The following is a 134,038-nucleotide window of genomic DNA, read 5'->3' on the forward strand; positions in this document are numbered from 1 at the left end:
ATTTGTCTTTCTGTATCGGGCTTCTTTCACTTAGCATAATATTCTCAAGGTACATCCCTGTTGTAGCATGTATCAGAGTTCATTCCTTTTAAAGGCTGAATAATATTTCATTGTACGGATATACCACATTTTCTTTATCCATTTATCTGCCCATGGACATTTGGGATGTTACTACCTTTGGCTACTGTGAATAATTCTGCTATGAACAGTGGTGTACAAGTATCTGAGCCCCTGCTTGCAATTGTTCAGATTATATACGTAGAAGTTGAATTGCTGGATCATATGGTAAATCTATGTTTTAAATTTTGAGGAACCACCAAGCTGTTTTCCATAGTGACTGCACCATTTCACAACCCACTAACAATGCACAGGGTTCCAATATCTCCACATCCTCACCTACTCACCAACACTTATTATTTTCCATTTTTAAAAAACAACAGCTATCTTAATGGGTATGTAATGGTATCTCACGGTGGGCTTTTTTTTTAGCACTCGTATTCATCTTTATTAGATGTATTGTTGAACAAATCCCTAGAACGTTAAAAAAGAGCAATCACATCCATTCCCGGAAGCAACACTCTTGTCAAACTAGCTTGCACAGAACATATATAGCCATCATTTTTATTGTGGTGTTTTTTTTAATTTTTGAATTTTATTTTATTTATTTTTTTATACAGCAGTTTCTTATTGGTTGTCAATTTTATACACATCAGTGTATACATGTCAATCCAAATCGCCCAATTCATCACACGACACCCCCACCCCCCCACGTCTTTCCCCCCTTGGTGTCCATACGTTTGTTCTCTACATCTGTGTCTCAATTTCTGCCCTGCAAACCAGTTCATCTGTACCATTTTTCTAGGTTCCACATATATGCGTTAATATACGATATTTGTTTTTCTCTTTCTGACTTACTTCACTCTGTATGACAGTCTCTAGATCCATCCACGTCTCAACAAATGACCCAATTTCGTTCCTTTTTATGGCTGAGTAATATTCCATTGTATATATGTACCATTTCTTCTTTATCCATCCGTCTGTCGATGGGATTTAGGTTGCTTCCATGACCTGGCTATTCTAAACAGTGCTGCAATGAACATTGGTGTGCATGTATCTTTTTTAATTATGGTTTTCTCTGAGTATATGCCCAGTAGCGAGATTGCTGGATCATATGGTAATTCTATTTTTTGTTTTTTAAGAAACCTCCATACTGTTCTCCATAGTGGCTGTATCAATTTACATTCCCACCAACAGTGCAAGAGGGTTCCGTTTTCTCCACACCCTCTCCAGCATTTGTTCTTTGTAGATTTTCTAATGATGCCCATTTTAACTGGTGTGAGGTGATACCTCATGGTAGTTTTGATTTACATTTCTATAATAATTAGTGATGTTGAGCAGCGTTTCATGTGCTTCTTGGCCATCTGTATGTCTTCTTTGGAGAAATGTCTATTTAGGTCTTCTGCCCATTTTTGGATTGGGTTGTTTTTTTTTTATATTGAGCTACATGAGCTGTTTATATATTTTGGAGATTAATCCTTTGTCCGTTGATTCGTTTGCAAATATTTTCTCCTATTCTGAGGGTTGTCTTTTTGTCTTGTTTATGGTTTCCTTTGTTGTGCAAAAGCTTTTAACTTTCATTAGGTCCCATTTCTTTATTTTTGTTTTTATTTCCATTATACTAGGAGGTGGATCAAAAAAGATCTTGCTGTGATTTATGTCAAAGAGTGTTCTTCCTATGTTTTCATCTAAGAGTTTTATAGTGTCTGGTCTTACATTTAGTTCTCTAATCCATTTTGTGTTTATTTTTGTGTATGGTGTTAGGGAGTGTTCTAATTTCATTCTTTTACATGTAGCTGTCCAGTTTTCCCAGTACCACTTACTGAAGGGACTGCCTTTTCTCCATTGTATACCCTTGCCTCCTTTGTCATAGATTAGTTGACCATAGGTGCGTGGGTTTAACTCTGGGATTTCTATCTTGTTCCATTGATCTGTGTTTCTGTTTCTGTGCCAGTACCATATTGTCTTGATTACTGGAGCTTTGTAGTATAGTCTGAAGTCAGGGAGTCTGATTCCTCCAGCTCCGTTTTTTCGCTAAAGACTGCTTTGGCTATTCGGGGTCTTTTTTGTCTCCATACAAATTTTAAGACTTTTTGTTCTAGTTCCATAAAAAGTGCCATTGGTAATTTGATAGGGATTGCATTGAATCTGTAAATTACTTTGGGTAGTATAGTCATTTTCACAATATTGATTCTTCCAGTCCAAGAACATGGTATATCTCTCCATCTGTTGGTATCATCTTTAATTTCCTTCATCAGTGTCTTATAGTATTCTGCATACAGGTCTTTTGTTTCCCTAGGTAGGTTTATTCTTAGGTATTTTATTCTTTTTGTTGCAGTGGTAAATGGGAGTGTTTCCTTAATTTCTCTTTCAGATTTTTCATCATTAGTGTATAGGAATGCAAGAGATTTCTGTGCATTAATTTTGTATCTTGCAATTTTACCAATTCATTGATTAGCTCTAGTAGTTTTCTGGTGGCATCTTTAGGATTCTCTATGTAGAGTATCATGTCATCTGCAAACTGTGACAGCTGTACTTCTTCTTTTCCAATTTGGATTCCTTTTATTTCTTTCTCTTCTCTGATTGCTGTGGCTAAAACTTCCAAAACTATGTTGAATAATAGTGGTGAGAGTGGGCAACCTTGTCTTGTTCCTGATCTTAGAGGAAATGCTTTCAGTGTTTCACCATTGAGAATGATGTTTGCTTTGGGTTTTTCGTATATGGCCTTTATTATGTTGAGGTAGGTTCCCTCTATGCCCACTTTCTGGAGAATTTTTATCATAAATGGGTGTTGAATTTTGTCAAAAGCTTTTTCTGCATCTATTGAGATGATCATATGGTTTTTCTCCTTCAATTTGTTAATATGGTATATCACATTGATTGATTTTCATATATTGAAGAATCCTTGCATCCCTGGAATAATCCCACTTGATCGTGGCGTATGATCCTTTCAATGTGTTGTTGGATTCTGTTTGCTAGTACTTTGTTGAGGATTTTTGCATCTATATTCATCAGTGATATTGGTCTGTAATTTTCTTCTTTTATGGTATCTTTGTTGGGTTTTGGTATCAGGGTGATGGTGGCCTCATAGAATGAGATTGGCAGTGTTCCTTCCTCTGCAATTTTTTGGAAGAGTTTGAGAAGGATGGGTGTTAGCTCTTCTCTAAATGTTTGATAGAATTCACCTGTGAAACCATCTGGTCCTGGACTTTTGTTTGTTGGAAGATTTTTAATCACAGTTTCAATTTCATTACTTGTGATTGGTCTGTTCATATTTTCTGTTTCTTCCTGGTTCAGTCTTGGAAGGTTATACCTTTCTAAGGATTTGTCCATTTCTTCCAGGTTTTCCATTTTATTGGTATAGAGTTGCTTGTATTAGTCTCTTAGGATGCTTTGTATTTTTGCAGTGTCTGTTGTAACTTCTTTTTCATTTCTAATTTTATTGATTTGAGCCCTCTCCCTGTTTTCCTTGATGAGTCTGGCTAATGGTTTATCAATTTTGTTTATCTTCTCAAAGAACCAGCTTTTAGTTTTACTGATCTTTGCTATTGTTTTCTTTGTTTCTATTTCATTTATTTCTGCTCTGATCTTTATGATTTCTTTCTTTCTGCTAACTTTGGGTTTTGTTTGTTCTTCTTTCTCTAGTTCCTTTAGGTGCGAGGTTAGATTGTTTATTTGAGATTTTTCTTGTTTCTTGAGGTAGGCTTGTATAGCTATAAATTTCCTTCTTAGAACTGCTTTTGCTGTATCCCATAGGTTTTGGATAGTCGTGTTTTCATTGTCCTTTGTCTCTAGGTATTTTTTGAGTTCCTCTTTGATTTCTTCAATGATCTCTTGGTTATTTAGTAACGTATTGTTTAGCCTCCATGTGTTTGTGTTTTTTACATTTTTTTCCCTGTAATTCATTTCTAGTCTCATAGCATTGTGGTCAGAAAAGATGCTTGATATGATTTCAATTTTCTTAAATTTACTGAGGCTTGATTTGTGACCCAAGATGTGATCTATCCTGGAGAACGTTCTGTGCGCACTTGAGAGGAAAGTGTATTCTGCTGGTTTTGGATGGAATGTCCTATAAATATCAATTAAATCTCTCTGGTCTATTGTGTCATTTAAATCTTCTGTTTCCTTATTTATTTTCATTTTGGTTGATCTGTCCATTGGTGTAAGTGAGGTGTTAAAGTCCCCCACTATTATTGTGTTACTGTCGATTTCCTCTTTTATAGCTCTTAGCAGTTGCCTTATGTATTGAGGTGCTCCTATGTTGGGTGCATATATATTTATAATTGTTATATCTTCTTCTTGGATTGATCCCTTGATCATTATGTAGTGTCCTTCCTTGTCTCTTGTAACATTCTTTATTTTAAAGCCTATTTTATCTGATATGAGAATTGCTACTCCAGCTTTCTTTTGATTTCCATTTGCATGGAATATCTTTTTCCATCCGCTCACTTTCAGTCTGTATGTGTCCCTAGGTCTGAAGTGGGTCTCTTGTAGACAGCATATATATGGGTCTTGTTTTTGTATCCATTCAGTGAGCCTGTGTCTTTTGGCTGGAGCATTTAATCCATTCACGTTTAAGGTAATTATCGATATGTATGTTCCTTTGACCATTTTCTTAATTGTTTTGGGTTTGTTTTTGTAGGTCACTTTCTTCTCTTGTGTTTCCCACTTAGAGAAGTTCCTTTAGCATTTGTTGTACATCTGGTTTCGTGGTGCTGAATTCCCTTAGCTTTTGCTTGTCTGTAAAGCTTTTGATTTCTCCATCGAATCTGAATGAGATCCTTGCCATGTAGAGTAATCTTGGTTGTAGTTTCTTTCCTTTCATCACTTTAAGTATATCATGCCACTCCCTTCTGGCTTGTAGAGTTTCTGCTGAGAAATCAGCTCTTAACCTTATTGGAGTTCCCTTGTATGTTTTTTGTCATTTTTCCCTTGCTGCTTTCAGTAATTTTTCTTTGTCTTAATTTTTGTCAATTTGATTACTATGTGTTTCGGCATGTTTCTCCTTGTGTTTATCCTGTATGGGACTTGCTGCGCTTCCTGGACTGGGTGGCTATTTCCTTTCCATGTTAGGGAAGTTTTTGACTATAATCTCTTCAAATATTTTCTTGGATCCTTTCTCTCTCTCTTCTCCTTCTGGGACCCATATAATGCGAATGTTCTTGCATTTAATGTTGTCCCAGAGGTCTCTTAGGCAGTCTTCATTTCTTTCCATTCTTTTTTCTTTATTCTGTTCCGCAGCATTGAATTCCACCATTCTGTCTTCCAGGTCACTTATCCATTCTTCTGTCTCAGTTATTCTGCTATTGATTCCTTCTAGTGTAGTTTTCATTTCAATTATTGTATTGTTCATCTGTTTTTTTGTTCTTTAATTCTTCTAGGTCTTTGTTAAACATTTCTTGCATCTTCTCGATCTTTGCCTCCATTCTTTTTCTGAGGTCCTGGATCATCCTCACTATCATTATTCTGAATTCTCTTTCTGGAAGGTTACCTATCTCCACTTCATTTAGTTGTTTTTCTGGGGTTTTATCTTGTTCCTTCATCTGGTACATAGCTCTCTGCCTTTTCATATTGTCTGTCTTTCTGTGAATGTGGATTTTGTTCCACAGGCTGCAGGATTGTATTTCTTGCTTCTGTTGTCTGCCCTCTGGTGGATGAGGCTATCTAATAGGCTTGTGCAAGTTTCCTGATCGGAGGGACTGGCGGTGGTTAGAGCTGACTGTTGCTCTTCTGGGCAGAGCTCAGTAGAACTTTAATCCCCTTGACTGCTGATGGGTGGGGCTGGGTTCCCTGCCTCTTGGTTTTTTGGCCTGAGGCAACCCAACACTGGAGCCTACCTGGGCTCTTTGGTGGGGCTAGTGGCAGACTCTGGGAGGGCTCATGACAAGGAGTACTTCCCAGAACTTCTGCTGCCAGTGTCCTTGTCCCCGCCATGAGCCACAGCCACCCCCTGCCTCTGTGGGACACCCTCCAACACTAGCTGGTAGGTCTGGTTCAGTTTCCCCTGGGGTCACTGCTCCTTCCCCTGGGTCGTGATTCACACATTACTTTGTGTGTGCCCTCCAAGAGTGGAGTCTCTGTTTCCCCATGTCCTGTCAAAGTCCTGCAATCAAATTCCACTAGGCTTCAAAGTCTGATTCTCTAGGAATTCCTCCTCTTGTTGCCGGACCCCCGGACCCCAGGTTGGGAAACCTGATGTGAGGCTCAGAATCTTCACTCCAGTGGGTGGACTTCTGTGGTATAAGTGTTCTCCAGTCTGTGAGTCACCCACCCAGCAGTTATGGGATTTGATTTTACTGTGATTGTGCCCCTCCTACTGTCTCATTGTAGCTTCTTTGTCTTTGGATGTGGGTATCTTTTTTGGTGAGTTCCAGTGTCTTCCTGTCGATGATTGTCCAGCAGCTAGTTATGATTCTGGTGTTCTCACAAGAGAGAGTGAGAGCACGTCCTTCTACTCTGCCATCTTGGTTCAGGGCTGATATCACCTTCATTGTGGTTTTGATTTGCACTTCGCTAGTGATGTTTGATTTCCCTAGTAATATTGAGCATCTTTGCATGTGATAATTGGTCATTTGTATATCTTCTTTGGAGAAATGTCCATTCAAGTCCTTTGCCCATTTTTAAAATTGAGTTGGTTGGTTTTTATCTTTTACTGTTGTTTAGTTGTAGGCATTCTTTATATATTCTAGAAACTAACAACTTATCAGATATATGCTTTGAAAATATTTTCTCCTATTCTGTGGATTACTAATTCATAATCACGATAGTATACTTTGATGCACAAAATTTTTGATTGTTGTGGCATCTAATGCATTTTTCCTTTTGTTCCCTGTACCTTTGGTGTTATATCCAAGAAACTGTTGCCAAAACCGCTATCATGAAGATTTCCCCTATGTTTTTTTCTAAGAGTTATATAGTTTGGGGTCTTATATTTAGGTCTTTGATCCATTTTGAGCTAATTTTTGTATATGGTGTAAAGTAAGGGTCCTACTTTATTCTTTTGTATGTGGACGTCTTATCCAGTTTTCCCAAAACCATTTGTTGAAGAGATTATCCTTTCCCCTATTGAATGGTCTTGGCACCCATGTGGAAAATCAACTGACCATATCAATTAATCTATGACAAAGGAGGCAAGAAAATACAGTGGAGAAAAGATAGTCTTTTCAATAAGTGGTGCTGGGAAAACTGGACAGCTGCATGTAAAAAAATGAAATTAGAACATTCTCTAACACCATATACAAAAATAAACTCAAAATGGATTAAAACTGGGGCTTCCCTGGTGGCACAGTGGTTGAGAGTCCGCCTGCTGGTGCAGGGGACACGGGTTCATGCCTCGGTCCGGAAAGATCCCACATGCCGCAGAGCGGCTGGGGCTGTGAGCCATGGCTGCTGAGCCTGCGCGTCTGGAGCCTGTGCTCCGCAACGGGAGAGGCCACAACAGTGAGAGGCCCGCGTACTGCAAAAAAAAAAAAAAAAAGGATTAAAACTTAAATGTAACACTGGATACTATAAAACTCCTAGAGGAAATCATAGAACACCCTTTGACATAAATCATAGCAATATTTTTTTGGATCGTTTCCTAAAGTAATGGAAGCAAAACCAAAAATAAACAAATGGGACCTAATTTAAACTTATAAGCTTTTGCACAGCAAAGGAAATCATAAACAAAATGAAAAGACAACCTATGGAATGGAGAAAATATTCGCAAATGATGCGACTAACAAGGAATTAATTTCCAAAATATACAAGTAGCTTATACAGTTCAATATCAAAAAAACAAACAACCCAATCAAAAAATGAGCAGAATACCTAAATAGACATTTCTCCAAAGAAGACATCCAGATGTCCAAGAAGCAGATGAATAGATGCTCAACATCGCTAATTATTAGGGAAATACAAATCAAAACTACGATGAGGTACTACCTCATGCTGGCCAGAATGGCCATCAAAAAGTACAAATAGTAAATGCTGAAGAGGGTGTGGAGAAATGGGAACCCTCTTGTACTGTTGGTGGGAATGTAAGTTGGTGCAGTCACTATGGAGAACAGTATGGAGGTTCCTTTAAAAACTAAAAGTAGAGTTACCATATGATCCAGCAATCCCATTCCTGGATTTATATCCGGAAAAGACAAAAACTCTAATTTGAAAAGACACATGCACCCCTATGTTCATAGCAGCACTATTATAATAGCCAAGACATGGAAGCAACCTAAATGTCCACTGACTGATGAATAGATAAAGAAGATGTGAGAATATATATATATATATGTATAAAATGGAATATTATATATATAATGGAATGTTACTCAGCCATAAAAAAGAATGAAATAGTGCCATTTGCAGCAACATGGATGGACCTAGAGATTATCATACTAAGTGAAGTCAGAGAAAGATAAATATCTTGATATCACTTATATATGGACTCTAAAAAAAAATACAAAGGAATGTATTTACAAAACAGAAATAGACTGACACACATAGAAAGCAAATTTATAGTTACCAAAGGGCAAAGGGAGGGGGACCGATAAATTAGGAATCTGGGATTAACAGATACACCCTACTGTATGGAAAATAAATAAACAACAAGAAGCTACTGTATAACACAGGGAACTATATTCAATATCTTGTAATAACCTATAATGGAAAAGAATCTGAAAAAGAATATATATATATAGCATAATACCCTCAAGGTCCATCCATGTTGTCACAAATGGCAGGATTTCAATTTTTTTATGAATGAATAGTATTCCATTGTACATATATATAACATCTTCCTTATCGACTCATACATTGGTGGACACTTAAGTTGTTTCCATATCTTGGATACTGTAAATAATGCTACAATGAACATGGGGGTGCATATATCTTTTTGAATTCGTGTTTTTGTCCTATTTAGAAAATACCCAGAAGTGGAATAGCTGGGTCATATGGTAGTTGTGTTGGTATTTTCTTATATTTTCTATTTCTTTGTTGAGGGTCTTACTGTGTTTCTCCATTCTTTTCCCGAATTTGGTGAGCATCTTTATGTCCATTACTTTGAACTCTTTATCAGGTATATTGTTTATCTCCATTTTGTTTAGTGCTTTTTCTGAGGTTTTGTCATGTTCTTTTGATTGGAACAATCTGTTTCCTCTTTTGCTTAACTCTCTGCATTTGTTTCTATGTATTAGGTAAATCAGTTACCTCTCCCAGTCTTGAAGGAATGGCCTTATGTAGGAGATGTCTGTGGGGTTTGGAAGTGCAATCCCACCTAGCCACCAGAGCCAGGCACTCAAGGAATGTCCCCTGTGTGGGTTGCTTGCACCCTCCTGTTGTGCCAGGGCTATGGCTGCACATGACCCCTTCAAGAGTGGGTTTTTCTGTTCCCTGTAGTTCTACAGTTTTCCTGGACTATTACTCATTGGTTTTCAAAGCCAGGTGTTTGAGGGTCTTTTATTTTCTGTGAAGGATCTAAGAATTGGGTGCCTGATGTGGAGCTTAAATCCCTTACTCCTCAGGAAAAATAAAGTGTTTCTGCCATTTTGCTATTTGTTTTCTATGTGTCTTATAGTTTTTTCGTCCCTCATTTCCCTTTGTGTTTAGTTGATTTTATGTAGTGACACATTTAGGTTCCCTTCTCATTTCCTTTTGTGTACATTCTATAGATATTTTCTTAGTGGTTACCATGGGGAAGACATTTAATATCCTATAGTTATAACAGTCTATTGGGTTGGCCAAAAAGTGCCTTCAGTTTTTAAGTAAAACTAAAAGACACATTTTTCATTTTCGCCAAGAACTTTATTGAACAATGTATTCACCCTTTTGTTCCACTACATTCTGCCATTTTTCAGGCAACTTCATAATTCCATCTTCCCAAAACTTTTAATTTTTTTTTAGCAAAGAACTCTTCCAGGTGCCTTTTACAGTCTTCCAAGGAATTGAAATCTTTTCCATTAAGAGAGTTTTGTAAAGACTTAAACAAATGGAAATCTGAAGGTGCAATGTCTGGTGAATACGGCAGATGAATCAGAACTTCCCAGCCAGGCTGTAACAGTTTTTTCCTGGTCATCAAAGAAACAAGCGGTCTTGCATTATCCTGATGGACAATTATGCATTTTCTGTTGACTAATTCTGGACGCTTTTTGTCGAGTGCTGCTTTCAGTTGGTCTAATTGGGAGCCGTACTTGTTGGAATTAATTGTTTGGTTTTCTGGAAGGAGCTCATAATAGAGGACTCCCTTCCAATCTGCCATATACACAACATCACCTTCTTTGGATGAAGACTGGCCTTTGGGGTGGTTGGTGGTGGTTCATTTCACTTGCCCCACGATTTCTTCCATTTCACATTATTGTACAGTATCCACTTTTCATTGCCCATCACAATTTGTTTTAAAAACGGAACTTTTCAGTAAAAAAAGAACTTTTCAGTAAAAAAAAGTAAAACGGAACTTATGTTTCAGTAGAGAATCGCATGTGGAAATATAGTCAAGATTCTTTTCACTTAACTTATGTGGAACCCAAACATCAAAGCTATTGACAAAACCAAGCTGGTGCAAATGATTTTCAGTGCTTGATTTGGATATTTTGAGTATGTTGGCTATCTCCCACGTGGTATAACATTGATTATTCTCAATTAATGTCTTGATTTGATCTCTATCAACTTCAACTGGTCTACCCGACCATGGAGCATCATCCAGCAAGAAATCTCCAGCACAAAACTTCACAAACCACTTTTGACACGTTTGATCAGTTACGGCACCTTCTCCATATACTGCACAAATCGTTTTTTGAGTTTCAATTGCATTTTTACCTTTCTTGAAATAATAAAGCATAACATGCTGAGAATGTTGCTTTTTTCCTTCCATCTTCAATATTAAAATGGCTACACAAAAATTCACCAATTTTGATGTCTTTTTTCAAATGCATGCTGATATGACAGCTGTCACATACAATCTAGCAAAATTGTTTCTAACGAAGTTAAGGACAACTAAGTGCCACTAGAGCCATCTAACAGAATAAAACCAAATGAAAACTTTGGCCAACCCAATAATTTGAATTGATATCAATAATTTAAATGGCATACAATAACCCTATGCCTGTGTAGCCCTTTCCCCCACTCTTTATGTTATTAATGTCACAAATTACACCTTTATATATTGTGTGTCCAATAACATAGATTTATAATTATTTTTAGGTATTTGTCTTTTAAATACTGTAGGAAAAGAAAAGAGTTACAAACAAAAAATGCAGTAATACTGGCCTATACATTTACCTATGTAGCTATCTTTGTGTTGTTCATTATTTCTTCATACGGCTTTGAGTTATTGTCTAGTGTCCTTTCATTTCAGCCTGAAGGACCTCCTTTAACATTTCTTGCAGGGCAGGTCTACTAGTAACAAACTCCCTCAGTTTTTGTTTATCTGGGAATATCTTAATTTCTACTTTGTTTTTGAAGCATAGTTTTGCCACATATAGGATTCTTGCTTGACAGTTTTTTTCTTTCAGCACTTTGAATATGTGACCCCATTGTCTTCTGGCCTCCATGGCTTCTGAAGAGAAATAGGCTGTTAATCTTATTGAGGCTCTCGTGTACATGATGAGTCACTTCTTCATTATTTCAAAATTCTCTCTTTGGCTTTGTATTTTGACCATTTGACTATAATGTGTCTCAGTGTGGATCTCTTGAATTTACACTGCTTGGAGGTTGTTAGCTTCTTCGTGTATACATAGGTTCATGTCTTTCATCAAATTTGGGAAGTTATCAGTTATTATTTCTTTAAATATTTTTTATTCCCTTTTCTCTCTCTTCCATCCCTCCAGGAATCCCATTTGCATATGTTAGTATGATTGATAGTGTCTTATCAGTCTCTTAGGCTCTATTAATTTTTCTTTATTCCTTTTTCTTCCTGCTCCTCAGACCAGATAATATGGATTAATCTATCTTCAAGTTCATTGATTCTTTCTTCTCCTTGCTCAAACCTTGCTCAAAACTCTCTCCTCTAGTGAATTTTTTATTTCAGTTATTATACTTTTCAACCCCAGAATTTCTTTTTCATTCCTTTTTATAATTTATATCTCTTTATTGATATTCTCTGCTTGGTGTGATATTGTTCTACTCTCCTTTAGTTCTTTGTTCTTGGTTTCCTTTAGCTCTTTGGGCATATTTAAGACAGTTGATTTAAACTCTTTGTCTAGTAAAAACAATGTCTCAGCTTCTTTAGGGACAGTTTCTATTAATTTCTTTTTTTCCTGTGAATGTGCCATTCTTTCTCCTTTCTTTGGCTTCCTTTAATTTTTGTTGAAAACTGGATATTTTGAATGTTATAATATGGCAACTTTTGAAATACGATTGTTCCTCTTCCTCAGGGTGTGTTTTGCTTCCTATTGTGGACTGTATTTGTTTAATAACTTTTCTAAACTATTTTTATAAAATCTCTACAGTAGTTCCCCCTTATTCTCAGTTTCACTTTCCATGGTTTCAGTTACCCACAGTCAACCATGGTCTGAAAATATTAAATGGAAAATTCCAGAAATAAATAATTCGTAGGTTTTAAATTGTGTACTGTTCTGAGTAGCATGATGAAATCTCATTGTTCCACTCTGTCCCACTTGAGACATGAATCATCCCTTTGTCCAGCATTTCCTGCCTGTTAGTCACTTAGTGGCCATCTTGGTTATTAGATCAACTGTCACAGTATTGCAGTGCTTGTGTTCAAATAACCCTTATTTTACTTAATAATGGCCCCAAAGCATAAGAGTAGTGATGCTAGCAATTTACATATGCCAAAGAGAAGCTTTAAAGTGCTTCCTTTAAATGAAAAGGTGAAAGTTCTTGACTTAATAAGGGAAGAAAAAAATTGTTTGCTGAGGTTGCTAAGATCTACAGTAAGAAAGAATCTTCTATCTGTGAAATCAGGAAGAAGGAAAAAGAAATTCATGATAGTTTTCCTGTTGCACCTCAAACTACAAGAGTTATGGCCACAGTGCATGATAAGTGTTTGGTTAGGATGGAAAAGGCATTAAGTTTGTACAATATGATATTTTGAGAGGGAGAGTGAAAGAGAGAGACCACATTCACATTACTTTTATTACAGTATACTGTTATAATTGTTCAGTGTTATTGTTATTACTATTGTTAGTCTCTCACTGTGCCTAATTTATAAATTAAACTTTATCATAAGTATGTATGTATAGGAAAAAACACAGTATTCATATATATAGAATTTGGTACTATCTTCAGTTTCAGGTATCCACTGGAGGTCTTGGAACGTATCCCTCATAGATAAGGGGAGACTACTGTATTGTGTAATGTGGCCAGTTAGGTTTGTATTCCATTAGATTAGTGGTCAACTAGTATTTTGATGGAATTTTCTTAAATGCTTAGAGCCAAGAAAAGAAATACAGAAAGGAAAAAAGAGAAAGAGAAAAGTACTCTCCCAATGTTTGTAGATTGCCTCTGCGTTGGGGGACTCTGTAAACGCTTAGCCAGTTCCTTTACAACTCTGCCTTAACCTTCAGTTCCTGCTTGGACAAATCCTGAAGATCAGGCAGAGGTGAAAGCTTAAATCTTCTCAGGCCTTTTCTGAACATGTGTCTAGCTCTTGGCATGCATGTAGCTTTCTCAATTCCCTGGTATACATGAGAGCTGTTGGAAGGCTTCCTTTCCCAACTCCCTTTTTCCAGGGCTTTTCAGGCTGTCTATTTCTTGTCTCTACTGTTATCCCTTCCCCCAGGCTGCTCCAGACAATACTTTTGCTTTTAAATGCTTTTGGCAAAAGCCACTGAGGAAGCCCTGAGATTGCTCTAATTCAGATGAAATAAAGGCAGGCCCTTATACCAGTCCTTGAGGGAGCCACTAGTCAGTTTGAAAGAAACAATCACAATCCTTGGGAACAAGGTCTGTATTGCTCACTCTGGCAATATCAACCTGTGCCAGGAGTGCAGGATGTCATCTTCATGGCTGCCACTGACCTGGGGAGTGAGGAGTTGGTAGGTAGGTGATTAAAAACACCACAGCACTCTTTTACTGCAGTGTAGCCAATTTTTTCCTCATTAAACTTTCCACTGCTTGTATTTTTTAAATTAGATTCCAGAATTCTGAAAAACTTGACAGTTTTTGACCACTTATTAGTTGTTTTCATGGAGATGGAACCCTGGAGTTCCCTACTCTGCCATTTTTGGTGATGTCACTCAACAAGTATAGTTGCTATAAACTTTTGATTTGTTTCCAGAGTTCTTATAAAGTTGATTTTGACAGTGTTTTCTTCATGGATCACAGCCAGGTTTAGAACAAGCCAACAAGCATTCAGGGTTTCTCTTTTTCCCAGATATTTTCAGTAAAACCTCATTTCCGCCCATAATTACATGCACACTCACATACACAGTTACATAAGCATAGATACATATTTACTTACTTTTATATAATAAAAAATTATCTCAAGAGTATATTTCTGTCTCTGCCCTACATTCACATCCATTTCTGTGTGGCTAAGCAAAAGCAAATTTAACTTCAGCTCCTGTTGCCTTGGCCTAGAGTTACAGTTGAGTCTCACTTCTCAAGGCCTGCACTATAAGGAAGCAACTTCTTTTAAGGAAGGGAGGGAGGAAGTAAAAGAGAGATCTGTCCCAGTCTTTGCAGATGGGCTCTATGTTGGGGATGAAGCAACTTCGCTAGGAAAATTATCCAAATGATGGTGGCATCCTGGGAACAAATAACGTAAGGAGATGAGGATAAAGTTGATGTCAGATTCCAGAAATTGAGGCTGTCTGTGAGCTTTTTAATAAAATCCTGCCTTTTCGGTCTTCTGTTCTGGCAGAAGCACAGTTTTCTTAATCACAGTAAAATATAAATCAAATGCTTATCTGCTGCTCATTTCTCTGGAAACATGATGCATTTGCTCCTTATTTACCAGTCATTTGTGCACATTTACTGATACTTTAGTGGGTCATAACGTATTAGAAACTATCAACTTAAAAAAAAAAACTATCAGGGGCTTCCCTGGTGGCGCAGTGGTTGAGAGTCCGCCTGCCGATGCAGGGGACACGGATTCGTGCCCTGGTCCGGGAGGATCCCACGTGCCGCAGAGCAGCTGGGCCCGTGAGCCATGGCCGCTGAGCCTGCGCGTCCGGACCCTGTGCTCCACAACGGGAGAGGCCACAACAGTGAGCGGCCCGCGTATCGCAACAAAAAACAAAAAACTATCAAACTTGGCTCACTGGAATAATGATAAAAATTACTAGGGCATCAGTAAGAACTGTCTTGTTTTATAGCTGCTGTGGGATTTATTTAGTCATGAGAAAAGGTAGTGCTGAACTGGAATTTGGTAGAAGTTCAGAGTTTATACAGCACAGTGGATGTATAAGAGCATTTGATTCTTTATGTGGGCTGGACTTAACTTTAAGAAGTGTAGTATATGTAAAAATTAGTACAGATATGCCAAGTTTGGTTTATACATACTCATGTTCCCTCATGTAACCATGAACTTTGTGTCTCCTTTGAAGTGGGAGTCAGAGAAGCTGCCAATTCTGTAGCCTGTGTCTTTGCCCTAGCAACCCTTGGGTGCATTGAAGGTATTAGGTAGGCAGAATGAAGGTGCTTTATCTGGGATGTCCATTAGTATCATCCTAATTTTTACTCTATCTTTCTCATTTTTAATTGTTATACTCCCCAATTAGTTCTGATAGTATTTTACTTCTGCCAAAGATGGTCTTTTATTTCACTTGTCTCTTTATTTGGTAGAAGTTTTAATTTTTAGAGTATTTAGAAGATACTATATATTTCAGTGAATATTTGCCTGTATATAAAGCACACCAACTGTAACTTTGCTTAAATTGTTACTTCTGCAATCATTTTCTTTAGTTTAATTTATCTGTCTTACATGCCCCTTGCTGCCTCTTTACTTTGTTCCTGGGAACTGCCCACTAGATTTAAATTAATCAGCCAGTTTTTATTCCTGTTGATACACTAGAAAAAAATCTATGTGGTAAAAGGAATAGTAATCAACTTGGTCATTTTTACCATTTTTCCAAGAACTGCCTAGTCTAAGTCTAGAGAAGGAATTTTAGGTTTATTTACCTTTTATCTGTTTTCCCCTAGTCCAATTCTATCTTCTTACCTTTTGAATAAGTAATTGAATATGCATGTGAAGATGGGCTGCATCCTAGGTGATCTGAGCTCTACAGAAATGGTGATCTATGCCCAACAGGGGGAGCATAGTTCTACCTTGTCACGGCAGAGAAACAGAAAGATCTAGGTACTCTTGAAGAAAATAGAGCTACTGTAGAGCACAGGGAACTCTGCTCAATATTCTGTAATAACCTAAATGGGAAAACAATCTGAAAAAGAATGGATATATGTACATGTATAACTGAATCACTTTTCTGTACACCTGAAACTAACACAACATTGTTAATCAACTATACTCCAATATAAAATAAAAATTTTAAAAAGAAATAACATAATTTCTAGTTAAAATCACATTAAATCACAATCACATTATTTTAAAATCATTTAATAACAAATTAGACTATGACTAAATATGGGTTATTCCAGGAATGAGAGTGGTTAGACATAAGAAAATCTATCATCATAATCCATTATACCACTAAGTTAAAGGAAAAAGCCCTATGATCACATAAATAAATAGTAAAAGTAATTTGACAAAATTCAGCAGGAATTCCTGATAAAAACTCTAAGTAAAATAAGAATAGAAAAAAGCCCTAAATATAACAGCCTGTTTACCAAAACCCAAGACAAAGAGTATCCTAAGTAGCTAAAGTTAAAACCATTTTGATTAAAAGCAGGGACTATAAAGACATACCTACTATTGTTATTATTTAACATTATTTTAGATAATATAGACCTGTGCTGTTTGATATGGTAGCTACTAGTCACGTGTAGCTATTTACATTTAAGTTAATTAAGATTAAATAAAAACTTAAATGTAGTTAATCTTAAGTGTTCTCACACACACACAAAAATAATAACTATGTGAAGTGAGGGATATGTTAATTAGTTTAATTGTGGTAATAATTTAACAATATATAGGTATATCAAAACATCACGTTGTACACCTTAAATATATACAATTTTTATTTGTCAAGTATATATACCTCAATAAAGCTGGAAAAAAACTTTTCAAGAACCTATAAAATACTTTGGAATATATTTAGCCAGAAAGTCACAGGAGCTATATGAAGAAACCTATAAAATTTCATTATAAATATTTTATAAATATAAGACAATCTCGTGAGCTAATGAAAAGGCACATGCAGTGTTCTTGAATGGGGAGACCTAATGGAAAAATGTCAGTTATCCCAGAATTAATATATAAATGTAAAGCAATTCCAAATAGAATCCCAACAAGATTTTTTAGGGAGAATTGGATAAAATGAGTCGTCAAGAAAAGTCTGAAAAATAAGAACACTGAAGGAGGATTTGTCTTGCTAGGTATTAGGAAATGCTATTAAGCCATTGTGATCAAATCAACATAATATTAATATAAGATTAGACAAAAAGATCAGTGTAACAGAAAAGTAAATCCAAAATGAGACACCAGGATATGTGAAAAGTTAATGTATGACCAAGACAATAGTTCAGTTCAGTGGGAAAAGTATAGATTATTTGATAATTGATACTGGCACAATTGGCTATCCATTTGGAAGAAAATAAAAATGTATTCTTATCTTATACATTTTTGAAAAATAAATTCCAGATAGTTTAATACTTAATATAAAAGTAAAATGGTAAACATGGAAAGTCTGGTAGACTGTGAGTACAGTGCAGGGGCAGAAGAAATCTTTCTAATAAAGGCTATATATCTGGAAGTTATATAAAAGAAGAGATAGATGTATTCAACTATAAAAACATTAAAAGTATATTTTTAGAAAGAGAAAAATAAATCAGTTCATCCTGATATTTTCAGCTCAAAATTGAAATTATAGAATTTGTTCTCAACTACTTTGATTTTATATTTGTGTCCCTTTTCTCATGCTGAAATCTCAGTTGCTAATGACATTAACATAATTATTTATTTACTCTATTCTACAATACATATCTTATAGTTTTAAAATAACAATTCCAGTACTATTGCTAACAAATACGGTTATTGAAAGTAATTTGATTTCTTTGTGATTTTTTTTCTCTTTTGGGTCTATCCCACCAGTTGAGTCAAATTACTGTGCCTTAAAGAAACGTGGAATAATTCTGTGTTGCTCTGCCAACAACTGATATATATGTAATTTGTTGTATTTATTTTGTTTTCAAATGTTAGGGAGTTTTTTGTTTAATTTTTATTATAATTGTGAAAAACATTTACATGATTCCAAAGTCAAAACTAGTGACACATTCAGAGAAGTCTATCTTTCATTCCTGACCCCCAATAGACTGTTCCTTCTTCTTCTTAGAGGTAACAATCTTTATTAGCTCTTAGTTTATACTTCCATTGTTTATTTTTGAAAACATAAACAAGCATGTATATGTTCTTATTTTCCCACTTTCTTTCATAATACTGTTGTGCGCCTTGCTTTTTCACTTAATGGAGATCACTCCATAGCAGTATATAGAAACTTTCTAATTTCTTTTAACAGCTGCATGGTATTCCATTGTTCCAGTGTGCCATATTTTACCCAGCAAATCTCCTATGATGGACATTTGGGTGGTTTAGGAGCGGCAAAAATTTATTGCTGGTGGATATGGGGGAAAAAGAATATTGTGAAATAATAGAAAAATATATATATTGGTCTCTGTTCCCAGTTCCTGGCACAGAGCTCCTGAAACCCTTGTAAATTTCCTAAGTGATAAGAGTACCAGTAGCATCTTTTGTTCTAATATTTGGCCTTTGCCCCTGGTTGCTGACACAGAGCTCCTAAATCCCCTGTAATTTCCTGGGCAATAAGAATGTCTTTTGTTCTAATGAGGCAACTCTTAGTGGGCTCCTGAATAACTTCAGGATGGGAACTCATCACCAGAAAGACCAAACCATGATTAGAAGTTTGGGAGGGTGCCGCATCCCAAATCCATGAGGAGAGAAGCCCCTGGGCTCAGTGCCCTTCTGGACCTCGCCCTATGTATCTCTTCATCTGGCTGTACATTCATATCCTTTATTATATCCTTTATCATAAACTGGTAAACATAAAGTTATCGATATTAAACCCAAGGAGGGGTCATCAGAACCCCGATTTTTAGCTGGTCAGTGAGAAGTACAGGTGACAAGCTGGGACTTTCAACTTGTGTCTGAAGTAGGGGGAGTCTTGTGGGACTGAACCCTTAATTTGTGAGATCTGACGCTAAGTAGATAGCGTTAGGACTGAATTGAATTGTAGGACACCCATCTGGTGTCAGAGAATTGCTTGATGTGTGGAAAAACCACACATCTGGTGTCAGAGATATTGTGTGGTAGTAGTGTGAGAGTAAAGGAGAAACACAGGAGAAAGAGTGCTTTTTCCCATACAGGTGTTCTTACACATTGATGGTAGAAATATTTAGTATTATAGTCATGGTAAACAATCTGGAAATATCTACTGATGTATATAATATGACTCCATTTTAAAAAAATCAGTGACTGCTGCATAGCACAGGGAGATCAGCTCCATGCCTTGTGACCACCTAGAAGGGTAGGATAGGGAGGGTGGGAGAGAGGCTCAAGAGGAAGGGGATATGGGGATATACGTATACATATAGCTGATTCACTTTGTTATACAGCAGCAACTAACACAACATAGTAAAGCAATTATACTCCAATCAAGATGTTAAAAATAAATAAAAGTACACAAAAAATCAATGAGCAAAAAACATATTTACCTATCTATCGTCTATCATCTATCTACCTATCTATCTATCTATCTATCTATCTATCTATCTATCTATCTATCTACCATCTATCATCTATCTATATCTATCTGTATAGATTTCTCTAAGTATGGGGAAAACGGAAAGGTACATATTAGGTTATTAACATGTGTGGCAGGGGTAGAAGTGGAGAAGAGTTGGGGTAGCCAAGCAAAAAACAAAAGAAAAAAAAGGCTGTGATTAATAAATAAAGCATGTGTATAATTCACATTTATGCATTTAGGTAAAATTGTGTGGATATACATAAAAATATCTTTTTAATTATTTAGAAAATATAATGGAGGAAAAAAGATCCCATTTAATATAGCAGTATAAAATTTTAGATTGCCTAGGAATGAAATGTATGTAAGGGCCTATATGAAAACAACTTTGAATCTTTGATAAGAAACATGCAAGAAGACTTGAAAGAGGCATTCCATATTGCATGAGAAGACTCAATATTGCAAAAATGTCTGTCCTCAAATTATTTGTAACTGTAATGCAATCCCACTAGAATTTTTATTTTGGGATTTGGTAAAATACTCTGAATTTCATCTAGAAGGAGAAACAATCAATTTTTGGGGAGAACAGTGAGGGGTACTTGCTCTATTAGATATGAAGATGTATTATAAAGCAACAGTAAATAAGACAGCATAGCAATGGCACAAGAAAAGACAGTGGATATGTTGACCAACCACTCTATCCAATGGGGGGTTTGCCCAGGACTGAGGGGCTGCCCAGGACATGGGACTTTTGGTGCTAAAACTGAGACGGTCCTGAACAAACTGGGATGATTGGTCATCCTAACAGTGGAAAAGAATAGACAGCCCAGAAACAAACCTTAATAGGTAATAGAGAATCACAAATCAGTGGGAAAAGAAAGGAATTTATAAGAGATGGTGCACAGAGAAATGGTAACTATTTGGGAAAAAGTAAATTAGACTGCCTCCTTCATACCATATACCAAAATAAATTCCATGTGGACTAGTGAGTTAGATATAAATATAAAAGTGAAAGTATGAAACAATAAGAAATTATATAGGTAAACATTTTCCTCAATCTGATATGGGGAAGAACTTCCTAAGTATAAATACAGGAGAAGATATCACAGAAGAAAATACTGATATATTTGAATATACAATTTACTTTTTATATGCATCAGAAAAAAACCTCATACATGAGAAAGACAAATTATAAATTGGAAGTAAAAGATTTGCAAAAAAAAGTTTAACAGGCAAAAAAAGCCACAGCAAAAGGAGCCTAAGAAGACATGATGACTAAATGTACTGTGGTATCCTGGATGATAAAGGACATTAGGTTAAAAAAAAATAAGGAAACCTGAATAAAGTATGAACTTTAGTTAATAATGTATTGGTTCATTAGTTGTGACAACTGTACCATACTAATGTAAGGTGTAACAATAGAGGAAACTGGGTATGGAGTATATGAAAACTCTGTACTGTCTTCACAACTTTTCTGAAAGTCTAAAGCTATTCTACAATAAAAAGTTTATTAAAAATTTATATGATAAAACTGGCTAATATCCATACTATATAACTATAAAACATATAACTTAATATATATTATATATAACATGTAAATATATACATATAACATAAATGTATATACCATAACATAATATATAACTATTTAGTATACAAACAAATTAGAAGAATGAATGTCTTTGAAGAAACATGGTCAAAGCATATAAATAGGTGGTCAATATATGAAAACATATTTAACCTTATTCTCATAAACTACCAAAGTTCTGGAAAGCAGTTTGCCAGGTTATGTTAAGAGCCTTAAAATGTTCATACTTAGTCTAAGTCCACTTCAAAATAACTACCCTAAGGGGTTTTTCTGAAGTTCACACAATATTTTATGGACAAAGATGTTCTTCACTGGGTTATTTGTAATAGGAAATGAGTGGAAAATATCTAAATGTGCAACATTTGGGGAATATTGTGATGAGCTTTATGATCTCTACATACCATGAAGCCATTCAAACATATTGAAGAAGAAAGAGTGTAGCATGACAATCAAGAGTATAGGTTTTGGAGACATCTGAATTCAAGTTGAAGCACCATCACTGGCTATGTGATTTTGGGCAAATCACTTAGTCTTTCTAAGCCCCACTTTTCTCATCTGTAAAATAGGGGCAATAACAGTTTTAACCCACAGGGGTTTTGTGAGGATTAAATGAGATTATTCATGCATCTAGCACAGTGCATGGCAGATAGCTTAGTTAATAGTAACTCGCAATAACTCTAGGATGTAGGTTCTTACAGATGAGAAAATGGGACCAGAGAGAGGATGAGTCACTTACCCAAGGTCACACAGCTAATAAGTGGTGAGCTGGGATTCAAACACAGAAAGTTTGACTTCAAAACCCATGTTCATAACCACGACACTAAAATGTTAGCTGTTATTTGTGCCTTTGTTGCTGCTGCTGCTGCTTAATGACATAGGAAAATGCTTATGGAAAGATGTTGAGTAAAAAAATAGAATACAAAATTATATGTGTAGTATTATTCTTATTTGTCTTCGAAATTTTTGCATATGTACATAAACATGCATGGATAAAAGACTGGAAGAAAAATATACCAATATATTAAAATGATTGTCTTTTGGGTAAAGTGTTGAGAACAATCCTGGCACACAGGAAATGTTAAGTATTATCATTATGATCATTTGTTTTGATGTTCTGAAGATACACCAAAATGGTCTAAATGTGAATTTAATTTGTATTTTTCCTGCTCAGGACTCATACTTCCTGAATCTGAGAATTCACATCTTTAATTCTTCAGTCCTGGAACATTCTCAGCCATTAGTTCTTTGAATATTACTTTTTCATTTGTCCTCTATGTCTCTTTACCTCTCTTTCATATTTTAAATTCTTTATCTATCTCTCTGTGTTATATTTTGTATATGTGTTCCAGTTTACCACTTTTTAGCTGTGCCCAATCTATGGTTTAATCTACCCATTGAGTTTTTAACATTAAAACTGTGTTTTTTAATTTCTAGAATTATCTTTCAAAACTACTTGGTCTCTTTAAAACAAATAGTGTCTTCTTTTTTTATCATGTTTCACTTATGTCTTTAATCTTAAGCATAGTTATTTTACAGTGTGCATTAGATGATTCTATTATCTGAAGATTTGGGGTCTAATCCTGCTGTTGTATCTTGAGACATTGGCTTATGGTGGGGTGTTTCTTCATGTGTTTTATAATTTTTTATTGTAAGTCATGTTCAGTGTAGCTTTACCTGTGGGGATCTTGTGGAGGATTTGTCCCTTTAGAGCTGTTTTATGTTGCTTCTGCCAAGTAGTCTGAGGGATATCAACAGCTAGGACCCACTTTGTGCTAATTTTTAGATCTGGAGGATTCTTGGACTTTGCAAGGAGTATACATTTTGAATCTCAAACCCATGTGAAAGAAGCCTTGAGGATACAAATCCTCGTGGGAAGACCTTTTTTCCACCTTCCCAGATCCCAGGTTGTTTCTTGTTACTAGTGAATGGATTTTTTTGTCTAGTTCACCCTTACTGAAGATGTAGTCCTTTGAAAGTTCCAACTTTCTACAGGTGTCCCAGCTCCAATTCTCTGCCTTACTTAGGCCCAAGGCTCTGTCTCCTGCCTCTACATGGGCATCAGAATCTAAGCACCCTACTTTGTGAGATAACCAAACCACTTGCACCACACCATCAGAGCGGCTAAAACTTCAACATTCACTAAATGTTCTTGTGTTCGGTTTTCCACTTTGTGTTTCGACCCCTAGTGATTTCCTTTACTTACCTGTAAACTCAGCTATACATTTAAAAGGATGTTATACTTTATTCTGTATTTCCAAGTGTTTTGTAATGTGGTTGGACTTTCAGGTTATTTTGGCCACCGCATTACTGAAAATGGATATCAAAGATTATTTTTAAAGGTAAGTAATCCTAGGATGGCAGGCAGCATTGTCTTAGATGTTAGATACAAACTACTATGCATAAAATAGATAAGTAACAAGGATATATTGTACCACACAGGGAATTACAGCTTTTATCTTGTACTAACTTTTAATGGAGTATAATCTGTAAAAATACTGAATCACTGTGCTGTACACCTGAAACTAGTATAATATTGTAAATCAACTATACTTCAATTTTAAAAATTCTTATTTAAAAGGTCATCCTCCTTTCTTTCATGGAAGAATATAAATGGATTTTTCTGCCCTATTTCATCATCTTTAAATATTTCTTCTTGCCTAAAAAAGAAAACAAAACTGTCAACCTACCAGTTATCTGAGGCCTGCTGCTTTTTTTCTTTTATCCTAATCTTGGCATATTTGGTAGAATACCAGATTTTGTGCCAGTTTCTTGAAAAGAACTTTGTTGAAAAGGACTATAGTGAGGGTGAGAAGGATACATTTCACATATGTCATATATATATATTATGGATAGGTCATCTGTAATATGAGAAAATTGACCAGGTTAATGATCCTCAACTTTTTTGGTGAGTTCAGCTACAAAAATAAAAGGTGCTTGGCATGCTTCTTAGAAAGGAGAGAGTAATATATTTCCTTTCACACATTTCAAGAACAAATGTGTAATACGGATACACAACAGGTGGTAAATGGGCGAATCTTGAATGGTGGGTCATCCTCATTTTTTCTCTTTTGCTCCTCTTTTTTTTTTTGGCCACACCGCGCGGCATGTGGGATCTTAGTTCCCCGACCAGGGATCAAACCCGCGCCCCCTACGTGGAGTCTTAACCACTGGACCACCAGGGAAGTCCCTTGCTCCTCTTATTTAGTCATCAAAACTTACCCTATCGGGCTTCCCTGGTGGCGCAGTGGTTGAGAGTCCGCCTGCCGATGCAGGGGACACAGGTTCGTGCCCCAGTCCGGGAAGAAAAAAAAAAAAAAACTTACCCTATCTACCTTGGAATTACATTTCTGACTTAAAAATCTATCAGGTACCTACTGCCAGTCTTGTCCTTTTTCAGTCCTTGGCACTGGTGTGATTGTAATCTTCCTAAAACATGTGCTTGAAATACTTTAGAGGTTCACCATCACCTTCAAAATAAAATCTAAACTCCTTAACATGGCGTAACTAAATAGTACATGTCTACCTTGTGATCCTTATTTCCAGAGATTCTCCAATATCCACCTTGTATTATTTATTTATTTATTTTTATAAATTTATTTATTTTTTAAAAATTTTTGGCTGCGTTGGGTCTTCGGTGCTGCGCGCGGGTTTCCTCTAGTTGCGGCAAGCGGGGGCTACTCTTCGTTGCTGTGCGCAGGCTTCTCATTGCGGTGGCTTCTCTTATTGCAGAGCATGGGCTCTAGGCACGCGGGCTTCAGTAGCTGTGGCACATGGGCTCAGCAGTTGTGGCTCGCGGGCTCCAGAGCGCAGGCTCAGCAGTCGTGGTGCACGGACCCAGTTGCTCCGCGGCATGTGGGATCTTCCCCAACCAGGGCTCGAACCTGTGTCCCCTGCACTGGCGGGCGGATTCCCAACCACTGCACCAGGTAAGCCCCTACATTGCATATAAATCCCACTAGATTACTAGCACTTCCCCCAAATTCTATATATTCTTATTAGGCCTAAGAAAATATTTAATGAGACTATTATTGGTTTTAATGAAAATATTATTGATGAATTTGCTTCCATTAAAGGCAGGAAAGTAAATTTTAATTCTGCTTTTAGTGTTGATAAAATATTTAAACTTAATGCTGTGAGTTGTAATGTATCTACTTTTCAATTTTTCCAACATTTTTTCAACTGCTTTAATGTTCGGGAAAAAATTAACCATTCAAGAATACACAAAAACACATATATGGGGCCCACATTTTTCCTTTTTCCTCACACTCCAGTATGGCTCAGTATGGCATTGTCTTTATTTAAAATTTTGATGTTTTGTTCATCATGAATTTTTGCACTAATTTTGATTTTTAAAATATTGCATTAAAGTATTTATCTTGATCACTGAGTTTTTTGGCATCCCCTTAAATTTTGCACACAAGGTGAATGCCTTACTCACTAGCCCCCACTTATCCCATCCCTACTTGAGGTCCTTAGATATATAAATAATCTATTTGCAACTAGTGGGCATCTGAAATTACTGAAGCTGAGATATAGGATTTTTATTCCTGGAAGTGGTTTCCATCACCTCTCTGCTTCTTAGTACAGAGCTCAGAGTTCTGAAGTGGGGAGAAATTTTATTTTTAACATAATATTAATTTTTTAGAAGAGTGAATAGAAGAGTCAGGAAGATGACAAGGATGCTGACCAGCAATGCTTCTACTCACTATTGTACTGGAAGCCCGTGAATAAAGCAAAACAAACCAAAAAGTGTAAGGCTTAGAAAGAAACAAAAGCAATGTTGTTATAGATGATATGTTTTTTTTATTTTCTACTAGAAAAATCCAAGAGGATCTACAAACTACTGGGTACAAGAATATATAAAAATGAGAGTTTGATTTTTCTTCCAAAAAATAATATTAATTTTTGAATAAGTAATATAGTCACATGATTCAAAATTCAAAAGGCATAGAGAAAAGATATATAGTAAAAAGTCTCCCTCTCACTCCTACTCTCTAAACACCCAGTTCCTCTCCCTGCAATCAATGTTAACAATATCCTTCAAGAGATAATTTATGCTTATTCAAGCAAATGTGTACATGTATTTTAATCCCCCCTTTTGCACAAATGGTAGCATATTGTGTCTTAAATACTGCTGTTTTAATTTAATTTAATATGTATTGGAGCTCATTCCATATCAGTATATAAAGAGGTTCCTCATTTTGTACATGTGAGTATATCTGCAGGATGAGTTTCTAGAAGTCAGATTTCTGGAATAGGTTTATACATCTATCAATTTGGTAGATATTGCTAAACTGCTGTCCATGGAGGTGGTACCAATTTACATTCTGACCAGTAAAGAGTACCTGCTTCCTTGCATCCACAAAGATGATATCTCAGTGCAGGTTTTAAAAATTTCTCTTAAATATAAACATCTTTTCACATGTTCAAGAGCCATTTGCATTTCTATTTCTTTGTGCTGTCTCCTTATATCCTTTGCCCATCTATCGAGTGACTGTTCTTTTATTATTGACTTGTAGGAGCCCTTTATATAAGAAGTAAATTAGGTCCTTTGTAGAAAAGTTTCAAATATTTGTTCCCCATTTGTTTTTCTCTTAACTTTGCTTATGGAAGTTTTTGCTGTTCATAATTTTTTATGTAGACAAAATTAATAACCCTTTCTTTTTTCACTTCTGAGTTTTGTGTGAAGTGGGGAAGCTGAAAGCCCACTAAAGAATAAAGACCGAAGGAGATCTTGGTAATCACTGTATCAGTAAGGAAGCGAATATGAATCAGAGTTGATTGTTAGAAATTTGTAAAATTCTGTAACCTTTGTAACTTCCCTGTATTTATTCTGCATGTTGTCCCATGTCTATTCTCCCATGGTGATTCAAAGCAAAACCCTTACTATGCTAAGAGCCTATATGTTTGTCTTGTGGAGAATGGAGTGATTAGGAATTATAGTTAATCTGATGGGAAGAACCTCAAAGCGTTGGCAGCTTCAAGAAAAGAAGAAAATAAAGCATCCCTGGGACCTGCCTAAGGGAAAGAAAAAAAAGAAAATGCTTGAAAAATGGGGATCAGCTCTTTCAACCTGGTGGTGTATGCTGCCACATAATGATGGATAGCTGTTGCAACTAACCCGTGTTGATGTTTCCTTTGTAGTGACAAGGTACATCTAGCAATATCATGACCACCTGAGATTTTTAATTTGAACAATACTGGTTTAATACACAGGTCAGTCATGTTATGTAGCAAATGGTTTAAGCTTTAAGGAAATAACTATAGGTCTGAAGGACAGTTTAACAAATACAGTAGGCCCTCTGTATCCACAGGTTCCACATCTGTGGATTTAACCAACCGCATATTGAAAATATTTGGAAGAAAATCCAGAAAGTTCCAAAGAGCAAAACTTTTAATTTCCTGAACTCTGGCAACTATTTACATGGCACTTACATTATATTGTATTGGGCATTATATGTAATCTAGAGGTGATTTAAAATATACATACAGCAGGATGTAAGTTATATGCAAATACTACATTTTATATAAGGGACTCAAGCACCTGCATATTTTGGTATCTGCAGGGGTGGGGGGGTTGTCCTGGAACCAATCCCTCTGTAGGGATGACTGTACTGCTGACTCCCTGCCTCCCCACTTTTTTTCCTTTTTATCTTTCTACTCATTCCTCCTTGCTTCATCAGAATACAGTGTTAAAACTCAAATAATATTTTATCTTTCTTTTCCTCTTGGCTTGTTTCTAACTTTTCCCATGAAAAGTTTATAGAACATTGTGAGTAATCTTTTGACTTTGGTGATATGCTTATGTTCCTCAAATTGGAGGGCAGCAATAAATTCCAGGGGTTACCCATGGGGATGGCCATTTGTGTAACTTCCTCTCTGAAGCCTGTTCAACGTTATCAGTTGTGTTATCTCCCTCTCTTCCCAGTCACTTCTGCTGCCCTTTGAGTCCCAAGGCATGGTCTCACTGGCACATTATTCTATCCCCTACCTCTTTCCCTATAATGTCTTACTCCCTCTCCATTTTACTCCAGATTTCTCTCACAGCTCCCTCATATTCCTAACATGTCCCCTCCTGTCCATCCCCACTTCCACTATCTGAATTCAATCCTCCACAGTCTCTTGCCTGAACTAACGAAATACCCTTACTATTCTCCTAGTCTTAATCAACTACCATATAGCTGTAAAAATGATCTTTCTAAATGCATATATGAGGGTAAGGGGAGGACTTTCATTTATCGTAAGCAATTCTATATTGTTTGAAAGTTTTAAAACATGCAGGTAGTACTTTTGTCATGAAACAAGTACAAATATTATATTATTCCACTTTAAAATTCTCCAACAGCTATCCATTGATTGCAACATAAAACTCAAACTTCTTAACATTACATGCTCCTTTAGCTCTGCCACTTTATCAACTAGTTAGCTTCATGAAGTGACTTCTTGCTTTTTTCTTGTTCTCCCAGACAACAACTCTGCCAGGATGATCAAAGATGCTCAGTTCTGAAAAATAATAATAAATGATAGCTACATTAAAGTACCTACAGTGTGCCAAGCACTTTACATGCACTCTCATTTTTCAACCCTGTGAGGCAGGCATTACCATCTAAGTTTTTTATAAAGAAACTGAGGATCAGAGGTTAAGTGACTTCCCTAATGTCACGCAGGTACTGGCCGAGTCAAGATTTGAACCCAGTTCTGCCTAACTCTAAAACTCCGGTTCTTTCCACTCTACGATGGCATCTCTAGAATGAAATGTTCCCATCATTCTGGCCCCACCTTCTAGAGAAACATTACTTCCTATCTTTAAACACTTTAGGAGGCAGTTTAGTATAGTATTTCAGCCCATGAGCTCTGGAGTCAAACTGCCTGGGCTCAAATCCTATTCCTATAACTTATTAGCTGTGTAACCTTGAATAAATTCTCCGAGCTTCAGCTTCTCCATCTGTAAAATGAATATAATAGCTCCTCTCACACAGAATTGTTAATTTTTAAAGATGATCCAATGTAAAATACTTAGTACATTGTGTGGCAAGCAGTATGCATACCCTCAATAAAGCATAGCTATTATTATTATATTGCAGATACATCTCAAAATTCTGTTGGCCCATTTGCTCATCTGGAATTCCTGGTCAGTACCTCTGAATCCTGGTTTGCCATATCCTAATTATCCCTTCTATGTATTTCTGTGTAGCACAATTATATTGTATAGGCTTTGCCTTTTTGAGGGATTTTTCCAAGACATAGTTTTAGATACACAACTTTTAATTCATAGATTAAACAGCTAATTGCTCAAATGCTGCTCACTTGTTAAGGTGTTAAGAATGTAATGATTTAATTGTCAAATAGCTTTAGCATTTCTTATATAAGCGCTAAAAATAGTAATTCAATTCTTTTATTGCAGGAGTCATCTTTTTTGCCCTGTGTATTGTGATCAGTTCCACTTACTTGTCTTCATAGTGGGACCTTGGGATGACCAGAGTAACCTCGGGTGTATATTCTCATCTGCTCTTCTGTTGGCTCACGTTCTGTGTCAGGTATCAAGTTTGGACACTGCCTTGAGCAGCTGTTTTAGGGAAGCCAATCACAAAACCAGCCCTGGGCTGGATACTCTTGATTTGCCTTGTGATTTGTGTAAGCATTCAGATAAACTATCTGAACAGGGCCTTGGATATTTTCAGTACTTATGCAGTCATTCCCATGTAGTATTTCCTTTTCCCTACTGCTGTCATGACCTGCTCTGCCATTCTTTTCAAGAAATGGCAGCATATGGCCCTCAACAATTTTAGTGGTACCTCCTGTGGTTTCCTTTCCATAGCTCTTGGCCATTTTTCCTCTATAGCTTTTGAGATATCCCTTTTGGTCCATACCTACTGTCATTTAACTTAAGATCAATAAATGTAAACAATACCCTTACTCCTCCATGGACTGAAAATGAAGGTTACCAGACTTTTCTCTATCAACCTCTTTTGAGTCCAGAAGATGCCAAAAACAAAAAAATGAGGCTGAGAGGGAGCATGAGGACTCTGAGCTAAAATCTCCCTAGGCCAAAATTTTGTACTAAGGTATTGATACAAGGAAAAATTGGTTTAAAAAGGACCATCAATTGTTTTCCATGTAAAGGCTATTTTACATGGGGTTTATTGACTTATGTTTTTTAATTCACACTCCCTTGGAGATTTGTTAGCATAAATAAATATCAAGTTCTTGATTTCCTTGTATGCGTTACCCCTAATGTTCATTCATGGGCGGGGGCCTTAGCGATAGTCTGGTTCCAGTTTTCACAGTATGCTTGCATAAACCCTAGAGGTCCTGAGACAGTGCCTTAGGAACCAGGGGACGTGGTGCATAGGGATGGGCAGGAGACAATAGCAAGCAGGCCTCCAGACACCTCCACCACCAGAGCAGCTTTGTATTTATATTTTATATCTTAGGCTTCTTTTCATTTCAGGAAGAGTCTGCTAATCCAATCCTTATATTGAATCTTGAATTTTCTACCCTGAATATTTGAAATGAGGACTTTGAATGTCATTAGGGCTGACAGTACCCTTTCTATCAAGGTTCTGAAAATAAATTTCTTAGGCTGACAAAACAAACGAGCTCAAATTGTTGCTCTGGTACATAACCTCCAAGAGGATGCAGGCAAATGGTCTACCTTTTCGTTCCCCTTGTCCTGTGTCTAGTAGAGTCGAAAATATACTTGGTGCTCAAGCGTATTACATGAATCTGACAGATCCTCTTTCTTATTATGTACGTTAGCTAAGCAAGCAATAATACTTTGTAAAACAGACATATCAGTTTGTGTCTAAAGGTAATGAGAATACTTTAACAGGTAATGAAGAATAAGAAATAATGATACAGTAAAAAAATATAATAAGTAATATATAATAAAAAGGAATAAGTAAGAATATGGAGAAGACTAAAGGATCCTTCCTTTATGACTTGAGGTGTTACATGAACTCTTAAATTTTATAGGGGGGGCGGGAATCAACATGGACATATAGACACAAGGTATACACCAGATACTCATCCTAAAAGCCTGATTTCTCCTGGACTTCGAATGCCATTATTCCTACTACCCTGATGCTTCTACTACTACTTCTTTACCATGTACATGTTATCCAAACAGCAGCCAGGCACTGCTAAAACTTAAGTTATATCACGTCATATCACATCACTGTCTGCTAAAAACCCTCAAATGGCTCCCCATCTTGCTTGGTAAAAGCCAAGTCCTCACAATGGCCTATAACGCCCTACATGATCAGCACATCCCCACCCGCCATCCCCCCATCTGTCTCTGACCATATTTCTTACTATTCTCCTACTCATTTTACTCCAGCCATACTGACCTTCGACTTTTCTTCTACACTGGTGTCACAGCATGCAGTTCCACCTTAGGGCCTTTGGACTTGGTGTCACCCCTACCTGAAACGTTCTTCTTTCAGATACCTACATGACTTGGTCACTTAGTTCTTTCAGGTCTCTGCTGAAATGCCACCTCCCCAAAGAGACCTTCTCCAATCATCTTTAGCTAAAATAACAATGCCCCACAAACATTCCCTGACACCCTTACTCTGCTTCTTCTCCTCGGCACTCATTATATTGACATATGGATGTGTTTGTTGCCTGTCTCCCCGTACTAAAACAGAAGCTCCACACAGGCAGGGACTGTTTCTGTGCACTGCTGAAATCCTGGCACCAAAAACAGTGTCCGGCAGAGTAGGTACTTAAATGTTTGGTGAATTGTGTTTTCATCAGGAGTTTTAAAAATTTCCTTGTAGTGCCTATATGGTGGGAAGTTAAACAGGGACTTGAGGCTTCTAGAAATGTGTATTTCTCAACTTTCATGGGTTTGCACTAGAGGCTCCCAACAAGTAGTTCCACTTTAGGTCTATACTCCAGTCCACTAGGATCTGAAGTAAGAGGAGGGGAATCCAGTCACTATAATCTCTTCTACACTCAGGGAACTAACCATCAGCACTGAATTCCTTCCCTCTCCATCTCATCTCTAGGTTCTCTTTTCTAACAAAAAGGTCAGCAGTCCCTGAAATACTGTACGATAATTTTCACAGAACAGGTACCCAGGCTGACTACATTTCAGCCTTGGAACCAGCCCACACCAAATCTCTCCTGGGTGTAGGTGATAACCAGAATAGAAAGCCTTCTCAATCAGACTTGAATCTTGTAGAAGCTTTTATTTCAGTGATTAAAAGGACGCAGTAAATGGAAACTATGCTGATTTACATTAGGCATGCACCTCTACCTGAAACTGCTGTTAAGTTTTTGACTGGCCTAAATCATTATAACTTATTTTTTCATTTAGGCACATCTTTAAATTTTTTTGGACTCTGACATACAGGGTAAGTTAACTTGTTCCTTGTGGCAGTTTAGTATGAGAATTATGTTCGCTGGCTAGATTCCTTTAACTAAAGGCCTCTAGACTCTCAGGCTACCTGTACTAGCTCAAGACTGTACTTTACATACAGATATTTAAGTGAATCACAGTATAAGGGAGGGAGATAACCTAGAAAGGTGAAATGTACTGTATGAATAATCCATACATTTTTTTTTTCCAGCACTGATAATCAAACATTAGATAAGGAGGCCTACAGTAAAGTACCAAATTACTCTTTCCCCCACTGCTGCCCTTTCTGAGAGACACAAAGATGTATATCGATCTCTCCAGAAATCTGAAAGGAATCCACACAAATAACAGATTATTACCTATGTGGTCCCACTATCAAATTATAGAGCAGTTCCACTATTAAAATTGTAGGAAGCAGTTAACGGGACTATGAGGAAAGCATCGTCCCACATACAGTAATATACATCTAGTAGAGTTTTCCATTCATCTGTCAATTGTTCTCCCAAGATTAGCATTAAAAAACACAACCCCAAACACATTTGACCCTCAAACCACCCCCACACACAAAAATTGGTCTTTGTTCATTCTCAGATGACAGGATGTCCCAAGAGTGACAAAGGTGGGAGCCGATCCCCCCACAGCCTTTTCTTCAACCATCCCATCAACTGCTCTTCATTTCTTGAACTACCTTCCTTTTCCAAAGAGGTAATACTCAGGTCAGTCAGAAAGGCTTTCTGAGAAGACTGGCTTGGATTTCTGGGTCTGTTCCAGTCGATTCAAGATGAATTGGCTTGTATCAATGAAGCGCTCAACGCAGTTCACAAAACAGGCCTCAGCCCGACTGTCCAACTTTGGCCCAGGCTTGTCCATGCACTTTTCCTGCTCAGGACAAGATACAGAATCACAAAGGGAACTTGGCAAAAAAAGGAAGGGGAGCTTCTTGTTGCTTAGAGGAAAAACTTCACCTAAAAACAGTATCTGATATGTTAATAATAGTTCACATTTGGCAGCTTACTTTGTGGCAATTTTCTACAGCCTTACATTAAATTCTCACAACCACCCTATGGAATAGATACTATTATTAATCTTCATTTTACAAAGACGGAAGTTGTGGCACAGAGATACTTTGTCCTAAGTCATGGGGCCAGAAAATGGTGGAGCTGAGATGTTACAAAGCAAGATAGGTAGCAAAATACAAGGGAAGTTAACCCTTCGCTGAATTTGGTTAGAACTCTACAATGCTGCTTGCATTAAATGCCTTTAAGACACACTAAAACCTACCAAAGGAAAAAAGAATATCTATGACTGGAGATTCTTTAACGTCTACGTAAGCCAGAGGCTCTTGAATCCTCTCTCAAGATGAATGGAAAATTGTATGAATTTTCCTAAAGGGCCCACAACTTTCAGATTCTTAAAGGAGTCCTTAACCACACCACCTGCTGGTCCAAATATAATGAATCAGATTTTTAAAAAGAATCAAAGCACTCTGGTTCAAGGCAGACAGGAGTTTAGTAAGCATTTTTTAAGGGTCAGAGTCCAGCAATACCATAAGTTTATGGTTCAAATGAATTTCGTTCATTATTCTCTGTTGTGTACACAAGCCTCAGACTCTCCACTTCCAAGGAAAATTATCCTTGGCCTCTGAATTCTGTGAATTTTGTATGTCAAGGCAGGGCAGTTATGCTGTCTTTGGCTGCCAGAGAACACTTTGATCCCAAGCTGCAAATAAATGCCTTCTACCCTTTTGCCAAAGTCCCCTCACTGGGCATACTCAATTCCTCAACCTTCAGACCTGAAACGGCTTGGTATTACACAACAATCCAACAAGAAGGCAAAAAAGTGTGTATGTTGATAGAGATTACCCCACTTTTATAGTTAGTGGGCTAGAGCCACTCACTTCTCAGGAGGGACGCTTAGAGCAACTGAGTAATCAAGGCAAACTCTGAAGAGTGCAGGGACAGGAGATTCACTGATTCTCTGGGACTCAGGGTGCCAAAAATGAAATCCCAGTACTTGGGGCTCTCATCAGTCTTGGTGACCAGCACTGGCAGCTTCAACCTTAGGTGCCTAAAGTACTGGTTGGGACAACGGCATAAGTCTTCTATGATCTCCAATCCTCTGCACTAACAAAGCCGAGGTCCGGCGTGACAGCCCTCTGAGAAGCGGAGTCACTCTTTTTCCCTTCCGGCTCGACCTGAGGAACCTAAGGAAACCAAGGGGTGCTGCTGGGTCCTCTCCCTTCCCCGAATCCCAGGCGTCGTGGCGAGTTGCGCGAGGCAAGGGCAGGAAAGTAGGTACAGTGGCCAGGTCCCAGCCCCAGGCTCCTCACCCAACAAAGTTCCGTCATCTGGTGCACCAGCTGCTGGAAGCGCTGCTTCTGAGTCTCTACCTCGATGAAATGCTGCAGCTGCGGGTCGACCGAGCCCAAACCCGCTGCGGAGGAAGACGAGGAGGACTCCATCCCAGCGCGGCCACGCGTGCCGAGACAAACTCCGCACCAACTCACCGACCTTCACGTGTCTCCGCGGCGGAACCGGAACCACAATCCACTGCCTCCGGGACTGCGCGGGGAGCGCACTGCGCCGGCGCGCGGCCCTACGCGCGGGCCCGCCCCCCGCTCTGGGCGCTCCTCCCAGCCGCCCGCGCGCCTCGCGCCTTCCCGCGCGCGACCCCGCGGCGGCGCCGCAACTGACCCCTGAGGTCACAGGACTCGTCGCCCAGCGCTGTGGCGCTGTCGAGACCTTATTTCAGAAAGACAAGAAAGAAAGAAGGTAAAAAAAGGAAGTTACTTCAGACCATGTGGCCCGTTCCTGGCCGGCCCAACAGCCCCGCCCCTGCCGGCTTCCAAATTGACCCGCGCTTTCCCCACTGCCAAGCTAGTGGTCGGCCCGGACTGCTGGGCCCGTCACTTAGCTGTCCTGGGCCCCTGGCTGTAGTTCTTTAATGGAATTTACCCCGCCTGAGGTAGGGGAAAGAGGATCTGGCAGAATTTGTCTCCAACTGTGAGATTCATTCCAATAGTATCTAATGCCTACCGAGTGTCAGGCAGTGTGCTTTGGTTTGTGATCACTGTCTCTGATTCAGAAGCAGAATTTTCCAAGAGCCAGAGGGGTTAAATGCGGAGAATCCTGTGGAGTTCTCCAAGTAGGAATATGACAGACGAGTGCCACACAGCAGTTTTATAGGGCGCTTCAGAGAGGCTGCATGATTAATCGAAATAGCAAGAAACTTTCATGCTTTCCAGTAATTTTATTTTATCAAAACACCCTCCCATCCCATTTTTATGACACCATTTTATTCCTGCCAAATTCTACCTCCCTCCCCGCAAGCTCTATTGCCTACCCAAAGAGCAGTTGGACCCATTGTGAGGCTATTTACATTCCCTCCCTCCCCAAAAATGTTTCCATCCCAAATTCAGTCTGTTTTAATACTCTTGGGAAATTTCCTCTCTGGGGGAAAATACCAGGCACAATAATTCCTTGGCCTTTGCTCAGAAGGTACTATCCAAGGGAAGAGATAGAAAGGCATTCCTAGATGTGGAGAGGGGCCTTTGTGTATTCAGCAAGAGCACAAAGGCTCCAGGGCCTGTAAGCCTGGGATTTCCTCAAAGAAAGTGAAATTGGGGCTTGTGGAGTAGAGGAGTAGGACCAAGAAGCTTATTGGTGAGCTCAGGATTCTTCATCCATGACATCTAGAATGTTGCTCAGAAGAATTTTGAAGGTGGGACGTTCATCTGCTTTCTAAAACCAAAGAAAAAATAGAGTGTTACAGTGGACTAGAGTCCAAAATTCAAGGGAAGCACAGTGAGTAAACAGCAAATGTTTATGAAGTTTATGCTATATGCCCAGTAGCATACCCTGTGGATTACCAAAAGAAAAAAAGGGGTGGGGGGAGAAATAGAAGTGCTCCATAAAGTCCTTGTGCACTTTAAATCTTTAGTAATTCGGGTGGTTAATGTGGTGAGGACAATGTGAAAATTCCACTGACAAACACTGATTAAAACTAAGGGCAAAATTCATTACATAATTGTGCACCAATGCATTCTTATTTTGGAACCTCAAGTGGCAACCAAAGAAGTTTAAGTGGTTGACAGAGCTGAAATCCTATAAGCTGTGATAATTTTTAGTTTGGTTTCAAACACTTGTTTCTACCATCCTGTAGCCAAAGTTAACAAAGGAATTAACATTTCAAGACCATGGGCTGCATCACTGGGTAGGGATCCTAAGCACCTGGGACCTCTTATTACCACCATCTGGCCTCCAGACTAAGGCCCTCTGTGATAGCCATTGGTCCATAAGCCCCTGAGGTATTTAGTGACTCAGGGCATATTCATGCAAGAAAGGTCTCAATCCATCAGAACCAAAAAGTCATCAATTTCTTGTTCCTTTGAATTCTCAAACCTAGTTGAGTATCAGAATTTCCTGGGAAGTTTAAAAAGACATACCCAAGTCCCACTCTAGACATACCTAATCAGAATCTCTGGAAATAAGGCCCAGTCATCTGCAGTTTTAAGAATTTCCCAGGGATTCTGATGTGAATCCAGTTTCATGACTACTGCTTTAAACAGGCTGTGGAGAAAGTGCCTGTCTGAAATACTTAACTAGCAGAGTGAGGATGTCCTAGTTGGGAGGGAGCATAGTCAATCACCCTTAATCCTGCTTGGCATGGGAGAGAGAAGGGAAATGGCTCCTAGGGGTTTTCCCTTTCTCCAAACTTTCTTTGTGACCTCAGTGATTTGTTAAGGGAAAGGAGCCATGTTCTGATCCAAATGCCCACTTTTCACCCCGCAGAGAGGGCTCCAGGTTCACATATATGCTTGTTGGACACTGTCTGTCTTTCCCTGTTTCTAGTGGGGCAGAACTAAGAGCTGAGCACTTATTTCCTACTAGACATTTAGGTTGCCAAATTAAGGTTGCCAAGGATCTACTGAAAGTGGAGAAGGCACCCCTGGAAGAACCCAAGGTGAGAGCAGCAAAGCATTTTAATAGTGGGACAGGCTGTTTATTTTCAAAATACCACATCTACCCACATATCCCGTAATGCACTGTATTTAAAAAAAAAACATGAGCACTACCCATTTTAGTTTCCTTTCAGGCCTTAGGGTTTTAAAAAAAATCTCATTTAGGACCACAGCCAGAAAAGGTGTGCAGTTAGTAAAGTAGAAGAAATGACTCCCAAAGGAATGAACACAGATTTTAATGACTTTTCTTTTTTAATGTCCATACACTTGTCTGAGTGCCTTTGGCTGCCTGCTTATGCTAGATGACATGGCTCCACAACACCCCTCTCCCTAAAGCCAAGTTGGTATTGGGGTCTGCTAATGATACTCTAGTGAGAATTGGAATGGGCCTGGAAAACCTTCTGGCCGTGAAATGATTGGGATGTAGGCCAGGATCCAAGAATGTGCACAGCTGTCTGTCTGTGCCCAGCTGCTATGTGGCCCAGGAGAGTGGGGCTGGGGTGCTTGGCCAGCTAAATGGGAAAGTAGGTTCAAGGAAATAATTTGAGGTCCCAATAAAACACTTACCTCATGCCAGCAGCTGTACATTATGGTATATACCCTCTCGGAAGCAAGATGAGGCCGGTAGAGACGTAGGCCTTGGGCAATGTGTTCAGCTGTTTCACTGTTAGTAAATCTTTCATATGGCATCTTCCCCAGAGAGTAAATTTCCCACATCAGCACCCCTAGAAAATGAAAAAAAAATGTGTTGTTTCTGGGTAGTAGGGATCCTAGTCTTCCTAAATCAACCTCAAACATTACAATCTGGTTCCCCCCTCTGTGCTTTTTTTCATTTTGTTCAAACTTCTGCTATAGTACTGAGTACACTGGAGGGTTATCAGGGTTGCCCTTGACTATTAGTCCTTTAGGAGAGAGACAGCATCTTATTTGTCTTTATAGTTATAGGGTCTGGCAGAGTCCCTGGTACATAATCAGTATTCAGAAGCTGTGGCATACTGAATGAATTGTTTGTTTCCCTCAATATATTCTAAGTTCTAAGAAGGCAGGGATCATGTCTAGTTTACTGTTTTTAATCCCCAGAAACCTCTGTGGTGCCTGACTCCCTAAGAATTAGATGAATGAAAACAAGAACAAATAACAGTCTCTCTGTGCAGGTTACAGAGTGTGAATTTCCTCCATTGCATTCCTTTTCCTTTGAGCTGTATAATCCATGTGATCTTATCCACTCACCAAAAGCCCAAATGTCAGATTTGCTGCTGAACTTGCTATACATAAGAACTTCTGGTGGAGACCACCGGACTGGAAATTTGGAGCCTACTGAGCTTGTGTATTCATCATCCAGAACATACCTGCAAAGGATTCAGGACTTGTTACTGTTAGAATTTGGAGAGCTTGATATTTGCTTAAATTTTCTTGGCACAGCCACAAGAGTTGCACAAATATACGCCTACAGGCCAACCAGTGTCTTTTACAAATGTTATTTCTAACAGATTCCTGTTTTCATATCTGATTTAGCTTTCCTGGTTGACAATATGGTTACAGCAAGGATGAAGTGAAATAAGATCTAATAGGTACTCCCTTCCTCTTCTCTAGCCTTCTTTCCTTTCTCTTTTCTCATCCTTCCCTTCCTTCTATTCTGCAGTTGTCAGTGGGAATTAGACTGATTAGGAAAGAATGAGACACGGAGTAAAGTCAACAGGATTAACAGATCAACATAAAGTATTGGAGAAATTAGCTTTTAAAAAAAGAGCAAAGGAGAAAGGAGAAGAGAGGGATATAACAATAAAACAAGAGGTGGAAAGTGACTTAAACCATTCAGAGAAAGAAAAGGTATAGAAAGATGGTGGAAAAGACTAGAATTAGGGGGAAAAGGGAGAGGATTAAAAATTACAGTGTCACCTCATGTTTGTACCATGCCATTTTTACTTTTAGAGGGAAAAATGAAAAAGGCACACTCACCTGGACAGGCCGAAGTCAGATACTTTAACAACTCCTTGATCGTTTACCAAACAGTTTCGGGCTGCCTGCAGTGCAACACATACCAGTGAGACTCTGTCCCTGGCACAGAGGTTAAAGGCACAAAACTTCTGCCCACCAAGGGAGTGAAGCCAGGGAAGCCTCATCTTCACATAGAGACACCTTCCCACCTAACAGGAGTCAGTTGATGCCACTGAGAAATTTTGATGCACTTCCACCACATATAGAGCAACCCCCGTAGTCATAAGTAAAGCACTGAGGACTTGCAGAATGATTTCACTCACATTGGCAATTCCACGACAACCCTTCCTGCACTGAAATGCTGAGAGTTAAGGGAGAACAGAAGGCAAGTGTGTTTTGTTTTCTGCTTTTCTACCAGTGGGACTAAGGCGATTTGAGCCTTGGCCTGGCTGAAATAAACAGGGGCCCAAACTCGGATGCCTCCAGAGGCCAGGCAGGTGAAGTGACAGAGTGAAGTGGGTGGGTGGAGGTGTCAGGAAAGTGTCTGGTCTAAAGGAGGCCAGCCACTTTCCTGTAATCAGTTAGACCATATTGTAACACCAGGCCCACATTTTCATAGGTGTCAGCTCCAGCCAACTGTTAGCATGGCCTATGAGAATGTGGGCCTGGTGTTACAAGACGGTCTAGATTTTCAAGAGAAGCTGGAAATTCAGTTATTTAATGTGAAATGTTTTTAAGTGTTTGCTGACTAATATATAACATTAAAAAAAACCAAATGTACCAACAGACCCCCAGTTTGTGACTCTGATATAACCAAAATGATGCTTCTGTGCTAAGAGCAGTCCCATCAGGAAGCAGGGCTGCCCTTCTGCCCCTGAAGGACCCCACCATTTCCTTGTCATGGTAGGGGGCTGGGAGTGAGTGCTCTAGCTCCCACCATGGCAGAACCTGTGGTGTTGAGGCCAGAGATCTTTGACTGGCTGACCACTGGGGAAGAGGCTCACCAAACTTATAGTGTTTTCTAGATAAAACTGAAATGATGGCTCCAGCCACCCTCTTCAGCCATGTGTGATAGGTCTTCCTTTGCTACTTCCACCCCCTCAGCCCTCGGACCCAGGCCAATCCTTCTGAGGTCCTACCAGGTCTCGGTGGAGGAACTGCTTTGACTCCAGGTATTCCATGGCTTCACAGACATCCTTGCACATCTCCAGCAGCTGCTGAGTCTGGAAGCGGTGGCGCATCTCCCTCAGGTAGTTCAGGAGGCAGCCATTGGCCATGTACTCAGTGATGATGAAGATGGGGCGCTGTTTAGTGCAGACGCCGTACAACTGCACCAGTTTCTCATGGGACAGATTCCTACAGGAAAGGCAATGAACCAGTCCTCCCTTTCTGGCTCTGAATACTATTCAGAAAGGAGCTGAGGAGGAAAGGAGTTGGCCTGGGAGTAGAGTGTCAGGTTAGGGACCAAAATAACAAGTTGATGCTCCTCCTTCCTACCCTAAACTCCAGAAGTGCCTAATATATGAGGGTGAGCCAGGATTTGGAGTCCATCAATAGAACAGGAAACAAGCCCAGGGCTGAATGAACACTAAGGCTACATCAGAATGTCTTCCTTTTGAAAGTCTCATTTTCTACATTTACCCCCAAATGCTACTGAGATGGTACACGCCTATGATCAATACTACTGTCCACCAATATCTAAGAGAAATGACTACCTTAGCAGTTACTCCCACCAATCAAAGTTTGACCTCAGGCCATGGTCCCAAATCTCTCTTACTATAAATCACCTTAAAACCCAGTGGGAACCATCCTGGTAATTCCTAGACTGGATGGAGAGTTGAGTTTGGACTGTAACTCACATCATGACTTTGGCTTCTTCAATGAACTCATCCTCAGACATGGAGCCTTCTTTGATCATCTTGACGGCCACGTCATACTGGCCCCTCCATTTCCCATACTTCACTACTCCAAATTGTCCAGTCCCCAGCTCCTTCAAGAAGGTCAGGTCCTTTGGATCAATTTCCCATGATCCTATAACAACAAAGCCTTGATGTGATTATTTGGGAGTCATGTATGTATAATTTCTACAATAGATAAGAATCCCTACTGGGGGTAGAAATAGACAAGCAGTAAAAGGGAAATTCTCAGGGGTACTAATCCATCTTTCCTCAGGTAAATCTCAGGGACAGGGGATTACTGATTGGAGGGGTCTGGGAATTTAAGTACAAGTCAGGCATAAAACAAGAAGATAAACTAGACATCCTCTTAAAATCCCTTTATGATTTTTTTCCCACAATTAAAAAATAAATCCCTTTATGAATCTGTGTTTTTGCAGTCCCAGTAGGAGCCACCAGAGGGAGGAAAATCATTAGATAACTTTGGTCTGGCTCCTTCTTAACCTTCCTCGCAGCAGCTGGGATAGAACAGTGTGCTGCAAGGATGATTGAGAGGCAAGGTCTGGTTGCGTCTGCCAGACGTAGTCCTTCCAACTGGCCGGTCCACCCTACCCTAGAGAAATAATCAGTTACCATAGCCAAGGCCTGCAGTGGAAGGTGCATTCTTGTTTTGTTGAGACACTGGATATTTGAGCCTAGATATGAGTCCTGAAACATACAAAGAGAGTCATGCTGCTGGTGCGGAGCAGGGGGTGAGATGCCTCACACACCCTCACTTAAAGCCTCACGCTTCCAGTGTTCATCTTTCTAGTACATTTTGAATCCCAGAAGATCTCCATCAACCCGAATTTTTCTGGAAGTTTCTCCTCTTACAGATGTTTTTCAGGGACAAGAAAGAGAGAATGCTAACTGAAATATACAACCCAGCTAAATATATCCCCACCTCCCAGCCTAGCCTTAACTCACATCCTACTTCTGCTTTTGATACTGAAAAGTGTAATTGGGACCACATAAAATGACAGCCTTGATACTGCCTTGCCTGGACATGGTAGACAGCAGCAAGCCTTCTTGATGAAGTTTTTCCCATGTATTCGTGCTCTCACCAATCTCCCAGTTTTTAGAATGTCTACACTGCTTAGAAACTCTTCTGATGTTTTTGAGCCTGTATGTCCTTTGAGGGCAGGGACTTCAACTAATAGTTTTCATGTGTTCTCTAGTAACAAGAAAATTGCTGAGTACACACCAGGAACACAATGAATATTGCTGATTGATTAATTACCAGTCTCCTTTATGTCTTTCCTTAGCACTGAGCATCAATCACCAAATAAGGAGTCAGTCCCTACTGGGCATAAGTTCTGCCTTTGACCACCTCTTCACTTGACCTCGACCCAGCATCACAGGGGTTTATTTTCACAGCTAATTCCCATTACCCTGTGAGGCTTATTCTTCCCCTAACCACCTTGTCCTAAATTGCTTCTCCTGGTACTTGTCACACCCTTCTTCTCTGGTTCCCCTGGTACTTACCTGCAGAGTTATGCTGATGGTAGTTAATGAGCTCAGGGATGGTGCTGAAAAGGTGCTTCTCAGCCAGGTAATACTGGCTCTGAGGTGTGGAACACACAACATAATGGCGTATCACCCCTTGAGGTTCCCTGAAGAAGTGGATGCTGAGTCAGCAACTTGGGAACAAGGGTCCAAAGGGCCCAAGAAGTGAAGTGAGATGAGTTTTGAGTTTAAGTGACAGAGGATGTGAGAGGAGCACTTCATTAAGGAACTGTTGGTTGGGCACCCCTGTCCTTTGTCCCCAGGGCCTTGAAACAGTAACACTTACCCTGTAGATTTGGCAAACACAGACACTGTATATTTTCCAGCTTTGCTGGAGTCTCTAACAATGAAGCCTCCTTCTTTCCCCTGAAACGATGAAAAAGAAGCTGACCGTCAGGAGGAAGTGGTGCTCACACCTGCATCCCACCTGCCCAAACCCGAGAGAAAATATTATAGAAGGCTTGATTTCACTGCCAAGTTCCATGTTTGAGCTGCAGCCTCATTGCTTTTGACAGCGAAAAGTATAATTGGGACCCCATAAAATGACAGCGTTGACACTGCTTTGCCTGGAGATGGCGGACAGCAGCAAGCCTGCAATTCAGGATCCTTGTTTGCTGTGCAAGGAGAATGCTATTTGCTTGTGGTCACATACTTACCTCTTGCTTTAGCAGTTGCTCAGCTTGACTCCGAGTCATGTGTTTGGAATACCACCTGTAAAGAGAGAGTGCTTGTGTGGCTCCTAGGCCATGGTGTAAGTGGCTATCTGTGGCTCATCCATGCCAGTGAGTCAGTCAATTCACTCAACCTCTATTTACTGAGTGTCTTATCATGTGCGTAGCATACTACATCCCTTTCCCAAAACGTGCTTGGCACTGAAGAATCATGGAAATGGAGAGTAGAGGGCAAAGGCAGGTGGCAGAAGGTTGCAGGGGAGGGATCAGGGACAGGGCCTTCAAGGACAACCCACTTCCATGATTAGGGAGAAAGCACATCCACAAAAGTTTGCCATTTTCACCTTTCAAATGTTTCCTGTCAGGTTGTCTTAGTGTGGTTCTTCTGGATTTGGGGGGAGGAGGGGGTGTGGTGACCTCTCCAGCTTTCATCAACAGGGTGTTTGGGATGAGGGTAAGACAGAGGCACTAACTTGAGTGGCATCATTTGACCCAGTTGACACTGATTTTAATAGGTATCTTGAAATCAAAATTTTGTTGAAACTATAAAAAAGTTTATACTATATTTAGTTCCTCTGGGAAGATTATGCGCTAGGAACATAAGCATACTCACTCATACATTTCTATGGAGTCCTCTGCCTCGGTTACATAGTTACTAGGGATGTAGCCTTCCTGCCTGTAGAGGAGACAACGTGATAGATCATCCAGCACTTCCCATCCTGGGTGAGAGAAAGATTTGGATGCCCTGTATCCTTGGGCTCAGAACCAATCTTGAATGAAGGTATATAAAATGCCCCTCCCTCAAAGAGAATCATGTTGCCAATGCATGGCTAGGCCAGTGAAGTGTGTAGCTTCTGCACATGTGGCATTGATTACATGTGCTCGACAACATGTGGGCCAGACTCTACAGGCTCAGAGAGGTAGCCACGTGTAGAGCTGCCCTCTGAGAAGTACTTGGAGGGAGAGCATATTCCTTTTGGTGTGGGAAGAACAATTTCTGATCAGGATACTGAGTAGGGGAATTATGCCGCAGGATTTTACGTGTGTATAGAGTAGGTGGGCACAAGGCTCAGGAAGGGCAGGCGTGGACTCACCCATTTTTATCCTGGGCTCGCCACCAGGGTAAGTTGCTCTCCTCCAGGATAAAATACTCGTCACCCTTCCGCAGCTGTAGATCATTTGCATTCATTGGCATGTAGTCATAAAGGGCTACAACTTTTTTCAGCTCACTTGTGGAGACAGGTGCTGCTGTTGGCTCAGGGGGCAGTGGCTTTTTTAAGATCTGTGTTGTTAAGAGGAAAAAGTAGGGGTGGGGTTGGCTAGATGTTGGCTAGATATGAAGCACTCTCCTGTTCTTCCCCAACTCTCTGGCTTACTGGAGACACTGTTCTAACCCAAATCAGGCAAAATAAAAGGTTTATTCAGCATTCATTCAACAACCAGTTTTAAGCACCCATGCAGGGGCTCTCAGCCTGGAATGTACATCAGAACCATCTAGCAGGTGGTTAACAATCCTGACACCTAAGCAGTTTCAAAGACCAATTATGTCAAAACCTCTGAGGGCTGGACCCAGGCATCAGTATTTTTAAACTTTCTGGACAAAAACCATGTACAGCCATAATCGGGAAAGCTTCTTGGCACTAAACTAGTACATGGACCTACTAAGTGGCTCTGAATCTTCTTTTCTTAGTTTGTAAAATGAGTATAATAATTCCTGCCTTGCTTACTTACAATATATGAGAAAGGGCTTTCTAGACCTCAAAAAATAACCCCCAAAATCAAGTTTTAAAGTAATATAATAGTGATAAAATCAAGATGTTGGGTATATGGATATTCACTGTTAAAAATTTTCAGCTTTATGTTTGAAAATATTTTTCATTTAAAAAAATCAGGCTTTGTTTTGTTTTCAACAGGTGATTTGATTAAATGGTTGCCAAGAGCTTCCTACTAGCCCTCTATCTCTCCACTGAAGAGGAAGTCCTAATTAGAAGCACAAAGCCCCTGTCTCAGCAAGAATACCAATTTACACTGCCAAATCCCAGGGAGAATTCTAAGACTTTGGTCTGTTTTCAGGGTGTGATTGTAAGTTTCAGTTTAAACAGTAGCAGCACCCAATTTCCCTGTATACCTGGTCCTCCTCAGGCGTGGGAGGAAGAGGCTTTTTTGTCTTTCTGTGCGAACTCCCAGGTTTTAAGCCTGCAAAGTGAGAAACCAGTGACGATGGATACAGAGTGCATCTTCAGAAAGGGCCCAAGGACAGGTTTGGTCAGGAAATTTACTCTTGTACTCATTGACGTTACGTAAGTTAGGAAAAGTCCGGAATGATACAGCCCAATGCTAGGTCACCCAGCTGGAAGAGCAGAGCACCAGCTGAATTTTGGCCCCCACTAATCTCCTCTCCCACCCTCCTTTGTGCACTGGCCAAAATGTACAAACCTGGGTTTGATAGAGCCCTGAGAAAGTGATGGATAGTCAAAGGAGGGAGAAATTATATTGATCAGATCTCTTACTTCCATTCCTGTTCTCCAAAATTTGGCAGCCCATAGCATTTTTGGCTGTCTGAGAGCAGCAGAGATACTGCCCATCGATCCAGAAGCAAGGGTGGTATTTCTGTACCAGATCACTGTTGTACCGGATTACTGTAACAGGAGAGAAGAGAGAGAGAGAGAGAGAGAGAGAAAGAGGTCACATCTGACATGTGGGAGAAGCCACCATAGGCATGTTTTCCTCCTTGAGTTTAGTAGTGAGCTTCAAACAACTGCCCCTTCCTCAGCCACCCTGAAGGGAAGCAGACACAGGACCAGTTGGCTCACATGCTTGGCCCCAGAGAGTTCCTGTGCAGTTCTCTTCAGTGGTCTGTTATGATGACTATCTCCCAACCGGTGACCAAAGTGATAAGAATATCTGATTCTCCAGAGCCCCAGAACAAAAATATGTTATCTATGTTTTTCCAGTAGCCATTACAATCTTCCTGTAAGACAGGTGTTGACTATGGTGGTCTTTTCCAGATAAGGAAGCCAGACTTTCACTCTGGCTCTCAATATACCAATGTCCCAGCTCCTGGAGTGATCTTTTAGAGATATTTGTCTTTGTGAGAACTTCTGCCTCACGCTTTCTGTGTTCACAGAACAGTTAACAGAGCAGAGCTCAGGATCAAATGAAGGTGATTCTGCCTCTAGAATAAACAGTTCAGTCTTCCTAGGGCCACTGAGGTAGGTTGAGCTCATTGTGGGAGACAAACACAGCAGTTCCATTTCCCTCACAGGGTTGTGAGGCCCAAAAGATCTCTCAGGATGAGAGATTTGCAGATAAGAGGAATTAGTTTTACAGTTTTTAATACTGTGGCATTGCAAGAATCTTAACCGGAAGTCAATTAGACAAGTCATCCTGGGATCATGTTGCCAGTTAACAGAAAAGCAAAGACAAATGAAATAATTGACAATAGCTAGCACTGGGGCAAAGACCTAGGCTGGTCTAAGAATATGCATATTTGAGGACATACACATTTCAGCATTTGATGCTAAAAAGAAGCTCTGCATAACTTTTTTTAAAAGATAAGAACAAAAACAAAATAAAACCTTCCTCTGTAGAGACCAACTTAAGTCCTTAAGAGCTTGCTAGTCACACTCCACTCACTTAAGACCTTGGGGGTGGCCTAGAAGCTACTGGTGGCCAGATGCATTTTATAGGCAAATGAACAAAAAGTGCCATCTTTTTTTAAAGTGCTATCTTGATGCTTTTCTAAACATGGATTTGAAGGCTTCTAACCAGTCTATCCTGCTCACCCTCACCCCTCACTTTTTCAGCATACCCCTTCACCATTGCACCAAATGCAGGGCGGTGGGAGCTGTTCAGATGGGGTGCAGGCTATAGGTGGCTACGTCGTCTGTAGAGAACTTTAAAATAATAAAAACCAAGCAAAAGTCTGTCTGACTTTTATTATTACCAGGCACTGGCAATTCTGAACAATGTGCCAGGTACTCCTCCAGCCAGAACTCATTGCTCCCACCCTCTGCCCTTCCCCCCCCCATGCCACTACCATCACCCAGGGATTTGAAGATTCTTGGGTGCAGGCTTGGGCACCAGTAGACATTTAAAAAATTCTTAATCAACAACTAGCTGCTCTGATAAATTAAGCTATGCTAATGAGAGGCTATAGGGCTTCCTGCCCCCCTACCTCCAGCACACTCATTATGAACCCACCCTACATTCCCAAATAATTAAGAGGTCCCTCGAAGATGGCACCCCTTCTTTTATTGGTTAACACAGCGCTGGTATTTCCAGCTACTTAGGAGAGAATTGCAAAATCAGAGTGTCTGTTACAAACTGAATGTTTGTGTCCCCCAAAATTCATATAATGAAGCCCCCGCAGTGCGATGATATTAGGAAGTGGGGCCTTAGGGAGGTAATTAGGTCATGAGAGTGGAGCCCTCATGATGGGATTAGTGCCCTTAGAAGAAGAGACTGGAGAGAAATTCTTTCTCTCTGCCATGTGAGAACACAGTGAGAAAGTGACCGGTCTGCAAGCCAGGTAGAGTGTTCTCACCAGGAACTAAATTGGCCAACACCTTGATCTTGGACTCCCCAGCTTCCAGAACTGTGAGAAATAAATGTTTGTTGTTTAAGTCACCTGGTCTATGATGTTTTGTTATGGTAGCCCAAGCTGACTATGACAGCGTCCTAGTGGGAGGACTAGGAGAAAACTGCTTACTTCACCAATGCATGGGGCCAGCCCTATCTGGGAAGCACTAATGTTTGATGCACATTCCAAGTACTTGATGGGTTGATCTCTCATATTCATTTTATTCAGGATAATGGCTAAAATTCTGTTTGGGGAATGAATGAATGATTACTCTTCACATATGTCATTGGAGTTTCACCAATGCCACTCTTTCATTCATTTGGGTGAGGTCAGGTCATTTGCTTATTTTTGAAGCTGCAGTTAGGATAGGCTCTGTTGAGCTTGACCAAATGAAGAGTCTAGAGTGAATGTAGACAAATATCTGTGCTACTGTAACATTAAAGTGCCCACTGCCATGTTCAAGGAAGTGGAAGGAGAGAGCCCAGGGCTAAGTCCTCAGGAATATAAACTTTGCATGGAAAGTACCACTGAAAAAAGATGGCAGCTCAATATGAGGTACCTGAGGCCCTACTTTTTAAATTGAAGTATAACTTACATATAATAAAATGTACAATCTAAGATATCCAGCTAACCACATTTGTGTACAACCATTTAACCACCACTCAGATCCAGCACCTCAGAAGGCTCCCTCATGCCGCTTCACAGCCAATACCACTACAGAGGTAGCCAGTATACCATGAGGTCCCCTTTCCATGTTAGTGATTTCCAATTGGTGCATTTTACCTCAGAGTGGGATAACTTATCACTAGAGTGGGCACTCAATAAATATTTGTTGGGCTAACCTACAACTGGTTTCTCCCTCAGCTAGTATGTCCCACCTTCCCCTATTTCCAAACTAAATCCTAGCTGTCCATCAGTGTGGATCCCAAGTTGGTGGTAGTTGTTTACTCTTGCAGAAAAATCATTTAACACACCTATTTGTTGGTCCCTTTCTGTGTGCAGGGCAATTTATGAGGCACAGTGGAGAGAACCAAAGAAGTACAAATATATATGCCCTCTAGAGCTCTGTGTATATTTCTCGGCCTTGGAGGTAGCATCTTGATTTAGAGCACAGACTCTAGAGCCTGAGTTCAAAGCCTGACCCTGCCACTTACTAAATGAGTGCCTTTGGGCCAGTTATTTAACCTCTCTATACCTCTGTTTTCTCATCTCTAAAATGGGGATGGTGAAAATAACTGCCTCATATGGTTGATATGAAGAAGAAATGAGCTAATATATGTAAAGAATTTAGAGAAGATCCTGGATCATAATAAGCATTACTGAAGTGTTTGCTCATTTTGTACCCCCAGGGCTAAAGCCAACCTCTTACTTCAAAACATGTCAAGAACTGAACTGTGTGGTGCAAGAGATCACCTATTTGTAATCTTCACATGGCCTTACTCTAAAATATCTTGCAGACAACTACAGGTGCAGTTTCTGGGCTTGAGAACCAAGCAGCACAAAAATATGCAATGAGTTTAGGCTTTGGGGTCAAACAGACCTAGGGGTGTAGTAAGAACCCAGGCTCCACCACTCACTAGCTATGTGCCCTTGAGCAACTTACTAAACCTCTTTGAGCTTCAGTTCCTTCATCTGTAAATAGGGGAATAATGCATCCTTAATAAGCTTATTGTGAGGATTAAATGTGCTAGTCCGTTTGAAGCACTTGGCACAGAGCCTGGTACAGAGTTAGTGCTCATTAAGTGTTAGTTGCTGTTTTTAGCCCAAGGTTGCTGTAAGAATTAAATGAGATAATAAATACAAGGTGTCTAGCTTGGTGTCTGGCACATAGAAAGAACTAAGTAAATGACACTTCTCTTTCTTTCTCCTCTCCTCTTTCAGCTTGAAAGATTTGATGATTTTTATGTTAGCCAGACTTACATTCAAGGGAGTGAACAAAGCTGGTGTAGTCAGCCACTGCATACCAGAGTCTAAATGTTTATTAAGACAAAGGGCTGTCACGCAATAACCCAACCATGCCATTATCAGTCTGCCATCCTTCCTGTTTCTCTAGGCAGCCTTTCCTGATGTCAACTCAACCAGTTAATCTCTCAGTCACTTGACATGTGGCTATATATACACACAAATATGTGCGCATGCATCCTGTGCTGTAAGCATTTACAGTCAAGTTTATCTGAGCACACTGTATGGTCTGTGTGAAATACTGAACTATATTCAAGTTGAGGTCCTCACAAAGCAAGGAACATGAAATAGTTCCTTGGAAAATATCCACAATGAAAAGATGTACAGTGCTTTACAGTTTTCCATGTGCTTTCACATACCTTACCTCATTTGATCCTTAGGACAACCCTGGAGGTAGGTACTGTAGGCACCATTATTATTCCTCTTTCAGAAGAAAAACCTGAGCCTCAAAGAAGCTTGTTGGCCTACTTGCCAGAGGTCACCCAGCTTATTAGTGGTAGAAGAGGACTTGGAACCAGGTTCTTTACTCTGACCCCAAGCACTCTCATAATCATGTATTTAATTTTTTTGGAACTACATATTTCATACCTAGGATTCAAAATATTGAAATAACCATTGAATGCCACACCATACCCCCCTTGTAATTGGTGTAAAGAATGGGACCTCTTTTATAAATAGGGAAATGGAAGGGCCTACAATTACAAAATTGCATTAGAGAGACAGTGGTAGAACTGAGTTGAAACTCTTAGTCTAGCATGTGATCTTTTATTCATATGATGGAATATTGAACTCAATTGTATCATTAATATTGAAGAAAATGCAATATTTCTCCCCCCATTCTCTCTCTCTCCTCCCTTCTCTCTCTCCCTCCTTCCCTTCTCCCTCTCTTTCTTCTTTCTTTCACCTCCCTTCTTCCATCCGTTCTGTTTTCCTCTCTCCCTTTCTTCTTCTCTCCTTCCCTCCCTTTCCCTTTTTCTTTACTTCTTTCTTCCCTTTCTTTCCTTTTTCTTTCTCTTTCTTTCTTTCTCTTTTCTTTCTCTCTCCTTTCTCTTTTTCTCCCTCTCTCCCAACTTTTCTCTTTCCTTCCTCCTTCCTTCCTTTCCTTCTTTCTTTGGAAACTAGTTTATTTTCCAAATAATTCTCACCATTTTTGAGCTGGTGAATCCAACGCTTCCTCAGTTCTTCAGTTGGGGAGAAGACATAGAGAGGCCCTTCATCATATACAACCTGGGGCAATGGACACAGACTTCAGCAGTTAGGAGTCAGAAAATAAAAAGACCTTGAAGGAACTAATCTTAAGCTACAAATTTGTATAATGATACTGGAAAACAAAAACAAGGCAGGGTCTTCAGTGAGCAGTGGAGCTGGGGTTATGTGAACCATCTGAAGAATTCCTGAACAATTCATATCCAGGGATGTAGGACTTAGAAACTCTTTGCTTTGTGAATACTCCTGTGTCCTCTTGACTTGTATTTCAATTTGTGTGTAAACTTAGTTCATAATCTTCAGCCCTTGGTGGAGTCAAGATTTTTGTTTATCCAATGAAGGATATTTTATGATCTTATTAAACCTTGAGTTTGTATAGAATATAATTGAAGTAATGATTTATGTAACAAATCTTGATTAGTACATGTGGATTATACACTTCATCAATATGGAGCAAATTTTTAACTCTTGGATGATTTTCCCCCCACTGCCTAGTGGCCTCCCCTTGCCAATATTAGCCCAAATAAACCAAGTTTGGAACTACATACCTACTTCAAAAGAGTGAAATATATATTAAGCATTGTCATCAAATCAGTCAGTATTTTTTGAACACCACACATGTACAAGGCATTGTGCTAGGTGTTATTGAGATGTACAAAACATATAAGATGTGGTTCCAACCCTTACAGACTTGAGAGACATCACAGTGGATTCTAAAGTCAAATATAAATTAATTTTGAATTATCTACTATTTACCAGTATTCACTAGCCCAGTCAAACATCAACTTATTGAAAGACAGTGGTAGTAAAAACTGTGTCTAAAACACCCCTCCTTCACAGGTTTTGTAAACTTTGTTACAGTCAGGGACATGAATAAGATCCTTTTACATTTTTCTTTTTGCTTGTTAGTCTTGCTGTGCTCATAAATCCATGACAGAAAGCCCCCTCCCCTGAGACTTTCCACTTCCTTTTCTGGCTTTCACTGTTGCGGAGGCTGCTATATTCATGACATGTGGCCTCAGAGTTCTCAGAACATAAGCAAACCAAATCAGAGATTGAATCTGAAGCTCTTGCTCTCTTTTATGGCTTACATTGCATCTACCAAACAGATGTCTATGTGGCTCTTCAGTTATTCCAGACTAGAATAGAATTTAAGTTTATATGTAAGTCTAATAAGCCTTCCCTACACCGAACTTCCTAATACTACTCCTTCCCTCCCCTCTTCTGTCTTTTCAACCCACATGACTGACCACCATTAGACAGATAGGCAGAACCAGAAGGAAGTGAAATGCTCACTTAACAAACAGAGCATCTTTCTCAATGCCATTGCCATAGACAAGACACACCATAATAGGATTAGTGCCATTATGGATTCTCTTTGAGGTGTAGAGACTAAAAGAAACTATGTTTGATTGGAAAAACAGAAAAGCAAACACTCACAGCCCATGCCATCCCTAACGATTATATTACAGGTCCCTTTGTGAGCTAGTGAGAGAAAATACCTTACCTGGAAGGGGTAAGGGAACCTTTCAATAATTGAAATCTGCTCCATTTCACTGCACTCTTCTCCCCTTCTCTGCAGTGACAGAAGAAATCATAGTTATTGGTTGATGCATTGCTCTTTTCTGGATTTCCCTAGGTACTGGGAGTCTTTTGCAGTGGTTCCAGAAGGCTCTCCTGCATGGACAATGCTAATCCTTAGTGATTGCTTCCTATATCCCAGTAGGGAAACATATCCATAGGATCCAGCACATACTCATTCCAAAAAAAAATCTCAGGTATCTCAAACTATTGAGAAAAGGGAGGTTAATCAATAAATGATGCTGGGACAAACATTTAACCACTAATATTGTCAGAGGTGGGGAGCGAGTAGTTAAGGTAGCTATTTCACACCATACACCAACGTAAGTTCTGGATGGATTCAAGAGCTTTATATAAAAAAATGAAACTATGACTAACAGAAAAGAACATAACTATTTACATAATTTTGTGAGAGGCAAGGCCTTTCTAATATAATGCTAAAAGTTAGAACCATTAAGAGAAAGATGAGCTAATTTGATGACATAGACTTTAAAACCCACTGTGGTTAAAAAAGACAAGTATAAACAAAATTCAAAGATAAATGAAAAACTGGAAAAATATTTTCAACATATATTATAGTTAAAGTTAACATATCTAGATCTCTTAAAAAGTACTAGGAGTAAGGTAAACATTTCAATAGAAAAACCGGCCAAAAAATTAACAGGAATTCACAAATGGAAAAATATAAATGAGCTGTAGCCATATAATTGTCCAACCTTATGAGTAACAAAAAAATTGCAAAATAAGTCAGCAATGAAGTATCATTTTTCTTGGCTTTCAAATTAACAAATATTTAAAATATCTGGCGTTGGAAAGAATGTAGAGGAATAGATACTGTCATACAGAGCTTGTAGGTGTATATGATATTCAAATTCTACTTCTACAAAATTAAATAGAATAAAACTATAAAAATAATCAAAGCATACAGATTTCATAAAGAAAAGAACAAAATATTACTCCTAGGAAGTTATTATAAAGAAAAGAATAACAAAAGTACGTAAAGATGTAAGCAAGAATGTTCCTTTCAACATGATTTATGATATCAAATAAATTGGAAACAAATGTCTAGTAATAGGAGATTGGTTAAACAAATTACAATATATCCATGATAGGGTATACTATACAGTCATTAAAATCATTTTATTAAAGAGTATCTATTGTTATGGGGAAAAGTTTATATTGTTAAATTGAAAATGTAGGTTACAAAGTAAGATGTGTAGTATAATATGATTCTATGTTTTAAATATATAACATATATATTAGTGTGAGTGTATGTGTTGTTAATGGAGAAAAACATCTGTTAAGTCCATACACGAACATGTTAATAGTTGTTTTAGCTGAATAATGAGATTATGCATGATTTTATCTTCTTTTTTGTGCTTTTTTGTATTTTGCAAAGTTTCTATAATAAATACGCATTACTCTTGACATCAGGAAAAAAATGATATTTAAAAAAATCAACTAGGAAATCAGTAGACGTTATGTCCTCGAGAGGCTCTGGGAAATGAGAGAAGAAACAGTGAGCTGCTAAAGAATCTCATGACTCAGAACCCTAGAGTTCTGGCTTTCAGACTAACTCAAGCTTGTAAATCTGATCCTGGTGACTGAGGGAGTAAAACGAATCATCTCTGATCAGTTTGAAAACTTGATGTGATATCATCTTAAGATTGGCGTTACAAGTTTTCCAGATTAAGTGAGTTGTTCTGTATCTGGGGAAAAGACGCTGAGACTCAGCATAACCAATATGTGGCAGAGTGAAGAACATATATGGGAGCTTTGTGTGTCCCACACTGCACAGCATCACAGGTTTATTTACAGAGAATTGAAGTGTTCCAATTTTCTTAACTGCAACCCTCCTGCCCCCCCGCCCCGTGCCAGTTCTAACAATGGCCTCTTCTCACCGGAATCTGTCTTTCGGGGGGAGGATTTTTCTCAGGAACCACTGTTTCAACACAGGTGATCTTCTCAACATCTATTGAACCCTTCTTACTGCCTCTTCTCTGAGAAAGAGAATGAGGAAGAAAATGGAGAAAGATTAAGAGCGATTAAGCAACCAGATGATTAGATTTCGCTATCTCATCATTCAACACAGAGAGGTGACACCCACACTCTATATCAGGACCTGTCATTTTGAGAAAACGAACAAACAAACAAAACCCAAACAACTTCCAGATCTATTAACCTAACCTTTTTTGACTACCAGATGGAGGGCAAACACTATAGAAGAGTGGATGGCTTTGTGTTCCTTTAACATAAAAAATAAGGAAGCAATTTCCAAGTCTTGGATTTCATTCTCAACAATCATTTAATGAGTGCTCACCAACTGCAAGAATCCATGGTGAGATTTTCCCCATAGCTTCTTAGCACCTTTGAATTTTTGCTCCAGTATGTCTGTAGCTAGTTCTGGGCTAGGAAACATTTTGCTGAGTTTGAAGTGTACTTGGGTCCCTTCCACCTACCCCCTCAAACCAAAAAGGATCTACCTCCCCCCAAGGCAGATCTAAGGCCAAGTCCTTAAAACTCAGGTTTCACAGCACAGAAACTCACCCCACGTTCAAAGTCATATTCATAGTAGGAAAGTTTTTGCACGGTCAGGAGAAAGAGGCGCTTCTTGAAGTTTAAAGGTGATGTTTTCTTTTTCTGCTGGGATCGCTTCAGAAAGATACTCTCCAATATCACTGCAGCCATAGCTTCTTCTTTCTGGAGCTCACTGGGTGCTGTTGATAATGAAAGTTCTTGAGGACCCAGCACATTGAACCTCATCCCTCCTGGTTCCCCCTCAGCCTAGCCACCTAGTTTCAAATGGAACAGAAATGTTCAAAGCTAACAAAGAACCTTCTTACTTTGACGTCCTCCTTCCATAGCACCCATTTCTGCCAGTTTTCAGGTATGATGGATGCACATCGAAGTGAGGTGATTGATTCTACATCATGAGTTCATATAAACTGGGTTCTTGTATAAGGCAATGGAATGCTCTGGATATCAAGTGATATGTACCCATGTGCTTGGTAATGTCTAGAGGCAGCTCTACACTAACCACCCTTTTATGATACGTGCAGAATCTGTGAACAGTAAAAGTCTCTGCGCAGCTGTTGACCCTTATATCCCCAGAAGGGATAATGCAGGTGCCAGAACTCCACTGAGGCAGATATTGGACTTTCAGTTCCCAGTTTCCTAGACAGTGAGTGTAATTTTTCATACATTGTCCCACTGGGGTCTGTAACCAAGGGGTCTAATAAGGATACAGAGGCTGCACCTGCAGTTATGGACATTTACTAACTGCCACCCAACTAATTTTGCCCATCACCCTCTGGCTGAGCTACAAAGGATAGAAGCTTTGTTCTAAAATTGAAAAACAATTTTTGAGAGGTAATTGTTTTGTTTTGTTTTTGATTTTCCCTTCCTTTTTGCTTAGATTAGTTCTTTCAGACAGCATCATGCAAAAGTGATGCAACTGTCTTAATCTTATAGATGCTCTCTCTGATCATTTATGAAAAGTAACTTGTTTAGCCTCTCCAAACTTACAGTACTTCAGAAAGATTCAGTTTAGGTAACTGAAATACAGAAAGGCAAAGAAAGTTACAAAAAGTCACCGTTGGTTTTTTTATTCACACAAAACACACAGTTATTCACTTAAATACACTATATTTTATTACCAACCCAAACCTTCGTTAGAAAGATAAAGTGAAAATATAAATACTGCCACAGAAATAGAGCACTAAAAAAAATACGAAAAAAATCACCAAATCACCAGCCCCTTCTCCCTCAAGTTTTGTTGGAGGTAAGTTTTTTCCTGAAGGGTGTAGGTTTTTTTTTTTTTTTAAACTAAACTCCTTATGGTTTTGGTGGCACCATGGAAGCAGAATAAAGTAAGTAGTTTTTTGTACTTGTCAAGCATAGGTTACTTCTCACACCAGGAAAGCAAGGGAATGGTTTCTTATCGAAGCCTGAGGCTATCCACACCATTATTTTGCTCTTTCCTGTGGTGTAAGATGTTCTATTATTGTACTGAGGAGACAAAAATAGGTTACAGGAACACCAGGGATGTTCAGAATGATCACTTTGTTATTTATTCATCATGTGGATGCCACTGTTTTCTGGTGGTAGACTTGTTCAATTTTTTATAAATGATCTTTTGAGAAAATCGGGCAAAGGAGCAAACTTTTCCCTACACCCTTCACACAGCTGCTCTCTTCCCTGACTCCCCAGTTTAAATCGTCTCTCACAGGGGTGACAAACTGATAAGAGTTTGCAACCAACTAGAGTTCTATCTAGCATTCAGATTCAGCTCAAACCCCAAAAAGATTTCTTTTAACATTAAGGTTTTTCATTTACTCAGAAGTAGTGGTAACCAGGTAATAATAGTCTATTCTCAGGAACTGCCAACTCATCGAGATCCCTGTACTAATATCACATTTGTTCCCATGGTGAATTCCAATTAAGTACCTATTCACAACCAAAGACTCAACTTAGAGAAGACAAAATAATACCCTAAAGAAATTGAGTAGCATGACCAGTAAATTGGATCAGAAGCATCCAAACAAACCACGTCCAGTTGTTCCTCTTTTAGCTGAGTAAAGCACACCCATCATTTTACCTTTAGTTTCGTTGCAAGCTCTTGGTGGATACACTCCCCTGTTCAGATCCAGCATCTGCTTCAGTCTTGGCGTCTGCTCTTATTTCCTATAAGACAGGTCCTTCTGGAAGCTGCCTCTGTTCTTTTTCTTTTTTAGAACAAATCCAGTTTGTACAGGAGGAAGCCTTCCTCTCTTTTAAGTGTCTGTGTTGGGGTAGGGTTTAGTGCTGGTCTAAGTATGAGGAAGTAAATAAGCCTCTCACTAGCCATTGCCCCTCTGAGCATGGGGTGAAATGGCCTCTACTTCTAGATCATTGAGCTGGAGGACTGCTGGGACTTCCACGGCCTGGTTGCTCCCTCTTTGATTGCTTTCCCCCATTCCTTGTGATCTACTCCAGGCACACACAGCCTGAAAATGTGGTAGTTCTTCCTTAGTCACCATTAGTCCATCCACCACTAATGTGAAAGGAGAGGCATCTGCTTTTATGTCTTCCTGAAGGTTGGTGTGTAATGGACACTCTGCTTTAGAGGATAGTTGCAGCTTCTTTGGGTACTTATTGTGAAAGGTCCTAATTTTTTTCTAACAATTTCAGCAGCCCACAGAGTCAATTTGACCACAAAAGATGCACAGTGAGGGCTGACCCTGCACCTCACTCAAGTGGTGGGGTTGGGGGTGGAAACGGAAGTGACATGAATATTACACACACACACACACACACACACTTCACATAGAGAAAGAAAGAGGAGGAGAAAAAAGACTAGAGAGACACACACAGAGCTCTTCATTTAAAATATAAAGTTCCAGTGTTATAATGTTCTCTTTATTAAACTACAAATGCAAAGATTTTCACACGGCCACCTTTTGCAGCCTCACAGCTCTTTGTGGAGCAGTAGAATTCCAAAAAAGAATGCTTAGTAGTAAGAGTTCAGCCACTTTACAAACTGCACTATGCCAAGGAGTTAATGTAAATAGCACTTGCAGAATCGGTAAACTAAACCACCTTTGGCTCCTATCTTTGCTCATGCTAAGATAAAACACTATTAGGGGGACTTCCCTGGTGGTGCAGTGGTTAAGAATCTGCCTGCCAATGCAGGGGACACAAGTTCGAGCCCTGGTCCGGGAAGATCCCACATGCCGTGGAGCAACTAAGCCCGTGCGCCACAACTACAGAGCCTGCGAGTCACAACTACTGAGCCCGTGTGCCACAACTACTGAAGCCCGTGCGCCTAGAGCCCGTGCTCCACAACAAGGGAAGCCACCACAATAAGAAGCCCACGCACCACAACAAAGAGTAGCCCCCACTCGCCGCAACTAAAGAAAGCCCGCGTGCAGCAACAAAGACCCAACGCAGCCATAAATAAATAAATAAATAAATTTATTTTTTAAAAAATTGGCTATTATTAATAAAACAAAACAAAACACTATTAGGGACAACACCAGAGAAAAATCAGAAAATGACACAGCCTGTCTATGACTGGGAAGAGTCCAGGAGAAGCTAGTTAGAAATAGTCAGTCATGGTTCAAATAACTATTAAGCCAAAATATCCAATAAGCTGCGTTTTGTGTTTATTTCTCCTTTAAAGCATTACATAATTGTCCAGCAAGATTCTAGCCTTTCCCTTTTCTCCCCAGGGGAATGGAAGGGAACTCATGCTTCTCCCAGTGCAGTCCATCCATCAGACATTTTACACACATTCTTTCATTTATTCCTCACGGCAAACAGATGAGGAAAATGAGACTCATGGAGGCTATGTGACTGGCCCAACCTTATCCATTTGTGACCCCACACCCTTGTTGTTTCTGTTGTACCTCATTGCCTCCCAGAGGGATTTTTTTTTTTTTTTGCCTTCAACGAAGTGTGATGCCATCCACCTCAGCACCCTGTTATTCCCCATGGCTATCAGCAAAGAGCACTGGGGAGAGACCCCTCTCCATCTTCTAAGAACATTTGGCAAAGGAGGAAATGGTGGTTAAGTACAGGGGATAAGTGAGAGAGAATTCAGGATCCAGGGGCACTTTCCTCTGCAATATTCCTCTGGCTAGAAAGGATGATATGTCTCTCTTAACTGACAACAGTACTTTTTCCCACATGAGGATTCTTCTCAGTTCTGCCAATGTTTTATTACATTTTCCTTTAAATCCTCTATAAGGAGATCTTGTTTAACTGGTCGACTTCTAGAGTTGCCAGCTGCTTTTTCCTTCAGGATTTTTCGTTGTTAATGGGATGAAAGCAAAGTGTTTAGGTGGAACACCAACCCTTTATTCTAGGGTTGTTATTGCTTACTGTGAATATAAAAGTTTGCTTGAATGTACTGTCTTTTATATTGTGAAATATTGCAAATAGGCAGAAAGTAAAGAGAATAACATTACACTCATGTGCTCACCACTTAGCTCTATAGAATCCTAACATTGTGCCATTTTGTTTCTGGTGTTTTGTTAGAAATGAAATACTATCCATACAGTCAAAACACCCTTGTGTACTCTTCCACAATCTTAGTTCCCTCCCTCCACAGAGGTTACCAATATCTGGAATTTGGCATTTATCATTCCTAGGCATGTTTTTATATAATTACTACATATGTAAGTATCCAAAAAAGACATTTAGTATTGGTTTACATGTTTCACATTTTAATATGTGTTACATAATCTTCAGCATCTTACTTTTTTTCTCAATTTTTCTCATTTCTTATGATTTATTTATCTTGGCAGCTCTAGTTCATACATTTTAATTCATTTTGATATGTATCAGTATTCTATATGATGAATATATCACAATTTATTTATCCATTCTCCTACTGATGGATATTTAGGTTGTTTGTTTTCAATTATAAATAATGCTACCATGAACAATCTTGTACATGTGGTCATAGTTTTCCACTCTCAGAATGAATTCTCAGTTACTTAGACAACGTGGCAAACCCAGGTCCGGCTTATGTGTTGGACTATGCACTTCGTGTAATCCCTTGTTCCTTTTTTAGTCCCATCTTCCTGAGGCTTTACTATGAAATCTGGTAGACTTATCAATGATCTCTCATTAGAGTAGAGTATAACTGATAGGCCTACTAAAAATCTCTTCTCAAGCCCAAGAAGCATCTTTCAGGTTTTGATTGAGATTTTGATTGAGAATTCCCCAGTCTTGGAACCAGAAGAGAAGTCGTCATTAAAATATCGTACCCATAGCAACAAAGAGCCATAATTACTCTTGTTAAGTTCCTAAAAGCTCTGTTCAGGCCCTAATGAAAGCTAATTATTTCATGATAAGTTTCAGGGTCAGTGCTACACGTGCCCAAATTTGTGGTGAAGACTTCCAGCAAAATCAGTTTTCTGGCTGCTGGCTAACCAGGGAAATTCTCATCTACTGTAATAATTTCTAAGAGGTCTTGGTGCTCTGGTCTTCTTCAGCATTTCATGTTGTTAACATTTTACAATTTTCTTCTGTGGTTTTGGAAACTTCTGGGTCTGTCATCTCTTCTGCCCTGCACTAGAGACAATAGATTCTGGCCAAGTAATGATGAAAGGAGTGCCAGATAGCGAATCTGCAAGTTTACACTGAGCATCAGGTTGGTGATAATACTTTCAGCATTGTTCCTCTGCTCTGAGGGTGACTGCTGGGTTGTCCGTCTTTCACTCTGGACTTGTGTGACCCTTTGGCCTTCTTTTTCAATTTAGTTTTTGTTTTCCCTGGCTTAAACTTTTTATTTTTTTCCGTCAATATCACAATAACACATGTTCATTATAGAAAATGTTTTAAGTACAGGGATATTAAAAAGAAAACATCAATTATAAGCTCATTATCCAGAGACATTAATATTAGGCATATTTCCTTCCATTCATTTTCTCTGCATTTTTCTGACTATATTTGAGATCATATTGCACATACTATTTGTAGTTTGCTTATTTTTCTTAACATTATTTGTCTAAGTATCCATCTATCCATCCATCCATCCATCCAACACATATTGTCCTCAAAATATCTAAAGTTCTTGTTTAATGTAACTCCTGATTATTTTCCCATGATATTAGGATCTCTATATAAGCATCATTTACCAAGTCAAAAAGTTTGTACATTTTGAATTTTGAAATATATTGACAAAATAGTTTCCAGAAATACTGTAACCAATTTCCACTCCAAATAGCAGTTTTGGAGAGCCTGCTTTTCCCACACTTTTGTCTCTTTTCTGCTCCACTTCTAATCAGTTTTTTTTTTTTTTTTTACTGTTTCTATTACAGACAGATATGTAAGGATGAGTTAATAGACTATAGTTCATTTTCATTTCTGGGAGTCAAGGCAGTGAGTAGAGCTTCTCCTTGAAGTTCAGCTAACTGATGCTAACCCTAAGGCATGTGGCGATGGCTCTCCGAGAGGGAGGTGGAAAGCCTGGGATCAAGGCTTTTGTGTTTCGAATGCTCTCCCAACACCCTCAGTCAGTGCACAGGAATCTCCAGAGAAACTGAAAGTGACACGTGGCCCATTTGTTTCAGGGTCCTCAGAGGAGTTCTCTATCCCCCTCCCCTGATGGCTTCATTTGCATAACCCAGCAGCTTTAGAGTGAATTAGGTCAAGGTCTGTCTCTAGCTTCTTACTGAGCACTGCCTCACTGAAAATTCTAGCTCTCCCTTATTCGCAGGAGATAGAAATCGGATATCGGCATGGCATCCATGGGCAAAAAGCAGCAGGCATCTGATGACTCTTTGGAGAACACCCAAACTGGTTTTCAAAAGCCATATCTTCCCCTTATACCTAAGTCACTTCCTGGTATGGGTCTAGTCCACCGAAAGGAAACTCTCTATAGGAAATTTGCTCGAATGGAAATAGTAAATCATACTGATGATAATTTTACATTGCACCAAGACCCTAGAAGCGGATGGAAAGTTGCACTAGCTCTCAACATGAGGCGTTTACGAAAGATTCTAAACAAATACATCACTAGCCATAAGCCACAGGAATTTGGACTTTAATGCAAGCAGATAGTTTAAATATTCTGAATATAAAAGGGGTCAGAATAGACCAGACAGGGCTAACACTAAGGGATCCTGTTTCAGTAGAATGCATTAGATTGTTTAGGGTATTTGCATTTTGTGGCTTATTTGGTAGGTGACATTGTTTTATCAAATATCTGAGGCTCCAAGCAGCTGTAGCACCCTTGGTCAGGGGCTTGGCATGCAAAATGGGGGAAGGAGCAGAACCAGCACACAACTAACAGCACAGAAGATAACCCCTGAGCTGTATAGACCCCTGCCTCTGGGCTTTGCTGCTGCCCTGCCTCTGGAAACAAACAGCATGAGATAGAGACTTTGAGCTTGGAGAGCTGAGTGGCCAGGAAACTGGACAAGGATTCCATTTGGAGGTCCAGCAGCTCACCCAAGGATGTCTTGGTCAGGCCCAGCAATCCCTTTTATTTTAAATGCCACACTATTTATTCTAGGCAGGTCCTCTGGGGACCTTGGCAGGTCTCAGGCAGAATAATAATAATAGCAAACAGTGAGATAGGAGCACTGACTATTGCTGGGCCCTATTTTAACTACTTTACATAGATTAACACACTTACTGCTCACAACAATACTATGAGGAAGGCACTAGGCAAGTAGGGGGAAAGGGAAAAGGGAAAACAGGAGGGGAAGAAAGGGGCAAGAATAATTCAATGCAATTCCACAATTATTTATTAAGCACTGACTCTGTTTCAGGGATGGTAATGAACAAAATAAAGGAGGGGATAAAGAAGAGGGGATACAGGTAGAGGAAGGAGGAGGATAGAGAGGAGGAGAGGAGAGCAAAGGAGAGAAGAAAATGATGAAGCCTAGAGAAAAGAGAGCCGTGCACATGGCAGGCAATGGTAATAGGAAAAAGCTTCCCCGCGACCTCAGGGGTTGGCCACACTGTCTGGGCTGAGGCTGAAGCTGCTTTTTTCTGGCCCAGCCTCTTACCCACTGTTACCACGAGGTTGGCGTACACAGTCCTTCCAACAAGCCAGCTCTGATCCCAGCAATGTTGGCTCGATGCAGCCTGAGGCTTTACACCCTGGTTTCGCCTTTCCTTAGCTTACAGAGCTCAAAAGCCTATTGTAGCACGTGAGCTTTGACCATTTTCTCAGACAATCTGCCTCTTAAAAATTCCTTCTTCTAAGGGTCTCATTGACACACATATCCATTTTGGGTCTTCCGGCAATATTTGACCAAAGGACTTATTTTTATCCTGGCTTATTTTGCCACCGGCAATAAATCTTACTTTTCTGCCAAATTGTGCAGAGGTGCCTCTTTCCAACATCTGCTACCTGTTCAGATGGTCACCTCATAGCGCTTTTTTCTCTTCTAGTTCCCCCCACAACCTCCTCAGAGAGGACCCTTCCAGCCCCTTCTGATCATCTGAAGAGACTGTCAGGGCCTTGTGCTGATGACACTCCCACCCTCTGTCAGCCTCCTCCTCCAGCAGACTACATGGCACCAGCCACGCTTTCTATCTGGCCTTCAAGGGTCCCAAGGTCCCACGAAAGGTACTTGCTGCTGCTGCCCAGCCCTTGCCATGCCCCAGACCCACCTCAGTCCTGACTTTAATGCAGGTAGCTTCCCGGATGCATTGAGATGCCAGGACTTTGAAGGTGGGACTCGATCTCAGAAGACACTGGCCCTGGAGACATATTCTTACAGTCCAGAGAGGAAGGACAGTCTGAGCAAACCCCACCCTTTCACAGCCACTCAGTTCCCTTTTTTTGTTTCCTGACTTAAACCAATGTCTTTTTTTTCTTCTTCTCAGCAGCATGGTATCTGGTTCCCTGCTGCTGTCCCTATTCCACTCCCCGCCCCAGCTGTCCCCGCCCTTCATTTGCTTGGGACTTCTTGAGTCTGCTCTGAAAGAACCCTCCTCAACATTACTGGGGCCACTGAGACTCTAGACTGGGCTGGGTTGAGCAGACATGTCCTCAGGCCGATCTCCCCGAGGTAAAGGGCTAGCATCCCTAAAGGACAGTGGAGACTTACAGAAAAGAGGAGAAATGCAAACATGTGGAGACAAAACAAAGGGACTGGCGAGGAAGGGCGTCTTTAGCTTCTCATATCCTCTACGGCAGAGACTCAAGGCCACACGGTTGAACTTGCTAGTGAAGGATGGAGAGTGTTCACGAAGGGACCCCAAAGTACAGATCCTGACAGAGGTAGAGACAAGACTTCCCCCTGCTGAGTCATTTTCTAAGAAAGCATTTTTTCTACAGATAAAAATGTCCGAATGTAAGCCCACATACTGACTTGTGTCCTTCCCGTTTTCTGTGGATGTTGATTTTCTCCATTTTAGATTCGGCCTCAAGGATTCACTCTTAATTTACAACTTTCTCTTTAACCTTGTAAAATAATAAACTAGACTAGGTGTGTTACTTGAAACCTAAATGTTTCATCAGCCACCTCCTAGCCTATGTTCTAGCAGCGATCTTCTCCCAGAGGACTCTCCTAGGAAATGCAGACAGTACTGGATGTAGACCAGGATGGCCACAGAGCCCCTGGTGACTGATCTGCTTGCCCATCTTGACACATCAGCCACTGCCATATTTACTTGCCCCAGGCGCTGTATGTAGGAACAGATCATAAATCCCACTAGAAGAAGTCCATCAGAATTTTTAAGGGAACAGGATATATTTTTTAAAGTATTTTGTAGGATAGTAGACTAGTTAATCCTCACGTCCACACAAGATAAAGGGGCAGCAAGTGTTGTATGATTTCTCTATTTTATTGACAATTTATATCCTTTCACTAGTCACCTCTGAATAGCTGCTCCAGTGGCCTGCCTGAGAGTTGGTCACAGACATTTGCCTTCCCTCCCCTTTTCATCAGTCAGATGCTACTTGTTGTCACATGCCCTGTTCCTTCTCAAGGTCCTTCTGGGGGTGGAGACTCGGCGTTGATGGGGGATCTAGACAAGGGAGAGCAGGACAAGGGAGAGGGGAAAGTAAAACTAGGCGAGTCTTCACCCTCTGCCCATGTGCACTCTCCTCACAGACTTGTCCAGGTGATGGAAGGACTGCACCCAAATAGTGCCAATATCTAGACATAGGAAAGTGAACAACCACTTACTCTGCGAGGCCAGGCCACATGTAGAGTCCTGTGTTCAATTCTGAGTTCCTCATCTTAGGGGAAATCAATAAGCAGGAGCATGTCCAAACCAGAGACCAGGATTGGTGAAGGAATCTAAACCAAAGCCATGTCACATAAAGGTGTGATAGAAAGAACTAAGGTTGATTAGACTAAGAGGGGCCATGTTCACTGTCTTCATATTTCCATGTTACTAACATCAAAAACCTCTAGAAACTCCTCAAAGCCCAGTAAGACGGTGTAACAGCCTGGAGAGAAGAAGGAAATGGTCTGAGCCTACAGCCTGGCTGTTTGGCAAAGAAACTTTTAGGAAATGTAGCAGGCAGTGGTAATGTTTTTATTATCTCATTCCCAGAGACCGTCCAACAAAATAGAGCTGATCAGAGAGTCAGTTCTGAACCTATGGGTGTTTCTGGAGGGTTATGCAAGCAGGAGACCCCAAGTTGTCATGGTTCCTTAGCCCTAATCCACTGACACCTCCTCCTGAGTCCTTGCCCAATTCTGACTCCTTATCATCCTCAACCCTGCAGATGCTCCTGCTTCCCTTGTGTGATTTGTGGCTAAGTGCAAGGCTGTGGTGTTAAACTACCTGGGATCAAATTCCAGCTCCACAAAATAACCACTGGTGTGACTTTGGGTAAGTGAATTTAAGGCCTCTCATGCCTCAGTTTTCTCGCCTGTTAAACACTAATAAATGTACATACCACTTGGGTTGTTAGGATTAAAAGAGATAGTATGTAAGGTAGTTAGGAAAATACCTGGCATATAATAATTGTTCAATAATTGTTAGCTATTATAATTACCAGGCCACACAATCATGTCATATAATGGTAAAGGAACCCAAGCTCTGGAGTCAGATCACCCGTGTTTGTATCCTGACTCCACTAAATACTAGCAGCATTGGGCAAATCGTTTAACACCCTATGGCCTCAATTTCCTCATCTGTAAAATGGGAATAATAGTATCACCTACCTCTTAGAATTACTGTGAGAATTTTATGGGACAATTCATTTAAAATGCTCAGTACCCTGCAGTCTTTCTCTGCTGGACTCTCTTGAAACCTAGCACATGCCTCCTGCCAGGTATGCAGGGAAGTGAAGAAATGCTGGATACTTCTTATCTTTTGGCCTGGTTATTGCTATTGTTGGAGCTGAACAATTTCATCCTCACTTTTCAGAACCTAGGTCAGCCAACTTGCTCCCTCAACAAAAGGGGGCTGTTTAATGCTGAGCACTGTTCCTTTCTGACAAAGTATTTAGTCTGTAATTATACATTTATGACATTGATTATTTGATTACTGTGTCCCTCCCCTAGAACAGTGGCCAACACAGAATAGGCATTCAATAAACATCTGTGGAATGCAACAACTAGCCATGTGATAGATAAACTAGAGCACTGGCTCCCTCCAAGCCTTCAGTGAACCAGCAGTTCACTATGAAAGATGTTGTTCCCAGTGTCCTTGAAGTAGAACGGGAATGGGATATGGAGGTGGAGGGCTCCTCCACTTGACCGACCCTAGTCCTGGCTTCCCTCGGGAGGCACACGGAGGCCAGATGGTCTGGGAAGAGCACTGCTTCCTTCACTTAACGGTGCTACGCAGCAGTATCCACCAAAAGTGATGAAGTGAGGAAAAGTTACAAAGCTGGAGGGAGGCGGGTGGAAGTTGAAGAGAGTGGATCAGCCTCAGCCGGAGCCCTTCCTTGAGCCTGCGCCCGCGATCCTGAATCGAGTCCTCTCAGCCGCCAGAGGGCGCGGCGCACAGAGCCTTAAACTCTATGGTCGTTCCCACCGACTCCCATGAGGAAGCGCGACCAGAAACCTCCTATATACTTCCGTTTCCGGCCAGGCCTCTCTCTTTCCGTGCCGATAGCGCTCTCGCAAACATGGTAGGAGCTTGGGGTGGCGGCCAGGCAACATCCAGTTTAATCTTTACTTCCCGGTCGATGGTTCCTTCCCGGGATGCGTCCAGGCTCCTACGTGGACTCGTACCAAAGAAACTCAGTGTTGCCGCGGTCGAGCCCAAAGGGGCCGGGCTTCGGGGCCAGGAACTGAAGTGATGGGGTCAAAGAGGTAGACTTAGCCAGCGGTAAAGTGAATATGTTCTCGTTTTAGTTTGGGCTCGGCGGAGGCCGCTGTATTTGAAGCACATGGGGCCGGACCACCTTCCAGTCAGCGTTGTGTGTTAGCGAGTTTGAGAGTTTAGTCCTCGTGGGATGCCTTAGCTTTAGCTGGGTCGGGTCGGGCGTTTTGTGCGGCTGGTCTGATAACACTGCGCGTTCTGAACGGTTTATTTACTAGGTGAACGTTCCTAAAACCCGCCGGACTTTCTGTAAGAAGTGCGGCAAGCACCAACCCCACAAAGTGACACAGTACAAGAAGGGCAAGGATTCTCTGTATGCCCAGGGTAAGATGGGCATACGTGATTTGGTTTTAATGCGGCATTTGTGTTATATAATACACGAGCCCAGTCCTCCCTCCCTTCCCCACTTGGGCATTGATATTTCTGCTGGAAAGCCCAAGATAAAACCGCTGAGAAGACTTCCACTTGTCGGTTGTGATTTGTTATGTTTGATAAACCCTGACAAATAATTTTCATTCTCCTAGGAAAGCGGCGTTATGACAGGAAGCAGAGTGGCTATGGTGGGCAGACTAAGCCGATTTTCCGGAAAAAGGTTTGTAGTGGTCACTGTTTGATATGCTTCCCACTTACTGTGGCAGAGACTTCCCATTTGTTTTTAGCCCACACATCTCTACAACATAGGTATGTGTTTTCATAGTTTCAGTGAAGTTATCTTAGTTACCTGCAGAGACATACATCTAGTAGGCAGTGGAGCTGGAAGTGCAATCCAGGTCTCACTCCAGTCTACAATACTGCACTGCCTCATTGTTTTATATTTTTTTGTCCTCTTTTTGAAGAGGCAAACATCAAGGAATGTGCCCTGCCTTCCTCAGGACTGAAGTTTGAGGACACCCGTAAATCCTTTTCTTCACCCTCTTCCTTATCCGTTGCCATGTCCTAACGAATCCTTAGCTCATGCTTGCAGTAAGAATTGTTCTCTTATTTTGCTTCTCAGTTCAGAAGTCTACAGTCAGTCTGCTACCTAACTCATGAAGTCTTAAAGCTCTTTAAAATAGCTATTTAGGTCTTCCACTGGCTTCCTGAATTCCCTGTTGGTCTCAGGCTGAATTTCTGAGTTTCTGTTCTACCTCAGGTGATTTGTCTACCCCCTAAAGTATACAGTGCTTGGAGCATAGCCTTCCCACGAACATAGCATTTCTTTTGGCACTTAGGTCCTCATTCAGCCTGGTTACAGAAAGTATTCAGGAGTGATTTTAGTGGTCATTTAGGTGCAATAAATGGTTTGATCACTAGGTGGTGATATGCCTTTTCACATTTGGGTAACTTGTTTAGGAGATAGGGACATTGTACTTAGGTTTCTGCTCTTTTGAGAACTTTAAAGAATAGAATTCTAACTACAGGAGCAGGCTTTAGAAGTTGAGTATTTGTGGGGAGTTAAATAATACAGTTGAATGCACATAAAACCTAGATGTAATTGTGGGTAGTCTCTGGAGAATAGATATTAAGTAGTATTTATTAACTCTTATTTAAATGGGTTGTGAAAGTTGTGTTTATTTCATAGTTGCATGGACTCAGTTGACCCATTTTTGGGTGTGTGGAATACTTAACTACGTAGAGCTGAAAGGCCAGGGTGGTGTGATGAATGCCTATTTGATAAGAAGCCCTCTAGGATGTTTGATATGAATGGAGAACTTGATTTCAATTAGATAATCTGCCACCATTTTCTCTTAAATACACTGATTTTCACATTTCTGTTTTCTCCCTATAGCTGAAAACAGATTGTCACAACTCTTAAACTTTGCAGAGCTTTGCCTTAAGTAGTACTTGACCCAACAGTCATATTTTTGAAGAAAGATTTTCTGTAGTGATTTATGAAGGCTTTGACTTAATTTTATTTTCCAGGCTAAAACTACAAAGAAGATTGTGCTGAGGCTTGAATGTGTTGAGCCGAACTGCAGATCTAAGAGAATGCTGGCTATTAAGAGATGCAAGCATTTTGAGCTGGGAGGAGATAAGAAGAGAAAGGTAGATAATTATGGGGTGGAAGGTGCAATATTTTCTCTATGGCTTTATTATGTTGAGAGAGGTGAACATTTCTGCCTACTCATTTTTGTGGCGTCAAGATCAGGGGCAATCCTCTGAAAATAACTAAACTAGATCCATAGCTCAAAGTATTTTGGTGTTGGTTTTGACATGAGTAGGAAGGGGAGAATGAGAAGACTGGCCTTAATAAAGGATGGTGGTCCCTTTAGGAATAGACGCTGTTCTTGATGGAGTAAAGGTTCTATGCAAAATACAAAAACTCACCATTTTTCTTCCTGTTCTGTTACAGGGCCAAGTGATCCAGTTCTGAGCTTCATATTTTGTTTTGTTATGAAAGCAATAAACATTTGAGATTGTTTACTTCGTTTAGTTTCAATTGTTTATTTTTTTGGAAGGGAAATTAACTAGTGCCATCAATAAAATTCTCCTTGGGAAATTTATGCTTGATGGTTCTAGATACTTATTAAGGGTTGAATCTGACTGGTTGAACTCACATCAGATGCTATGATGGTCTAATTTGCACTTTAATCACTTGGGACTTCATGGGATTCCTTTTGTTAAAAAGCAAAGGCTGTTATTGGTTATCATGGGACATAAGTAGAGACCTGAATTCAGGGCAAATAGAATGAGATCAGTAACAATTACATCCATAGTGAACATGAGGTTCACCAGGAGTGAAATAATTTGTCTCAAATAATGTTTACTACTAAAGTCACTGTATGAGGAATTTCAACCCGGTTCTCTAGGCATAGCATACTATATTATATATGTCATTAGACTTATTTTCATGCCCCCTAAGCATTTTTATATACTTCCTCACATTTTAAAGTAGATATAAATTATTTTCATCATGTTGAAATAATTGCAAAGGATAGAATTTCCAGTGAAATTCCCCAATGGAACCTATGGGGGATAACTGTCCATTTTGTAAAATGCCTAATAGTTGGAATCCTCTTTGTATGCTATTGTATGCTTCATTCTTGTGCTGCAAAACTCTGGATGTGAAGCAAATAAGCTACACATTTTGGTGACTGGAAGCACATCTCAATGAGAGCAGTTTTCTTCCAAGTTTCTGTGGTTGAATTGTCTGGATTTACCAATTCTATTCCAATTTTTATTAACTGACAATGCTTAGCCCTCCAATTTTATTGAAAATAATTGGTAATCACCTGACAGGCAAAGGGATTGTTACAACAACATGCACTTTGTATTTTGAGTGGGCCTTTTGTGCCCTGTTAGCTTTTGTACTGTCCTGCATTCTGGATGGGTGAGATGAATACACCCTTTTTTGCTTATGTGGGAGAAGGGTGATAGTACAAGGGGAGGTGGGGAAGGAGCAGGCCTGAAGCACTGACTGCAGGTTGGTCCTCAGGTAAACCAATTGGAGGAAAAGCAAGGAATTAGAGTATCTGGAAATTGCCTCAGTAACTCATTCCTCCATATGCCAGTTTGAAGTTCATTGCTTCATCATGGAACCTCAAGAGATAAGGCAATTCATCTTAAAGTGGAGGGGGTCTTCTGGCCAGAGGTTCAGTATTTTAGGTCATAATGTATCAACTATTGTTGGTGAAAGTAAGCCAATTGCATTTGTTGGATCTAGACTGCAAACAACTTGGATTTGGAAACCTAGGTGGTATGTTTCTTGGCAAGATTCTTCCATAAAAATTCAGTAATGTCTGTTGGGTTGCCTCTAAGTTGTCCATTTATGAAGGTTATTCCTGTTGGGGTATTCTTTTGCCCTTCAACTGAGGAAGTAGTTTTTATCTTTAGGCCAAGATAATTAGTGCCATCCAATTATTAATACCTCAGTAGGTGGCAGTGTAAGGGTCAAAAGCCTGGGTTTAAATCCTGGCTGTAATTTACAGTGAATAAATACCTACATCAGGGTTGTTGGGAGGATAAAAATGAGTCACTACACCATATGCGTCTAGAATAGTGCCTGGCACATAGTTCCAATACAGGCAACAGATACTGCGGGTTTGGTTCCAATAAAGGTAGTCACCAAATTTTTGGTTTTTGCATATAAAACTTACGTTCAAACTATACTGTAATCTATTAAAGTTTGCGATAGCATTATGTCTAAAAAAACAATGTATACACATTAATTTAAAAATACTTTATTGCTAGCCATCATCTAAGCCTTCAGAGAAACAATTTTTTTTTGCAGTAGTAACATTGCAATCACCATGATAAATATAATAATAATGAAAAAGTTTGAAATATTGCAGGAATTACCAAAATGTGACACAGAGACAAAATGAACAAATGCTGTTGGAAAAATAGGGCCAAACAGACTTGTGATACACGCAGGGTTGCCACAAACCTTCAATTTGTAAAAAAACCCCAAAACCAAAAAAACCCCACAGTATTTGTGAAGTGCAATGACATGAGGTATGTCTGTAAATTATTATTTTACTTATTATATTATTAAGCTATTATTTTCTCAGCAGTTTACATTAGGTTCAAAGGCTTTTCCCCAAAAATGTTCTCCAGATAGCTTTAGAAGTGGTAATCATCACAAAGCTCAAGTGTAGCCTGTGCTCAGCAACGGGAGAGGCCACAGCAGTGAGAGGCCCGCGTACAGCAACAACAACAAAAAAGCTCAAGTGTAGAAACTTTTACTCAAAGAAATAAGAACAGCTGAAGGTGGACAAAAGTGGGGTAGTCACTTTGGCAACAAAATAATACATTTTAAAGGAAGCATTTTAATGCAGTCTAGCTTGCTCTTTCTAGCCTAAGCAAAACAGTACCTGTGGGATTTACTTGAGTTTTTAAACTTGAAGTCCATTCATAAAACCCAAGCTTCCTCTTCACAGGGAGGAGCTGCGTGATCAGACAGTCAGGATTACAGGCCAGTCCTTGACCCAGGGAAGTAACAGAGATGGTGTAAGAACGAGGTCCACCAATCTCCTGCAGGTTTACCATAGCCACAGCCCAGGCTAAGTTAGAGAGAGGGCGTTCCCACACCTCAAAGTTGTCCTCCTGAAAAGTAAGCCAAGAAAATAGGTGTGATAGCTTGGTAACTAGCAATAAGCTGCCTTGTTAGTTGTGGCATTAAGTCTTATAATCAGAACTATCGAGCACTTCTAGGAAAAATTAGCACAAGGGAGCCTCATTACTGATTATGATATCAAGATTAAAAAAAACATTCTCAAAAGATCAGTGCAGATCCTCCAATGTAACAGATTTAGGTGCAAGACAGACTTGGTACTTGGATATTAAACCATCTTAAAATACACACCCCAGGCTTCCCTGGTAGCGTAGTGGTTAAGAATCCGCCTGCCAATGCAGGGGACACGGGTTCGAGCCCTGGCCCGGGAAGATCCTACATGCCATGGAGCAACTAAGCCCATGTGCCACAACTACTGAGCCTGAGCTCTAGAGCCCGTGAGCCACAACTACTGAGCCCGCGTGCCACAACTACTGAAGCCCACGTGCCTAGAGCTCGTGTTCCACAACAAGAGAAGCCACTAAAATGAGAAGCCCACATACTGCACCGAAGAGTAACCCCCGCTCGCCGCAAATAGAGAAAGCCACGCACAGCAACGAAGAACCAAAGCAGCCAAAAATAAATTAATTAATTAAATAACTTTATAAAAAAATACACACCCCAAATAAACATTTGGATAAATTGTAAACTAAAAGGCAGGAGAAGATGTTCCTGGCCAATTCCTAGTTTGTCCCATAGAACATTATTTACTGTACCTTTCTAAGCCGGTACCCCTGCTTGCCCAAGGGGTCCTGGTTGATGGCAATTACATCCTTATCCTGAAGAAGGGCTTTGGCTTCAAGGCAGATGTGTCGGAGGTCATTGGACATGAGTAATGGAGCTGCCATGATAGCCCAGAGGGCCATCTGAGTTATTTGCTGATCCCGGCTGAGGCCAAAGTTGCCAATCACCAACTGGGACAAAGAATGAAGAATTCAAGTGAGGGACTTCCCTGGTGGCACAGTGGTTAAGACTCCACACTCCCAACGCCGGGGGCCTGGGTTCGATCCCTTGTCAGGGAACTAGATCCCATATGCATGTCACAACTAAGGAGCCAGCCTGCCACAACTAAGGAGCCTGCAAGCCGCAACTAAGGAGCCCACCTGCTGCAACTAAGACCTGGCTCAACCAAATAAATAATAAATAGATTTTTAAAAAAAGAATTCAAGTGAGATAAGACAAAACATTCTTAAAGTTGCCTAGACATACAGACAAGTCACCTTCCAGGGCACCCTGCTCTGAGTACTCTCACATAAAGCCTGCTCCCAGGAACTTCTCCCTTCTGATTTATCTTGAGTGTCAAGTAGGAAACAGGTCCACTGCAGGAGCTTGAACAGGAGGGCTCAGTTTCTTACCATATCTGGATCATTCCAACCTCCTGGTCCTGCGACAGGAACAATGCTCTCCTGGTTAGAAGTTGTCCAGTCCAAGATACTCCTTATACTTTGCCAAGAATCATAAACATCAGCAAAATTTCTCCAGTGATTGCAGTACTCTCGGATTTCTGTGTAATTGGGCTGTGAAAACAGAGATAACTCCTCTGTTTACTTTCTACTAATATTCTTGTGATAGGAAAACAATCATGTTTAAAAAAGGCTCTTGTAGCCTCTTTAGTTTACAGATTAAAGGTCTCCATGAGGAGAGCTAAATCCTTATTATAATGGAATTTCGTTGTAAGAAGTTTGCTTCAGAAGTAGGCTATATAACTTAAAATCTTACTTAAAATGGCTTTAACACTGTTCTTGCTGGAAATTTACCAAACGGTAACTAGGTACAGTAGTCCCCCCTTATCTGCGGGAGATACATTCCAAGACTCCCAGTGGTTGCCTGAAACCGCGGATAGTACCAAACTGTATATATACTACATTTTTTCCTATACAGGTATTAACCAGTGGGTAGCGTACACAGCATGCATACGCTGGACAAAAGGATGATTCACGTCCCAGGTGGGATGGAGTGGGATGGTGCGAGATTTTATCATGCTACTCAGAATGGTGTGCAATTTAAAACTTATGAATTGTTTATTTGTGGAATTTTCCATTTAATATTTTCAGATTGCAGTTGACTGTGGGTAACTGAAACTGCAGAAAGCAAAACCATGGATGGGGGGACTACTGTACTGGGATTATGGAAGATTTTAATTTTTGTCACACTTCACTGTATTTTCAAACTTTTCCAAAATGAACATGTATTTCCTTTTATAATCAGAAATAAATACAACGATCTCCTAATATAATATTGTAAATCAACTATACTTCAATAAAAAAAAACTAAAATGATTTTAATAAGTAAAACCTGCAAATTACACAGGACTTAGCAAGCATATGATAAGGCAATTTGAATCCTAGGCATATAATTTGTTGAAGGAATGAATAAAAGTTTGTAGATAGGCAGGTGGGATATCTGAGGTTTAAGATGTTGAGAAAGAGGTGAGAGAATTTTGCAGAGATTAGAAGGAGACAACAGGGATTCATTCCATAAATAATTATTCAACACTTACCATATGGTAGGGATACAGTGATAAAGTCAGACAAGGTCCCTGCCCTCCTGGAGCTTACATTCTAATGGAGGAGACAGACAATAGGCAAATCAACAAATAATTCCATATAGTGCTAAGCCCTTAGAAGGAAACTGAATAGGTTAACATGATAATGAAGTGGGCTGATTCAGGATATAGTTTGTAGATAGTACTAAGAGGATTGCTGGTGGATAGGTTGGGAACCGAGAGACAAAAGGAAGAATCAAAGATGACTGGCTTCCCAATTGATGGTAGCTTAGTCTCCAATTATAGCAGTGGGGATGGTGAGAAGTGGGTGGATCCTGGGAGAGATGGTAGGATGAGAGTGTTAAGTAAGGTTGGGCTTTGACAGGGACCTTCGTCTCCTTTGTTCTTGAGTTCTGAAAATCAGCAAGGCTCTATTGGATTCTGTGCTCACTAGCTCACCTTAAAAATGGGCCACATATAAAGGGGCCACTCACAGGAGTACACAATGCTTCTGCCAGTCCTGTTCAGGGCCAAGGACATGTGCTTATAACCTGTATGAGAAAACAATGTGTAAAATAAGGGAAAGAAGGGAATTTCCAGCTGGGGCTGTATATTTTTAAAAGAGGCTGCCTGGAAGGGCCATGTTTATATTTTAAACCAGCAGCAGAGACAGGTGACTGCTCTGTGCTTACACTGTGCGTAGTACTGCACAGACTGCTGGGATTGTTCCAAGGAGACAGTGTGGGATGGTGCATATATTGAGGAGAGGCAGGAATGAAGATGCTCCTCTCTCTGTGACTGTTTGACATTCTGGATGCTTTTCCAAGTGATGGATGGAGAGTTACAATTACTATTTGTAATTAACTTAGAGCCCTCTTGAATTAAAAGTGCATGGTATTAGCTGTGGTTAGGCACATGTGGATTTTACATGTGTGAATGAACAAATGCATGGACAAACTGCAAGAAGAGAAGAGGCAGGAGCTCTGGCACATTGAGAATAATTATTTCCAGTATTGTGACTGGGTATTTCCAACGTGAGGATTAGTACTTTGGATGCTCAGCTACCTTGGCCTCAAAGTTCTGCCCTTTGCTCATGGCTAACTAATAAATCTTTTGAATGAAACATACCATCTGCCAAATGTTTTATACTGTCACAGTAACAACCGTCAAATTTTAGCAGATCTACTCCCCAGTCAGCAAAGGTCTTGGCATCAATGTCATAGTATCCAAAACTCCCAGGGAAGCCTGCACAGGTTTTATTTCCAACATCTGCATAAATCCCTAGCTTCAGTCCTTTGCTATGGACCTGAAATGAGAGAAAAGAGTCACCTCAGTAGAAGGGCAATCATGAAGTAGAGAGAACCACTCCAGGCTGGAGGCAGAGACCAGTACACTTCACCAGGTACTGGGGGGCTTTGCCCCCATCCCAAAACCCCCAAAATTATCCAGATGAGTTTGTTGGAAGATAAAGAGCAAAGTCTCCAATTCTGCTGAGTTCAAACTATACATGTAACTATAGCATAGAACTGAAGGGAAAGTTTTCAGTTGCTCTAATCTTCCTCTGATGGGATCTTTTTTTGTTATAAATTTATTTATTTTTGGCTGTGTTGGGTCTTTGTTGCTGTGCGTGGGCTTTCTCTAGTTGTGGCGAGCAGGGGCTACTCTTTGTTGTGGTGTGCGGGCTCTGATGGGATCTTAAAAGTTACCTTTTCAGGTCAATGATAGATTTATCTGGACAAAGACTCTCCTTAACCAAACCTTAGGCCCCTCTGAAACCTCTTCTCACGTAGGCCTCTACCTTGGTCTTCCGTGTCCAGTTTTAGCAAGAATCCTGTGAAGTCATCTCCCCACCTTTTGATATCTGATCAAATTCCTTATGCCCCACCCTTGATGTCCAAGTCCTCAGCCTGCCTTTAGCAAGAATTCCCCTCCTCCTGATGTCTCATCTTAGTAATTTTCCATCCACTGACCCCCACAATCTGCTCGTTGGCTATAAAACCCCACTCCTCTTTGGTGTATTTGGGACTGAGCTTGGCTCTTCCCCCCATTGCAGTAGTACTGAATTGTACTCAGTATCACTCTTCACTACCTTTAACTAGTGTCCAGCTCTATTACTCTTTAACAATCTCCAGAATATATCCCTTCTATCTTCTAAAACTCTAGTTTATAGTACCACTGTGATAGCTGCTCAAAGCTTATATGGAAATACATGCACACATGTCAAGAACCAAGTTCGTTTTTCCTCCTAGAGAATTCACCTGTTTCCACAAAAGGAGAACTCCTTCAAGATGGGCCTCAAGAACTATTGCAAAACATAGATCTGCTGATGGGATGAAAATTCCACCTGATTAGCCTTAGAATCCATTGTTTGGATAACAGCAGCTATTTTACTTTCTAAGTGTTTCTGAGCAAGCTTAGGTACAGAAGTGCTTATAGTCTCCTGAATGAAAAAGAATTATCTATAAACTCACATAATTAGCGAGGCGGCGGATCCCACCAGGAAAGCGTTTAGGGTCTGCCTGAAGTCTGCCTTCTGAATCTCTTTCGGGAGCCATCCAACAGTCATCAATGCAGAGGTACTCATAGCCTACATCCTTCCAGCCATCTGAGGCCATGATCTCAGCTATCTGCAGAAAGAGCTTCTCACTGAAAGAGAAATTCCAAGAATCATTACAATTCATTAAACAAATGCTTGGGTACTCCTATTTGTTAAGCATCTTGGGGTTTTGCAATTTATTTTTCAACCCAGTAATAATTTGGCAGTAATCACAACCAATGCAAGGTAAACTGGACTAGGCCCTTTTTCTTCTCACTCCTTTCCCCTCTACCCTAAGAACGCCAAACAATTAAAAGAGGAATGAGAAATACATGAAATTGAAAAGGCTATTAGAATTAAGAAGACAGTTTACTAAAGTAAAACTACAAAGTTAACATAATCAACAGCTTCTTTAGATATCAGCAATGACCTATTCGGAGAAAAAGACACCATTCACAAGAGAAACCAAAAAAGCAACAGATAAAACCTAAAATACCTAGAGGTAATTTTAAAATTATGTGCAGGGCTCATCTGAATAAAACTATGATGTTCCCAAATTATTTGGATAAATGGAGAGACATTCTTTTACTCTTGAATAGGAAAACTCAATACTAAAAAAAAGGTAATTCTCCCTATACACTTCTAGACATTTAATAAAACCCTGGACAAACCCCCAAAGGACTTTTTAAGGAACTTCGCAACATGACTCAAAAAGTTCACCTCAAAGATTAAACAGGTGAACAGTCTACAAAATGTAAATGAAGCTAGTGTAGTACCATTAGCATTAGAATACACAGATCAATGGAATCAAAGAGAAAGTTCAGAAAGAGATCCTTCCAGCCATTTGATACCATGAAATTTAGTATATATTAAATGTAGTACTGCTTACAGGAGAATAAAGTCCAGATGGATTAAAGATTTAAATACTTTAAAAACACATAAAAATACTAGTACAAAATATACATGACTATGTTATCTTCAGGTAGGAAAGAACCTTCTCTGCATGATGCCGGAGCCAGAAATAATAAAGGAAAAACCTGATGTTTGACACATAAATATCAAAACCAAAATACAGCAAGAACCACTGTATTGGGAATTCCCTGGTGGTCCAGTGGTTAGGACTCCACACTTTCACTGCTGAGGGCCCAGGTTCAATCCCTGGTCAGGGAACTAAGATCCCACAAGCCGTGCAGCGTGGCTTAAAAAAAAAAAGAAGAACCACTGTATTCACAACATATGATAGACCAAAAACAAAGAAAAACCAAAACGTAAACAAACAAAAAGAACCCCAAACATACCAGATGGAAAATAGGGAACTAACAAATTGCAGAAAAGAAACCATGCAAAGAGTCAATTTAACTTTTAAAGCTCTTATTCTGTGCCAGGCACTCACTCTTTAATTTAGAAAGGGTACTTAGTTTGCCCAAGATCACCTGGCTAAGTAATAATAAGCTAGAATTTGAACCCAGGCAGGTAGACTTCAGTCTTGTGGTTAACTGCTCACAACATAAACGTGATCTCATTTTTATTGAAAATCACTTTAAAAGAAATCTGTTTTTATTTACATAGAAAAAAATTGAAAGGTCATATATTAACATTTTAACCATGATTATTTCTGGGTGGTGGAATGAGGGGAATCTTTATTTTTATTATACTCTTCTTTACCATCTACAATTTTTGCCATGATCATGCATTAATTATACAATCAGATACAAAAATAAGACAACCACCACTTAGGAAAAAAGGAAGAGACAAAAAAAGAAATATGTGATGGCCATAATTTACCCCAGGGTCACGATGGATGGATTTAGTCTGAAACTTAGCAAGCCAATTAATTGTCATGTTTGACCAACATCCTGACTTCATCTGTAAAGACATTCATAGGAATAACTTATGGCCACTGGGATGTTACCATGACCGCTGCTTACAGAGGGGCCTTTGCAACAAGGGTGTCTTTATTATGTTTTAAACAATATCTATCAGTGATTCTTAACTGTTTCTAGGTCACGGATCCCTTTGAGAATGTGAACAAAGCTCAAGATCCTCTCTTCAGAAAAACATACATACTCATATTTGCAGATTTGCATTAATTTTCCCATGGATTCCAGGTTAAGAACATTTCTTCTATATGCCTAATTGAGGAGTCTGGTACTGCATTGTACTTTGTCCTTTAAATGGGTTATCTAATTGAAAGCCAACCTGTGTGAGATAAGAACTATTTTACCTAACCTCAGAGTCGTTCCCTGAGATGAGTTGTTTTCCCAATTTACAGACGAGGGATGTGTGGGTCAGAAAGGATCAATACCTGTCTTATCCACCTTCCACAGATAAAGATCCTCCACTTCAACCTTCCAAGCACATGCCATACCCAAGGGCTACGGGGTGGGGAGATCTCAGAGACTCCGTGGTCACTCTAAATTCCCTCCAGTTACAGCCAAGGAACCCGTGACCCCAAAAGGGGAAGAAACGGCACTCGTCTTAGTCCTCTGTCTCTCCTACTCACCACAGCTGTCCTCACTGCTAGTACCCGGCAGAGACAGAGCAGCAGCTCTCAATAAGGGTCTGAACGGAACTGGATGGTAAATGGAGAAAGTCCTTAGTTGGATGATCAAGCAGAGAGAGGTGGAGAAGCAGAGGTCGCTGGCCGGACTCCCACGCCAAGAGGGGTCACATGGAGAGAATTTAGGACTAGTCCCCATCCAGGGCAGTCTGCTGGGGATAAAAAAGCAGCAGCAACAGGGGAGCTCTCCCTCGGGCTCAAATTTTTTCGCTGAGACCCTCCACCCCTCCAAACACAGCCAGACAAATACACGGAAAGACGAAGGGAAGCGGGTACCCAATATCGCTGATACCTGACACAGGAATCCGGCTCTTCTTGGCAGTTCACGTTGCACATGAAGCGCTCCCAGTGCAGCCAGCCCATGGTAGGGGTCATCGCCAAGCCGTTGTCGAGGGCCCGGGCCCCAGGGAGCCCCCAGAGAAACAGGGCCAGGAAGCAAAAGGCCAGCACGCAGCCCAGCCGCCGGACTCTGCTCACCAGCTTCACCGTCGCTGTCATCATGCAGCACAGATTTCCACGAGTCACCTGGGCTTTTAAATTTAACCTTAAGAGCTAAAAAGGCAGAGGCGGCCCAGGGAACCCGCTTTCGTCCTCATCACCAATCACCGGTGAGTTATTAAGCCCTGACCCGATTGTTTCTCCGGCAACTGGGACGGTTATCACCAGAGGCGGACCAATGACCAGTCATAGAAGACGCGACGCCACCAACCACTCTCTCTCTTTCTGGATATCGACCCGCCCTATTTTCGTACCAGAAGGAAGTGCGGCACTTTAATAATCCCGAGTTAGAGCCGAGCGGTGCTCACGTGACCCAGATCTCACATGACGTAGATCCTCACGTGACCAAACGCTTACGTGAGCAGAAGTAGTTCTGGTCGTCGTCTACCGTCTCGCTATAAGCCGTTTGAGGGAAGAAAGAGGAAAATTATCCGGTATCGTTAGAGGTTGGTGTGTGGGTGGGAAACGGGGACCCGGGGGTGGTGATGATGCAGACCAAAGCGGGGTCCGCGGGCCGCCTCCGCCTTTTTCGTTCCCTGCTTTCCCCTCCCCCGCACCCCCCTCCCCCCATCTCAGTGCCGGGAAGCCGCCTTTGCTGCGCCTGGTGGGGAAATGGTGGACGCTCGTGACTGTGTCTGTGTTTTTTGTATATCTATCTGTCTGGGCGGGTCTCAAAGGACCCTTAAGAGAAACCGTAAGCTGGAAAGCATTTGAAAACCACGTCCCTGGATTAGGAAAAACAGATCTTGAGTCCAGTGGCCTGAATGCTGGTCCGTCCATTCAGGCACCCAGTCTCCAGTGCCTGATTGTCTGTCTGTCTGTCTGTCTGTAGGGGGAGGCACATCTAGGCAAATGCTGCGTGCCTGACCGAGGCGCCCAATGAATTTTTTTTACTGAATTAAATATTTAAATAACGTTTATTTTTCGGCTTATAACAATCTACGTGTTCAATTTTGGACTTTGGAAAAATAATAGTATGCTATAAATTTTTAAAAATACACGTAATTCATCACTCGGAGATAACTACTCAGCATTTTGGTCTGTAAAACATCTGTATATAACACACACATAAATGCACAAATTCTTAACTCACAAATGGAATCCTGGTTCCTACTTCAGGCAACAGAGTCCTCGTGGCCTTCCCAGGAGACACAGTGATGAAGCAGAACCTCCCTGCCACCACAGAGGGGATGTTAAGGCCTAGAGGGCTGCAGGGACATTAAATGGGATGGGTCGTCCAAGAGATAAGGCAAGCAAAAACCAGGGCGTTAATCTGTCACTCAGACCTAAAAAGGTCTATAGGAAGACTGTTATCACTGCACGTGCAGTGTTCTAGGTACATAATAGGCAATTAGTGAATGTTGACTTGACTCCTCAGTGTAGTTTTAGGGCAGTTAGTACACTTTGTACTTTCTTTCCAAGAGGCCCAGTGTTCCCAGACCATGTCAGATAAGCCATGCACATACAAAATTTGAAAATTTTATCAAATTTGCTATACTAAATCCCAGAAAAGTAAACATTTAAATTTGTTTTCTGTTATTTTTTTTGCTGAAATAAAAGTGATTACTCTGTAGAAAATTAAGAATGCACAAAAAATTGAAAAAGAAAGTTGAGAAAGCTATAAACCTACCACCTAGAGTAGCCACTATTAACATGTGACATATTCCCCATGCATGTACTTTTGTAACATTGTCTTTTTAATTCCAATTACAGTGACTTTTAAAAATTAAACTATTTAGAAGTATATAGGATAAACAGTGAAATTCCACTACACTCTTCCTACCTGCCAGTGTTCATTTTCTCAGAAAACAACTTAAATGCTTCCAGAACTTCTGTGAATTTGCATACATATATATGTGCCTGCTTATATTTTAAAATAAGCAGGATCATACTCTACATGTTCCTTCATTTAATATATTTTGGAAATCTTCCTAGGTCAGGGCAGATTTTTTTTTAAACAGCTGCACAGCATTCTGTTTTAAGGATAAAATATAATTCACTCAGCCATCCCCCTATTGATGGATAATTAGGTTTCTAATTTTCTGCCATTGCTAACAGTGTGGCAGTGAACATTTGTGAGTATTTCTGTTGACCAGGTTCATGGAAGGAATTCTAGCATGATCAAAGGATATGTGAACATATATCTTTTTCATAGTTGAGATTATAAAACAGTTATGATCTTGGGTCACTTAAGATTATAGCATAAGTAATTTCTCATGTTATTAGTTTTATAATTTTTAAAGTGTGTAATATTTTATCTTTCTTAGTAAAATACCTTTCAAAGAATATATAGCTCCATAAATCTTTGTCTGAATTTCAGATCCTCTCCTTAGGGCACATAACCAGAAGTGGGTTTACTGTATCAAAAGGTGTGATACATATTTCCAAATTGCTTTCCAGAGATACTGTATGAACTTTCACTCCTCTGGGAGTATATTAGTTTGTGAACCCTGAATATCAGTATTGACTTATCCTCCCTGCTTAACTTCACTATGTTGATGGGTGAAAAATGGCAGTTAATTCTGGTTTTAACTTGTATTTCTGATGACTGATGAGGTTTGAACATTTCCCAGACTCTTCTCCTGTATCTTCACATCTGTATTGCTGGTATATTTAATCTGTTAACCAAGTCCCACAGAGTCCACTGCTTTGAATGTGTAGATCATATCTTTCCTCCCCCCTTTTTTTAAACTGCTGTTGCCTTAGGTGAATCCCTTAACATATCTCTAAGAGACAGAGTTCTAACTGCTCTTGCTAGTGTCACCCCAATCCCCTCTGTGACTGCCACACTGTTGCCATGGTGATCTTTCTGAAAGGTTCTGATTACTTCACTCTCCTCCCCTCACTTTCCTTCTTTTTCCTCCCTTCACTTCCCTCTCCTCACTTTTCTCCCCTCAGTCCCCTGTTTAAAACCCTTAAAATGTCCTTAGCCTTTGTCTGTCTCAAAAGAACTCCTGGATCGATCTCTACCTAGTCAGCCTTATCTCTTGCCTTGCCTCCTTCTATTTTATGCTCCATCATAATTTTAAGAATTTGGAGATCCCTGAACCAGGTAGTCCTTTCATTTAACCATTCTATACTGATAGAATTGACCAACCAGTCCCTGCTTTATAACACCCTTTCACCCTGCACAGAATTATGTCATAGCAGGGATAATGTTTATTTGCCCTTTTTGTCTTTAGTAAAGATGTACAGTGCCTCTGTAGGACCATAAGCCCTTTCTGGGCTTATTGAACCTTGTATGCCAGAGCCAAGTACTGGACCTGGCAACTGAAAAATGTAAAATGAAGGTGTGAATGCTCTATAATGTCTTTTTTCCACTTACCTCTTTGGCCTTAATATTTCCGTGATTTTATTAATTTGTATGAGTTTTTTAATATAATGAGGATAGTATTTGTTGTAGGTATCTTCTGAAGTGTATTGTTTGTCTTTTATGTTTAATCTTTTGATGTAACGAAGTTTTTCATTTTTATGTAATCAGATATAACCATCTTTCTTGACGTCTTCCACTTGCCATTCACTTTGTATATCTTTTCATCTTTTGTATATCTTTTCTGACTATGTGTTTATATATGATCAACGTGGAAAACTTAGAACATACAGAAATGGCCAAAGAAAACATTCTCTGAAACAGAAAACTCCCATAATCTCACCGTCCAGAAATAGCCACCATTAATGGTATCCAGCACATAATAAGTATCAAATAAATAGTTGTTGAATGAATGACTTAGAAATTTGGTGAAGTCTTTTTGTTTATACAGATGCCTTACAAAAAAGCTATCAGCGTAATTGAGCTTTCTGTTAATAGTTTGGTTTTTTTCTCTTACTGTATTGTGAACATTTTTCCATGACAATTAGTCTTAATTTTTTTTCAGCTACACCGAAATTACACTGAACCGAGCCTGCCAGCAAGAGCCCAACAGTCACCATGATGCTGAGCACAGAAGGCAGGGAGGGGTTCGTGGTGAAGGTCAGGGGCCTGCCCTGGTCCTGCTCAGCTGATGAAGTGATGCGCTTCTTCTCCGATTGCAAAATCCAAAATGGCACATCAGGTATTCGTTTCATCTACACCAGAGAAGGCAGACCAAGTGGTGAAGCGTTTGTCGAACTTGAGTCCGAAGATGAAGTGAAATTGGCTCTGAAGAAGGACAGAGAAACCATGGGACACAGATACGTTGAAGTGTTCAAGTCCAACAGTGTTGAAATGGATTGGGTGTTGAAGCATACAGGTCCAAATAGTCCTGATACTGCCAATGATGGCTTCGTCCGGCTTAGAGGACTCCCATTTGGCTGTAGCAAGGAAGAGATTGTTCAGTTCTTTTCTGGGTTGGAAATTGTGCCAAATGGGATGACACTGCCGGTGGACTTTCAGGGGCGGAGCACAGGGGAGGCCTTTGTGCAGTTTGCTTCACAGGAGATAGCTGAAAAGGCCTTAAAGAAACACAAGGAAAGAATAGGGCACAGGTACATTGAAATCTTCAAGAGTAGCCGAGCTGAAGTGCGAACCCACTACGATCCCCCTCGAAAGCTCATGGCTATGCAGCGGCCGGGTCCCTATGATAGGCCAGGGGCTGGCAGGGGGTATAATAGCATTGGCAGAGGGGCTGGGTTTGAAAGGATGAGGCGGGGTGCCTATGGTGGAGGGTATGGAGGCTATGATGACTATGGTGGCTATAATGATGGGTATGGCTTTGGGTCTGATAGATTTGGAAGAGACCTCAATTACTGTTTTTCAGGAATGTCTGATCATAGATATGGAGATGGTGGGTCCAGTTTTCAGAGCACCACAGGGCACTGTGTACACATGAGGGGATTACCTTACAGAGCCACTGAGAATGATATTTACAATTTTTTCTCACCTCTTAACCCCATGAGAGTACACATTGAAATTGGACCCGATGGCAGAGTTACTGGTGAGGCAGATGTTGAATTTGCTACTCATGAAGATGCTGTGGCAGCTATGGCAAAAGACAAAGCTAACATGCAACACAGATACGTGGAGCTCTTCTTGAATTCTACCGCAGGCACAAGTGGGGGTGCTTATGATCACAGCTACGTAGAGCTCTTTTTGAATTCTACAGCAGGGGCAAGTGGTGGTGCTTATGGTAGCCAAATGATGGGAGGGATGGGCATATCCAACCAGTCTAGTTACGGAGGTCCTGCTAGCCAGCAGCTGAGTGGTGGTTACGGAGGTGGTTATGGTGGTCAGAGCAGTATGAGTGGATATGACCAAGTTCTGCAGGAAAACTCCAGTGACTATCAATCAAACCTCGCTTAGAGAAGGAGTACTAAACAGCAACAAATAACAGCTGTGCATTTATGGGAGTTGACTAGAATAGGAATGATGTCAGGCATATCCAGTATGATTGGTAGATGGGAAATATCGTTGATTCTGATCACTCTTGGTCAGCTAGCTTCCTTTTCTTTTTCCTCCCTCCCTCCCTCCCTCCCTCCCTCTTTCTTTCTTTCTTTCTTCCTTTCTTTCTTTCTTCCTTCCTTCCTTCCTTCCTTTCTTCCTTTTGCTTTCTCCTTTTTTTTTAAGAAAACAAACAAAAATTAAGTTTAACGGTTTTGCATTACAGGCTTGTGATTCATGCTTACTGTAAAGTGGAAGTCAAGATTGTTTTAAAATTTCAAGCTCAGTAATTTTGAACACTGAAACATTCACCTAGGATGTAATAACAAAGTTCAGTATTGACCATAACTGTTAAAACAACTTTCAGCTTTCCTCAAGTTAGTTATGTTGTAGGAGTGTACCTAAGCAGTAAGCGTATTTAGGTTAAAGCAATTTCACTTATGTTAAATGTTGCTCTTATACCACAATACACTGAAAACTTTGGATGCATGTTGAGAAACATGCTTTTCTGTAAAACTCAAATATAGGAGCTGTGTCTACGATTTAAAGTGAAAACATTTGGCATGTTTGTTAATTCTAGCTTTTCGGTTTAATATCCTATAAGGCACGTGAGTGTACACTTTTACTTTTTTTAAAAAAAAAACGCTCTGGGACAATTTTGAGATGTAATACCAATACTTAGGAGTTTGGTCATGTCGTTTGTATGAAATTCTGAGGCTTTGGTTTAAATCTTTCCTTGTATTGTGATTTCCATTAGATGTATTGTACTAAGTGAAACTTGTTAAATAAACCTTCCTTTTGAAAACTGGAAAAATCTTGTATAGCTTGATTTTTATTATGTTCTATCATATGAGCCATTTCTTTTATACAGTCCTGTGCTGATGAAATTTAAATTGTTTTTAATTATTATAAATATACCTTAGCATCTTTATAATACATTATTGCACATATCATTAATTATTTCTAAGATATATTCCTAGAAGTGGAATTGCTTAGTCAAAGGTCCACACATTTTTAAGTCTTCTGATTTGTATTGCCAGAAAGATTATGGTACTTTGTGTTTCCACTAGGAGTGTATTTTTTTAAAAAAATTTCCCCCATAGCCTGCTCAATGAAACACATTATTCTGCTTGATCTTGGCCTGTTTGTTAGTTGACAAGTGGCATCCCGTTATTATTTTAATTTGTGTTCCTTAGATTAATATTAAGATGGAGCATTTTTCTGTTTTTTTTCTACGTTTATCCTCACCACATCCACAGGACTATTGAGCTACTCTGGAGACATTGTACTTTATCAAGACAGCACGCTCCAAAATCCAAAGAAGTAAAGGCAAATAAATAATCCTCTTCCTTTCATTTAACCATAAGTTAGAAGATCTAAGACAGCTTTATATGTTTAAAAGAAGTAGGCCTATGTTATAGAAATAATTCAGTTTCCTCCATGAATTCATTAATAGTCTCTAAACACTATTCAAGGTTTTTCAGGGGGCATTTAAAGCTTGTTTTGTTTTCTTTGTTTTTTGTTTTTTTTGTGGTAGGTGGGCCTCTCACTGCTGTGGCCTTTCCCGTTGCGGAGCACAGGCTCCGGACGCGCAGGCTCAGCGGCCATGGCTCACGGGCCCAGCCGCGCCGCGGCATGCGGGATCTTCCCGGACCAGGGCACGAACCCGTGTCCCCTACATCGGCAGGCAGACTCTCAACCACTGTGCCACCAGGGAAGCCCTAAAGCTTGTTTTAAACCAATGGTTCTCAGACTTTAGTGTGCACTGGAATCATCTATGGGGCTTGTTAAAACATTGATTACTGGGGCCCACTCCTAGAGTTTCTGAAATTCAGTAGTTCGGGGGTGGTGCTTGAGAATCTGCTGATCCTGCAGGTCTCAAGACCATGTTTTGTGATCCATCATAGTTCTCTAATGGCTACAGGCCTATAAACCCTGAAATGGCAACTCTAGGAAGCCACTTCCTTCATGATCCCCGATTGCCCCTTACTTTCCTGTAACAAGTAGTTTAAGCTTTCTATGAAAGTATAAATTGCATTTGACTATTTATAATACCTTGCACCTCCCATGAGAACTTTGAAAACATGACATCTGGGATTATCTTACACTTCCGCCCATATCATGGTGGCCATTAACAACTCTCAATGACCTTCAGATCTGGACGCCCTCAGGTCAGTACCAGATGCACCTGAACTTTAATAGATCTTTTTGTAGATCTCGTGACTAGCCTGGAAATCCTTGGTCTCTTCAGAGCTTGAGGCCCAGAGAAACGCTCTGAGAAGGGAAGCAAATACCAAATTGGTAGTACCTGACTCCATTTTATTCACGGACACTTTTTTTTTTTTTTGCGGCACACGGGCCTCTCACTGTTGTGTCCTCTCCCGTTGCAGAGCACAGGCTCCGGATGCGCAGGCTCAGCGGCCATGGCTCACGGGCCCAGCTGCTCCCCGGCATGTGGGATCTTCCCGGACCGGGGCACGAACCTGTGTCCCCTGCATCGGCAGGCGGACTCTCAACCTCTGCGCCACCAGGGAAGCCCCTCAAGGACACTTTTTATTGAAAACCATTCATGCTGAGGATACAGTGGGTGGTGATTTGAGATTCATTGATGACTTCTAATTTCTGTCACAGCTGCCAAGAGAGCAAGACATCCATTTCAACTCATGTCATACTGAGCCAGTCATTTACCTTGCCCTCCTAAGGCCTTCAGGAGGGCTTTTGCAGAGGGTTCACAAGTAGGTGTTTTTGCTTTCCAGGCTGCTCAGTTAATTTTCCAGAACATTCTCTTAGTGTAAGCAAAGATTCTCCAGTTAGCCACTAGATGTCACCAAACCCCGGGAAAGGATTGGCTGAGCCTGGCCATCAATGGTGTTTGCTTCCTCTGTGCTGGAGAAGAAAACTCAGAGGGGCTCAGGGAAGCAGTTAAAAGAGAGAGACCCTGGAGAAGGCCAGCGGTTAGCACTAGAGGTGTGAAAAGGGATAGCAGTACCTGTGGGGACAGCAGCACAGATGCTCGTGTACACACACACACACACACACACACACACACACACACACACAAACCACCTCTCTCTTAAATCTAACACTAACACTACCCGGGAGAGTTTGCTGGGAGGTAAAGTGGGCAACCCACCCATACCCTGCAACCAAGTCAGGATTCATTTTAGACTGCCCCCTTAGGCTACTTGGCAGAATCAGGCCGAAAGTTTGCAGTGACAACAATCATGGCCTAAGGGAGTCTCCACTGATAGCTTATGCCAGTGGGAACCGCTCCTGGACCAGCAATCAGCAGACCTGGGAACTTGTTAGAAATGCAAGTTCTCTGGCCCCATCCCAGACTGACTGAATCAGAAACTCTGGGGGTTGGTCCCAAAATCTGTGTTTTAACAAGCCCTACGGGTGATTCTGATGCTCAGAACCACTGGTTTATGTATGGATTCCTTATTCACCCATTCATTTATTTCTACATTTATTCATCCAACCATAAAGGAGGTCAGTAAGCCAGAGACAATCCTATCTGTAAACATGGCACATCTTTTGTACCTTGACAGCCCGTACCCCCCACCCCTCGAATTGATATGAAAATGCACTGCAAGTTCATTTACAAATCAAGGTCCTTTTCCTTCAGTGAAAATGCCTAATCTGTCAGCAAAAATGAAGATTTCTCCAAGCTGGGCCTTGAGCACTGTTGCAAAACAGCTGCTGATGGAATGAAATTCCACTTGCTGTGCCTGATACAGGCTGGGACTGTCACAAGGGCCATTTCACAACCTGCTCCCACACTGACCAAAATTCAGTCTTGTGAATACAAAACACGCACGTCTATGGGGTCACCAGTTTAGCGTGGTGCAAGACCCCATTTGGGAGGTGAGGGGGTTAGGCTGTGCCTGGAGTCTGTCTGTGGAAGGACTTTTTCCAAGAGTCCTTTTTCTCCCTCCCTCTCTGCCTCCCTCCCTCCTTCACACAAGACTCGTTTCTCATGCACGCATGTCATTACTTCAGAGATGAGGAAACTCGTCTCAGGGAGGGTAGGAATCAACCCTGCCTTTGGGAAAGAAGCAGAATGCTGGAGAGTGGAGGAAATGACGTCTGGCCAGGGAAAGAGAAGGAAATGTCTCAGATCCTCAGGGGATGGTGGAAGGGTACCCGTGCCCTGATACATGAGGGAGGAGGGTGGCGCTGACCAGCTCTGGGTCGAGCTCTTCTATCGCTCCCCAGACCGAAGTTCCCTTTCCCCACTGCTAGCCCACGAGTGTCGGGGAGAGGGTCAGGTAGGGTCGCCTCAGGAGGACGGAGAAAGAATTTGATAAGAATTCATTATTCCCTCTCCCCTCCCGCTTTCCAGAGACCCTCGACCCTCCCACTCTCCGTCTCCCGTGTATTTCCTTTCCCAAGCAGGATGGGGAAGGAGCCTGGCAATGGCCACCCTGGGACAGGCCGCGGCTGAGGGGGCGTGGTTAGCGTGGTGACTGATGCCCGTGGCTTCCGGGAGGAAGGGGTTTCCGGAGTCCCTGCCCAGCTCGGAGAGGGGAGACACCTACTTTGGTAAACACCCAGGGCGTGCTAAGTCTGGCCCCTGTAGGTGAAAAAAATTAATCAATAGTCAATTTAAGAAAGAAATGGAATTTTTTTTTTTTTTTTTTTTTTTTTTTTTGCGGTACGCGGGACTCTCACTGTTGTGGCCTCTCCCCTTGCGGAGCACAGGCTCTGGACGCGCAGGCTCAGCGGCCATGGCTCACGGGCCCAGCCGCTCCACTACATGTGGGATCTTCCCAGACCAGGGCACGAACCCGTGTCCCCTGCATCGGCAGGCGGACTCTCAACCACTGCGCCACCAGGGAAGTCCAGAAATGGAAATTTTTATTCAAGCCAACCTGAGGTTTATAACCTGGGCGACCCGTCTCTCAGAGTTTTGAGCACTGTTCCAAAGAGGTTAAGGGGGAGATTTTAGAGAAACGAAAAGTGAGAGCTGTGAGTTTCAGGTTTATTTGGGGACTAACAGGACTATAGCTCTGGAAACAGCTTCTCAGAGAGCTCTGAAGAACTGCTCCCAAGAGGTAAGGGGAGAGGTCAGCACGTTCGATTTTGGCAGAGGGGCTACCTGCAACCAAGCACACATCTTGGTAGAAGGTTGCAGCTAGTCCCAAGGAATGGATATCTTGGTTAATGGTTACAGTGCTTTTCTAAGTAGGGCAAGATGAAAGAATTCAGGTTCATAAAACATTTCTCCTGAAAATATCTAACTATATGAAGCTCTGTTCTGCTAGTTTTCCCAGAGCACAGAGTTCCTCATTCCTGATCTCTACCCTGACCCCCTTTTAGAGTGTGTTAAAGGTCGGTGACTTCAGTGGCTAATGACTCAATCCTTGTAGAAGTGGATGGTGAGTGACCTTCTTCAGTTGGCAATGCCCCCTTTTTGTCATAAATGTGACCAAAGTTTGGGAGGCGTTTTATGACCATTTTGTCCCACAGTGTTAGGAATGCTAATTCCCAGGTCAGGCCAGGATTTCATTGATAGGCCATTCAATGTGCTATTACTAGACTATACCCTTTTAACAGTAGCCAAAAGTCTCTGGACCACCTGTATTACTAGTCTGTTATGTTCCAGGAAATGATTCCCTCTTGTTGCTTCTTCCCATATCTAGAGTTACACTATTATAATCATTGATTTTATAGAACTATATTTGGTCAGATGTTTCAAGTCGCCTAGTCATCATCATTTTATCGGGGGCTCAGTCATACTTTGGTAATTCCAAAAACAATAATCTTGTAAAATAGGCAGAATACAAGTAATATAGCTAGTAACTTTTTTTTTTTTTTTTGGCCACGCTGTGCAGCTTGTGGAATTTTAGTTCCCTGACCAGGGATTGAACCTGCAACCTCGGCAGTGAAAGCGTGGAGTCCTAACCACTGGACCACCAGGGAATTCCCAGCTAGTAACATTAATAGGGTTATAAGGAAATACTTATGCTAAGAACTTCCATTAGGTGTGGCCCAGTATATCTCCAGGTCATCTGACCTGGTCTGTTCCATACCAATCTCTATCTTTAAGGTAAGGATATATTGTCATTATTCATAAGGCACCCAGCTCAATTACCTACTGTTATTAGGCTGATTATCCTTAGTATGATTCAATTGTTCCCAACATTAGGGGGCTTTAAACTTAGATGACTGTAGCCTGATGTTAGTCATATTAATCCATCCCATAACTGAGGAAGGTTATATTCTTTGACTGAAATTTAGCTCATTGCTCTGACTGAGCTTGAGTAACTTTAAAAGAAAAGTCATATTTATGGTCATGGTCAGAGCAAGTATGACTGATTGGCCAAGTGAGGGGGTCCCAGCTAGTAATATCAATAGTGGCCCAAACAGAGCTATAACTTCTTTCTTCTAGAATAAATTTCCTAAGGGCCATCCAATTAGATCCTTGGAGAGGAGAAATCCACCAAGGTAACCCAGAAGTACTGGATGTAAGTAATTGACCATAAACCCAAAAACTGGATTAATTTTTAAACTCTGCATAGGATTTATGCCCATGATAGGAAAACATTGATTTATGCAAAAATCCAAGAAATTAAGAAAGCACTGTAAATAATCATATGGCTCAGGTCCAGTACCTTGGGATAGCTTTCTGCTTCTGATGTTATCTTCTTCTCATCCTGGTATGGGTGTAGTTTCTCCTCGGTTTGAGCATTGTTTTAAGGTGATTTTGAGGTCAGCAGTCCTCTCTATAGACCAGTCTGATGCAGGAGCACTTTCTAAGTGAGAAATATGAATTCAAGAGTCAATTCACTTCAGTTTTTCTGTGTATGAGCTAGTTAAGAGAACCTGATAAGTGTTCTTCCATCTAGGTTGGAGATAGCCCTTTAAATGATGTCTTTTCCAGTATGCATAATCTCCTAGTTGCACGTCATGGGACATCTGATCTTCATCCAAAGATAGATTACTGTGATAAGCTTCAGAAACAAACTTAGAATGTCCTTTTAATAATTTGTAGTGAGGTGGATGGACCTAGAGACTGTCATACAGAGTGAAGTAAGTCAGAAAGAGAAACACAAATACCGTATGCTAACACATATATATGGAATCTAAAAAAAAGAAAAAGAAAAAAAATGGTCAGAAGAACCTAGGGGCACGACGGGAATTAAGATGCAGACCTACTAGAGAATGAACTTGAGGATACGGGGAAGAGTAAGGGTAAGCTGGGACAAAGTGAGAGAGTGGCATGGACATATATACACTACCAAACGTAAAACAGATAGCTAGTGGGAAGCAGCCGCATAGCACAGGAAGATCAGCTCGGTGCTTTGTGACCACCTAGAGGGGTGGGATAGGGAGGGTGGGAGGGAGGAAGACGCAAGAGGGAAGAGATATGGGGACATATGTATATGTATAACTGATTCACTTTGTTAGAAAGCAGAAACTAACACACCATTGTAAAGCAATTATATTCCAATAAAGATGTTAAAAAAATTTAAAAAAATAATTCAATTAAGCTTTATAATAGTGTAACATTGCAACAAGGAGCCATCTAGGAAGTGGGTCTTAGGCAGTGAATACCAAACCTCAGTGCTAGAACTTAATATCCACAAAAGTATATATATTTTTTTAATTTTTAAAAAAATTTTCAAAATTGAAGTATAGTTGATTTACAATGTTGTACCAATCTCTGCTGTACAGCAAAGTGACTCAGTTATACAAATATATACATTCTTTTTTTATATTCTTTTCCATTATGGTTTATCACAGGATATTCAATATAGTTCCCTGTACATTAGGACCTGGTTGTTTATCCATTCTAAATGTAATAGTTTGCATCTACCAACCACAGACTCCCAGTCTACCTCTCTCCCTCCCCACCCCGCCTTGGCAACCACAAGTCTGTTCTCTATGTCTGTGAGTCTGTTTCTGTTTTGTAGATAGGTTCATTTGTGCCTTATTTTAGATTTCACATATAAGTGATATCATATGGTATTTGTCTTTCTGACTTACTTCATTTAGTATGATAATCTCTAGTTGCATCCATGTTGCTGCAAATGGCATTGTTTCATTCTTTTTTATGGCTGAGTAGTATTCCATTGTAAATATGTACCACATCTTCTTTATCCATTCATCTGTAGATGGACATTTAGGTTTTTTCCATGTTTTGGCTATTGTGAACAGTGCTGCTATGAACATAGGGGTGCATGTATCTTTTTGAGTTATAGTTTTGTCTGGGTATATTCCCAGTAATGGGATTGCTGGATCATATGGTAATTCTATTTTTAGTTTTCTGAGGAACTGCCATACTGTTTTCCATAGTGGCTGTACCAACTTACATTCCCACCAACAGTGTAGGAGGATTCCCTTTTCTTCACATCCTCTCCAGCATTTGTTATTTATAGACTTTTAAATGATGGCCATTCTGACCAGTGTGAGCTGGTACCTCATTATAGTTTTGATTTGCATTTCTCTAATAATTAATTAGTGATGTTGAGCATCTTTTCATGTGCCTACTGGCCATCTGTATGTCTTCTTTGGAGAAATGTCTGTTAAGGTCTTCTGCCCATTTTTCAATTGGGTTGTTTGCTTTCTTGTTGTTGAATTGTATGAGTTGTTTGTGTATTTTGGAGATTAAGACCTTGTCTGTCACATCATCTGCAAGTATATTCTCCCATTCTGTAGGTTGTCTTTTCATTTGTTTTTTTTTTTAATGGTTTCCTTTGCTGTGCAAAAGCTTATAAGTTTGATTAGGTCCCATTTTTTAATTTTTATTTCTATTGCCTTGGGAGACTGACCTAAGAAACCATTGGTATGATTTATGTCAGAGAATGTTCACAAAGGTTTATTATTGAAACATAATTTTTTCTCTCTAAAATTACCCTTATTTCTACCAAATATAGCCAAATTAAGGCTAATTTGTTTGCAAAATAAGTCTGGTTTCAATAAACTTGGCCTGATTATTTACATATGTGTAATTGATCATACAGCTTTTTAAAAAAATTGGCTTTGCTGGAACTTTTCATAAGGAATCTCAGATTCAAGTTTCAAAAGGCCTCTCAAGGCCAGGAAAGCCATGGCAAGGGCTTGCCATCAGATTCTACCTGCAGTATCTATAGATTTGGATGAATTCCTCTCTTCTTGAGGTCCCCAAGATATCTTGAGATTCCTGCACCTGTCAGGAGGTGGCCTTTCTTATTCACCTGGTAAGGCTGTTGGGAACCTAAGAATTTCCAGTTTCTGGAGGGATCAGGTAGAGAGAAAAGATAAATGTTTCAGTTCTGCTTGCAAAGGTATAATTTACCAAATTGCTGTAAGTCATAATTAGCTTAAGGAGAAAGGTTTCCTCATATCTGGAAAACACAGATTAAAACCCAGTAATATTTCAGACAAAAAAACCCCATAAAGTTATAACCATATTCATCAGTTCACTCAGTCTTATGTAGCTAATTCTTAATCTCTTGTTAACAGTTTTATGAAGCCATCAGAGTTTCCATTAGAATTATTTAATTTCATATCCAATTCAGTGGTATGATCTGAAATTTGTCAGAAACATATACTTGTCAATAAGTCCTTTCTATGAATCTTCTTGAAGATGAAGCATTTTTGCAAAGGTATCAGAGTAAAACAGTAACTGTCTATGAATGACAAAAGGCACAAAGACCTGATTACCTTCAACAAAGGAGGTAAGAATATGCAATGGAGAAAAGACAGTCTCTTCAACAAGTGGTGTTGGGAAACCTGGGCAGCCGCATGTAAATCAATGAAGTTAGAAAACTCCCTCACACCATACACAAAAATAAACTCAAAATGGCTTAAACACTTAAGTATAAGACATGACACCATAAAACTCCTAGAAGAGAACATAGGCAAAACATTCTCTGGCGTAAATTGTAGCAATGTTTTCTGAGGTCAGTACCCCAAGCAAAAGAAATAAAAGCAAAAATAAACAAATGGGACCTAATCAAACATAAGATTTTGCACAGCAAAGGAAACCATAAACAAAATGAAAAGGCAACCTACAGATTGGGAGAAAATATTTGCAAAAAATGCAACTGTCAAGGGATTAATTTCCAAAATATACAGACAGTTCATACAGCTCAATATCAAAAAACCAGACAACCCAACAAAAAAATGGGCAAAAGACTTAAGTAGACATTTCTCCAAAGAAGACATCCAGATGGCCAACAAGCCCATGAAAAGATGCTCAACAGCACTAATTATTAGATAAATGCAAATCACAACTACAATGAAGTATCACCTCACACCAGTTAGAATAGCCATCATCAAAAATCTACAAATAATAAATAAATGCTAGAGAAGGTGTGGAGAAAATGGAACCCTCCTACACTGTTAGTGGGAATGTAAATTGGTACAGCTACTATGGAGAACAGTATGGCATTTCCTTAAAAAACTAAAAATAGAGTTACCATATGATCCAGCAATCCCACTCCTGTCCAAAAATGACAAAAACTCTAATTCGAAAAGATACATGCACCCCAATGTTCATAGCAGCACTATTTACAATAGCCAAGACATGGAAGTAACATAAATGTCCATCAACAGTGAATGGATAAAGAAGATGTGGGATATATACACAGTGGAATACTACTCAGTCAAAAAAAGGATGAAATAATGCCACTTGCAGCAACATGGATGGACCTAGAGATTATCATATTAAGTGAAGTAAGACAGAGAAAGACAAATATATGATATCACTTATATGTGGAGTCTAAAAAAATGATACAAATGAACCCATTTACAAAACAGAAACAGACTCACAGACATAGAAAACAAACTTATGGCTACCAAAGGGGAAAGGAGAGGAGAGGGATAAATTAGGAGTTTGGGATTAACAGATACACACTACTATATATAAAATAGGTAAGCAACAAGATCCTACTGTATAGCACAGGGAGCTATTGATATATTCAATACCTTGTAATAACCTATAATGGCAAAGAATCTGAAAAAGAATATATATATATTATATAAATAATATATATAACTGAATCACTTTGCTGTACACCAGAAACTAACACAACATTGTAAAACAACTATACTTCAGTAAAAAAAAAGACCTGATTACAATGCAATTGACAAAGAAACTTGGTTACTGCTGTGACATACAACATTTTAAGATAATAACTAGAGTTATGAATGATAATATTTTACCAGGACATACCAGATTTTTAGGAATTCCATATAATTTCTAGAATATCTATATCAATAACATTTACCCATACGGTATAACTTAGGAGGCTTATCACTCATTTGACAATGCTTCTTATGTAATTTAACATACCAAATAAGCCTAATTATTTTACTTTTTTTTTTTTTGCTGTACGCGGGCCTCTCACTGCTGCGGCCCCTCCCGCTGCGGAGCACAGGCTCCGGATGCGCAGGCCCAGCGGCCATGGCTCACGGGCCCAGCCGCCCCGCGGCATGCGGGATCCCCCCGGACCGGGGCACGAACCCGCATCCCCTGCATCGGCAGGCGGACTCCCAACCACTGTGCCAGCAGGGAAGCCCCTAATTATTTTAATATCTCTTTCTGAGATGTCTCAGGGGACCTCTGAAGTATCCCAAACCTGGCTAGAGGTCAAAAGAACTTCAATTAGAATATGATCTTTGGGAAGTTTGTCAAAAATATCAAAAAGTTATTTATTTATTTATTTTATTTATTTTATTTTTGGCTGCGTTGGGTCTTCATTGCTGCACGCGGGCTTTCTCTAGTTTTGGCAAGCAGGGGCTACTCTTCGTTGCACTGTGTGGGCTTCTCATTGTGGTGGCTTCTCTTGTTGCAGAGCACGGGCTCTAGGCACGTGGGCTCAGTAGTTGTGGCTCGCAGGCTCTAGAGCACAGGCTCAGTAGTTTTGGCACACAGGCTTATTTGCTCTATAACACATGGGATCTTCCTGGACCAGGGCTTGAACCCATGTCCCCTGCATTGACAGGAGGATCCTTAACCACTGTGACACCAAGGAAGTCCCTCAAAAAGGTTTTAAAACATTTGGACAAGTAGGATCATCGGGCACTGTGAAATAATACTTATTCACCTAATCAAGTGACAATAAAAGATTTCAAAGGTAAATACAGAAAGTACAACAGATTATTTAAAAGGTAAAGTAACTTACAATCTGTTATCAAAAGCAGCTCAATATTTCAAGAAAATTTTGTTCTCTTAACAGAGAGAAAAACCAAATTTGGATTTTGCACTACCTTACCTTTAATATTAAAATTCAATTACTCAGTTAAATTTATTCTAATCCTAGTCAGTCCTGACCATAGAGACTTCCTTTCTAAAGGTTCTTTTTTCTCTTTTTTACAAACATCTTACAACTTTCTATTTCCATATTAATTTGTCCCTTATTTTCTTTCCCATTTAGAAATAACCAGCTTTAGGACAAAAACTTTTATCTTAACAGAATGCATTTCTATTTCTTATCCTTTCGTTTTTCTTGCATATGAAAATGTTTTCCTTATTAATTTTTAGTAGTTTTAGTTACATATATTAATTAGAATTCTCAACCCTTAAAAACCTTAATTTATATGAAAACTAAGAAGTAAGCAATTATGAACTTTTACATTAGCAACCTGTAGATTGGCAAACTTATAAACACTATTTATAATTTCTAAAAAACATGTGTTTTCTTATAGAAAATGTCTAAGTGGGGCACCAAACATATTTATTAATAGTCCTAAATATCTTTATTTTCTTTGTAAAAGGAAGCCTATGTTCAGTAATTAATGTTCCAATATTGTATTTTATTTGGAAATGACCTCTACAGTTAATAAACTTCCATCATTTAACTTAATTTAGCAAAACTCAAGTTTCAAGTTACCAAAATCTGGAGAGACTATTTTTAACTAGATATTCCTAAAGCATAATTATTCCTAAAGAGTTTACCTAAAAGCTCTTATCTCATTTACATTTAATTTACTTATAAAAATTTTCATCATACCAAGTTATTCTTCTTGCTGACAAATTTTGCAACAGATATATTATTTGACTTCCAGTAAACCTAGGTACAATAAAAGTATTATACTTAATGTCAATGAATCTAAAGAAATGTCTATATTAATGAAACCAACAAGCTTAAACTAATTTTAATATCAGATATTAATTTAATACTGAATATTTTCCAGATCACATGAACCTCAAATTCATTTAGGTTAATTTCTTTTATATTTCTGATAATTTATATAAGTACTTAATTTCTTTTAAGTCAATTAAATAGAACTCATTTACAAATTAACTTTGGTAATATCATCCACAGGTAGAGACATATATTTTTAATATACACACATAGACATACATACATCCAGAGATCTTACAGTTTTATTTTTAAAACTTAGTCATGAATTGAGTATTCCAATATAAAACTCACTAGTTTATAAATAACAGTTATAGTAAGTTAAGTTTACTCGCTTGAGTTTTTCTCCTTTTTTTTCTCAGTCTCAGGAATTAGAGATGGTCTTGATAAGGTAAGTGTTCCTGAGAGCCCTATAACATTTATATCTCAAGGCACAGGGAGAGAAAAGCAAGTTCTTCTAGGAGGACTTGTTCCCTCAGGGTCAAAATTCTGAAAAGATATTTTACCAAGTCAGCTTTCTCTAACTTAACTGCGTACGCAATAAAAGAGCCTCATTTCGGCCATTTTCAGGGTGAGATTTCCATTAATTTCCAATTAAGTAAGTACTTGTAAATATAAGTTTTGTATGTATATTAGCCTGGATGGGGGGTTAGTTGGAGGCTGGCTTTTTGACACACCTTGTTTAGGAAAGACATTAGGCCAACCTCCCACATAATCACCCAGTCCAGACAACTCAGTGTCTTTCAACTGAGTAAATCCTAGCGTCTTTCAACCAGGCTCGCCCAGTATCTTTTAACTGGGGGACACCGTTTTTCCCAGTGTCTTTCAACAGGACTCCCACAGTGTCTTTCAACTGGGGGGGCCAGGTACCTGTTATACACTGCCAAATAAAACTCAATTTGGATCATGAACCAATAATCAGGAGATCCAAGAACCAGGAGAGGCTTACTCAAATTTGTCTGAACTCACTGAAAAGGTGGATGGGCACAAGGGGTCCTGCTGGTATCAAGGTTCCAGATCCTTGTAGAGTTCAAGCTAAGGAGAGAAGTCTGCTCTGGGTCTCTTCATGGTTGCCAAAACTGTCAACTGAACTAAAAACGCACTATGTGAAAGCTGTGAGTTTCAGTTTTATTTGGGGACTTACTGAGAACTATAGCCTGGAAGACAGCCTTTCAGATAGCTCTGAGGAACTGCTCTGAAGAGGTAAGAGAGGAAGTCAGCATATGTGTGATTTTGGCAAAGAGGTTATGTGCAGCCAAGCACACTCTCGGTAGAAGATTGCTACTTGAGGAACATATATCTTAGTTAATGGTTATCATGCTTTTCTAAGTAGGGGAAGATGAAAGAATCCAGGTTCATAAAAAATTTCTCCTGAAAATATTTAGCTATGTGAAGACCTGTTCTGCTAGTTTTCCCACAGTACAGAGTGCCTCATTCGTGATCTCTATCCTGAACTCCTTTTAGGGTGTGTGGCTAATGACTGCAGTGGCTAATGGCTCAATCCCTGTACAGCCAGATGGCCATTGACATTTTTTATTTGACAAAGTGTATTTGAAGTCAAGCACACATCTTGGTAGAAGGTTACTGCTATTTGAGAGGAAAAGATATCTTAGTTAATGACTTTTGTGCTTTTCTAAGTATGGGAAGATGCAAGAAACTGGGTTCATAAAATTTTTTCCTGGAAGTATCAAACTATCTGAGGGCCAGTTTTGTCAGTTTTCCCGGGGCACAAAGTGCCTCATCCTGATCTTTGTCCTGAATTCATTTCAGGGTGTACTGTAGGTCAGCGACTGCAGTGGCTTAATAACTTGATTCTTGTAGAACTGGATAGTGGGCAACATTCTTTATTTTATGATGCCCTCCCTTTTGGTCTTAATTTTGACCAAGGTTTGGGAAGCATTTCATGACCATTTTGTCCAATGGTGCTAGGAATGCTCATTCCTAGGTCAGCAAGATTTCATTGATAGGCCACTCAATGTGCTACTATTGAACTAGGCTCTGTTAACAGTAGCCAAAAGTCTCTGGACCACCTGTCTTACTAGACAGCTGTGGTCCAGGAAAAGATTCCTTCTTGTTGCTTCTTCACATATGTAGAACACATTACAATCATTGATCTTACAGAACTATATTTAGTCAATTGTTTCAAGTAGCCTAGTCATCATTATTATTTTTTTAACATCTTTATTGGAGTATAATTGCTTTACAATGGTGTGTTAGTTTCTGCTTTATAACAAAGTTAATCAGCTATACATATACATATGTTCCCATATCTCTAACCTCTTGTGTCTCCCTCCCTCCCACTCTCCCTATCCCACCCCTCCAGGCGGTCACAAAGCACCGAGCTGATCTCCCTGTGCTATGCGGCTGCTTCCCACTAGCTATCTACCTTACGTTTGGTAGTGTATATATCTTTTATCCTTAAGCAAATATGAGGGTCTTCAAAAGTGCCTATGGGGTGGGGATGGGAGAGTGACTGCAAATGGGCATGGAAGATCTTTTAGAGATAAATGTCCTAAACTTAGATTATGGTGATGGTTTGTACAACTCTGTAAATTTACTAAAAGCCATTGAATTGTAGACTTAAAATGGGTGAACTTTATGAATATAAATTATACCTCAAAGAAATACTTTAAATGCCTATGGAGTAATAAGTAAAGAATAGTGGAGATATGATATATTTTGTGGGAAGACTAAAAGGAAAGGTAGGTCATAATGATACAAATACAACAGCCTGAGGAATTGACAAACTCTCTCCTTGACCAAACTTTAGGCAGGCTCTTCTAAGCCCCCTTTACAATTAGGCCTTGTTCTGGGACCCTGTCCTGTGATCGTGTCCTTGGCATGCCTAGCCCAGTTTTAGCAAGGCTCCTGTGAAGTCATCCCCCACCCTTGATATCTGATCACCTTGGCCTGCCTCTAGCAAAAATTCTGTTGCCAATTTAGCAAGAATCTCCCTCCCCTTGATGTCTCCTCTTAGTAATTTTTCCATCTGCTGACTCTCTCACTCTGTTCTTTGGCTATAAATCCCCACTTGTCCTTGTTGTATTCATAATTGAGTCCAGTTCTGTACTGAAGTCTCTTTTCCCCTATTGTAAAAAATCTGTCTTTACTGCTTTTGTCTGGTGTCTGGCTCTGTTTCTCTTTGACAGAAGGCATTCTCAGACAGTGCTTCTAGTAGTATATATCAGTCTGGCCTGCTGGCAGGAGGGCAATTTTTTTAAAGACCACCTAAAAATGCCTACTCATTCATTCACGAAATACATATTGAGGCCCTACTTGTTGCCAGGCACTGTGCTAGATGCTGAGGAAACAGATGTGAGCAAAAATCATCTACAAGGTCTCTGTCTTCATGGAGCTCATAATCTAGTAGGGGAGCCAAATAGCATGCAGATATCTATACAAGAGTGCACTTGCCAGTGAGGACAAGTACCAGGAAGAAGGGGTCCATGATGCTATGAGGGCCTATAAAATAGGGAGATTTGACTAGTCAAGGTGGTCAGGAATGTTGCTCTGAGAACGGATTATTGAGCTGAGAGATAATAGAAGAATAGAGACTAATTAGGTTGGAGCTGGGGGTTGGGGAGAAGGCTTAAGGCTATGTGTTCAGAGAGAGCATGGTGAGTAAAAGGGACTGAAAGAATGCCAGTATGGCTGGAGGTAAGAGGCAGTGCGAGAGCAGTGTGGCCAAATTTCCATTTACCTATCCATCCATTGTTCATTCATTCAAAAAATACCTATTGAGCACTGATCATGTGCTAAGTCTCATGTGAGGTGTGACTGTTAACCCCAAAATGGAACCATTTATTTTCCACAAATAAATCATGACCCCCATAGGGGCCTGTGTCAGGAGTGAACACCTTTGGGGTTAGGGTAACGAGTGGGGATAGAGTCTCAGAAGAAAAGAAAGTCATATTTACTGAGCACAGGTAGTGTCAGTTCTGTGGGATCCTGGGAAGCTCATTAATCCCAAGAGGATTCCTGAAGCTGGTTGTGATCTCATTACCCAGACACTCTCAGAGGCATCCCACTGCCTATCAATAGAAGGACATACTGCTTACCCTGGCTGTCACTTCCCTCCATCTCCTAAGGTCTTGGAATAACATTGTTGTCAGAAAGTTGTGAGTAAAATACAAATGTTATATATGTATACAGCTTCATTTGAGATGAAATTTAGGAGTTAAAATTCTAGAAAATAAGACATGTTGCATATTAACCACAATAAATAAGATCTTGAAATAAGTGGAAAGAGATAAAAGATAACATTTGTATGCCATTATCACTTGAAATAATATTATTATTCTTATGCCAAAGTATTCTCACCCCTGCCTCAACCAACACATTATCCAGGCTGGAGATTCTGACATTATTTGTAGAGTCCTGAGCTGGCATTCAATGCTCCCCACTCCATGGATCCAAACTACATTTCTAGTCCTCTCTTCCAAGCCATCTGTGCTCTTGGAAAACTATACCATTGTCTGTTCCCTCAAGAGACTCCTGCATTCTCCACACCCCTTTAACATGCTAGAGTTCAATTTTCACAGGGTTTGGCTCTCACACACACATGATGTCATTGCATCCTCAGATCATCCCCATGAGGGAGCATAGTTACTCTCATTTCAGAGAAGAATAAACCAAGTCTCAAGGAAGGGGGAGGACCAGCCTTATTTTGGTAAAAAAGCAGGTTGCTGGAAATTAGAGAGGAGTGGAGAAAATGCAGTTGTTTTTAGATTAAATGGCAAAATGAATATAATCGTTAGTTTATACTCATGTTACATGTTTATTATGAAGTCTCATTAGTGGCAGTGACAGGAATTTGCCCCTCCCCTTCTAGCTCTATGTCTAGATTCCTTGCCCCTACTCTTATCTATTTTGTGGAGGAAGAGTATCAAGCAGGGCGAAAAGGAGGGGTGCCAACCCTGGGGAGAGGAGTCTGGTTAAGGCAAGCCACCTTTCCCCATGCAGAGTCCCTTGCCTGGCACACAGTAGGTGCTCAATATATGTTTATTTCCAGTTGACAGTTGGCTTTATTGTTTATGGGCTGTGATGATGCACTTTCCTTCTGTTCTAGAAGGTCTCACTGCTGACTAGATCAAGGACAAATAGTTCCCAAACTGTTACAGCATTATCTTCAAATTTACAGAAGTGTATGTGAGCTGGATAGGAAAATTTGCTACATATAATGTTGGTTCTTCCACTTGTTCCCAATTCAGTATTTCTCAGTTGATGTTAGTTTACTTTTTTTGGTTAGAAAAACAATTTTATTCTCCGCAGAATATACTGAAAATGTTTTACCTCTTCTTTGAAACCACTTTTTACTTCTCCAGCCACCCTGATTTCTTATCTCTTGGTTCTTTTTGAGCAGATTTTAAATCCCCCTTGGTTGGTCTCTTATAGTTTCAGATGTACTCATCTTGTTCATTCAGTGTTACCACTAAACAAATACTATGGCTTCCACAAAAGCTGATTGAGTAATACAAGAAGAAGAGCAGACTTGTGATGTCTCTTATGGGGAGAATTGTTAAACAAAACCAGGGGACAGAGAATGGCAACTTTATACATTGTTTCCAGTAGTACATATAAGTCTGCCTTTTGAGGGGAGCAAATTATTTGAAATCTCTTATTAGTTATCTATGGCTGCATAACTACTTACCCCCAAATGCAGCAGCTTAAAACAACAAACATTTATTATTTCACATATTTCTGAGGGTCAGGAATCTGGGAGTGGCTAAGTTGGCTCCAGGTCTCTCATGAGGTTGCAGTCAAGATGTCAGCCAGGGGGTGCTTCCTTGGTGGTGCAGTGGTTAAGAATCCACCTGCTAATGCAGGGGACATGGGTTCGAGCCCTGGTCTGGGAAGATCCCACATGCCATGGAGCAACTGAGCCCATATTCCACAACTACTGAGCCTGCGCTCTAGAGCCTGCGAGCCACAACTACTGAGCACGTGTGCCACAACTGCTGAAGCCTGCACACCTAGAGCCCATGCTCCGCAACAAGGGAAACCACCGTAATGAGAAGCCCATGCACTGCAAGGAAGAGTAGCCCCCACTCGCTGCAACTAGAGAAAGCCCACACGCAGCAATGAAGACCCAACGCAGCCAAAAATAAATAAATTTATATTAAAAAAAGAATATACCTATAAAAAAAGATGTCAGCCAGGACTGCAGGCATTTGAAGGTTTGACTGGAGTTGAAGTAGCCACTTCCAAGATGGGCTCATGGGGCTTGCAAGATGTCTCAGTTCCTCACCATGTAGATCTCTTCATAGGGTTGGTTGAGAGTCCTTATGACACAATTACTGACCTCCTCCAGAGTGAATTAACCTAGAGAGATCAAACAGGAAGCTGTGAGACCTGTGACCTAGACACACACCCTCGCTTATGTCATATTCTTTCAGTTGGAAGTGAGTCCAACCCACACTTAAGGAGAGGGGAAGCTGCTGCTGTCACCATCGTGTTGTTTCCTTACAGCAGAAGCAACAACAAAACCCTGAAAAACTTGCTTCTGGTATTCATAGAGCATGGTGGGAGGTGGGAACAGGGATATCAGAGAACAATCAGATGACAAAACAGATGTAAAGAGAAGAAGCTTTAATGGTGGTGGCCCTGGATTGGGAAAGACTGTGTGGGACCTGGGCTGCCCATCCAATACTCCTCAGTATTTACTCTCTCCTGTCTGTCTAGGCTTGTGTCTCTGTTTTGATAGGTAAAGACACCAGGCCAAAATATGCTTCCCAGAGAGCATGGAAGAATACAACATGCATCTCTGATAGTAACCTAGGAAATCCAAAAACTGAAAGGAAACCACGAATTGATTTGAAAAGAATGTAACGGTCTTTCTTTCAACCCAGGTTCTATCAAACCAATTCATTGCACCACACAGAAATGGTATTGAATTTACCACATCATGTACAAAGTAGAATTTATTTTCCTTTTGGCTGTTAAATTTCCAAAGGCTCTCCATGGCATGATTGAGCTGTTTGTTTTATTCTAAATTTAATTTCTTTTCAGAAAGGAGGTTGCAGGGAGAGAGGGAACTTACATTTAATGAGTAACTACCATATGCCAGACATTTTATATATATTTTTGTATTTAATTCTCACCACCACTCTGAAAATAAAATACTATTACTATCTCCATTTTACAGATGAAGAAATGGATATTTAGAAAAGTTAAGTAGTTCTTTCAAGATCATTCTACAAGTGAATGAAATAAGCAGGACTCAAATCCAGGCTTTGTTTAACTCCCAAGCCTGTGGTGTTTATTAGGGTGCTTCTTTTTCAGATGGTGAGCTTTCAAGCTTCAGCGTCATGTTGACTTTAATTGACTAAGTAGTAGAGTTATTTTTTCATTCAATGACAATGAATGTAAATACCTTCATGGTACATAAATAGTATTTATTATTATGAAGTGTCATTAGCATTAACGCCCTAAACTCCAAGGCTCTAACTGCTTGGTTACAGAAAATTCGATGTTCTGTAGATCAGTGCCTTTCAAACTTAAATATGCATTCAGATCACCTGGAGGAATCTGCTGAAAATGCAGACTCTAATCCAATAGATCCAGAGTGGAGCCTAAGATTCTACTTTTCTTTCTTTTATAAATTTATTTATTTAATTTATTGGCTGTGTTGGGTCTGTTGCTGCGCACGCATTTTCTCTAGTTGCGGTGAGCGGGAGCTACTCCTCCTTGCGGTGCACGGGCTTCTCATTGCAGTGGCTTCTCTTGCTGTGGAGCACAGGCTCTAGGCACGTGGGCTTCAGTAGTTGTGGCGCAGGGGCTTAGCAGCACGTGATATCTTTCCGGACCAGGAATCGAACCTGTGTCCCCTGCATTGGCAGGCAGATTCTTAACCACTGTGCCACCAAGGAAGTCCCAGATTCTGCTTTTCTAACAATCTCTCAGGTGGTGCTGTTGCTGTTTGATCTCAGATCATACTTTGAGTAGCAGGACTATGGAGTACTCTGCCATAACTATTTTTGGAATCCCCAGGGGTGCTTCTAGCTATCCAGGAATTTGTAGTCACAGATCAAGGATGTCTAGCTGAGTTACAACTCTCAAGCTTCTGGCTGTAGCTATTTTAGAGAGGTTCTCCTCTACACCAGAACTCTGCTTATGGTACCATTTCTATCTCCTTATATGAGTGGATTTGGAAATCTGCTATGCCAGATATTACTGGATCTGCATGCTATTGTAGTCCCTTGATGTTAACCGTAAATGCTGGCTGATGAACAATAGCAGCCAAGAAGAGGGTGAATCAGACAGGCAAACACTACAGTCTTCTCTGCTGCTTGAGAGGGAAGAGAGTGAGGGATCCCTGGACCATGGTTAGCATGGTTCATTCTGTAGGACAAACATATACCTGTGGTGTAGATGAAATATCTGCATCAAATCACAGCTTGATGGCACAGACCATGGAAAGTATCCAGCTCAGTCCCCTTGCTCTGATTCCATGCTTTTCAGGCAAATAAGTGATCACTGAAGATGGTAGTCAAAAACCATCATCTCTGCTAATGGTTCTCCCAGGGTTGGCAAGTGTTTAACAAGCATGCATTCTAGTCATTCATTCAGATAAACAATCTGTCAAAGACTACTAACACTAATTAGTAACTTACATGAACCAAATACTGGCTAAGATTCTAGAGATATAGTATCTCTACTCTCAAGAAAATTTCAGTATGGAGGGAGACACAGACAAGTAACCTACAGTACATAGTGATGGGTGTTAGGGTTATTATCAGAGCCCATAGCAGAGCCATCTAACGCAAATTTTGGATGGATGGGGAGGAGGCAGGGCAGTGGTGTGCTGGTTAATGTTTAACGATCAGTTCTCTGAAAAAAATAAAAGCCCTGATTTGTTAGTGTTCGGTGATTTTCATGGTGGAAATGCTCCCATCATGACCAGTTTCAAGCTACCAAATTGATGTCACTGAACATAGAGTTGTGCATAATAGGCTCTTGAAAGTCAGGATAAGTTAATTCTAGCACACCATTGGGGTAGAGAAGGCTTCCCAAAGTGAATTATGTCTAAGAAGAGATTTGAAGGAAAGCTAAAGTTAGTCCATCAAATGTGGAGGACAGACAAAGGGATTCCAATTAGAAGAAACAGCAATACAAATAACTCAGCATGGTCATAGGAAACATGTTGCTTTGGCAATAAGTGTTGATAGTCTGAATTAAAGTGTAGGAGGGAATAGTGTTAAATTTCCCAGTAGGCAGACTAAGCATATATTGATATTTAGGGCACCAGAAGGGTGGAGGAACCAAGGAAAAGAAAAAATTAGTTCTGATGAAATTATTAAGTGTATAATCAATAAATTTGGAAGAAATGTCAAAGAAAAATTATTATAACACTTGTTAAAATGGTAAGGAAGACTTCATTCAAGATTATTGCAACAGGGGAGAGACTATTGCAGCAAGGGAGAGAGACTGAACTCAACTCCAAATACCACAATGACAGCTGGGGATTTATAGTCTATGAGAAGAGTGAGGGGGTCAGTGTATAGAAATTACTAAGAGGAGACATCAAGCGTAGGGATATTCTTGCCAAACTGTCTTAACAGGATTCTTTGCTAAAGGTAGGCCAAGGTTGAGTCTTAGTCAAGAAGAGGGCTCAGCGAAGCCTAATTAAAGTTTGGTCAAGGAGGGAGTCTTTGTCAGAAGCTATTTTAATTTTAACATACATGTGAGTTTAGTACTATTGAATTAGAGCAGAAATGAGAGTACCACAATATTTTTAATTCATAGGGCTTCTGGTTCTGGGGATGGGGAAAAGATACTTGGAAAGAGTCAAAAGATATTAATGCTGTAGAAATAGTAGAATTTCGTGGCTGATTAGGGATAGAGGAGAAGAATAAATCAAGAATTACTCTGGGGCTTCCCTGGTGGCGCAGTGGTTGAGAGTCCGCCTGCCGATGCAGGGGACACGGGTTCATGCCCCGGTCCGGGAAGATCCCACCTGCCGCGGAGCGGCTGGGCCCGTGAGCCATGGCCGCTGAGCCTGCGCGTCCGGAGCCTGTGCTCCGCAACGGAAGAGGCCACAATAGTGAGAGGCCCGCGTACCACAAAAAAAAAAAAATTACTCTGGTTTTCTAGCTTCTGCAAGTGATTGGATGGTAGTGCCCATGAGATAGGTTAACATTGGAAGAGGAGCACATTTAAAATGAAGATGATGACTCTGCTATCAGACATGTTCGAATTTGAAGTACTCGAAGAACATCAAGTGGAGATGTCCATCAGGCAGTCAGGTATATGAATCTGAAGCTCAGCAGAGAGGATTGGTCTGGAGTTATAGTCTTGGGAGTCACCAGTACATAGGCTATAATTGTAATCATGAGAATGCCTCTTAGGGAAAGGGTATAGAGTGGGAAATGAGAAAAGGGTCAAGAAAAGATCCCTGAGGAACCCCAGCATATGGAAGAATCCAGCAAAGGGGACTGAGAAGGAGTGATTAGTGGAGTAAGAAGAAAATTAGTAGACAGTGGTACCCCAGGATTCAAGAGAGGAAACTGTTTCAGAAAAGGAATTCAACTGTTAAGGCATCAAGCAAGAAGACAACAGGAATGTGTCCACTGGATTTGGCACATGGAGGTCTTCAGTGCCCTTGACAAGAGTAGTTTCAGTGGTGTGATAGAGATTCCATTTCAGATAGAGAAGCCATTTCAGAGTACACTGAAGAGTGAATGGGAGATTAAGAAGAGAAGTCAATGAGAATAGATAATTCTTTAGAAAAATTTTACTCTCAAGAGCCATTGAGAAATTGAGTGGTAAGTGGAGAGGAATATGGATCAAGTGAGGGCTTTTCAAAGATGAGTGATACTAGAGCAGGCTTAGATGCTACTATGATCTATTAGAATGATCTATAAAGAGAGATAAGGATGTAGGCAAAGTATCTGAAGATACTGGACAGGAATGGATGCAGAGTACAGGTGGAGAAGTGACCTTAAACAGCAGGCACTCATAATGTATAAACTCATTCTTAGGCACAGGCCTTATTGATAGAATGTCTCACCGTCTGTGGATAGGCGGAACATCAGGACATGAAAATATTGTAACATTTAGACTCTTCTGGTGTTTTTTAAACCAGTATTCATTAATAAACATTAATAAAACAGTTGTGTCACCTTCAGAACAGGGAAATCCTCAAAACAACAAGGGACTTATTTGTCTTTCATTTAACAACTATTTTTTGAGTAAACTGTGCCATGCAATGATCTAAATGCTGGAAATAAAATAGTGAACAAGTCATACCTGATTATTTCTCTTATAGAGCTTAAAGTGTACTGGGAGAGAAGTATATTAAACAAATAATTGTAATATGGTGTGATAAGGGCTATGATGGGAGAAGTACTCTGTCAACACTTTACCTTATCTGGGAGTGGAGGAGTTAGGGTCAGAGGACTTCTAGAAACAGATATTAAGTTGGTATCTGAAAGATAAATAGGAGTTATCCAGAAGAATGGGGTCAAGAAATAGGGTGTGAGGAAGAGTTCCAGGCAGAGGTAACCGTATACATGAAGACTTTGACACCGAGGGAGTATGATGCAGTTGAAGAACATAAGGTCAGTGTGACTGGACTGCAGAGAGTGGGAGGCAAAATGGTGGAAGATGAAGCTGGAGAGGTAGCAGGGACCAGATTACACAGGGCCTTATATACTGTGTTTCGGATTCTGGTATTTATCTTAAGACCCAGGGGAAGACATAGCAGGGATTTAGGCAGGGAAATGAGCCTGACAGGATTTACATTTTGAAAACATTCTAGCTGCACTTCTGAGAATTGATCGGAGGGGGCAAGAGTGGAGGGATGACTAAAAGAGTTGAGAGGCTATTGCAGTTGTTTGGATGAGAATTATGGTGACATTTGCTAGGATGGTAGGGGTAGAGATGGAGAGAAGTAGAAGTATTTTAGAAGTATTTGCAAATTAACAGCTCTTGGTAAAGAATTGGATGTGGAGAATGAGGGAGAAGAACGTGTCAATGATTCCTAGGTTTTTGGCTTGAACAACTGGTTGGATGAGGCAATGGCAGCTTTTACTGGGACAGAGAAGGCAGAAGAGGAGGCTGCAGATGATCAGTTTGGTTTTTTAGAAGAACTAACTCACTATCATCATTCTCTTACCAGATGCATCTGGTAAGACTCCAATCAAATAAAATTCCAAGAGTATCTGAAAAGCTCTAGTATTACTTTTATCTTCTTAATATCTTGAGTGCCTATGGATGGCTGAAGGGTTTAGCTTATGTTTTTTTGACTTACTGTGTTTGACCTTCATAATTCATTTAATTATACTTCTTTTTCTGACCTCATTATTGCTTTTTCTGAACCACTTCTACCAAACTAGACCAATGGTGCATTTGTGTTCATGCTGAGTTCAACTCTTAGTAGGGACATGAATTTGTAGTAGGGATGCTGTAGATGTATGCTTCTTATATTTTTAATATGGATTTTTTCAAACATATTTACCTAAGTAGATAGTAATAGATTAACATATTCTCACCAACTAACTTCAATAATTATCAATTTATAGTCAATTGTATTTAATCCATCCAAACAGGATGGACTTTAAAGAAATCACTATTATTCATAAAACAATTAACAATATTTCTTAACATTATATTTCCACTTAGTGTTCTAATTTTCCTGAATGCCTAATTTTCCTTTTACAGTTTCTTTGAAACGGGATTCAAATAAGTCCATACATTGTATTTTGTGGATGTCTCCTAAGTCTCTCAATTCATTGGTTCCCTGTCTCTGTTTTTATTTTTAAATTATTATTTCAATTTATTTGTTGAAGAAAACAGGTTGTTTATCCTGTAAAGTTTCTCACATTTTGGATTTTGCTGATCACATCTCTGACGTGTTGGTTAAAGTATTCTTTTGTTCCTTATACTTCCTGTAAACTGGTAGATCTAGAGCCTTGATCTGATTCAAGATTGATTTTTTTGGGCAGTAATATTTCATAAATGTTGTGTGTATTTCCATCAAGAGGTACAGAATATCTGGCTGAATCTCTTCTTTGTGATATTAGCGGTCATTGATAGTCATTACCTAGATTCATTATTTCATTAGGGGTTTATAAGATGGTGATATTCCAATTCTATAATTCTTCCTTCATTTACTAGTTGCAATATGTCTATAAAGGAAAAATTCCTCTCGAGAGCTATTTCATCACTCTGAGGGACAGCTTGGATTCCCTTAGCACCATCCTCCAAAGGTGACCAATGAATATATTTTTCAGAGTCATTATTACTCATGGGTTTTTAACATTTTTGATGTGTTTCAATTCGTAAGTTCATTGCAGTTATTATTCTTAATGATATTCAAATTGGCATTGTAGCCCTTCTCAAGTTGGTTCCTGAGTGCTTTTGACACTACCCCAATCGTCTTTGATAGCTTTCTTGCTTTCTGATATGATAATTAATAAAACCATATGAATACATTATTTTAAATATTTATGACATGTTAAGTGCATGATTGTGGCTCTAAATTACCATTTAGTTATGCTTTGTATAACAGGATATAAACACTACCCTCGTCTCCAGTCTACGGAATGCTAAGTTGACACACAAGACAGTCAAAGCTTCCTTTCATTCAATATCTGACTAATTTATGGCTTTACAGAAAAATAAACAGCCAGCACATGATTTCATCTCCTAAACAAAGCATTTACACTTATCTAAATATGTTTTTTAAATGAGGTGGAATTTCTTCCTTCTTAAAAATATGTTTCTGGAACTACTAAAAAATTTGCATTTTCTAAATAGCTGATAAAAAACATTCCTCCATATTGTTGAAGAAGGGAGGCACTGGGACCACCAGTAAGACTTGGTTTAAGTATGCCAGTCAGACTTGACTTCTTTCCGTCCTGCTGCATCAGAGGCCATGCTCTCCTTTTTTGTTTCTTCTTTTTTGCAGCCTTTAGTGTCTTGGTTAGCCACCCCAGTCCCAGTGGATTTCCCTTTTGCTCCTCCTTTCCCTCTTGTTTGCACATTTTTCCTGAAGGTTTATTCTTTCTTGTTGCCTTTTGTTTTTGGCTTAGTCTCAACTTTGGAAGGAACAGGTTTGGCTACAACCTGTGAATCTCCCTTGGGCTCTTTCTTTACTGCCTCTTTAGCTGAATTGACCTTCTTCTTAGAAATCTTGGTGGTGGCTTCAGTGAGGAAGATGCGTGCCTGGGTGCCTAGGAGTCTTCACAAAGCTGGGCTACTTTGCTGCTGCCAATCCCATAGCCTGAACTCCTGGGGTCCAAGATGGTAGTGGATCAGATGTCTGCCCATTATTTTGATTTAATATCAGGAATCTCTCTCTCTCTCTCTCTCTCTCTCTCTCTCTCTCTCTCTTATCATCCTCTATCACTATCATCTGTGTACTCATCCCTCTCTCTCCCTTTTTAGGTAAGTGGTAGCATACTATACGTGCTTTTCTCCACCTTGTCTTTTTCACCTTAACAATACACCAGGAGATCATTCCAAAGTAGTATATAGAGTATATATTCCTCATTCTTTTTACAGCTACATAATACTCCTTAAGGTGGATGTATTGCAATTGATTCAAACAGTCCTTTATTGATGGACATTTGTTTTTTTTAACCTTCTGCTATTACATATAGAACTGCAGTGAATAATCTACTGCATATGCTTTACTGTTATTTTTGCCAGTGTATCCTTGGGATACATTCCTAGAAGTGGGATTACAGGGTCAAAGGGAAAAAGCTTTATGTAATTTTGCAAGATTCGACAACTTCCCCTCCATTGGGGTGGTACTATTTTACATTCCCACCATCAAAGCATGAGAATGTCTGTTCACAGCCTCACCAAAGACTATGTGGTCAAACCTTTGACTTTTTGCCAATCTGATAAGTGAAAAATTATATCTTATTTTAGTTTTAATTTATACTTCTCTTATGAGTAAGGTTGAATATTATTTCATATATTTAAGAGTCATTTATATATCCTTTTCTGAGAACTGTCTTGACAGTTTAAAAAACATGTTCAATGTGTTTCAATCTGTTATAGTCTTTTTTTTTTGGTATAGTCTTTTTTTATGCTCAAGTTCTATCTTAGGCCAGTGGAAGACTCTTCAGGCTATCTCCTGTGTCCTTTTGACATGACCTCAGCATTCCTTTATTTTTTTACCCTAGTAATCTTTGACCGCTTCTTTGCTAAATGATATGACAAGATATTCTAGACTTATCTTGTACATTAAATGCCTGAGAATTGGCATCAGCCATTTCTCTAAGCTGCTGGAGGAATAATAATTCTATTTGCTAAGCCTCATATCCACATGCACATTCATAGCACTTATCATTACCTGACATTACAGTGTGTATTGTCTGATTCTTCCTCTATATTCTAAGAATTTAGAATGTAAGCTACATGGAGGGTTAACACTTTGTTTTGTTCACTAATGTATCTTGAACACCTAGAACAAAACCTGATATACAGAGGTTCTCAAAACCTGCTTCTTTCCATTTATCAGAGGTCATGATTGCAGCCCTCTACATGAGGAGATGGGTGATCATCCGGAGACTGAGCCCAGGAGTCACTATCATTCATTCGTTCATTCCCGTGTACTGAGTGGCTGGTATGTAACAGACAGTGTTCTAGGCAAGTTGGTAATGTTTGCATTAGGCCTGAGGCTCAGGCAAAACCTCTAGCCACACTGATCAGGCAGAAATGATTCCTCTTCAATGTCAAACTTGAGCTAAACTAATAGGGTCAAGTAACCACCAGGAATAAAAGGAAATGGTGGATGGGACTTCCCTGATGGTGCAGTGGTTAAGAATCCACCTGCCAATGCAGGAGACATGGGTTCATTCCCTGGTCTGGGAAGATCCCACATGCCACAGAGCAACTAAGCCCATGTGCCACAACTACTGAGCCTGTGCTCTAGAGCCCACGAGCCACAACTACAGAAGCCCACAACAAGAGAAGCCACCACAATGAGAAGCCCATGCACCGCAATGAAGAGTAGCCCCTGCTTACTGCTACTAAAGAAAGCCCACATACAGCAACGGAGACCCAACGCAGCCAAAAATTAAATAAATAAATAAATAAATCTTAAAAAAAGGACATGGTGGGAGTATTTTCTTCCCTCAGGACTCTTCCTTCACGCAATGAAGACATGGCACCAAAGCTTCATACATTATGCAAATATATGTATATTTTACTTATTGTTTACATTTCCAGATGCTGTCTATGATAGCTGTATTCTATGTAGTTTACATCAAACCCATCTCTTTTATGTGAGAGGGAAATCAGAGTAGGCCAGGACTAATATTTGTTGAAATCTTATTGTGTGCCAGACGTTTAAAAATAGATTTTCTCACTATATTTTGTATTATAGTCTCCTGGAAGATAAAGTAAGGAGGAAAAGAAAGCACATTTTTAAAAGACTTTATTTTTTTTAGATCAGTTACAGCACTTATTGTTTTAAAAAAGGAAATAGTATAAGGATTTTCTATTCTTTTCCTAGCTCCAGGAGGTAATTCATCTTACAACACAGAAGAGTCAACAGGTACCATTTGCAAAGGATTTCCCATTTATTCCTCACACCACTGTGGTAAAGTGAGGGATTTCGTCACATCCACTGAGAAGACTGAGGCTCAGAGAGGTGATAACATATAAAACTCTATCAGTCATTTCTAGATTAGAGCAGTGGTTCTCAAACTGTCTTGTGTCATCTGTATGACGTGTAAACACTAATTACTGGGCCCCATCTGGGTGAGGCCCAAGAATATGCAGTTCCAACAAGTTCCCAGGTGATGCTGATGCTGCTGGTCCAGGGACCACAGTTGGAGAACTACTGATGTGAATAACAAACAAAAATGACATTTACTTTTTACGAGGATCTAGAGAGAGAATCACTGCGAGCTGAGAGGGCTGTTGGAGGTACATGGCTTGGGGTCAAAGCAAAGGGGATTCAGAGTGCAGTGTGCCCAGGCCCATGCTTTGTGCCATTGACTCAGACAGTGGCTGACACTACGTCACTCTCCTAAAGTGTGAGGGGACCAGTCACTGGTCCACAGAACTGTTCATGTGGCATTGTGATTTCATCATGTCTCCCACCCTGGGGAGCCCTGTGGTTGAGGGATTAAGCACCAGGCTCCCAAAAATCTCCCTTGATCTTAAGAGCTATTCAGGTTACTTCTTATTAAATCCCTAATTCAGACCAGGCTATGGGAAGTTAGGAGAGGTGAAGTAAATCAGGACACTGTCTTGTAAATGCCTGCTCAGTAGTGAAACCTGGAATTACAATAAAGTTTTCTCACTGTGTCCCGAAACTACCAGAGCTCTGAATGCTCTAATCTCCCTGTGCAGTCGATGGTGGCCAGGATATTACTTTTTGATCATTTTTTATAGTGAGCTGTATTACTTGTAAATGATTCTATTACTGAAAAAATTTAAAACGCCCTATGGCAAATAACAAAAGCAATAACATCCCAGCAAAGCTTGTCTGAAATGGTTAGAGTAAATATTTGCAAATTAGGGCTAATTCTCATGATATATGAAAGCATTCTCAGCAACCAGTATAGAGAGATGGACAAATGATGCCGTGGTAAGCAGCCTCTAAGACGGCTCCAATGAGCCGGAGCCTCCCTTCCTGAGCGGCGCCGGGAAGCCGGGGACCCCTTCCTGGAGCCCGGAGCCTGCGGCCCGAGCGCCCCCGGGGCCTTATTTATACGCAGCGCGCCTTTGTACGGAGAGACTCTGGCGGAGGTGCCGAGCGGTTCAGCGAAGCCAGACCCTGCTCCACTCCCAGGAAGAGGAAATTTCCACCCCTGCAGCTGTCTTGTGACTCACGCTGCCACCCCAACCAGTCGGAAAGAGTGGGAGTATTGAGTGTGTACTGTACACTGAATGTACAACAGGGGGTTAATCACACAAGCGCACCATACACGAAAACGCACTTGTATTTGAACAGTGAAAAGACCCTTAAACAAAGGTTTGATCTTGCCCTTTTACCCAGGCTTTTATGGGTTCCTGGCTGCACTCTTCTCATTCACAATGTGGGCTATGTTTCAGAATCTGAACCATGAGGTTCCAGAATATCGTGACCAGATAGTCCAGGACTTATGGTTTTTCCAAAGTCAGTGACTGCGTTGCAATATTCATTCAATCTGTCTGATCCAGATTCCTATAAAGGGTACATTGAAGACCTAAAGCCATATGACTTAGAAGAACAGAAGAATCTCACAGTCTGTCCCGATGAAGTGCCTTTTGAACACAGAAGTCCAATTTATGTTGCATGTCAGTTTTTTACTGTCTTACTTCAAGCATGCGGTGGTGTGGATGATCCTGAGTTTGGTTATACCAGAGGAAAGCCTTGTATTCATGTGAAAACAGAGTAATTGAATTAAATCCTTAAGGAGAATCAACTATAGAATGTATTTCGAAGGATGAAAGCACAGCTACTCTATCAACTTATCCTCCCAATGGAATTATAGGAATAAAATATTTTCCATATTATGAGAAAAAACTGCATGTGAGGTATCTACTGCCATTAGTTGACATCTAGGTCACCTTTGATCCTGCAGTACCGTAAAAGAAGTAACAGTCAAGTGAAAGGTAGATGGATTACCCAACCGAAAACACCAGGATGTTCTTGACAAGTTTTTAGGACGAGTTGTGTTCAAAATCACAGTGTATGCATAGTAATGAATTAGGATATCTCCACAGACTAAATGTTATGTTGTCTGTCTTTATTTTGTATCAGCTGGACCTGCCATTCTAGAATTATGAGACCACCCTGGACAAAGGTAGGGTGGTACATGACACTGGGGTAACATCATAAGGTGCTTCTAGATCATAGTGTTCAATGTCCTTTGAAGTAACTGCCTGTTGCCTCTGCTGCCTTTTGAATCAGTGGACAGTCACCAGATAGGGACTGTGAACACTTGATTTGAAACATGTAGAATGGGGGTCTTGTCCTATTTTGATGTGGTTTAATTGCCAAGTGTATAAACCTTAGTGTGCTGCCCTATATAAATATTTTATAGATTTAACACTGGTTAAGTGCCATATTTTCATGCCAGCAAAGTTTAGGCATAAAATGGTACCTGACCAACATCAAGTGACTTTATAGCTGCAAGAAATGTGATGTATGGAGAAGTTCTGTGAGGAAGAAAAAGGAAAATAAAAGTGAGTTTGAAAGGTTTTCTTGGTGTTTGTGTAAAATTATTTTTTACATGTTGAATTAGTCTGTGGATCTTTTTGATTAAGAGCACAAACTTTTTGTTGTAAAACATACAAAAAATGTAGTGATGGGATTGTTTTTAGTGGTGGAACTAAATCTCTTATACATTATTTTAGGCCATAGATGAAACAGCATTTTTAGGGTAGCCAGTATGAATATGCACCTAATTTTTTATGAAATTAAGTTCATAAGATTTAAATTGTATGATACTTTATGAAATATCTTATTACTGCTTTTATTTAGCAGACTGTGAACCCTAATAAAAAATATAAATTGTTAAGAACCTATTTAAAAATGAGCCCTGAGATGAGAGCAGCTATAAAAAGATCATCATTTTGATTCTGTGTGTCATCTCTTTCTACGGACTTGATATGATTGTTTCTTTCAGTCTAAGTTATTTTTCAAAAAGCAAACCTGTGTTTTTTTAATTGAGTTACAATTAACATATAATGTTATATTAGTTTCAGGTGTACAACATAGTGATTCAATAGTTTATACATTATGAAGGGATCACCATAATAAGTCCAGTTACCATCAGTCACCATACAAACTTATAACAATATTATTGAATATATTCCCTATGTGTACATTACATCCAGGTGGCTTATTTATTTTATAGCTACAAGTTTGTACCTCTTAATCCCCTTCACCTATTTCGTCCAGTCCCCCACCCTCTTCCCCTCTAGCTTATGATGTCTGTAGAGGTGAAGCAATATATATCCACTAGTCCAGCACACAGAACCTAGGAAGAAGACATATTAAAGGGCCGTGAACATGAGAAAGAACCACTTACTTAGGTCATCCATTTTCAAAATAAAGCGAGATTTGACAGTGACTCTTGATAGAGTCCCATTCCTTAAGTCTGTAATTGAGATAACTAAGTTAGAACATATGGATAGATTAAGTATCCAAGTGAATGAAAAGAAGTAAAGGGAAAATATGTATATAAATTGTGAAAAAAAGAGATGGCTCCAATGAACCACGCTTCCTAGTATTCATGCACGTGCATGTGTAATCCTTGTACTTGAGTGTGGGCTGGGTTAAGAGAGAGAAATAGTGAAGCCTTGAATTTACTCTAAAGCTTTGTCCTTTGTGTCTTGAAGCTGCCTGGGCTCTGAGTGCTCTAATCTCTCTAGGGGCTGGCACTGGATGCTCCCCAGGGTATTGCTCAATTTCTATTACAATGGACTGTATTATTTATTTATTTATAAATATACATAATATTTACCATTATAATCTTTTTAAAGTGCACAGTTCAGTGGTACAGTGCATTCAAATTGTTGTACAACCATCACCACCGTCCATCTCCAGAACTCTTTTCATCTTGTTCCATGCTCATTAAACATTAATTTCCTGTTCCATCAGCCCCTGGTAACCACTATTCTACTTTCTGTCTCTATGAATTTGACTACTCCAGGTGCCTCATGTAAGTGTAATCATACAGTATTTAGGGTGTGTGTGTGTGTGTGTGTGTGTGTGTGTGTGTGTGTCTTCTTTCATTTGGCATGTATCAGAATTTCATTTCTTTTTTTTTTTCCATTTCTTTTTAAGGCTGAATAATATTCCACTGTATGATAGTCATCCATTGGTGGACATTTGGGTTGTTTCCATCTTTTGGCTTCTGCTATTAAAGAAAACCAGAGCTGTATAGTAGTTAAAGTATTAAGAACAGATTTTATACAGGAACTATTGTAATAAGAGTAAAGAAACCTCAGATTATAACTGAGCTCAGTTCTGAGTACATCATGGGCAAATACAGGTTCATAGCCTAGGAGCAGAGTGGGGAGTCAGTGGATGGAAAATTGAAGCAGGGGAGGGATTCTGGTTAAACCAACCTGACCAGGGTTCTTGCTGAAGGCAGGCCATGGTGATCAGATATTGGGAGTGGGGGTTCTTGCTAAGTAGACTTAGCAGGATTTTTGTCAAAATTGGGCTATGCAAGGATGAACACAAGAGTCCAAAGGTTGAGACCTAGTTGAGAAAAAGGTTCAGAGGAACCCAACTAAAATTTGGTGAAGGAGAAAGTCTTATCAGTGTGAATAATACTGCTATGAATATTGGTGCACAAATATTTGTTTGAATCCCTGCTTTCACTACTTTTGGGTATATACCTATAAGTGGGATTGCTAGATCATATTGTAATTCTATTTTTAATTTTTTGAGGAAACTCCATACTGTTTGTCACAGCAGCTGTACCATTTTACACTCCCACCAGCAATGCACAAAATTCTAATATCTCCACATTCTCACCAACACTTGTTATTTTCTGCTTTAAAAAATATAATAACCATCCTAATGGGTGCGACTTCTATTTATTTTAAAAATAAACTTTATTTTGAATAATTTTATATATAACTGTATAACTTTAGTCAATAATATTGAAAAATGTAAAATACTTTGTATGGCAGGAAAAAAGAAAAGTTATGTGAAAAGTAGAGAGAAAATATTTGCAAACTCCATGGGGTTTATATTTCTGCTATGTTAGGCAGACTTACTAACCAACAGGTCAATGATGTCAACAGAAAATTCACTAGAGGACCAATATTTGTGGCTAATAAACATTAGCAAATAATAGAAGTCATATTAGTGAAATAAGCAAGTTGCAGAATTATATGTATAACATGATTATAATTTTGAAGAATATGTGCATTTTAGTATATTTTATGTAAATATCCGATTATATGTAATTATACATTAATAAATTACATACAGAGAAACACACCTGAAGAATAGACATCTGTCTATTTTCAGTGAATATCTTTGGGTCAAGGACTGACGGTCAGGACTTCCCTGGTGGTCCAGTGGCTAAAAATCCACGCTCCCAATGCAGGGGTCTGGGTTTGATCTCTGGTCAGGGAACTAGATCCCACATGCCACCACAACTAAGACCCGACACAGCCAAATAAATAAATAAATATTAACAAAAAAGGACTGAGGGTCAGGCAGATGGGATTATAGGATAATTTCAATTTACACATATACATATTTGCCTTGTTTGAAATTTATACTCAGGACAATTTATTAAGATAAAAATTACTAAAGAGCAAAAATATGTGACCCAACTGATGAAAATTATGTACTCATATGTTATGTTTTGGAAATGTGTTCACAATATACTTGTTTGTTGAGAAAAGAGTAGATTAAAGCAATTGATTTGACAGTGTATCTGTGTATGTGTCTGTTTCTATGTCTCAAATGTCTTCACACATGCAGCTTTCTCTTCAACTCAGGCAGGAGGTTGATGTTTAGTTTTAGGGCTTAGAGACCGCTGAATGTCTTATATTCAGAGAGATTGCTGCCAGTGGGTGGTAAATTCTGCAAAGACCTGGCTGTGAGGCCAAGGCCAAGTCCCTTCTCCATTCTCTCCTCCACTTGCAAAGCCTCTGGTACCGAGACCTTCAGGATTGCAGCTCTGATTCTGATCCCTAGGCAGCATCTGTCTTCATATTTTTCTCTTTTCTAATGAAAAGCCATTTTTTTAGAGTAAACAAAATGTTATTTTTAAAGTTGCTTGTTAAGCAGTACATATACTTATTGTATATGTGCTTGAAATTGTGCTTGAAAGATTTTTTTAATATAAAAAGACTAAAAGGATATCTATTTAGTTTCATATATGCGTTATTCATAGATCTATCAACCTCTCTCTTGCCCCGCCCCTTCCCCCACCCCCAGTTTTCATCAAGGTCAGCTGACTGTCCACACTGTAGAGAAGGCCCCCTGGAAAAAGCAGGTGGTTTAAGCCCCCAAGTATCATACCACTGTAATGGCTTCCCAAACCTTCCACCTGCCTCTCTCCAGGCCACTTTACACACAGCTGCCCATAGTAGTTTCCCTAAAGTGGACCCTGATATAATTACACAAACGCTCTCAGAAGCAATCCACTACCTACCAAGAGAACTTCAAACTCCTTTCCCCAGCTTGCATTCTCTACCCCATGGATCCAGACTACGTTTCCAGTTTTGTCTCCCAAGTGCTCTGTGTTCTGGGCAACCTGCACTGTGGGCTACTCCCTACAGTACTCCTGTGTTTGCTGTGTATCTCTTGAACTGGGTGGGGATCGATTTGCACAGACCTTGGCTCTCGCACCTACATGGTGGCATTACATACTTTGATCAACACTTTGGGGGAGAATTGTTATCCTCATTTTAAAGTTGTGGAAACTGAGTCTTGGGGAGAGTGAGAACCAGCCTTGTCTTTGGGAAAGATACTTGATTTACAGAAGTAAGGTACCCACTGATAGCTTGGTAGTGATAATAAACTGTATTATTTTGCTCTATAACAAAGAGGAATGGATATGGTGCTAGTAAGTGCCTGATATGGGTAATATTAATTATATTTTTTCCTAGAATTTAAGTGATACCTCTTTTTCTTTTGTAGAACATTTGGAAAATACATTAAAACAGAAAGAGAATAGGAATAAACACCCTGAATCCTACACCCTGAACAACCCATCCCTTTCTAGGATTTGCTGACATCTAGTGGTAGAGCCAAGAATATCAAGTGACCTATAAATGAAGATAGGTCGAGATGGGGTAAAAACATTTCCAGGTTTCCTGAATCCAGTCTGGGTTCTTACCCTGACTTGACATGCACAACTTCCCAATTTTACCACATTTACCCTTTTAGATGATGGAATTCCAGGGATCAAGATTGACTATGTTATAGTTGCTTGGAAGTGACACATGCATATGGGTGCCAGTTCAACTTCTTTTGATGAGATGAGGAAAGGGAGATAAAAACCCCTACCTTGTGTTAAAGGGCTGAAGTGTAGGACTGACATCATTAGGTTTCCAACGCAGTGATATATAGACAGAAAAGCACAGGCTTCGAAATCACAGATGGAAGTGGGGAATGCGGGTAAGGGATCAAATATTTTAGGAGCACTTTATGTCAGACAGTGTGGTAAAATTATTTGTATTAGAGTTTAATAATGCCTAGGACACATTTCATAATCTCTAGGGTGACCACTGAAATAATAGTAAAAAATGTATAATTAACAAGGTAATAGAGAAGGAAAATAGAATTTAAAAATATTAAGCAATCCAAAAAAGGGCAAGAGAAAAGAGAAAGAACAATATAGAACAGGCAGAACAAATATGGTAGAAATCAAATAGTAAGATGGTAGATTTAAGCCCAAATATACCACAAATTTACAGGTGAACAGCCTAAACATTCCAATCAAAAGACAAAACTTGTCAGACTGGATTAAAAAAATAACTATTTGTTGCTTAGAAAAGATTCACCTTCAATACGAAGCCACAGAAGTTTGAAAGTAAAAGGATGGAAAAAGATATACCATGCAAATATTAACAAAAGAAATCTGATGTAGCCATGGCAACATCAGATAAAGTAGATTTTAAAGCAAGGAGTATCAGTAAAGACAAAAAGGGACATTTCACGTTGTTAACATTTTATTTTATATGTATATATATCCATCTAGAATTTTCCCTGTATGTTTGTATATATGTGTATATACATATGTATTTGAATAAAAAACCCATAATATACATATCATCTTGTTACTTATTTTTACTTAAAAATAATGTATATCATAAATATATTTCCATTGAAAAATTTTAGTTCTGTTATAGTTTTTAAAGACTACACTGTACTCTATTATATGAAAGTATCATGATTTCTTTAACCTATCCCCTACTGGATATTCAAGTTGTTTAGAATCATAGAATTATAAATAACTCTGCAATGAGCATCTTTATGAATACATGTTTGTGCATTTGTTTTCTCATTTCTTTGGGATGCTGTTCCAGAAATTAAATTCTTGGGTTCAAAGGTATACACATTTTAAAAACTTTCTAATACACATATTCATTCAAAAAATTGTACTAGTTTATACTCCAGACAATTATGCAAAGGAGTATTCATTTGTCTACCTGTATACAAATACAGAGAATTATAATTCTGGTGAGAAAACATAATATTTCACTGTTGTTTGAATTTGCAGAATTTAATCACTGGTGAGGTTGACTATTTTTTTTTAAAGTAAGCTTTAGGAGATGTAACAGACAGAAAAGTGCACAAACCATAAATGTACACCTTGATAAATTTTCACAAAATGAAGATATTTGTGTGGCCAGAACCCAGATCAGGAAAGAGAACATTACCAGCACCCCGGAAGCCCCAATGTTATCCCCCTCTAGTCACTAAACCCTCTCTCCCTACCAAGAATAACCATTATTCAGACTTCTAAAAACATAGAGTAGTTTTGCCTGTTTTTGAATTTTATCTAAATAGAATCATCCACTCCATGCTATGTTGTGTCTGCCTTCTTTTCACTCAACTTTATATTTGTGAGATTCATCCATGTGGTTGCATACAGTTTCAATTTGTTCATTATCATTATTGTATAGTTCCATGGCAGAATTGTCATGGGAGATTTTGAACAGACTTCTCTCAGTATAAAATCAGACAAAAATCAATAAGAATACAAAATATTTGAATAGCACAATTAATAATCTTAACATAATCAACAAATATAGAACCCCATACTCTAATACAGCAGAATACACTTTCTTTCTAGGTACGGATGGAACATCTACAAAATCTGACTATGTGAAGGACATAAAAAAAGTCCTGATAAACTCTAAAGATTGAAATAACACAAAATATGTTCTCTGACCATTGTGAAATTAAGCTAGAAATCAATTAAAAATAAATTGGGAATTGTTACATGTTTTGAAATTAAGTAATACATTTCTAAATAACCTATGTGTGTGTCAAAGAAGATATAAAAATGGAAACTAGAAAGTATTTTGAACTGAGCATTAATGAAATTGTGACATATTAGAATTTGTGGGGTGCAAAATCTCAGGAGACCTTTTCTTGGATTAGAAATTGACAAGCTGATTTGAAAATTTATACAGAAAAAACAAAGGGCCTAGGATAGCCAAAACAGCTTAGAAAAAGAACAAAATTGGAGGTCTCACACTACCTGATTTTGAGACTTAAGTATAGTCATCAAAAGAATGTGGTTTTGGTGAAAGGATAGGTTTATAGATCAAAAAAACTGAATAAAGAGTCCAGAAACAGACCCACACATGTGGTCAGTTGATTTTTAGCAAAGGTGCCAAGGTAATTTAGTGGAAAAAGAGTAGTCTTTTTAACAAATGATGCTGAAACAATTGGCAAGCCATATGGAAAAAAAATAAACCTCACACTTTACACAAAAATTAACTCAAAATGTATCATCTACCTAAATGTAAGGGCTAAAACTATAAAATGTCTAGAAGAAAACGTAATAGAAAACCTTTGTAATCTTGGGTCAGGTAAAAATTTTCTCTAGGACAAAGAGTACAAACCATAATGAAAAAATAAATTGGATTTATCAAAATTAAAAATTACTGCTGTTTGTAAGAGGCTGTTAAGAAAATGAAAAGCCAAATCATAGACTGGGATAAAATATTTTCAAGTCAACATAGCTAATATAATTCTGGCTTGTATCCAGAATATATAAAGAACTCTTACATGTCAATAATAAGAAAAAACAACCCAATTTAAAATTGTGGGCAAAAAATTAGAATAGCCATACCTATTACAATGACTTTAAAAAATTGTAATGGAGCAGGACCCTATGGGGCCTCCCCAGGACATGCCCCACACCTCCATATCTTGTTTGTAGAAAAACTTTAGCCTCCTAGGCCTTCCCCAAGTTCCAAAGAATAAATGTAATCAGAAAAGTGAGAAACTTCAGAAACAAAGGAAAACAGTCAAACAAGACAAAATAATAATAGTTTAGCCATTACACAAAGTCAAGGACCTTTAGTTCCTCCTCAAGGAATGTAGATAATATTCTGAGCCACAACCTTTGAGCTGTTTTGCAGATATTGAAACCCCTACCAGGTGGGAGAAAACTGCATGCTGCCTGCAAGCATGTAGACCCCAGATCGGTGGGAACCAGAAGGCTGATGATGTTGACTCCTGATTACCTCATCACCAACCAATAAGAAGAATGTCCACGAGCTGATCGTGCATCCTGCAACCCTCTTCCTCACCCTGTCTTTAAAAATCTTTCCCTGAAATACATCGGGGAGTTTGGGTCCTTTGAGCATTAGCTACCTCGATTCCTTGCTTGGCATCTTGCAATAAACGCTGCACTTTCCTTCACCACAATTGGGAGTGAGTAGATTGACTTTACTGCATGCAGGTGAGCGGACCCAAATTTTGTTCAGTTACAAAATGACAAAACCGAGTACAGGTGAGGATTTGAGCAACTGGAACTGTCACATAATTCTGGTGGGAATGTAAAATAGCACAGCCACTTTGGTAAAACAGTTTTTTAATAGAAAATCAATGATCCCACTCCTAAGTATATACCCAGGGAGGAGTAAACAAAGATTTGTATGAAAACATTTATAGCAGCTTCATTGGTAATGGGCTCAACTTGGAAGCAACTCAAATGTTCATCAACTGGTGAATGGAAAACAGATTGTGCTACATATATACAGTGCAATGCTAAGCCATAGAAAAGACTGAACTATTAATACAAGTAAAAACATATATAAAGCTCAAAAGCACTATCTTAGAAACTCAGACACAAAAGGCTTATTTCACTTATATGGCTTTCTGAAGAAAGCAAAACTGCAAGAACAGAAATCAGATCAGTGGTTTCCAGAGGCTGAGGTTGGGGAGAGAGAATTGGCTATAAAGGGCACAAAGGAAATTTTTAGGGTGATGAAAATATTCTATATCTTGATTGTGATGGTAGTTACATGACTGCATACATGACTGCATTTGTCAAAACTCATAAAACTTTACATCTAAAATAAATGAATTTTACTGTGTGTAAATTTTACTTTGATAAACCTGAGCAAACAAACCTGTGAAATTAATAAAGGCTGGAAATAAACCATCAAAACATCTATCTCAAGCAGCTAGGGGAAAAAACTCAATTAAATTAAACTGGGTTAAGCTGGTGATGATATAATTCCTATTTTCTAAAGTTATGTTTTTCCCCTTATGACTGGCATCTGATGATTTAGGCATGTATTGATAATCCTTGCCTAAATCAATTATTTCATTGGGGATCACAAAATGATGATTTTTGAAACCTATCATTCTTATATGCTTATTAGTTAATGTTCTTCTAATCTGAAAGAAAGTGTTTTCCTTCATTAACAGGGCTATTTGGTTACTTGAAATATAGATCTTACTGGAAAGGTAGGCAAATGCTTAATTCCCTTCCTCTAGTGCAACTGATTTCTCCCAAGAATGCTCTGCCTTAGTTTTGCTCAGTCTTAGTTTTGCTCAGTCCAGCAGCTTTAGAAAATTTAAGAAATTCTGTTTCAGTTCAAACTGTTACTTCAGGTGTTATTTTAAAAAAGAACTGGTTTGACTGGATAGTACTAAATTTATAAATTAATTTGAGGAAAAACAGCACAGAATAGTATGTACAATAAGATTCTTGCCTTTAACCAATATACCCTCTTATAGATCCAAGTACATATGGGCATTAAATATATGGTAAAAGTTCTACTTCAAAACAGTGGGAGGAAGGATAGATTCTTCAATAGATGCTTTTGGGAAGTTGGATATCCATTTGGAAAAAAAAATATCAGAGAATTATCTCATGCCAGTTATTAAGTTCCAAATGGATTTTTAAAACTTATAATAGTATTATACTATTTTTCATAAACTTTAGCTGGGGAGGAAAAAAATCCATAAATGACTCTCTCACACCACACACAAAAATAAATTCAAAATGGATTAAAAGACTTAAATATAAGATCTGAAACCATAAAACTTCTAGAAGAAAACATAGACAGTAAGCTCTTTGACATCCATATTAGTAATATTTTTATGGATATGTCTCTTCAGGCAAGGGAAACAAAAGCAAAAATAAACAAATGGGACCAAATCAAATGAAAAAGCTTTCGCAGAGCAAAGGAAACAATCAACAATACAAAAAGGCCACCTACTGAATGGGAGAAGATATTTGCAAATGGTATGTAGACAAGGTGTTCATATCCAAAATTTACAAAGAACCCCTACAACTCAACATCAAACATACAACTCGATTAAAAAATGGGCAGAGGATTTGAATATGCATTCTTTTCCCAAAGAAGACATACAGATGACCAACGGGCACATTAAATGGTGCTCACCATCACTAATCATCAGGGAAATGCAATCGAAACCACAATGAGATATCACCTTATACTCATTAGGATGGTTATTATCAAAAAGACAGGAAATACCAAGTGTTGAGGAGGATGTGGAGGAAAGGTAACCCTCATGCACTGTTGGTAGGATTGTAAATTGGTGCAGCCACTATGGAAAATATTATGGAGGTTCCTCAAAAAATTAAAAGTAGAACTATCATATGATCCAGCAATTCCACTCCTGGGTATTTATCCAAAGAAAACAAAAACAGTAAAAGACATATGCACCCCTATGTTCATTGCAGCATTAGTTATAGTAGCCAAGATATGGAAGTAACCTAAGTGATGAATGGAAAAAAGAAGATGTGGCATATATATATATATATATATATATATATATATATATATATATATGATGGAATATTACTCAGTCATTAAAAAGAATGAAATCTTGCCATTTGTGACAACATGGATGGACCTAGAGGGTATTATGCTAAGTGAAATAAGTCAGAGAAAAACAAGTACTGTATGATTTCACTTACATGTAGAATCTGAAAAACTAAACAAATGAACAAACATAAGAAAACAGAAACAAAGTTATAGATACAGAGGTTGTTGCCAGAAGAAAGGAGGGTGGGTGGAGGAAAGTAGGTCAGGGAGATTAAGAGGTAAAAACTTCCAGGTGCAAAATAAATGAGTCACAGTTATGAAATGTACAGTGTGGGGAATATAGTCAATAACTATGTAATTATTCATTTTAAAATTAAAAATTCCATAAATGAAAAAAACAGTTCATTTGATCACATCAAAATTGAAAACCTTCAGTACGTGGAAAGACAACATAAACAATATCAAAACAAGCTACAAAGTGGGAGAAAATATTTGTAACATAATAAAGAGAGAAACAAGTTCTATCCACACTAAATACAGCTCTTCTGCAAAGACAATAAGATAAAGATAATACAACAGAAAAATAGAAAAAGGATGTGAGCAGGCAATTCATAGAGCTATGTATGTCCAACACACATGTGAACAAATGCACAACCTCACTACTTAAAAGCAAAATGTAATCTACAACACTGCTATACCACTTCTCAGTTTTCCAATTGGCAAAATTTTCAAAGATAAGTTTTGTAGTATTGTTTAATATTATTCAAAATTAAAGAAAACATAAATGTCCATCAGTAGAGGAATAGGTAAATAACCATGCTATAGCCACACTATGGAATACAATACAACAGTTAAAAAGATCCACATTTACTGACATGTAAAGAGCTCCAAGATACATTGATGAGCAAAACCCATCAAGTTGTGAAACATATGTACAATATGATGCCCCCCAACAGTATTTCTGTAGGTACACATATGTGTACTTAATTCATAGAAAAAGGTCTGTTGTGCTATACCCAAACTAATAAGGCAACCCTCTCTGGGGAAGAAATTGGTGTGTACTGAGGTATAGTTTATATGCAATATATCACACGTATCTTAAATGTTCAGTTTTTAGAGTTTTAACAATTGTGTATAACCATGTAACTACCACACAAACCAAGATACAGAATATTTCCATCACGCCAGAAAGATCCCTTGTACCTCTTTCCAGTTAATTCCCCTCTATCTCCCAGACAACCACTTTCTCATTTTTATCATCACAGATTAGTTTTGTTTGTTCTCTGTTTCATATAAATGGAATGCTATAGTACTCCTTTGTGTCTGGCTTCTTTCATTCAGCATACTGCTTTTCAGATTTATCCATCTTGTTGCATGTATCGGTATTTCATTACTTTTTATTACTGAGTGGTATTCTATTGTATATACATACAACAATTTGTTTATCCTTTCTCCTGTCGTTTTCTGTTTTAGCCTATTATGAATTAAGCTAATATAAACATTCATGTGCAAGTCTTTGCGTGGACATATGTTTTCATTTTTCTTTACTAAATACTCAGAAGTGAAACTGTTGGTTTGTAGGGTAAGTGAACATTAAACTTTGTAAGAAACTGCAGAAAAGTTCTCCAAAGTGCTTGTACCATTTTACACCCCTAATGGCAATATATTAGAGTTCTGGTTTCTCCATTCTCACCAACATTTGGTGTTGTTAGTCTTTGGCTTTAGCCGTTCTAGTGGGTGTGTGGTGATATCTCATTGTGGTTTCAATTTGCATTTCCCTGATTACTAAAGATGTTGAGGATTGGGTATCTTCTTTTGTGAAGTGTCCATTTAAGTTTGTGCCCAATTTTACGTTGGGTTCTCCTTTTGATTGTTCATTTGTATGTCTTTACATATGCTGGATAAAAGTCCTTTGTCAGATATATGAACTGCATATATAATTTTTTCCAAGTCTGTGGCTTGCATATTCATTTTGTTAATAATGTGTACAGATGAACAGAAAATTTATATTTTGATAAAGTCTACCTTTCTCTTTTATTATTAATGCTTCTTGTATCCTGTCCAAGACATCTTTGCCTACTCCAAGGTAATGAATATGTTCCTCTATGTTTTCTGCTAGAAATCTTACAACTTTGGCTTGTATTTTTAGTGGAAAAGTTTAAAAAGTAAAGCTTTTACTTTTAGCTAGGAACGTGGAAAGAGGCAATGGTTCCTCTGAAGGAGGCGATGTGGAACAGGCTATCACCTTCATTGGTTATTGAACAGGCTATCACCTTCATTGTTTATTGAACAGGCTATCACCTTCATTGGTCTATTCAGGTTTTCTACTTCTTGAGCCAATTTTGATAACTTATATGATCCATTTTGTCTGAAATTCAAATTCAGTGGTAAAAAATTATGATTTGCTTTTAGAGGGAATGAATATTGGAAATCAAGACTTACTTTAGGAGACGGATCCAAAAAAATATTGCTGTGATTTATGTCAAAGAGTGTTCTGCTTATGTTTTCCTCTAGGAGTTTTATAGTATCCAGTCTTACATTTAGGTCTTTAATCCATTTTGAGTTTATTTTTGTATATGGTGTTAGAGAATGTTCTAATTTCATTCTTTTACATGTAGCTGTCCAGTTTTTCCAGCACCACTTTTTAAAAAAATTAGTAATTAATTAATTTATTTTTGGCTGTGTTGGGTCTGCGTTGCTGTGCGTGGGCTTTCTCTAATTGTGGCGAGCAGGGGCTACTCTTCGTTGTGGTGTGCGGGCTTCTCATTGCAGTGGCTTCTTTTGTTGAGGAGCATGGGCTCTAGGCACGCGGGCTTCAGTAGTTGTGGCTTGAGGGCTCTAGAGTGCAGGCTCAGTAGTTGTGGCACACGGGTTTAGTTGCTCCGCAGCATGTGGGATCTTCCCGGACCAGGGCTCGAACCCGTGTCCCCTGCATTAAAAGGCGGATTCTTAACCACTGTGCCACCAGGCAAGCTCCAGCACCACTTATTGAAGAGACCCATTTATATATTTTAATAAGACATGTATGTGTAATGTATAGAAAAGCATTTAACACAGAAAATTTATAAAAAGGGGAGGTAACTGTGCTTTGATGAGGACAGTGGTGTTAAAGCTGTACTAGTGCTTTTTCTGGGTTTGAATCTTATACTAGAATGTATTCTTGCAGAATTTCCATGCAATTACAAATAAACAAATAGTTTAATAGAAAATAAGCAAACAGTAAAATACCTTAAGTATCTTTCCATCAGGATACGTAGATCTAAATCTTTTTATCAGCCGTATTGCATAAATTTAACCTAATTTATTTAATGTTTTCCCTATTGATGGACTTTTTATGTTGCTTCGGTTGTTTTAACCTTTGCAAGCACTGCAATAGATATCCTAGTATATGAATCTTTGTGAAACTGTGTAAGTATCAGGCTGGCTAAACTCCTAGGAATAGAATTGCTCAGTCAAAGAATTTGTGGGATATTATATTTATCATATAATAGATTTTGCCAAATAGCTCTCTGTAAAACTGTTGCATCACAGTATCTGCTTCCAACAGAGCGTGGGAGTGCCCATTTCCCCATAAACCAGTCAATAACATTATCAAATTTCTAAATTTTGGCACTCCTAGATGAAACATGGCAACACATAGTTGTTTCGATCTGCATTTCTTTGAAGTTGAGCTTTTCTTCATATGTTTATCCGTCATTGGTATTTCTTTTCTGCAAACAAATCCATTTGCATCTTTGGCATGCTTTCTATTGGCTTACCATTTTATTAATGATTTGTAAGAGTTTTTAGATTATTACAAGTAAGCTGTTTGACATCCTATCCTCATGAGTTTGTGTTTTTAAGTTTACTAAAATTTTAAATGTCTTCATAATCAATTTCTAAATGTTTCCCTCTGATGAGGAACATAAATTGGTCACAGTCGATTGAGTTCTGAAAAGCCATTAGTAAGGGTCTAAGGCACTCTGGGCTTCCTGTTTCACCTCCTAGAGGGGCCTCCCCCACACAGGGGCCCCTCAGGCAGGGAGCTTCCTGCTGGGGTGTCAGATTTCAACCTAAGAAAGAGGCTGCCTGAAGGGTCTATATTTAGAGTATGACTCCCCAGCAGGGGCAGCTGGATGTCTGGGGACTAAGTTATGCATACTTTGTCCCTGAGTTCTGGGATTATTCTGAGGGGTTTGTATGGGTGGTGCAGTGAAACTGTAACAGAAGGCAGGGACTTCCCCCTGGCGACTGCTTGGGATCCTGTAAACTGGTTTTTGTGAGAGAAAAATGACATGGATTTCAGGAGTATTGCCCACAGATCCATAGTCAGCCACAGACCTTACCCCCTATCTCTACTGAAAGATGCTGAACACTGTATGCCCCCGCTGCTAGGGTTAGGGTTAGGTCCCAGCTGCTATGGGGACATACAGTGCATGAATGGCAGATAGTGGAGATATCTCACCAGTGTCATGATCTAATGAAAATCCACCTGTTAAGCTTCATTTCCATTAGTGGGATAGCACAGTTGGTCCTTTCCTGGGTGTGATGAGACTGATTTGATCACACGCTTATGTAAAATCCCAATAAAACTCCTTGAGTGGAAAACAGGTTAATCTGGGAAGTCACTAGTTTTCAGGCGCTGGGTTCATCAGGAGTGGGGTCTCCATTCCATCACCCAGGAGTCATCTATGAAGAAGTTCTCAGACACCTGACACAAGGTCATCAATAAATTCAACCAGAACTTCGAAAAGTTGTAAATCGCTTGTGTAAAATTGCCAAGATTGGTCTTTCCAAAGATGAATTTATAGGTCACATTGAAAACCTATTGGTTTTGTTCAGGAAAATTTTATATTTAAAATGTTAATAATTACCAGTCTGTTTTGAAAGCTGTGAAATAATTTATAGCAATTCGAAAACATTCTTAATGT

The 134,038-nt window shown here is 39.5% G+C and overlaps 5 protein-coding genes and 1 pseudogene across 8 annotated transcripts; 3 read left to right on the plus strand and 3 right to left on the minus strand.

The window, feature by feature from the left end:
- Positions 1–26,273: 26,273 nt before the first annotated feature.
- On the minus strand, positions 26,274–35,347 carry TIMM8A (translocase of inner mitochondrial membrane 8A). Of its 2 annotated transcripts, XM_082680967.1 has the most exons (3): positions 35,148–35,347; positions 33,507–33,697; positions 26,274–28,956 (listed from the first exon to the last, which is right to left on the minus strand). In XM_082680967.1, the coding sequence occupies exons 1-2, from the start codon at positions 35,277–35,279 to the stop codon at positions 33,536–33,538; spliced, it is 294 nt and encodes a 97-aa protein (XP_082537093.1). In that variant the 5' UTR covers positions 35,280–35,347; the 3' UTR covers positions 26,274–28,956; positions 33,507–33,535. The 2 variants fall into 2 exon arrangements, with proteins under 2 accessions (XP_082537093.1, XP_082537092.1); XM_082680966.1 differs by lacking the exon at positions 26,274–28,956 and having other exon boundaries at positions 32,651–33,697.
- An 825-nt stretch (positions 35,348–36,172) lies between these two features.
- On the minus strand, positions 36,173–64,380 carry BTK (Bruton tyrosine kinase). Its single transcript, XM_082680664.1, has 19 exons — positions 64,271–64,380; positions 55,706–55,875; positions 55,060–55,158; positions 53,085–53,153; positions 51,517–51,598; positions 46,338–46,466; positions 45,956–46,023; positions 44,922–45,109; positions 44,441–44,503; positions 43,813–43,867; positions 43,443–43,522; positions 43,136–43,263; positions 42,245–42,319; positions 41,576–41,747; positions 40,856–41,072; positions 39,738–39,802; positions 39,009–39,127; positions 38,346–38,503; positions 36,173–36,558 (listed from the first exon to the last, which is right to left on the minus strand). Exons 2-19 carry the CDS (start codon positions 55,844–55,846, stop codon positions 36,487–36,489), a joined length of 1,980 nt encoding a protein of 659 aa, XP_082536790.1. The 5' UTR covers positions 55,847–55,875; positions 64,271–64,380; the 3' UTR covers positions 36,173–36,486.
- A 3,258-nt stretch (positions 64,381–67,638) lies between these two features.
- On the plus strand, positions 67,639–70,298 carry RPL36A (ribosomal protein L36a). Its single transcript, XM_082680913.1, has 5 exons — positions 67,639–67,697; positions 68,110–68,215; positions 68,416–68,483; positions 69,794–69,916; positions 70,224–70,298. Exons 1-5 carry the CDS (start codon positions 67,695–67,697, stop codon positions 70,242–70,244), a joined length of 321 nt encoding a protein of 106 aa, XP_082537039.1. The 5' UTR covers positions 67,639–67,694; the 3' UTR covers positions 70,245–70,298.
- A 1,767-nt stretch (positions 70,299–72,065) lies between these two features.
- Positions 72,066–81,121, minus strand: GLA (galactosidase alpha). Its single transcript, XM_082681906.1, has 7 exons — positions 80,797–81,121; positions 77,880–78,054; positions 76,537–76,714; positions 75,868–75,959; positions 74,279–74,440; positions 73,640–73,837; positions 72,066–72,916 (listed from the first exon to the last, which is right to left on the minus strand). The coding sequence occupies exons 1-7, from the start codon at positions 81,003–81,005 to the stop codon at positions 72,650–72,652; spliced, it is 1,281 nt and encodes a 426-aa protein (XP_082538032.1). The 5' UTR covers positions 81,006–81,121; the 3' UTR covers positions 72,066–72,649.
- Positions 81,122–81,319: 198 nt separating this feature from the next.
- On the plus strand, positions 81,320–87,164 carry HNRNPH2 (heterogeneous nuclear ribonucleoprotein H2). Of its 2 annotated transcripts, none has more exons than XM_082680911.1 (2): positions 81,320–81,448; positions 84,878–87,164. In XM_082680911.1, exon 2 carries the CDS (start codon positions 84,931–84,933, stop codon positions 86,278–86,280), a length of 1,350 nt encoding a protein of 449 aa, XP_082537037.1. In that variant the 5' UTR covers positions 81,320–81,448; positions 84,878–84,930; the 3' UTR covers positions 86,281–87,164. The 2 variants fall into 2 exon arrangements, with proteins under 2 accessions (XP_082537037.1, XP_082537038.1); XM_082680912.1 differs by having other exon boundaries at positions 81,351–81,436.
- A 22,456-nt stretch (positions 87,165–109,620) lies between these two features.
- On the plus strand, positions 109,621–118,082 carry LOC309817567 (sodium/potassium-transporting ATPase subunit beta-3-like; annotated as a pseudogene). Its single transcript has 2 exons — positions 109,621–109,678; positions 117,352–118,082. The product of its transcript is annotated as a sodium/potassium-transporting ATPase subunit beta-3-like (transcript).
- Positions 118,083–134,038: the final 15,956 nt, after the last annotated feature.

The sequence above is a fragment of the Grampus griseus genome (assembly GCF_964374135.1).
Source record: "Grampus griseus genome assembly, chromosome: X".
Lineage (NCBI taxonomy): Eukaryota > Metazoa > Chordata > Mammalia > Artiodactyla > Delphinidae > Grampus > Grampus griseus.

What these genes read in the sequence shown, in the direction of transcription:
- TIMM8A (XM_082680967.1), bottom strand. Translation starts at nt 35,279, where the DNA reads ATGGAGTCCTCCTCGTCTTCCTCCGCAGCGGGTTTGGGCTCGGTCGAC. An exon ending in AGATGACGGAACTTTGTTGG is followed by an intron (nt 33,698 to 35,147) that starts GTGAGGAGCCTG and finishes TGTCCTGAGCAG; the next exon opens with GAAAAGTGCATGGACAAGCC.
- BTK (XM_082680664.1), bottom strand. Translation starts at nt 55,846, where the DNA reads ATGGCTGCAGTGATATTGGAGAGTATCTTTCTGAAGCGATCCCAGCAG. An exon ending in GGTTCCCTTACCCCTTCCAG is followed by an intron (nt 51,599 to 53,084) that starts GTAAGGTATTTT and finishes CCATTGCCCCAG; the next exon opens with GTTGTATATGATGAAGGGCC. An exon ending in CCACGCCTGAGGAGGACCAG is followed by an intron (nt 45,110 to 45,955) that starts GTATACAGGGAA and finishes TTAACAACACAG; the next exon opens with ATCTTAAAAAAGCCACTGCC.
- RPL36A (XM_082680913.1), top strand. An exon ending in GGATTCTCTGTATGCCCAGG is followed by an intron (nt 68,216 to 68,415) that starts GTAAGATGGGCA and finishes TCATTCTCCTAG; the next exon opens with GAAAGCGGCGTTATGACAGG. An exon ending in AGCCGATTTTCCGGAAAAAG is followed by an intron (nt 68,484 to 69,793) that starts GTTTGTAGTGGT and finishes TTTATTTTCCAG; the next exon opens with GCTAAAACTACAAAGAAGAT.
- GLA (XM_082681906.1), bottom strand. Translation starts at nt 81,005, where the DNA reads ATGATGACAGCGACGGTGAAGCTGGTGAGCAGAGTCCGGCGGCTGGGC. An exon ending in GAGCCGGATTCCTGTGTCAG is followed by an intron (nt 78,055 to 80,796) that starts GTATCAGCGATA and finishes TTTCTCTTTCAG; the next exon opens with TGAGAAGCTCTTTCTGCAGA. An exon ending in ATATGTGGCCCATTTTTAAG is followed by an intron (nt 74,441 to 75,867) that starts GTGAGCTAGTGA and finishes CTGTTTTCACAG; the next exon opens with CCCAATTACACAGAAATCCG.
- HNRNPH2 (XM_082680911.1), top strand. Translation starts at nt 84,931, where the DNA reads ATGATGCTGAGCACAGAAGGCAGGGAGGGGTTCGTGGTGAAGGTCAGG.